Source organism: Manacus vitellinus, unplaced genomic scaffold (assembly GCF_001715985.3).
Source record: "Manacus vitellinus isolate BGI_N305 unplaced genomic scaffold, ASM171598v3 scaffold_4_pilon, whole genome shotgun sequence".
Taxonomy (NCBI): Eukaryota; Metazoa; Chordata; class Aves; order Passeriformes; family Pipridae; genus Manacus; species Manacus vitellinus.
In genome coordinates, this window is record NW_021940604.1 from 18,340,985 (window position 1) to 18,485,163 (window position 144,179).

Below are 144,179 nucleotides of genomic sequence, written 5' to 3' on the forward strand. Positions count from 1 at the left end.
TACATAAAAAAATTGGATATTAAATCATGGCAGGTTAAATTATTAAATCATCACAGTGGCAAGACCCAGAAACAAGGCTTGGCTCTACCATCACTCAGAATTAGAACTGACCACTTCCCTCAGTAAAAAGATGTATGAAGGCCAAATGGTCACGGTACAAATGTCACCCACAAGATACATGGAGCAGCGCTATATATACAGCTCTGCTGTATGTAAGCTCTTATATATAGCTCTGCAAGCATAATAGAAGCATTCAGATCTAGTTATATGTTTCTCCATGTGACATTTCAAAGTCTCAGTCTGTATAAGAAACAAAGAAAATATACTTTCTCTTGAAGCACTCCTGGATAGCCCAAATATCTGCAGTACGCAAATAAGCATCACTTGCTACAGCCTCAACAGGTTGAAAAAAAAATTGTTTGTATGAAGGTAATATAAATACAAATAGTTGTATGTTAAATTACTAAAGTGAAAATCACCTTTGCATATAGAAAATCCAAGTTCGCGTCACCAGCTGTAAGTGCAAGACCCCTACAGAAAGATTTGTTCTGTGGGACTGTGGACAAATGTCACTGCCTCAGAGGTACAGCAGCTCCTATGGAAGATACAGTGTCGTTCCCAGCAGGTGGTATTGCAACGTGAAGACAGTTCTGCACAAACATCTTCCCTTTGAGGAGTACACCTTCTGCCCTCTTCAATGGATAGTGAGACTGTCTGGGTCATCATCTGCTCACCACATATTTCATTTTAATGGAAATCAGAATGCTCAAGTATTTTTGCTGTGTTACTTTTTCAAAACACTTTAGTGACATTTGCTGGTTGGAGTAGTTCTTGGTTAGTGGTTAAAAGATTTTGTTTAGTGTGCTGTCATATGTTCTGCTTCGCTCTTTTTTCTTTATTTCCTTTATGAAATATGCGTATCCTTAGATTCTGGTGTTAAAGATTCCAATGCATCACTAGGTGAATGGAGAGGAAGAGACCACAGCACTTGCAGCTTTATTGCTTGATGAACCCACAGTTACAGAGGCTAAGTCATTGCACATGAGGCCCACAGAGCCCCAACAGTATTTCTTCCTCTATTTCTCTCCCCTCTTCTTTTCTCCTTCCTGCAAAATGAGCAGTGAAAGAAGTGACATGTTTATTTCTTAGCTCTGCTGCAAGCCAAGTATGAAGCAAGCAGAAGAGAAAACGTTGAGCATAAGATCTGGGAGTGGTTTCGTCCAGAAATGTTGATATAATAAGATTGATTTACTTTGTAAGTCTTAATATTCTTCCAAACAAAATATTTTGAAATAACCAGTAGATGATTCCTGACATTTCTCATTAGATTAAAGTGTCAGTGGCAAACTCCAGGCGCTGCTCTTACAGTGCCTCAAATACACTTACCAATTGCCATTCAACCTGTGCAAAGAACAATCAGAAGGCAGGCAGTGTCAACACTGAAATACAGAAAAAACAAAGGAGGATGGGTCTCAGACAAACTGACCATCTTTCGTGTTCACAGACTGCGAACATCCAATGCAGCAATAGTGTTCTCGCATACACTGATAGATGTTTTTAAACATGCTTGAGGTGAGGACCATTTGGAGGAAAAATGACCCCAAAACCCCCAGGAATATCTTGTCTGACAACAAAAATAAAGTCCCTTTCCAAACTATCATTCCTGTTTGAGGAATTTTTCTTCTATCTTGAATACCTGGGAATGGCTGTTCATTGGTTTTGGCAGTATTATGCTTTAAGTGTGCACACATGCAACACAAGAACTGTAAGGTACAGCTCCTAAGGAGGAGTAACCTATTCTATTTTCACTGTGGAAGATATGGGAGGTATGGAAATGGGAGTCTCCAGGGAAAGTGGTGCATGTGTTTGGGCAGCAAGTGAGGAGATGAACCCGTCTCCCACCCCTCTCCAACCTCCTAAATATTCGCCCCCAGGCCATGGCCCCTTTCTTTCCTTTGCAACTCGTATTCCTTCTCCAACTTTTCTCTATCCCAAGAAACTCCCCCTCTTTCTCTCCTTCTGTCCGTAATTATCACTTTCCTCTCTTCCCCACTTCCATGTCTTCACCTTTCACAACTGTGAACCTTCTCCTTGAGCATCACAGGGGGCTGCAGGAGTCTGGACCTGGCCTTGTAGACCTTCTTGCCTGGAACACTTACCATGTGAGCAAGATGCAAGACTTTCACATGACACGAATGCATGTATTTCACATGACAGTCTCTTGGGCTCTCAAAGCCTTTTTGTTCTGGCATTTTTGTATCTGCATTTGGCTCTGAGTCTTAAATGCTGATGTGGAAAACAACTCGGTGCCATGTGTGGGCAAAAAGGATGGCAAACTCAGAAGGAAAATGCATAAGCTAAAATGGGAGTCCTATGGTACTTTTTTAATGAACATGTAACTTCTCCCTGATATTTCGTGATACACAGTCAGAGCAAAGTCCATCAGTATTTCCTTGTCATAATAAAATACCTGTGCTGTAGCTGGCAGTGATGTTTATCCTCCCGTAGCAGTGGAGATAAGCCATTGGTAGTGCAGCTGCTCCAATCACTTTCTTTAGCTCAGCATCTTACAACAATAATTCCAATTAAAGTAAACCTATGGAAGGTACCAGGCTACCAGCTCTGCTGAGCACAGCCCTATATCTAGCCAATGGTGCCGTGGGAGTTAGATGCTGAAAAAATCTCCAGAGCAGTTAATTAGGGGTGAGATAAGAAAGGGTTTATTATGCCAAGGCAAAGATGTTACAAGATGTGCGTGCCTGAGATGTTACATTTTATGACACCATCCATCCAATCCCAGATGTGTCCACCCTGTGGCCTTTACTCTGGTCCGCCCCAGGTCCACCCCCTGAAAATGGGTCTGGGGTGCATTTCGGGACCCCCTGTTCATCCCATCTTCATCTTCATCAGAGCACAAAGGGTACATAGTTACCTAATTCTTGATCATATTCTGTGGTTTAGGCCCTGATATGCTGTTCTGCCAAAAATCTAGGCCTTACCTTGACAAAAGACTAAACATTTCTGCTGTATTCGGGGGTAGGAGTGATATAGGGAGCATAGAATGGGATAAGAGGGTTAAGGAATGTGTAAACAAGGGTGCTGCAGGGAAAGGGACAAGGGAGGGAGTGAGGGATGCTGCTTTTAGAGTCTACTTCCACTACTTATAAAACTTACAAGTATTAGAAAAATAAAAAAACGTTAGGGGCTTAAGGCATCACCACAAAATCTGAACTCAAGTAGCTGTAGCAGCACAAGCTTTCTCATGCTGTCTTGAGCATACATCCTTCCTCCTACACTCAGAGGTAATAAAAGGAGCTCAGCTGGGTCTGTCTCTCCATCTGTCATGAACTGAGGTCTGCAGCAGAAGTGAAGATCGAGGTTTAGGGGCTGAGTACTGAGAGTCCTGCTCCCAGCCTGTGATGACAAATGCCATCTCAACCACAGTTCATGTCTGCATCAAACGTAGCTCAAAGGAAGCATTTGTACAAGGAGAAAGAGAAGCAGTTATACTTTGATAAATATTGCCCTTTATTTTTCTCTTTTTTCTTATTTTTTTTAAATGGAATTAACTCTTTCCTAAGTGAGATCAGCCATGGAGAGGCTGGAGTGGAAAACAAGAGCTGCAGGAGAGGAAGTCAATCTCTGTGTATGTGAATGGATAGTGAGTGCCATCCTGGTTAATAATTCAAATAATTACAAGCAGGAGAGGCATTTTGCTTTTTGTGTTCATCTTTTCCAATAGGACAGGATGATGCGGATTACCCTCACTTGTTCAGTACAAATGTCACTTCACAGCCTGATATAATATGACTAATTATGTTACTGACTTGTTAGAGCCAAAGACCTGAAGGGTACCTGTAGCTCATCCTCCATCATCCACCCTTTTTTCACCTTCACCATAAGTTAAACAGCAGACAAATGCACCTAGTTTTTTCAATCTCTTATGATTGGTTTGATAGCATTGGTATGCCACTGGTTGAATATCATACAGTAGAAGGGGAGGTATTTTAATTTTATTTTTTTTTTAAATCTTCAGTTCCAATGGAGTGGGTCTGGAATCTGACATTCATACAGATACTGAAAGAAGCTCCTGTTCAAATATTCGGTGAGCAGTAGCCTCCATGTTGAGGCCAGGAGCCCATTTGGCTGGACTACACCAGCAATAAAGGAGCAAGATATTTGTATGCAAGGTCAGCAAGCAGGCAGAGGACACACACTATGGGCCAGACTAGGAGGGAGAGGCAGGACAGCTACGGGTCTTGAAGTTGTGAGTGGATTCATTTAGGTCAGGGATTCAGAAGGGAGTGTGACTAATTTAGATCTAAAGGGTGAAGATGAGCTTAGCAGTTGTTTTGGCCACATGGATATTGGTAGATGGCGAAGGGAAAAAAGATTGTCAGACACGTTGTGTAACAGAGGACAGCTACTAGGAAGTCAGGTGCTATACTCTTCTTTCAATACATACCTGTTTCACTTTCAGTCCCTGTTCCCTTTTGGTTTATGTTGTATTAAATCTCAATACTAAAATAAAGACTCAAATTTTGGATTTTTCAAATGCTCTGCTGGCCAATGTGGCCGAAGGAGTGGTGTTCTCTGAGGATGCAAAGTTGAAGCAGATCCTGCAGCACCAGTGTTCCTCATCAACTTAGTAATTAAATAAATCCTGCCACAACACTTTTAAATGAACAAAGTTGTGGGTACTGTTTTGCGGGTACTCCTCTTTCTGTTTAGTTACAGTGTAGGCTCACAGATGAAGTATGGGTACATAAAGATTTATGAAATTCACTCCAATGGTTGCATTCACGTGTGACCTATTTAGCATGTGGAAATCTGTTTAATGCTAAGAACTACATGAGATAATTCAAGCCACAGCTCACAGGGAGTCGTGTAATGAGGTTCTTCAGATTATTGTTGTGATTAGTCCATTCCCTTTCTCCTTCTCACTTAGGAAGTTCATTTAGGCAAGCAGTCATTTTAAGAGCATGCAAATGCTGATTGTTAGTGTCTATGGATCTGGCTAGAAGCCAGGCTTCTATGATGCCAACTACTATAGGCAGTGTGAAGTTAAATATGCATGACCTCATATAACGTTATCCATGGGCTTGCAGGCATTCTGCACCTGTAAAAATCCAAGCTATTCTGTATGCAAAGCATCTCTAGCATTGTTGAGGAATCGCTTAGTGTTCCAGTGCTCAGTGATCATCTAAACCCAGCACATGTTCTTTATCTTTATATGCTTTGGTAAGATCTAGAATAAAAAAAGTCGTTATTTAACCATGGTAAATCCAATATTTTGCTTTTGACAAGTGTGTACATATTGCACATGGGAAGGAGGGGAAAATTTCAAACTGACAACTTTGCAGTTATGTTAAAATCTGAGGAGTTTGCTGCTATCAAGACTTGGGGAATAAAAAGCTGTAGTTAGTATAAATAATGTATTTAGCAGTAAGGAATTAATAATGCATTATTAAGATCAGCATAGCATTAGGCAATTGCCTGAGGGCATAGAACATAATAAGTTTTATAAAAAAGGCAACTATATCTCAAGGTTATAAATCAGAATCTAAGTAGAATAAAATTTATAAATCCAAATAAAATCAGCTTCACCTAGTGTCAACTTACAAATATTTGTATAGTATTTAGGATCGACAATATCCATATTCTTAAGGAGATTCCACAACATTAGACTATTCATAAAGGAGCAAATTCTGACCTCATGAATACCAGAGGAACTCAGGGTATTGTTTTCAATTAAAAATGGAACTTCTAGGATAAGAAAAAAAATTGCCCCCAAATAATAGCAAATGTATAGTTTTACAACAAAACAGAATGCACAGAGCACTGACTTTTCACTTCAGATTTGAGAAGGATGACATGGACAATGCTCTACTCCAGTATTATCATCACTGCTGCATTGCTGGCATGTGGCACCCGCTCTGCAATTGCCCTTGCTTATAATTACAGAGCAGATGTAATAAAACAACTTTTCTAACTGTAAAAAGCACTGCTTTCTTATTTGTATGCCACACCATATTGCTGTTAAGCACTCAGCTTTGGGTTTGTAATGTTTTGAAGAATTAGGTCTAAATAAACAAAAACAAAGGGAGACTGGCAGCTTTAAGCTGATTGAGTGTCCTTCAGGGTTAAAACATGTTTGGTTGAAGAACAGAAAGATTCATTAATGCCTATTTATGATCTATTTTTAGGGTAATTCCAAGCAATTACTATGCATATGACTCAAGCACCCAGGCTGAATTCTAGCCAGGCAATAAAAGGATAATTTTGTAATGCCAGAGAGAGTCTTGAGCAGATTTGGAAGAAAATGCAAATCAACTGTTAGCATGATAAAGCCATGCACACTAACTCAGTTTCTGGAGCTCTCCATAACTTAGGAGACATTCACACTGGAAAATCAGATATCAACCAGCAAATGGATGCAGCACTGCTGGCTTTGTAATGTTTGGGGCTCTGTGCAGTTACTCTGCCGGGAGAGGTTGGAAATGAGCTCACCACTCTCCATTCCCTTTTTTACTCCCTGCAATGAAGTATGTGAGAAATACTGATGCCAAGTTTCCCACGGAGACATCAGGCACAGAGGGATGGAGAGATGCATATGCTGGCAAATATTCTTAGAGGTGAATGAATATATGTTCACAAAATCCCTTGCTCTCACACACCTAGGATCTTCCTTTCCTTTCCTTGTGGACTTTAAAGGAGTCAAAGCCTCATTTTCTTTCTTTTCCTAATTCTGCTCCTCCCGACACTCCTTTTCCCCAATGCCTAATATTTGTATCCATCTTTTCTTTTTCCTTTTCAGGACTCCACTGGGAACAGTGCTGCAGGGCAGGGCAGAGCAGTTGGGAGGGAGATCTGGGAAAGGCAGCTGCAGGCACTCAGTAACCTCTGCCAGAGAAGTCCTTCAACATGAGCCAGATTAATTCCAGACTGATTAATATCCCCAGATTAATTCTAGACTGATTAATAATTTCTGGAAGGCAGTGGAGAAAGTGTTTTTGTGCTCAAATGAGGGCAATGGCTATCAGAATACCTGAGCTAGCCATAGGTGAATAGCAAGTTAAGACAGACCATGTGCAGGAGTCCCCTTACCCTTCTGGAGCAGCACTACTGGGCCAGGCAAGATACCTAAGGACACCCGGTGGCATCTGTTCTTAGACACCTAGGAAGGAGTTGCAGGTAACCACCTCACAAGGGAAAGAAGTCCTCAGTACAGTGAAAAATGATGTCCTGCAGCCAAGAAATACTCTTCTGAAAAATCATTTTAGGCAAAGACAGCAGAACGGAAACAGGCAAGAAACCAATGACCGCGCTTTCATAAAGCATTTATTTTTTTATTTGAAAACATTATTACAGGCATTACATTGCCACAGCCAGTCCATATAGGTGCATGCAAATATCAAAATGGAGAAAGGTTTGTTCAGCTTTTCAATGCAGGATTTGGGGTTGGGATTTTGTTTGCCTGGTTTTGGTTTTGGTTCATACTTCCATCTGCAGTGTCAAGATTAGTGTGCTTTATTATGGCATTTAACAATAAAATCCTACCCATGGGGTAAAATTTTTATTTGTAGCTAGCTCAGGAATACTAAATGGTTTAAAAAAAAGGAAAGAAAATGATACTACACGCTTGTCAAAATGTTAATAGCACAAGTTAGCAATCTCTACACTATACATTGAAACTTCTTCTTATGACACAGTGGTGCAAAATTTTCAATTGCTTGGTCTATTGTTGTGTGTTTTGAAACTTTATAGCTGGAACAAAGACAAGGTCTGTTTCCCAGTGAAGGTTTTCATCCAGTAGCAGAAAATTACATCAGTCTTACTAAGGGCTGCCCAGAGCCAGCACTATAACAGAGGTTCAGTTTGTTCAGGCAAGGAGCTACACAGAGCTAGAGACGTCCTACGCAACACGGAGAGTAGCTGCCGGTTAGATAGCTGAGCCTTTGCTGGTGTGTACTGAGGTCTCCCACTGCAGAGAACAAGCAGGTAGAAGTAACGTTTTCCTTCACAAGACCCCAGTTTTTCAGTCAACATAGTTACTTGTAAAGCTATACTACTGTTTTCCTTTGAGGTCCATCCAGCACTAACATACCAGTGCTAATCTGAGTATCTGCCTTGTTTATCAGGAAACACAGGCAGCCCTGCTTTGCACATCAAACTCCTGAGCAAGTAGCACAGGGGATGGTGACTGGTCACTGGTCACACTGAGACATTCCTGACTTATTCCTGTACAACAGAGCCTTTTAAAAGAGCCTACTAAAATCGCTTCAGGTGACACCTCTCAGCCATCCGGGGATTGCAAACCCTTGTAAAGAAAAACTCCCAGCCCAGTGACTCGGCTGGGAGATGCCTCCTGCCCAGCTGTTTCAGAAAGACTCTAACAAACATCTACAAGTTAGTGTAAAAAAAATGGGGAGGGGGAAGCCGAAGGACTACAAACATTTGGCTTAAAAATAAATACTAATACCAAAATTAATCAAAATAGTTATGCAAAAGGAAGGAACTGTAAACATGAAACACACATACACACAATCCTCAAGGTTCTCAGACCAACACAGGGACTAACGTTCAGAGAAAGGTATTTAATTGGTACAAAAGGTAGCAAAAAAGACTGAGATGACAGGTTCCCACCAGTGCTCCTCCAGGTACCTGAAGGAGCTGTGGTGGTTATAATCAGAGCCCCTGCTCCTGGGCAATGTATGAAATCCACCTCAAGTCAAAGCTCTCACAGGGCTTGACCCAAGGATCTTACCCTGAAGTATCATGTAATCTCTCTTGTGTGATTTTTTTTTTTTTAATTTAGACTTTCCTTAATATCCCCAGAATACGGACTCTGTTTTCCTGTGGGGATCTGGTTCTGTTTTGTTGTTTGGGTATTTTTTTTGTTCTAATCCTCAATGGTTTAAGAAAAAAAGTTTGGAAACATGAGTGCTAAAAAGATTAAATAAACAGAAGGCAGGGAAAAAAAAAATCATACATTTGTTAGTTTAGTACCAAGCCATCTTAACCAAAGCTTTTGAGATGGCTTTGGGCATGATTTGGCAATACTGCAGAACCTTCCCTCAGGTGCATCAGGATCATGGCAGACAGCCTAAACACAGCGGGAAAGAAATCACTTCTTCTTCTCCACAGCAAGAGTAAGATACAACATACTTCTGCTGTTCAACAGCATTTTGGCATTTGCCACTTCATGTATATTATGCATATATACACTTCTCCCAGTCTGCTTCAGGGAAGTTCCTTCTATATTAAAGCAGAACAGGTCTATAAAAGATGAATGTTACCTCAGCAGAAATTCATCCTGCTTGGTTGAACTGTGTGACCTTTCTAATCTCCAGAGTACAGATTGATTTTTTTCTTCTTTTTTTAAATAGAAATAGGTAAGCTGTATTTTTCAAATATGAAGGCCTACATTTTCACTTGAGACAGTCTTTTCCAGCAGAATAACATTCAAATCAAATTCACCTTCTATGCCCACAAGCAAAATATTCATCAACTGTGCTGTAAACTCCATTCTCAAATACAATGAATGTATACATGCGTTTACAGCACTATTATGTTCTTCTTAAACTCCTTCCTTCTGAAGATCCTGAAGCATTTTAAAATAACTTGGTCCCATAGCACCCCTGTGAGGTAGGTAAAATATCATTATTCCCGTATATACAGACTGGGAAACTCAGCCACACAGAAGGTAAGTCATGCCCAAGGATCATGCAAAGATGTGGCAGATCTGTGAATAAAACCAAGCTCTCCTAGATGCCTCACCTATCTGTTAGACATAAGATCATCCCTTCTTCCTTAATTTTAAATTAAAAATAGATTAAGGATATTGAAATAATGATTCTCTTTTATTTGGCTCTCAGAATAGCAAACACACAGGCGAAGATGGATTTTTGATGGTGATGATTAAGATTTCCCCAGTTCTGATAAGGCTCCTGAGGCAGAAGTACAGTTGTGTACAGAAGCATGGAGCACACCCTTACTGTTTTCATATGTCCCCAGGAATGTAAGAAAACTGCTGAATTCTTCTGCTCATCTCATAGTTAATAAAAATAGGTGGCTGCACCCTGCTGGTATTAATGCCTTGGCACTACTGCAGCAACACCAGCAGATGGTCCAGTTTTTCTGCTCATGAATTTCTCACTTAATCTTCCTGATTTTTTACAATTTGTGGGTTTTGGTAAAAAACTGACACATTTCTAAATAGCTGTCATTAGAATAATGAACCACAGGAGACTAAGCAAACTGGAACAGCAGAAGGCGCCCTCAATGCACTGAGTATCTAAAATAAGTGCCCTGATCCACACGATATGTCATCTTACCATGGAGAGGTACAATACATAGGAAACTAGAAAATGTGTTTTTCTTTTTACAGATTAAAATTTAAAAAGTAAGAAATCTTTGTTAAGTCACGACTGCAGAGAAACTAACTCCCTGTTAGTTTCTAACTAACCTGATGCAGAACCTCAACCACTAGGAAATCTGCCATGGATCATAGAGAGGTCAATGCTTGAGTACTTCACTTCTGCAAATATAGAAAGGCTAAAATGCTTGCCTTATACCTATTCCTAGAATAGAGACGGATATTTTAAGTTGTCCCTTCTCTGGATTCATGGAACAGATTACCTAGAAAGGGCAACTAGACAGATAGCACAGATGAACTCATTGTATTTTCCTCATCAAATCCAAGGTGCTAGCAAAAATGTGTCAGGCTGCTGCTATCACGACTAAGCCATCTGTTTTGTGCAAACAAACAAATCTTAGAGAGAAATTAACAGTGACTGCACAAAGTGTATTTGCTGTAAAAAGGAGTTTTTTTCCACAACTGGTGTGGCTTAGGCATAATATCACTCAGTGGGTGCAGAAACACCCTTCTATGAATTTCTTTTTGTAATTTAATCTTATATATTGAATATCTTTCACAGGTAGGCTGACATTAACTGATTCATACACAGCAGTTTGTATTGCAAACATGCTGCTCATATCATAAACGAGGGATGGCATCTCCTTGCAATGAACACCCTGTAACAATTAATTTGTGTTTTTATGAGCTTTCATTATTTGCTACCTTGCAGCTCACCAGTGTAACTGCACCTGGTAAATACCTTTCTCTATGTACAATACAGAGATAATGGATATACGAGCTCCACTGTCAGTAGGTGATCAACAGCCCTGGGTTTAAGCAACTCTAACGTGAGGCTCCTCTTCTGTCTCCTGCCCCAGGCTGGTGTATGTCACCGAAGGCTCCAGCTGGCCAGTGGCTGGCAGGTCTACAACAGGTCCTGAAGGGTTTCGAAACTGCTTGTACACCCGAGGATCCTGGGCTACGTAGGTGGACGTGGAGGAGTAGAGCATCAGCCCAACAAGGATAGTGAAGAATGACAACAAGTAAAGTCCTGAAAACTAAGCAGAAATAAGAGTACAGTAATTAGACACAGCACCAGTCACCCTGTGTTCATCAAGACGCACAGATGGGGTAGGTACAGATCCTTGTTTTGGCATGCACTGCACACAACAAACTCCCTATCACTTCGATGTTGACTTTTTATGGGAATGACTCTTTGAAAGTTGATTTACTCCCATCAATTCCCCTGTCCTCCATAACCAAGAGCTAATCGGTGCCGTCCCGTGGGCCAGGTATATTAAGTCCCAGGTGGGACTTGGGAAAGCTGGGTTGTGGTCACAGATCCAAAACTGATTTTGTCGTGGTTTTAAACAAGCCAATTACTTCTCTTAGTCCAAGTTTCTCCAGCTCCAGTGTTGAGGTACCGTCATCTAAAAATGTCTGACAGGTAGTGAATAAATCTGATGTTAATTACAGCTAAACCATATGTCTATGAAGTATAACATGCTGTTGGTAATATAAAAATATCATCAAATAAACATTTCAATAAGCATTTACAACATATATACACTTAAAATATATTTTAATGAAGGCACTTTAAAAGCCTGCCTGCAGCTTCTCTTGCTTGTGAATAGAAAGTACATGTACATAGTACATAGTACATAGAAAATGTAATGTGAGTTCGGACAGGATGAACTTCTGCTGTGAAACATGCTCTGGGTTGACACCATGAGGTTTGAAAGCACATATGGAGGGCAGTTAACTGAAAGCTCAAGTACACGTATTTTGGCACAGCTTCACTAGATCAGAGGTCAGACTGAATTTTCAGACATATGCAGACTCGTGTCTGGACTAAAAATACAACACAAAGAACCTTCTTGGCAATCTGTTAGTCCTTTCAGATAAAACTAAAGGCAAAGGCAGGGTTTCAAAATCAAAGACCCTTGGATATTAGCTTCAGATACTGTGTTCTTGCTACAAGGGGCACAAAAATGGCTTAAAGCCCATATGACTTGTCTCCTGATTCTAGACCACGAGTTATTTCTTCATGCATGCCGTGTGGGAGAAACCATGAACGACAAATTGCATAGACAGCTTGTTGGGGATATAACTGATTTGTATTCAGTGAGACTTTCAGAAGTGCCTGTATTCTGCAACTTTTAGGAATCTGTACTTGAGCACTATGAACTAGCTGCAACCTGTTACTAGCTTCTTCATGAGGTACTTGACTAGTTTACAGGAAGGTGTCTGCAAATCTGTTTTTCAGTCATGACTGACTCTGTCTTGATGGATGCTCCATTTGTTTCCTCTGGATCCCTTTACCAGGGCACAAAATGAACAGACTGAACTATATTATCTTGGAAGTTTTTGAGCAATTCCATTTTTTATACTTAAAGAAATCATCATTGTGGAGAAAACAAATTTTACTTAAGCTGGCTTTGTAGTGATGTTAATTTGTTATCATTTCATAAACCTACAAAACCTCCATCCAATTTCCTGTCTGAGGAAGCATTTGGCCTTTTTACAGAATCCTCAGTATCTTTGAAAGCTTTGGACATGTAACCCATGTTTCCCACATCCAGTGTGCATGTTTCAGAGGGAAAGCAACAAAATGGGGAAAGCTTAAAACATGTAAGAAGGATTAGAGGGTAGAAACAGTTCTCCTTTTCATCAGCTATTAATTGTTTTTTTGCAGGTATGTCACCAGGTCCTCAGGTATTGTCTGGCAGTACAATTTGATGAAGCCATCCAGCTGTCCCACCAGTCACAAAGACAGTGTTGAGCCTCACCCTGCATCTGCTGAAGGATTTCTTCCATCTGACACAGGTCTGATAGAACTGTTTAGGCTTAGATCTCCCCCAGGTGGCAATCAAACCCAAGTCCATAATTTCAAAGCAGCTTCCAGTTCATTTCTCCCCTCCATTTACAGTTCAGTTTTGCTGTCTGCACTTTCTTCCCCCCTTTCACCTTGCATTTAAACTTGAGTATCACTTGGCAACAGTGAGGCTGGCTAAGCTCAAGCAAAACTCAGGAGCCAAATACATTCAATTTCCCATCCCTAGTTTCCCACTATCCCTCATTCCCACCTTATGCTTGAATTTCTCACCCCAGACCGCCAGTTGGCTTGCTCTACTGCATAGCCAGAGTGCCAGCCAGATTTGTGATTGCCTTGTGTCCTGTTGTGAGGAATCTGTGGGGCTTCCAGCAGCTAAATGTGCTCTTTTTCTTGCTCTAGGAGCTGCCCAGACAAAATCAATTTCACTTTGGTTCGTCACTCCAGCTCTACCATATCCCCCTCCTCCTGACCATCCCTCTCATTCCTCTCTCAGGGGCTTCGTGCCAGCGGGGTCTTTTGCCATCCTAGTGTCCTCCCTCATGGCAGATCTCCAGCCTGGGAGAAAGGGTTTGGACATAGCTTGGGGAAATCTGAACAAAGGTCTGTGAATCATTTGTCTTTGGTATCTGTGCACAGTTAGTCCAAAAAAGACCTGGATCCTGACAGCACTATGACAGTTCCATCTTTATCTTCCTTAGAAACAAGGTTCAGGCTGAATTGCTTTCTGCAGCAGCTCTCTGCCACATTGAAGTAGAAGGGTAGTTAGTAAGGTTAATATAGGAACATATGCTGCAGGTATATGAGAAATCTCTGTTTTTTGTCAATACCCTGTCAGACTGATTCAAAACCCTTTGAAATCAATGGGCATTTTCCTCCTATTAAAACAGCAGTGACTCCACTAGTGTGATGGAAAGATGCAGACAGAGTTTTCCAAATTCAAAATCTGTTCTAAGGAATGCATTGTACTGTGTTCCTCAGACTCTAGCTGAAATACTTGTATTTTATTGAAGATAGGATTTCCAGGCACACTGTACTGCTGTCTACATGTAGGTTTTGGAGGTTTTTTTATCTTGACCTGCAAACCTCATCCACTGAGATTCACTATTAAGAGACAGAAAAAAGAAACACATTCAAAACCAGCAAAAGAGCTATTCCTAAAAAATGAAGTGAGGGAAGATCACTTTTCATTGCTACTCTCTACACAACTGCAGGCTCTCAGGAAGTGTATAATTCTTCTCTCCAGCTAAAACGCTACTTGAAAATATTGTCCTTCATTTTTCTGACTTATCTCTTGCTTTCTACAGAAATGCATATCCACTAAGAAAAAATGTTTTTAAAATATCCAGATTGGTATGTCTCTCCAAGTCCTTCTTTCTTCCATGCTAAACAGGATAACTGTAAGCTATTCAAAGAGTAACATGATCAGAAACTGTTTAGCTCAGATTAGCTAATGAGTGTCACACACACTAAACAACATAAAACCCAACTCACGTTTCTATATCATTAAATAGTTTCACTACAGATTTTGCATCTACACATATAGGTAGATATGTACATAAGCTTGCTTATCATGAAGCTTATTGAGAGACCAGATGACTTTGTCATTAGTTCAATGATCTAACACTCTTGAGTCCTGGGTATGACTTTTAACCAGTGAATTTCTTTTGTGAATCACAATGACTTTAGAGGACTCTCAATTTCTTACCTATTTAAAAGAGATAATAACACTTGGTTACCGAATAAAGATGAGTTTACAGAATAAAAATGGGAAATAGGGATATCATCCTCTGAGGACAAGGCAAAGATCTCATTTGCAAAGTGCCCTACTTACAACATTTCAGATTTCACCACTAATGTGAAAAGCATCTACCAAAGCTTACTGAGTAGTCAAATGAAACAGTTAAATCAGCCCTACAGCTCTCACAACGTCTGCTCTGCTCTGATATCTAGGTGTCTATAACTGCTTTCACAACCACTAGTATTCAATATGGATCACATAATGATATTTACAAACATTAAAAATTTAGGAAAATGCAAAAAAAATGCCTTTTCTAGACATTACTAGCACCTGTGGTGAAAATTTCTTACACTAAACCACCCTTAACTATCAGCATGTAAGAGGCACATTTTAGGTGCCTGTCAATTTGCAGATAAACATACAAAGCAAAACCTAGACAAATGCATCATGATAACATGTCCAACAAGATTTGCTCAGTCTATCAAAACAAGCACTGATTCTGGGTGAGTGGATGTTTTTGGTGTTTATCTAAGAGATGTTCCTTAGGGACCCAGTAGTTGAATGCATTTGCCAAGTCAGGCTTAGTAGAAGAGCTAATGGCACCTGATGGCTTAGTTGCAGGAATAGGGGTCTTGTTCCTCACTCCAGAATGCGCTGCTGCAAAACCCCACCAGAAAACCAGTACTGTTCAGCTGACCACAGAAAATATACGGTGGAATCACTCTAACTTTCTGTTATCCATGTGCAGATTCTTTGACATTAGAAAAGAACCCAGACATACCTGCAGTGCTACATACAAGTGTGGATGAAGTTTACAAAACAAAATGTAGCTTTTATATACAGTATTTTTGTTGTAAGTGAATCAAAATTACACATTTTGGGAGTAAGTCAAGCATCATAAGATTCCTAAAATAAAGCAGATGAACATAAAGGCAGCTGAAAACTTAGGATCCTTAAAAATCCATAACAAACTGTTAAAACTTTCAAAATTTACTCCCTACTGGTTTTTATCTTTTTCTTCTTCTTATCTCTCCATGTGAAATCTGTCTTTCATACATCCTTAAATCATTAGGGGTAAAACACTTTTTCCTCTCTAAGACTCTTATGCTTTAAAGTAACCCACTTAGAAAGGTGGGTGCAAAAGAAACTTGTTGATGGGGAACAAAGAGTGCATCTGATTTCATTATCTTGAATAATGATTAGACAGTAACAGTAGAAGAAAAAATAGAAAGAAAAATGGTTTAAAAGGCAGTAAATTTCTGCCTGGGTCTGGAGAGAGCGAGTCATTCTTCAGTACACAGATCATGAATTTAGAAGGGAAAGCCTGAAGAAAGGGCATGGAAGAATCACTGTATCACACCTAGGAAATACTATGCTGACTGACTGACTGACTGACTGACTCCTGACAAGGGAAGCCGCAGACAAGTATTTATGACTGTCACAGATGTCCACGTCCATGTTACCGCCGACACGGGGGCAAAACAATATCCAAAGTGACAAAACAAGACAGATGCAAGTCTGCAAAAAAAGCCTACACAGACAAAGAAACTCAATGATTTGATAATTTTGGTTTTTCGCTCAGCCATCATGATAGTGATCGTGACCATTATTACAATGGTTATGAAAATCCAAATTCTCTTTAACTCAGTCCACTGAACTGGAAATAGCTGCAGGAGCAGACTATTGGAGCTGCCACACTCCAGTTCCATTTGTATTTCAAAACAGCAGCCACAGACTGAATCTCTTGGTAGATAATATGAACCCCAGTTCCTAGCCTATGGCAACCCAACTGTGCTTTTTATGACTTTAAAAGGATTTTTTTTTATAGTATTAACTGAAAATTTACAATTGTCATGTTTCATATGTTCAGTGATAAAGCATGAAATGGAATAACCACCTTTTTCTCTACCTTATCTGGGAATTCTCCACGTTTTGACAAAAATGCATAAAGAAATCAGGTCTATTAACTCAAGTTTTAAATCTCAGAGAAAAGTGATCTCCTTAGAATCCTATTGATGAAGAAAGGGAAAAAGGTACACGTGAGGTGGAATTCACGAAGTCCCCCATTTCTGTTGACACCCTCCATGCTCTCCAGACAGGCAGTCCCCTCCACCATCTTATTCCCCTCGGTAGGTCTGTGCAGTGCAATGAGCTTCTTTGTTTTCCAGATTAATTCAGTTTGTAGCATATGCTGCACAGCCCATCAAAGTTAAGGCCAATAGGGGTTCCTTCGCTGACTTACGGCTTTTTCCCCTGGGTAATTTCACACATGAATACCTGAGCAGGCTGAGTGAAGGGACTTAAAATCAAATTTCTCTCATTATCTTTTATATAGCAAACAGATGTTTCCACTTGGTTTGATAAACTGATCAAGAGGCTGAGCTTCTTTCCATAGTTTTCTATTTTTACTCCCAATGTAGCAGATGAAGTTCACTGTGACCAACTGCGGAAGTTATGCTGTGGGATGAACACACTCTCCAGCCACCAGCAGTACCAGAATGGGTGAGAGCTCTGAGAGCTATGAATTCACACAGCGCTTTCACTTGCATAGCTGGATATTACAGCCCTGTTACTTCATTAATAGGAATGGGACCCAGCATCCTAGTCATAGCTCATAGTGCTCTCTGATGACTCCCTCCAATCAGACCCGTGAGGATCTGACCTAGTCTGTCTTATATTGGGACTGTGACTCAAACTATTGCTGACTATTTTTGTTCCAGCCTATGAGTAAGATGTCCATTTGGGAATCAAGGTTTGACCTGCTCTTTGTGAAGAGAATGAGCTGCTGGTTCAGTCTCAACTGCTGCTGTCTACCTTCAGGGGTGAGAGATAAAGACCTGACTGTTGACTGATCACTGATACGAGGTGGAAGTTATGGGCAGAGTATTTCTCAGAAGTACATAGACATCTTTTCAAACATACTATAGAACTAAGCTCTAGGCAGCTGATGATACATCTTTGTCATCAACAGAAATTGGAGCAACCACCAACAGTGAAACACCATATTTTGTAACCTCAAATGGCCCCACACACTAGAAGGGCTGCTGTGAGTTTTCCAGACTGTATTTGAACAGATAAAACTAATCCACCTGAACCTATATAGGTTCAGATCTCTGAGATTTTTAATCTGGAGATCTCCAAAGGGACCCAAACCACTGACATACAGTTTAGCATTCCTTCTCTGCTCGTCAACTGCTGAAGCTGGAATGCCTGACCAGAAGTGTTGGTTCTATTTCTGAGAAGGGTACCAAGGGGTGCTGGACAGCTTCAGTAACGATGATAACTTCTGGGCAGCAAGTCAGTCCACTACCAGCAGGATTGCATTATCTTCACACTTTAATTACCTCCAGCTATTTCTTAGGTAAACCAAGAGGATACAATCTAAAGTGGTGACTTACAATCCTATCTTGCCCTCTGAAATCAGCTGGGATGCAAAGTGAAATGTGTAGCTAGTTCTTCCACATCTTTGATCATCACTAGATGAAGGAGGCTTGACTTATAGGCATGTCTCAACACATCACTGTCGCTCATGCCAGCCAGAACCCAAAGCAAGAAGTGTCTTGCCTGAACACCAGTGAAAATCTGACACTGGTCTCACTGCCATTTGGTGAAAACAGAGAAGCCAAAGGAAGCATTTCCTGTCATTTCATGCATGGCAGAAAGGCCATACTCCTCATTTCCTGATGCCTGATTGCACCCTCAATATGAAATAACTCAGATGAAATACTACCCATTACTATTGCTTATACTGAATTGCAAATGTTGCATGGAAACCACGATGTGAAGAAATTATGTGACACATTTTCTGTATCTTCCAATTGATTCTCAAAGATCCTGTTCTACTGCTTGAATGTTTTACTATAGGAAAAACCTAATGATCAATGCTTTCAGTCATACAGCATCACTCTCTTTTTCAGTTCTTGCATGGTATTTGCTGGTGGGCACAGTTTAACTGGTAAGACAGGGGTGAGTGGGAAAGTCCTAAGTTTTCTTACCTCTTAGATACTGAGGTTACCTACATGGGAGAAAAATGAGGAGGGGTTACTGGAAAACTGTCACTACAAATTCTGTTAAAGTTTGGGAAACTTAATGGATTTCCTGGAATTTATTGGTGGAATAAAACAAACTTATGGAGAAAACTGATAGCATTTTGAGAGAAATCTCTGAGGCTGACATATGCAGCTCTAAGGCAAATATTGTTTTTGCACAAATCTGCATGATTTCATGCTTCTCAAATGGTATCATTATTAAAAAATAATAATAGGCTGTCCTTTCTGAATACATGCCTGTTAGGGCAAAATGTTTGTGTGAAATGGCTTCTCTTCCTTTCCTGAGTGCCAGGGAGATGGGAATGCTGCTTTCTTTTCTGTTTCCCTTTGTCACCTCTGATATCAGACGAGGAGAAAAAAACGAGCCTGTGTTCAGTACCCCTGCAGCACCAGCAGTCTGTCTAATTAAAAAGTGCAAGGTAGAATGAGTCCTGCAATCTGTTTTAATCTTATCTGTGTAGGAAAGAGATTTTTATGTGACGTTAAAACATTTATATTACATTACTCTAATTTTCTGTGAGCATCCTTACTGTGGGATAAGAGGGCTTCATTTCTAGTTACTTTATATCAATCACTTGGCAAGACAGTGGTAAAGCCCTTGTCCTTTAAATGTCCTTAATATAAAAAAGAGAAGCACAGCAGAAAAGCTTATAAAATCAATTTTGCCTCCCCCCTTTTACCTTTCCAAATTCTTTGTTGGTTTGCTCTATCGGCTGCCAGTTGCCATGTGTCTTTTTGCTTTTGTGTTAAGTATTTAATATAGTAGCAGCTGTCTGCTGTACTTGATTTTGTATTACTGTATATAAGGCTAATTGTGTTCAGTGTGTTCAAAACCAAGGTTACTCTGTCAAGGCTATGGAACTGATAAGAGAAAAAGCTCTATTTGGCCTTCTTGAGCTGACCAAAAAATTCTGTTGCTACCGCTAGCAAAGTGCTGTCCTGAGGTGGTAAGTTGTCCTGTCCTATGGCAGTAGCACTTCTCCATCAATACCAGAAATACCTAGACAGACTCATTTCGAAACAGCTTTGTCACAACCATGCTCAAATTCTTCCCATCTGTTGCCACAGACACTACCTTGCACTCTGTGCTTCACAGCATTTCTCAATGTCAGCCAGTTCTTGTCAACTGATTGTTTTAATTCTTCTTCCTACTGAAGCACTGAGGGTGCCAAATCTATTACTACAGTCACTATACAAGACTGGTCTTCAGATCAACTCTTTGGGACCTCCATCAGTTATTTCTCTCTCAGCACTCTGCCTTGCCTTTTATCCTTATTAGCCAGTTTCTCACCTAGTTTCCAATCTTTACAGCACTAATCCTGTCCTTTAGCTTAACTGATAATTTTCCATGCTGCACTGTTCAAAAGCCTTACAGATTAGATCTACCATTTGACTTTTGTCTACAAAATTCTGTTAAATTATCAGACAGACATCACATTTAGTTTGGATTATTTTTCTTTTGTGAACCAAGTTGCATTTTATCCAATTTTCCATTTACCTCCATGTCCCTAATTATCCTCCTGGTGTCTACTTCTGCTTTTAGTTTATCACCTACTTCACATAAAATTATTCCAACTGTCTATATTCATAAGCTTTGAAGTATTCAGACTATTGTGTTCTGTTTCTACCTCTGATCTAGTAACTTCCATTTCTATTAAACATTGTGTATTGTCTTCATATTTAACTCTCATCCTTACTGAAAATGACAAAAGGTCCCACTCCTGTTTTGGCACCAAGCTAGAGGTTGCTTAATTTTGACTTCCACTGTCTTTGCATATTGAACCTATTTCTTCATATACAAGAACTTGCTGTTTGTTTCACTTTCTTCTTCATTGCCAAGCTTGGTTAATCTTTTACAGCAATTTAACTTTACACCATTTCTTTTTCACCTGCACAGTATCACCTTTCTTTGGTGATTATTTTTATTCCTTGTGTTCTCTCTTTATTTCTAACAATCTTTTAGTGGTTTGTCCAGTTGCATGTGGAGCTCTACCCTACAAGTTGTCCTATTGTCCTTAAGATATAAAATTGACTACTTTCAGTAAAAGCTATTACAAATCTTCTTCAGACCCATTATGAGCTTTTTAAACACTCTTGCTTGCTAAACTTAACACATGTAGGTTGGTGGGAATAATTCCAGAAGTTTACTCCAGCTAATGAAGTTGCTTGTCAGCAGTGCTGATGACAAGGATCTATCCCTTATCATGGGTTTGAACCCTACTGCTTAGATTGAAAGCATGTAAAAGTAACATCTGACTGATGTTTTGACTGCCTGTTAATCCATTCCTCCATTTTGGTAGCAAATAGAAGCTCATGTGGATGCTTTAACCCTGTATGTCTGTAGCATCCATTGATTTTGCTGGTAAGAGGCACAACTGGAGTAAGGACTTCAATCCAGTCAGTAAAACAAAACAGATTTTATAAACCACGTGGACAGCAGACATAGTTCTTAGCACACTTCCTAAATATTTTACCTTCTTTTCTGGTCCCTTCTGGAAATAAAGACACACTCAATTCCATAAGAAATCTCCAAATTTATAATGGAGCTATTGCATTTAACCCTTACCATTTTCTTTCAAAGATGATTCTATCTACATCTCTGAGGAACTTTTAGCCTTTGTGTCCATATGCTAAGGTGGAAATAGAATCCAATTTGAAGAATCACAATTTGAAAATCTTCACAGTGTTTCAGTTACTTAACCTTGTTTAAGCTTTTGAATGCAGCTGCTGCTTTGCTAATTCATGACTTTTTTCTTTTGTCTGTCTCCTTTGGCTTGCAAATTATTGCTGAGGTATGTAAGTCAACACATTCATTGTACTCCCTTGTCTTCAAAAGTATGATTGTTTTCTTGGGAAATGCTGAGGTTCTCATCTAATTTTTTTTTCTCCACAAGTATTTATGAAACTTAGCCTCTTGGTCTTTGTGTTCATATTCATTGAGCATCATTTAGAAAAATTATGTTGTCACAAGCTCTTTTAATAGGATGTCTTTCTGTCTACACTTTTTCTTGTAATAAAAAGGCAGTTACTTTTTACAAGATATTTTGCTTTCTGCAGTTAATTGAATTGACTTTCTTGTTCTTTGATGTTATAAATTTTTATTGCTCTGCTCCCCCAAATTTCCTTTTTCAGCCAATACTCATCAGTATCTTTAAAACTGATATGTTTTTGTTGAAGATTTATCATTCAAGAGTTAATTACTTCCAATAACAGAAGATTTCCCCTAATATGTCTGTACTCTAATACTAGGTAGGAATTATAAGCACCATACCTTTACCTTCCATGACTGTCCATTTCTTTTTCCAAAACACCATTTATTTCCTTCAGAGTGTAAGAATTAAACTTCATGATGTACTCTGTGTTATATTTAAGAGATCTCTGAACAACTTTTTCCTTATACTGGAACACAAACGTAATTCAAACAAGGTAATGTGAGATGACTGTTACTCATTTCCAAGTGCTTAAAGCCCATTGTTATGACACTCAGCTTTCTGAATATCTTTAAGTTCATAATATCAAATCATTAACCCCAAATGAAAATGATTGACAGATGGAAGCCATATGCTAAACATAAGGATACCATTGCATATTCCAGTACAATGCTGTTGCCTCCCTTTGGCTACCCTACTGCTCATGTGTCTGAAGTGTTGTTGAGCCTGGGAGCACAAGTGGGGACAGAAGAGACTAGTGGGATCCACTTGTCTGGCTGCAGACAGCTGGGACTTCAAATTACATACAAAATGAAACAGCATCCTGAATTACTAACACACCTACTACTTTTACCCCAATTCCATAATAATTTCTCACTAGTTACAATAATTTAGTATTTTAACACTTCAGCTATGCAGGAAGATGTGATACTGAGACATAAAAAGTTTTGTTTCAAAATTTACACACAATAAAAATGGGTGTGTATGTGTTTCCTTTTCCTTTGGAGTATCCTGTTTTGATAATTAGGCATTTCCAACAAAAATGCAATTTGCTAGAAAACTTTGAATCAGTTCTGTTGTGTGCAGTCTTTTAACGTGAGACCAAAGGAAAAAAATACGAAAAGAACCTAAAAACCTTGACATTTATGATGAGCTAGTGTCTGAAAAAATATATTTGAAATTGAAGCTTTTATCATAACTTCTGCAATACGAATGCCACATCATTTACACTCTTTTTGATGACTTCCAAACAGTAAGTATCCCTGTTTCACTGTTCATGCTTTGCAACTAATGAATCTATTGCAAGATAGCACTGTGAAAGGAAAAGACATCCTTTTAACAATGCAGTATTTTCAAAAAGCTGCCATATCTGTGCTGTGTTGTTAAAAATCTGTCAGGCTGTGCAACATCTTGGTGGGAGACATTTAATTTTCCAGTTTCTACTCTTTTCTGTCATTTTACTTCACAGCTTTTTTATTGTATAGTATCCTGCGTCATCACACAAAGGGTGAGTGGATGAGGCCCTTTTTGTCACAGGAATTCAAGAGAGACCAAACACATCTAACTCCTTTCCACCTCAAGACAGCTCCTTAAATATTTACACCTAACTATTTTCTAATTAACTATACTTTGGAAGAGGAAATTCAAATAACTAACTAATGAAATAAATAAAAAAATGTGAAAAAGCTTTTAAAATGTTGCTTCGATGAAAGGCATGCAGACAGTACAGCTTTATGGGAACAGAATTGTTGAGAGGGAGTCCCACTGTAAGAAATTTAGTACTTTGGAAAACAAAACATGAACATAGGTTTTTGCACATTACCAATGGCATAAAGAATTGACAAGTAATATAACTTATCCTCATTATTATCAAAGGCTTAGAAGCACTGACAAGGATAAAAGCCTCATGAGATTAAATTCCATTCAAACAGAAAGCTTATGGATCAAACAGCTTGCATACCCAAGTTCATCGGGAAAATATCCTAAAGTATATGACTGAGGAAGTAAGAGTGTAAAAAATAGTTGCTTAGCCTGCTCTACTAGAAATAAAGATGCACCACTGACAACTTCACCGTCGAAGTTTAAAATAGGTAGGTGTCAGTACCCGACCAAGTGCAAGCGAAGAAAAAGATCTTACTGACTTCAGCTTAGACTTGAAGGGAAGTTTTTTAAAAAAAGTGAGAACATAATTGGAAGTATTTTCTCAGTTTGGTCAGATCTTTGGGAAAAGTCTCTCAGATGCTTATGGACGTCTGCCAAAGAAAAATCAAACTAATAAACAAACAATCCTCCCCCACACCAAACCAATTTTATTTAACTCCTGCTCCCTAAGCACAGACATTGAATCCATCCTTCTCTAACAGAACCCAGTGCTGTCTGCAGCATAGAGAGTCACAATAAGGCAAGAGTTTAATTTGCACAGTCATGAAACTGTGAATTTTTAAAAAGTTTTTTCTCGAGTGGCAGGCTTTCCTAATTTAGGGAAATGAGCTGAAGCCCACTGAACACCGAAGACCGCAGAAAAGCTCACACTGCCTTCCGTGGTTTGGATCAGGATGGCAAAGCACATGCTTTTAACAGAGGCTCCTAATTATTCTCCTTTGTTTCCAGCAAGGGTCAAATTTTCACCACAGTAACAATTATGTAAATCCCCAATTCATAGGCATTGCTGGTAAAAAAAGAACCTGGAACCTACTTCGGCCAAACTCTGTACCCTCTCTTCTCCATTACATTAAAACCCAGTCTCCTTCATGGCTTGTTTCTTGATGTGATGGGAAGGCTGTCATCTGCTCCCTTCCACTGAAGGTATGCTGTTAGAATTGGCATTGAAATGTAATTTTTAGAAGCATCACTGAGTATCAGCAAATGAGGTTTCAACTAGCATCATTTCAGATTTCTGGTCCTGAAAGGTTTTGAGTATCATGTTTATCTGTGTATCCAAGTCCTTTGACATAGATACTCTCCAAGATTCTAAATCAAGATATATTCCCTGATTTATTTATGAAATACATGCATTTTCTTCATTTGGGAATTGCTGATACATCCAGAAATTCTGAATTTTTATAGCTGTATCTCGGATAAAATAATGAATGAATTTGCCAAGGCATAATATAATTGACTGTGCTTGCCTTGCTAGGTAATGATATAACGCAGTGTGACTTGACCTACTGGTCCAGAACACAATCTGTGTATGCATGTTCTAGCTGGTGGAAAATAAACTTAGATTATTCAGTGAGAACCCAATGTGCTCAGAACAACGAAAGACACCATATAGCTTGCAAAGAAAAAGTGTGAATTCTAAAAGTTCACATAACAATAAAGCTGAGGCTGAGACTAAAATGTAAAAAAGAATACTCCTAAGCAAAAATACCCCCTGTATTTTTACAGAAGTTCCAACTCTGTACACCCGGAGAGCTGGCCCTGAATTTCCCAGCACTGGTGTCCATGTATCCATGACAAAGAACAACTATTGCAGTCTCTGACAGGGGAAGGACAGTCCTGTTACTTGTGCTTAAGAAGAAGGAGAAATGAGAACAGATAGCTAGGAAAGTTTACAACATAAAAATTGTATAAAACATATCAATATGGTGAGAATTTAAAAAAAAAGTATTGAAGATATGGAGTTGCATACTTATATGCTATGGCAGCGGTTGACATTCAGCCACCAAAGAGGCCAAACATTTCCCTATCCATTGGAATATTTGGAATCAATTATTGATTACAGAAGAACTAAAAAGACAGCTTTTATTTGGGCACTGCAGATTATTTTAAAAATGATGCATTACAATCTAGTCATCTGTCTCAAATTGATATGTCATTACATTTTAAAACAATAACACCTTGAACAATTAACATCTTGAATTACAAGTATATCACCAGAGCTGTGTCCAGTTAACATGCTGTATTTCTAATTTCCATGGGCCCAGGAACTGTTCAATGTGCTATGAAGTTGTCTGCCTGTGGCATAAGACTAGAGATGCAGCTGTTTATAAACTCACTATCCTGCATGTAATGATATTGCAGGTCTCTGTATTATATAAAAACGAAATACTAATGAATCAAAACACTTCAAAGGCAATCTTCTTCTCAGTTTGGTTTCAGAGGCTCCAAAGCCCAGTTAAACTCATTTCCTGCATTTTCCATGGATTTTCATAGATTTACTGCTATAGGTGCAATAAACTTGTCTGGTGATAAAAGTAGCAGCACAAGGAAAAATCATAACTGTTTCTTGAAAGCCTCATAAAATTATATTCTGCAAGGGGCACTAAACCACTCAGTTGATCCTAGTTCAGCATAAACCCATTTGCTTCCCAGTGAAGTGGGGCTGTGCTCATTGGCCAGTGCAGTAATAACCAGAAGGAGCTGCATATCTGGAAGAGATGTACAGCTGGGCTAGGAATGAAACAGCTTTTTAAAAGCTAGAAAACAAGCAAGTGTACACAGTCCTAGGAGAGGAATTAATTTAGATCATTTAATGTCAACATATTAGACTTCATTATTGACTGGAAGTTGCTCATTTCATAGTTCTGCTTCCTCAGATAAAAGGCTACCTGATAGTAAACCAGAAAGAAAAGGAGGAGGTCATCTAAATAAGGATAAAAACATGATAACTAAAGAAGAAACCGAATAATTAGATGGAGTTTTAAATCTAGATAATCTGTGAATATAGCCTCTCCCAATTTCTTCTGCAATGCAAATTGGAAGGGTATGAAAGGAGATACTGACAGCTCAGGTTTCAGGTAAAGACCTTTCCACAAAGTCCTGACAAAGGTCTTATCCTTATCAACACTTCATCTGGGAAGAACAAAGGAGAGACACATGTGAGTTGTATGGCCTGCAGAATGAGTACAAATCACAAAAGAAATGCAGTGATGAAAAATGTAAATACAGGTTTATTTTCTATGAAGTAACTGGCTTCCTAGAGAAACAGAGACAAAAGCATTGCACCAGGTGCTGGAGGGACCAGGACCTTGAGCTGCAGGGACTGATTCAGGGAGGATGAAACCCAACCAGATGAGGTGCAGCAGACAAGGGCTTGCTCTGATTTGTGAACTAGGGGCTGAGAGACAATATGATTGCTCTCTGTTGATGCACCAGTGGACTAAAATGCTAGGGAGACAGGCATTCTTCATGTTAATGGATACTCTCAGCAGAAAGAATGGCCCAAAACCGGTCACAAGTAAATTTATGCTGGAAATAAGGTTTGTAACTGTTGGAAAAATGATGTTCTAAAACAGTCTCCCAAAGACAGCAGTGGAGATAAAAAAAAAAAAATCTAAATAGGTTTAATTACGAGTCTGGTAAGAGTTTAGGAAGATGACATACATACATTCACCATAGGAGAATGAGATTTTCAGTTTTCTAATCAGAGGAGTAAGGGGCAGAGGGCATCACCAGTTACTTTAGATGTGGAAGTCAACCAGTTTATCAGGACATATGTTGAGACGATGCTTTCAACCAGAAAACCTTCCCATTCTGAGTCTTCTCTTTAGCACTTTTTCAGTAGAGGTCTTAAAGGGAGACTGAGGTGCCACTGTGATCGAGGGCTGACATGTACTTACTGTAGAAAGATAGGGGCCAATAAGGTTGAAAATTCTGCCTTTCTGACTCTGCAAATGTACCCAACAATTAGGCACAGGGAAAAACTGAAACCTTCTATGCACCGTTTGCCTTTCAAATGCCTGAACTTTAAGTCTCTGTTTGCAAAATTGCCTTTTTTGTTAGGTTCAAGCAATGCTGAGCACGAAGTTGTCCAATCTCTGCTGCCTTTTGAGTCTCTCCTTCTAACCAAGCTTGATTTTGTTAGTACACCACCACCACTGTTTTCAGAATTAAATTTGTCTGTCTTTTACTGTGTAATATAATAATTTTTCTTAGAAACAGTGGACTAACACAACTAAATGTATTTGTCTGTGGGTATCAAATAATGCTATTCATGGGAGATAACAATTTTCAGCTTATACATAACACTTTGGGTTTGAAGCGTGAGGCAGAAAGACGAGAAACTAAATCATCATGAGACAGAGCTGTAAAGCAGCAGACAACCTCTACATTGTGTTTTCGGTCATTTTTTTGTTTCTATTTTTGCTTTTCTTCTCCCTGCAAAATTCTTGAAACTGTAAAACCAAAATAAAAGACAATAGTGAAAAACAATTTTGTGTTGGACTCTGAAGCTCTGAACTTTCACTGTCACTCAGATTCATTGAGTTACCATTAGTATCACAGAAGGTGATTTGAGTTTGTTAGATACTCAGAATTTTAAGGCTTTTGTTTACCTAACACTTCTCTGGCCTACAATTTTATCTATCAAGTAATCTCTCTCGTATGAATAAATGATGGTACAAAGCAATCCCTTCCAGCACCCCAATGTTATTTTCATGTGATGAGCACTGTGGGGGATACTTGTGAATAATGAAGTGCCATTCCTTGTAACTGAAGGTCGAATGGGTCCTGTACAATAGGGTATTTTGAATATTAGAGGACCTGAGAGGTCAAAGTTTAACTTCAACATAAATCTGCTGCACATTTTGCATTTACAATAACAGGCAAGTCATTGGTTTGGGTGACAAGAAAGGGGTAATTTATGAACAATTTAGTTATAAATTCAGAATCAGCACGAATGAAACAATCTTGTTCCCAGGCAAAAAAAAAAATATCTATGGGAATTTTGGAAGAGTCCTTCTCTTTGTGCTGCTACCTTAGGTCTGTTCACAGCAACTGATAAATAAGATAAGTAAGAAGAAATGAATGACACAGTGGCTGATGAACAGGTACTCAAAACTTGTAACAAAAAGACCAAGTGAGTTCTCTTTAAAAACCGTAATCATAAAATAAAATTCGTTTTGGTGTGGGAAGACTGAAGTAGAAAAATCAACTGCACTTTTACTGCTTAGATCTAGCAAAGCTTGGAGGCTTCTTTTGTTTCCTTGTTTCGCATTGATGTTTCTTCATGCATACTGCTATTACCCAAATACACATCTCATTTCCACATACCTTGTAGTGGAAGAGGAATAATCCACAGAACAGGCTGTACAGGTCAGCTGTGAGTAGGGAGAGATTGACGGCAGTAGCACTGGTTTTCTTTATGACCACTGGCATGAAGCTGTAGAGGCCAAACATACAGGCGCTAAAGCCAACATACAGCAAGCCTGCAGAAAAGAAACGAGAAGCAAAGTGATCTTTCACAGCCTGCAGAAATGACTCGTGTTTGGAGGAAGAAAGCTGTGTTTTTTAGGAAAGGAGGAATAATGCTTTTTCAAAGAAACATTCAAATTAATAAGATACACATGTACAGAGAGTGAAAATCATATCAGCAGAGGACATGAGGTCCTTTGTGGTCTCCGTAACAGCAGTGTTGTTTTAAATTAATGCCTTGCAGTAATAGTGACTACCTCAAGTCCAACATAAATTTGAACAAAATGATCCATTTAGACATATCAAATCTAGTCTCCTAAGGAGCTGAATGTCCCCAGCACTGAATTCAGCTGAGTTGGATGGAGCACCCAATATTTTTTGGGAATGAACCCAAAAACTGAATGCAAAATTATTTGCAGAGGAGTGAATGAGCAAATGGATGAACGCATGAGGGTTAGGGTTATTGTCAGAGGTCTTAGTCCTATTTTGCCACCAGAACTGACTCATCACTTCATCATTTTGCATCTCTGTTCCTCTACTGTTTTTTGTCTGCCTTCCTTAATAAAAATTTCCAGAGCTGAGACTCTTTCCTGCTACATTTTTACAGAGTGCCTCACACAAATTAGATTGTTAGACACTAATATAATAAAAATACATTACAGTAAAAATCTAAATTAATTAAAATCCTAAATGACTTACTGGGAAAGAATTCATTGCTTCAGTTATTACTTGATAAATCCCAAGGCAAATTAATCAATATGAAGTTAAAAAAACAGTAAACACTTTATTCATCTGCTCTCATGCAAATGATACTTCTTAGACTGCTGTATGCTGTAGAATTCCCAGTTGATATGTGCACAAGCCTAAATTTAGACTCATGCCAGCTCTTCAGAAAATGTTGTTTTTTACTAAAAGTTGTGAAAATCTGATTGCCAAAGTCCTGAAAGGGGGAAAAAAAGCCCATATAATTTGTATCTGAATGTGGACCCACTTAGTTAAAAACTCTTTAAAAAAGCTATCAAAGGACAAAATTGACTCCCTGAGAAGCATCTAAATGGAAATGTGCATTCAACTGAAACAAATACAGCAGTCATGAACTATCAGTGTCCATAGGTGCTATGGCATGATAATGAATTTGTGTTTGCATTCAGAATATGGACAATCATGGTAACAACATTACAAATAGGTAGCAAATTTCTAAGGTGTGTACTGTATAGCGGTAACAAACATAATTAAGTCAGCTGCTTTATGCAAAATCTGCAACTCTTCTGTAGTAGGCAAATGCATCAAATGGAGCATAGCTTTGGTCAATGGGAAATTGTTTGCATATAGGACCATTAAGTCAGCTTTTCTTCCAGGAACAAAAGCTATTCTGGACCTGAAGTCAGCATTGTCAAAGTACAGTCTGCAAATCACCAACTGGTCCACCAAGCCTCCAGTAGTCAGTCTGGATTTAATATGCATATTCAGGTGCTTTACTGGCTTATGCATGCAACGAACAGTATAATTTTATGGTACTGCCTTGATGTCCACATTATTTGACAGTCAACTACCTGTACTTCACAGGTTGCTTTTCCAAAGGGCATTTAAGTTCCAGTGGAAAATTGCTTACACTGTAGCTATTCTATCAGAGGTAAATATAAAGTGGCCTTTCATTTACAGCTTAAAAAATACATGTAATATCCACCAACTGGGTGGCATTTAGTGGCGACAAGGAGCAAACTGGAAATAAGATCATATAATTTTCAGATACTGCCTTTCAGAAGACCAATTTTCAAACTAAAAATATGTTTTAAGTCAAAGGTTTGAAGCTTCAGCCTCCTTAGGTACCCATGCAGTGCAAATGGGAGCCTTGGGAATGACTCTAGTATTGCAGTCCCAGGGCATTTGGAACTATGTCTAACCAGGCACTAAGTCACTGGCACCAATTGCCTGTAGCAGGCCCCGGAAGGAAGCAACCTGGCAAGTTAGGAGGTGCTTTTGTAATGATCTGCTTATCAGCCAGTCTGTGTTAAACCCTGAGAAGTTCATAATTTGGAACTGTCTTCTTTCGGGTGTGCTAGCATTGTTCTGAACTGAAGGCACATGTGGGTGGGATTCATTACACCTAACTCTGGACATATACTGAGGGCTGGTGGTCAGTGAAGAGACTGGGAAAATTTAGAGTGCAGATTGTTCAGCCTCTTTTAGACACCAACAGTATGACTCGTATCATGCCTGTTTATTGTTGCGGATGGTAAAGGGAGTCTATGTAACTAAATCCAAAGTTTACATCGCAGGTATCTAAAGTTGGTGGAAGGGATCCCATCTTATCTGTCTGTGTTCACCCTGACGGGTAAGGTCAACAGTTTTGCCTGGTTGGGTGTGAATTTCTCATAACTGTCTGAACTAGGCACTTGGGATGATAGGATCATAGGCTGATTCAGGACAGAAGGGAGCTCTGAGCTCTCTGGTTCAAACCCTGATCAAACCAGGCTCAGCTGTGAGATCAGACTGTATTTCTCAGGATTTTGCCCAGCCTGGGCTTGAAGACTCTGAGGATGAAGACTGCAGAGCCCCTCTGGGCAACCTGCTCTGCTGCCTGCCTGTCCTCAATGTGAAGAAGATTTTCTTTTTATCCAGTCTGAATTTCTCATTTCAGCTTCTGTCTGTTGTCTCTCATCCTCCTGCCATGCACTGCTGTGAAGACATTGGCTCAGTTCTTTTGATAACTTCCTTGTAGGTAAGTTCTCTTCCACAGGCCGAACAAGCCCCAGTCTCTCAGTATTTCTCCATTTCCCTTAAGACTAGGTATCTTCACACAGATGGGCAGGATCTGCCCCCAGGCACTATTCTAAAGTAGCCAAAGTACTACCAAGAGTAACATGCCTTAAGAACTTCTGGTTTAGTTCCTGAGCATGCTGGTTGAATGTTGCATGGTGCAATGATGTATGAGTATTGCCTTTGCATTTTTACTCCAAAAGCAACCATTTAATTGGTATGAAATTGAATCAGTTATGATTTTTCCTAGTGTCTTGGAATAAAGACCATTCAGAAATATTCAAACCCCCTGTAACAAAGGGTACTTCCTTAGAGATTCAAACTGGCTTTTATATAAAACTGATGTGAGTTTATTTGTTACTATTTCATCTATCACTACAAGATATGTCATGGTCTCATATGAAACCACTCAGTCAGAACAGTATAATCATTCTCCTTTAACTCAGGTTGTCAGCAAATATTAATACTTAAACCTTCAAGGATTCAAACAGAGTTTCACTGATTCATACTAGGTGTGAAGATGATGATATTCATCAGAGGAATTTCCAAAACGAAAACCAGGAGGACCACAGCCTGTTTTAAACATGATAGACATAACAGATTTGCTTTAGATCTTTATATTCAAAAATCATTTGCATCAGTTGAAAGGCAGCTCATCCATTCTTAAAAGCACAATTACGGTAGATGGCAACAGGCCACCTTGAGTTATTTATTAGGTTGCCTGCTGTGACTTTATCACCACCATTCAGAAGGCTGATGATTTAACTCTGCTGGACTGCAGATTTGAGTCTGTCGCAGTGGATAACTACTCAGGACAAGGCTGTGAACTCCCTGACACAGATTTTGTCAATCACTACTTGACAATCTTGTATCATTGCCAATGCACTGGAAAGTACACTGAGTGCAGGGGAAGTCAGGGAATAGCACAGAACTACACAGAACTGTCACTATTTAATCCATGTTCAACTACGCAGCATTTCCAATTATTGCTGTAACAAAACAAGTACATACGTATGATGCTTTTGCTAAGATGATCTCAGCCTTTTGAAGCATAAGGACTCTTCAGATTTAGTGACTAACTTTCAATGACATTTTAATGGCATCACAGATGAAGTAAGACCTTATTTTAATAGCACATTTCACTGATATTGAGTTAGAACAGAACTCTCCTGGAAGTATATATGACATTTACATGGATAGTAGATAAATTCACTGTGACCACTGTTAATTCCATCAGTACCAGATTAATTATGTCCCTGAGCTCCTCATCATGAAATATAAACAAACACTGATGCAATTATGCTAATTATTTCAGATTAAAGAAGGCCAATACACTCAAAGTACACAATTGTGTGTGTTTCTCCATGGATACTTTAAATTGATTTGTCACTTAGTTTTACAGTTCAACCACCAAATTTCCACAACTTTTATGTGCAGTATTTTGTGAAAGATGCACTGTTTATATTACGGCTTATGGTGATGAGAGGAAATTGTTAACTAAGTTTGAAGAAAACAACTGTGTTCCGTAACTTGTATCCCCTCTTTTCAGGGGATACACATAACCAGTTTCTTTTGCACTCTTCTGAATTGTCATTTTGAAGTTCAGTCTGAAACTAGGTAATAAGCTATTGTCAGTGGATTGCCAAAGCTTGAACCTCCTGCTATCAGTCAGCCCTACAGTACTAGTATTCTTTTATTTCTTCTATTGTGCATAAAAAGTGAAAGAGTGATTACAGGGACTCTCCTAAATATTGATTTGCTTTTAAAGCAAATAATTCATTGGACTAATTAGAAGGGAGTCTTAGATAATAAACTCAGCCTCCAAATGGAAATGAAAAAAACACAATCCACTGCTTAGCAGAACATCATAACAGCTTCATTGGGCACGATACTCTCTAAATTTGTCTAAAGGACACATCTGCTATATTCCACTAAGACTATTTGGAAAGCAATTAACCATTGCCATACAGAAATGCTCCCCTTGGAAATGAGTTTATGAGGTTATAATATGCACTGTGAGTACATTTTAGGGTTTTTTTGTTGGGTTCCATTTTCTTTCTTTGGCATTCACTGAAAAGGTTTGGCTCTTACTGACTACCTCATTTATTTGTCCCAGTGTTGCATTGAATCTTAGAACTGGAACCCCATTATTGTTTTACTTCATGACTGTCTGAATAATTATCTTACAGCATTCATATGCTTAACCAAATGGTGCAAGGAAGGCATAATACAGCAATGGGAGGACAGATCATTCAAGAATGGTCATGAGGCACGTGGTTCAACCTTTGGTAGTAACTGGTGGAGAAGTCACAAACATTGGCTCCTCTGAAACTTCATGCCCGCCTCCCCAAACACTGGTTGGCTCCATGCCTCCTTCAGTAACTACCTTCAATGAGATAAAGTGTTTTCTTACCTATTTGCCAATCCCAGGGAACTTTCAACAGCTCTTTGTGTTCCATGATTGCACTAGAAGAGAAGAGAAGGCAAAATTTGATGGAAGAAGAACAAAAGTTAAATTACTTCCACTCATTCAATTCAAATGCTGGACAAAACATAAATAACCTTTTAACAAAAAAATCTCTGTAGGAACCAAATGCAATCAGACTTTGCTAATCCACTCTGGCATCATCCTTGTGCGTGTGTATTTGAAAGATCTTCAGGGCAGTAATCAGATGTGATAGCATACAATTTCCACTGGTTTATTTGCAGCTCTATATATACGTGCTCTATATGCCCATCCCCACAAATGCTCAATCCTCTTGTACTCTTCTGACTTAATATTCTGAAAGCTTTTGAACTTTAATGATTAATTATGTACCTATCTGAGTTATTCACACCTCAGAGCAGCTCTGCAGTGTAAAATAAATAGATACCACAGGCTGGCTTTGGAAAGCATACCGTAATTTGTTATACCCTGAGAGAAATCAAATAGTCACAGCAAAGAAAGTCAGGAAACAAAGCAAAGGATGGGTAAACCTGCAAAAGTTCAATATCTTGTAAATCTTGCACTGTACATAAAAATCAAAATCCCAGATCCATAAAATTCTAATGTGGCAACAAGTCAGCTCTTCCCAATCCAGGCAAACAGATCCTTGGAGATATCTCACAAGTTAAGTCAGGTAACCATTTTCTATGATCTGTGATTTCCAGATAAATCCTGCTGTGCAGGACTCTGCTGGTCTGGGTACTATTTTAAGCAAGTATAAAACATGGAATTACACAGATTGACAAACAAAGTACTTAGTACAAAAGTTGGCATGTGGAAGACCAAGCCTAATAGTAAAACTGCAGGAACTCAGCACCTTCCAGATTAATCTAGTCTAGAGAGTTGCATCCTGGAAATTCTAATTTGCTTGCTGCTGATGTGTGGCAAATCTAATACTGTGTACAGAATAATAAGACTATTTTGTCTGCAAAATAACTAAATTATAAGTGTCTTTGCGTGCATAAGACATATGTCCCTTTTATCAGCAATTCCTGAAGAATACAATTAGAACAAACTGCAATGTCTCTTGGTCTGGCAAACAAACTGATATATCTTAAACACAGGAACATTGCTTTCATACTATTGCTTATTCAATACAAAAGAGTATAAAGCAATATGTTATGGCTTGTGAGTCATTGTGATCTGTGAAACAAAGAGGGGTAAGAGCAACTTTGCCAGAAGTGGCCATTTAGTGATGCCAGAGGCACTGAAGAATTGGAATAACAATGATTTTTGAAAGGTTGTGGTGACTGAAGGAGGTCCCTGATGACTGAAAAGAGACAAATGCAAAATCCAGTTTAAAACAGAGCAAAAACTATAGTCTGGCCAGCCTTATGTTAACCTTTGGGAAGACTACGGAGCAAATCTTCCCAGAAACCATTCACAGAAAATGAAGAAGACACCACTGAAAACAGCCAGCACAGACTTCTCAAAAGCAAATCATACCTGACCAAACTGACCACCTTCTATGATGAGATGAGTGGATCAGTAAATAAAGGAGAGGGAATGGATGAGAGGATGTGGTGTAACCTACTGTGAAGTTAGCAAAGCTTCCACATAATTTCCCTAAAGATCCCTAGAGATTGAAGAGGTATGGACTGGATGGGCAGAATACCCACAATGTAGTCTGAAGAAAAGGGCCAAATGAAAACTCATGAAGTTCAAGAAAAGAAAGGTGAATTCCTGTACCTGGGGTGGAATGACACTATGCAACAGGACAGGCTGGGAGCTGACTGGATGGAAAGTTGCTTTTCAGAAATAAACCTTAGAGTCCTGTGGCCATCAACATGAAGGTAAGTCAGCAATGTGTCCCTGGAGCAGAGTAGGCCAACAGCCTCCTCAGCTGTGTTAGTAGAAGTCTGGCCAGCAAGTTGAAGGATGTGATTTTCAAGACAGCAACTAGAATACTGTATCCCGTTTTGGGCTGTCCAGAACAAGACAGATGTTAACAAATTGAAGGGAGTACAGTGGAACTCCATCACAATGGCAGGCAGCTTGAGCACACGGTGTAAGAGGAGATGCTGAAACAGCATGGTTTCTTTAGTATGAGGAAGAAAAGGCTAAGCTGGGGGAAAGAAGGACGGGACAATAAATTTTCCATCTTAACTACTTAATGGGTAGCTACAAAAAGATAGTCATACTTGGAGGTGCACAACAGAAGGATAAATGACAATGGACACAAGTTGCAATGTGGAAATCTCTGAATAAATATCAGAGGAAAAAAATTAGTCAAACACTGGAACAGGTTGCCCAGCATGACTGGCACTGCCATTCTTGGAGACATTAAGAAATCAACTGTATAAGTTTCTAAGAAACTTGGCATAACTTTGAAGTTAGCTTTGAGTAGGAGCTTGAACCAGATGACCTTCAGGGGTCCATTATAAAGTAGGTTATGATTATGTGATTCCACTGGACAGCCTTATCTCCATTTGCTGGGTAGTTGTGATATCCCCAAATCCTATCAACTAATCTCTTCTTTTGATACATAATTCCTCTCTTCTTAATCACATTCAACATACTGAACTTCTCTTTCTAACATGCCTGGGTAATTAGCCAACTCTTTAATTCACTCTTTGTCCAGATACCTTAGTCCTTCATTTGTTGCAAAACAGGCATTATATATGTTTATATTATGTTACAGTGTAACATTAAGCAGTTTTGCAAAACTGTTCTAGAAAACAAGAGCCTACCTCCTTAAAGTCCTCTTGGTGACATAGCCCTGTAGTACAGCTGAAGCATGAACTAGCATGAGTCACCTACACTTATGAAGATATTTGTAAATACACACAGAATAAAAGGCAGGTACCACAGCTTTTGCTCCTATATTATCTTGAGATAAATGCATGTCAATAAAAGGGACATTCACTTGTGGGTAGGGTTTTGTCTTTCCTATATTCACCACAATCCCATATACTTTCTGACACCTTCTCTTCTTCAGAATTGTACTATTCCCTGTAAAACCTACAAACATGAGATTTACATCTCCAGAGGTATTAGCACATGTTTCCCATCCTCAATCCACTTTCTGGATGCCAACCAAACTTTGACCATGCTGTATGTAGCATGCTGGGAAATGGCCCAATTCCTGAGACACTCCTTTCCCAGACTAATTCAGTTTATAGGATCTAAAGGTCTTGCACTACTGGCCACCGAAGTGGCCAGTAGTGTTTCACAGAAAGAATCTGCAATTTTAACATGAGAAGCTGTCTTCTCTTTGAAATAACTGGCATATTTAGTTAGATTAAACCTGTGTGAACACATAACTGTGTGATTTCCACTATTCATTACAGGTAAAGGTAAGAAAAAGGTACACATATAAGCCAAGTGTGGTTGCATCTCCAGAAAGTGCCACAAAAGCACTAGCAGCAAAAAGCTGCAGAGGCCAGTGGTGAGAACTCTTGGGCCAAGGATTGAACAGAAAATAACCTTAGGGCTTTCAGCAACAAAATGATTTTTTATTTTTTCTTTCCAGTTGTGTTTTCTGTATACAAAGATGCCTTGTTCCAGCACCAACTTCTCCCCAGCAAAACAGCTCACAGACCCTGAATTGTGACTAACCGCTTGGGTCAAGAGGGAGTAATGGTACTATGATTAAATTCAGGAATATGAGACATGTACATGACAGTTTACACATACAGAGCAAGACAAGGGCACTGCTTTGATGCCCTCAGAATCAGTTAGTATCTACTTATCACAAACACATAAAAGAATGCTTTAGCCAAAGGAGCTAGACACATTTATGTGCTCTTACATGCTATATTTTTAAAAAGAGAACTGGTTCTATGGCAGCTAGTTAATATAAATAATTTTAAGACACTTGTTCAGATCCCACATAAATATATTAAGCTTTCTAGCTAATGAAATGGAAGTAATTAGGTGGGAATTGATGGGTCCTTTTTTTCCATCTGCCTCTGTTCTTAGAAGCTGAGTAGCTCAGAGGTGTAGGGAAGCAATTTGTTTTTGACTAATAATCAAAAGTCATCTGTGTGACAAGCACCAGTGACACACCTGCTTAAAATGCAGCAATCTTGCTTACTTTTACATGAGTCACAGTACTGCAACACTGGAAGCCACCTCCAAATATTAAACTTGTAGGTGAGATGCTCATTAGGTGCATGTGGATACAGACAGGACTCAGCAGATCCATGCAACAATCACCTGAGTACTAAATATTTTGAAGTGAAGAAGCCAATTTCTTAAAGGCTTTTTCGTTATTTCTTCCGTATCATAGTGTAGTTACACAGAATGAGCCAACAAGTAAAATACCTTCTGACTGGATATGTTCACAATCTGTTTAGAAATCTAAGTGACTTTTAAAATACAAAGCAGAACTAGAGGAAGTTGTAGATTTTGTTATTTTGTTATTGATGAAATCAACACATGAAGTATCTGCTTGTCTTCCATCAACAAGATGGTAGGATGTGTCTTCTCCCTCCCCACGTGACTTCTAAAGGACACCAGTCCCTTAACTAGAGTACTTAGGTGCAAATTCGTGTTATTATTCAAGTCCATTGATTTGAAATATGAAAACCAATGCAAATTCCAGAATTAGGGAACACCTACTCCGCACAGGAAACGGCTACCTTTGAAGAAGTGGTTAGAGTATCTCAGTGGAGGCCACAGCTGCACTTATTTGAATGACCTTGGAGCTCAAACCTGCTCACTTACAGCTGAATTCCACTGAAGAAGGAGCCAAAGAGTCCGATCATACCCAGGAATTCCACTCGACTCAGATTTCGGACAATATACTCCTCACAGACGTTGGAGATGCCGTATAGTGTTGCTCCGCCCAGTACTAAGAGATCCCCTATCAGTTTATTTTCACCTAGGGATAAACAGGAAAAATCAGAATGTCTTAAAACAACCATATCCTGACTAGAACCATTGCAAGTTCTTCCCTACAGATTTCAATCCTCAGTCACTAAGTAGCCCACATCTGGGTTAATAAACTGAATGCAAATATTCTGTCATTTTAACAGTTTTCATAGAATACACCAGTAAATCTAGCAGAGGCAAAGGGAGAGTATATTCCTTGACGCAGAAAAAAGAATCAAAAATATCCTGAAAAATTTGCTAAAAATATAGATACCAGGTGGCACTCTTCAGAGACTATTCCTTTTTACTTTATTATAATTTCTTTATTTTTTCAGATAGAATGTGACTCAGCTCTATAGAGCAGTTTGCATCTCATCTTGAAATCTAACCAGATCAAAACATGTCCAGCACTTAGATGTGAGGCCAAGTGAAAAATTCTGTGTACCTGTGAAATGAGTGAAGAAATCATTACAACCCCAATATTGACCTCATTCTCACATGAAGCTGTTTGACATGAAAGAGGGGAGGAAGGATGGGGTGTAGACAGGGTGATGAAAATGAGAGATTTTTAAAAGAGGTTCAATTAACATAGCAGTACCTAATGCATGCAATGAACACCAAGATGTATTTTCAGGACCTCCAGGTTTATAGAGCTACTAAAATATTTTTTTATCAAAGACTGTTTGAAATCTTTTAAAGTCTTGGAAGCTTTTATTATTGGGTGTTGGAGAGAGCTGCAGGGAGATTTGATCAAGATCAAGTTCCAGCTTGAAAACTGAGGCCCTAGCTTTGCAAACCGATGCATGCCATTCCCTCTGCACATATGGCTTGTTAAATGATTTCTACAAGAGCTACAGATTCACAAAACTGTCAGATATTGCTGCTGAACCATATTCTGAAAGCCTGGACATAGTGGAATTTTCTTTGAAAAAGTTCAGTAGAAACGCTGCAGTACTAAACTAACTGTATTTTTCTTAAAGAAACCTTGATTTCTTTTAAAATACCTTTATTTATTTTTTTATATTCCTGCCTTTTTAAGTTTTATTATTGTTGATTTGTAAAATACACAGAGCAGTAAATAAAACTGGAAGCTAATAATTTGATAGGTTAGAAATTATCTTTTCAATGTTTTTTTTTAAGAAGTTCTTTTAAGCCTCCTGTTTTCAGTCCAAACTACAGGGCTGAAATTTCTATTGAAATTTATTACAATAAAGATGTGCATATGAGGAGAGACCAAGGGTTCATTAATTCAGTATCCTATCTCCAACACTGTCTATAAGCACCAGAAAAGTATAAGTTATTTAGGAACAAAGAAAAATGGAGTAAAGTTTAAAATATTCCCAGTAATACTCTCTTAGTCTCCAACATTTTTCAGCTAAGATGTGGCTTCTGTGTATTTAGCAAACATTACTAAATTTCTCTTTCACATACTCATTCAGTCTCTTACTTAATTTCTGTTTTGCATGTTCCTTGACTGACAGCATGCTTAGAATTGACCATTTATCTTTTAAAGATTTGGTTGGCTTTTTTTTTTTTCTTTTTAACCTTCTTTTGCAATTAGTCACAGAAGATGTTCTCAATTTAAACCAAGCATCAGCACTTTATAAAACCTCTTCATACCTGATGCGCTTCATATTTCACATGGCTCCAATGATTCCTCACTGAGCTCACTCATTTGGTATTTGTTCCAGCTACCCACTGACACTTCAGGGAAGTATTGCTGAAAAAGCTTTCGACCTTAGGGCTTGGTTGTGGTGAACTGCTGGCACAAAAATATCATCCTTTTGCATCTGTGAACCAGAGGCAGCTAAGAGGTTGAGCATTTTCATATGGATGGGACGGCCTCAAGCATCACATTGTGATGGCTCTCCCCAAAGTTTACTCATGCTGAGAGTGAGCCTCAACCTTCAGGGCTTTCCCAGAAGAGGGAGCCAAGGTCTGTTCAGAGTACTAGTCTCTGGCACTGGAACCTCCTCTGGTATACTCCGCAGCACAGAGGGGCTGAGGAGAGCTTAAATAAACAGGGAAGCACAGAGGGACTTTTATCAACCAGTTCTCAGTAGATCAGGCATTTTCTGAGATGCATTAGACCATGAAACTTAATAGATCTCGAGGGATTCTTCTTTTATTTGTGTAAAGTCCATATATTTTTGGCCTACTATTAAGAAGTACTTCATGTTTTTAATGGTGGTGCTGGATACCTCAAAACTACATTAGTCATCCTATAAGTTTATAACTGTAGGAAATATTTAAGAATTACTCTGTATTGACCCTCTCCATACTGCTGAAGACTTCATATACTTTTATCATATTCTGTCTGTTTCTTGCTTTTTCTGAGAGATGGAAAGTCCTGGTCTGCCTATAGTCTCTCCATCCTGAAGCCATTTTATGCCCTTGAATGGCTTTCTCACCTTTCTCCATTGCTTATAGAGGCTTATTTTCTTTTTATTTCTTTTTGAAATGCAGTGACTAGAGTAGTACTCAAGAGGTAGTGCATCAAAACTTTACATACTGGCATAAAAATGTTGTAAATTATAATATTGCTTTCTTTCTTAGCAATTACTATTCTCCTGGTTGTCAAATGCCTTTTCTTTGCTTTCTTGAGAGGCCAAGACTTTGGAAATTTCCCCCAAGACTGAAATATCATTATAGACATATTTTCATGGAGGTAAACTCCTCATGCATCTACTGGTTTCATTACGAAGGAAATATGTTGTATTTGACCAAATTAATGGTGTAAGTCATTCTTCAGAAGAAACACAAGGAATAGCCTGATAAAACAAGCTTTGCATTAATCATTGTAGCATATTTAATGTTCTCTGGAAGAAGTCATATAGTTGAGAGGACTTAATGTTTTGGGAACCAGTTATAGCACTATGGTGTAACACACACAATTTAAATATTAACTGTGTTCTGACATAATTTTTTTCACACTCTCACTAGGTCTCTTTGTCACATGTTTACCTTAATCCTTGTCATTAGGAGGTGTTTCTCTTTGTTTTTGTTTGTAATTACTGATGATTATAATATCTAAAACCAGTCTTAAATTAAAACCAGTCCCATTTTAGACTGAACATACACTCATACACATATTAATAGGGCTGATGTGACTGTTTTTCAGAGATTGTGGTAAGCCAAAGCTGTGAAGTGCTTTGAAAAACCTGGAGGAAACACTTGGACCTCTGTGGCTTAGACCTCTTGTGTACTACAGGAGCACAAGCACCAAGGTAACCCATGAGTTTTAGTTCAGAAAAGTGTTAATTTATTGTGTACTTGGCACATAAGGTATGTGATAGTACTAAGTATGTGATAGTAATTGCTTTTCCAATTGAGTAATGCGCAAAACATCAGCCAGGATACAATAAAAAGAGGTAAACTACCATATATTTATTGAAAATTGAGATCATGTGTGCACATTATACCTAATTCCTGCAGATATTTTGGAAAATACCTGTTAATCTCTCAGTAATGCATTTGAAATTCTTGTTCCCTTACTGTAAGAGTTGGTAGACTAAATTGCCTTATGCAGTAGGTGCCTAGCAGAGCCTTATGGCTTTTCTAATACAGTAAGTAGTGTGGTCAACAAGGGCACACAGGTGTCAATAGATCTCGTTCTCTATAATACAAACAGAAGTTTACTGAGGACTACTAAAGCATCATTGCTTTTGGTTTCTTCCTTTCTTTAGTTTGCCCAGTCCTAGGAAATATCCTATAAATGGTGCAGAACTCACTAATGAAGAGTTTCAATAATTTTCTTCTTTTCCACCACTGTTTCTTTTTATTTGTATAATTTTAATGTGTAGTTTTACCCTTTCAGAGAAATTAAACCAGACAATCTATTTTACTCTGTTAAAAATAACATCATTAATAGCATCATTTTGCCATGAAAAAAAAAAACAGCTGCAGGGTCTCTGTGCAGCAATAAGCATGGACACAGTCTTCCACGTGTAGTCCAAATGAAAAGGCAATAATGCATGTTAGCAGATTTTTCTGGACAAATTTACCTAACAGCTATACCCAAGCTTTAATAATGAATTATGGCAAATAACATCTAATTATTGCAGCTGGACGGCAAAGTGTCAGTGTTCTTCAATCTGTTCCTTGTCTGCTGAGGTCCATTGCCCCACATGCTCCTGCTGGATCCACAACTCATCCACTCTAGCATGTTACTCTCTAGATTACTGGGACACAGGATGTTTCTTCTGGAACACAGGGTTGAAATCTCAAACCCTCTGATATCAGTCATTCCCAATACAGCTTTGGCTGGCCAACTAAGTAGAACATTCTTTCCTTTTTAGCTGGGACAGGACTACTTCTGGATGACACCAATGAATTAAAGGTCTTCATTGAGAGTAAAGTGCAGGGATAAAAGGGGGCAGGGAGATGCAGTGAGTATTGTCATACACTTTGTTGTTCTATTTAGTAGCATCCTGGCAAATGCAGTTCTTACAGCACTTGCATTTGTATTCAGAAAGCTGAGTCAAGAATTTTAAATCCCTGTGTATTATGCTCAGCTCACAATTCAGTGCTTTTAATTAAGAATGAAAACTGTGCCTAATTGACAATCTTTGAAAAGAATTTCCAGCCTTCCCACATCATTTGGGTTGGCACTAGAGAAATCAATGTGACAGGGGAAGTTGATCGATGAAATCTAACTCTGTCTAGTCTGCATTATAGCTACACACACATTATTCATTTGATGCCACACATAAAAAAAGAACATTTTACACACAAGAAAGTTCTTTTCAACAAAGATTCAGGCAAATCCTAAACTTTACTCTGAGACTGTGTGCAAAACGCAATTGCTAGTATATAAGTTCAGTGTCTTTTAGTACCTACCCAGTGACCCCACCTCTACAGGAAAAAGCAAGTAAAGTTGAGGAGAAGTAAGAGCACGCAGTGGATGTGAGAGATGCTTATGACTCAGAGATGTAGCCAATTTGGAAAGGAAGCAACTGAGGTTTGCAGTTAAACAACTAAGCCAAAAAAGAATGAAACTACAAATATTTAGCTTGTCCCCCCAGTTTGCCCAGAGGGTGACCTGTGTTGCAGGGCCCATAAAGTCTGTTTGCAGCAGTGCTGACTTGTAAGTGTTGACTCATTTTTGCTCTCTTTCCCTTCTGACAGAGGCAACTTCGAATGATGCAGTGCTTTGGATACGTGAAGGCACAGGGTTTCTTGAAAAATTTCCTCTCTTTTTGACCCCAGTCTGACACATTTTGGTCAATGGTTTCTCTGGGCAGAAATTGGCCACACAACCCATACATCCTTACTTACCTGCTCCTTGCTGTCTCCCAACAAGGACATCTGCTCCTGCCATGCAGCCCATGCCCAGAATGCAGACCACAATCCCAATGAAATGTACTGCCTTGTATCGTACCAGTAAGAAGAACCAGGAGAGAAGTATCACCACTGGGATGACAAAGCAGTCTAGAAGCTGTCATGAAAGAGAGAAAAAAATCAACAAATCAATCTACAAATACTTTGCCCTAAAATAATAGGATAGATTTCAGCAGAGGGAAGTGAGGGACGCAGTGTTATTTAGTTTGTAATAGCACTTTCTACAAACAGAAAGCGTATTGAAGTGGTTATGTCATTCATCAGACAGAGGATAAGACAGTTCACAACTATTCCAGAAACTCGGGAGAGCTGTTGCTCTATGATAAGGCTCAAAAGCACTTTGGTTCAGATGCATATTTCAAATCCATGGGAAGAAAACCTGGGCTAAAAAAGAGCCACAGCACTCCATCTGGTCCTCACCTGTGGTGATTAACAGACAAAGACTGAGGGCAGTTTTCCTGCAGTCTAGACATATGTTTTACTTCAGTCACTTCAGTCCAAATAGTAGGAATGTTCATAACACACAGGTTGACCAGATTTATTAAATCTGGCCATATAAATCAGGGGTTTTCTGCATGCAGTATGCTTATGAAAAATCTGCCCCCTGTAGGGACTGTTAATTCTGTGAAAATAGAGTTCCATATGCCTCTGAAGAGAAAAAAACAAACCAAAACCCAAAACCCACTGTCTGCAGTGCAAGAAACTCAATCTTCTTGCCAACAGACCCTTGGAATGAGCTTTCTCAAAGAAATGTTGTGAAACATCATCTTTAATTTGTGGTTAGTTGTTTTTTTTCCTGAGACATCCAGCACTAAACCCAGAGAACCTGTGACAAAAAAAGAAATGCACAGAATGTTTGTAAGGGGACCTTGAGATTTTCAAATTAAAATATATTTTAGAAACTACCAGTATGTCACCTGGAGACAAAAATCCCAGGTAAGAAACACCCAAAGAAGCTTGACTTCCTAAAAGGATACAGCTAATTAAGAGTTGCAAATCTGTGGACTAATAATGGGATTTAACAAATTGTGCAGGATACACTACTGTTCAATGCCAATTGAAATAGCATGGACCAGAGCTATATGATTACATCTTCTTCCTAGTGAAAATTTCTGGAACAACCAAAGGACTAGACTGTTTCCATAACTCTGGAAAACTACTTCAGATGTTGTGACCTTGATTTTAAGTAATGCAATTTGATTTTTCTTTCCTTTGGGCCTATTACATGTTACTTGCTTTCTCAGTATGATTTACCACTAATCACACTGTTATCAAATAAAGATCACATCCCTTTAAACTTCTTTGCCCATCCATGTGTTATTTGAAGAGAGAAACATTTTTGTATGATTTCAAGAATTTTATTGCTTAGAAAACTATTTTTTACATGTGAGATACCTATGTAATAAATATTAAATCTGTGGGATCAGCAAAAATATAAAAGTCAATTTTTGGACTAAGGATAATTTCCCTGAAAATTCATTTGAAAAACAAGTGTGCACAGTGGAAACCCATGCATTTCAAAGACTTTCCAGAGAGTGAGAGGCAAAGCCTTCAGAAGATAACCAGTTCAGCAGTGGGACCATGCTGCTCTTGGGAGGCTCAAGCAGTCCCAAAGAGCTGCAGAACAGAAGAGGGAAATTACAAATGGGAATGCTCCATGCTGAAAGCAGGTTCTGCATTTAAAGTGAGAGCTAACCATCTAAAAGTCATGGTTAGGCCTCTTTACAGTGAAAACTTTCTCCAGCAGTCCTAAAAATGCCATCCTCCACAAACCAAGCACAAAAAGCAACAAGGTCTGAAAGAACTGTGACAAGCTCCTTTGGCTGCATAGGGTGCCTGCTCTGCCCCTGCAGAGCCTGTAGCACAACACAGCGTGTACCCCAGCTCACACTGGGTAACCAGGCTTCACAAAGACATGCATATGCAACATATCACATACACAAGAACAACTTCAGAAGTCGTGCAGCTGAGAGAAGTCAGCTCCTGGGGTAGGGAGGGCTGGTGGCAGGAGTACCAGGCATACGCACTAAATCCTGGCACACGGTGTGGGCAGGGTGGCACACAGCCTTCTGTTACTGGAGGGAGGAAGGACGCTCATCTAGCCAGCACAGATGGTCACTGCTGCATGGATAACATTCACTGCACATTTCTCATGCACTGCAGATTTTTGCACTTTGCCAGCACAGCCCTAGCACACATCTGAGGGAAGTGCACTCTTCAGTGTAACCTATGAGATGTGGACACAGCTCAACACCTACTCTCTCAATCCACACTGATGTCATCATGCCTGCACTTGCTGCATGTCTGCTCTTCAGCAGCTGCACTGGCACACACTGTACCTATCATCTCTGCTGAAGACAGAGGGAAGGTGGTACCAAACAGTAAAGGGTCAGGTACTCCTTACACTGCTCACAGCTATCCCTGATGGTTTGAATGACTCCATCTCATTCCCTCCCAATCTAGCATTGAACAGGTGAGTTTAACTCACTGTTTTCTGACCTCACCACAGTTTTCTACTACTTAAAGTGTGGTTACAAAGAAGATGGAGGCTCTTTCTTTAATGGAAGTCACATGGAGAATCATAGAATCACAAAATGATAGAATGGTGTGGGTTGGAAGTGATCTTGAAGTTCATCCAGTTCCAAATCCCCTGCCATGAGCAAAGACAGTTTTCACTAGACCAGGCTGCTCAAAGCCCCATCCAACCTGGCCTTGAACACTTCCAGGGATCCACAGGTTCTCTGGGCAACCTGTTCCAGTTCCTCACCACCCTCAAAGGGAAGAATTTCTTCCTAGTGTCTGATGTAAACCTGCACTCTTTCAGTTTGTTTAGTTTAAAGCTATTGCCCCTTGTTCTATCACTACATGCTCTTGTAAAAAGTCCCTCTCCAGATCTGTCATAAGCTACCAGGTGACCCCAGGGCCTTCTCTTCTACAGACTGAACAATCCCTGTTATCTCAACCTTTCCTCATGGGAGGTGTGTTTCATCCCTCTAATCATCTTTGTGGCCCTCCTCTGGACTTGCTTCAACAAGTCTATGTGCTTCCTGTGCTGAGAGCTGGATGCAGTACTCCAGGTGGGGTCTCACAAGAGCAGAGTAGAGGGAAGAAAAGGGGCAGCGGGTACAAGTCGCACTGGGAGAGGTTTCATTTCAATAGAGGAAGAAATTTTTTTACACTAGGAACAATCAGTCATTGAAACAAACTCCCCATGGATGTGGTAGAGTCCTCATCACCAGAGGTTTTCAAGATGTGATTGGACAGGATGCTAAATAATCTCATCCTCGCTCCCTTTCCCACAAAAAGTTGGACCATGTTGGAGAACTCTTCAAAGCTGAGCAGTTCTATAACTATAAATTGTTTAAGGAGTTTAAAAGTTACTTGTACCTGCAGCGTGTGTACTTTAACATGCAAATTCCCTCTAAAAGCCTTCTAGAGGCAGATTTTAGAAATTCCTCTCATTCTATAAATATTTAAACATAGCTGTGCTTTCAAGCATGTGAATGCGTGTCTTTTAAGCACTAACATGAAAGGCTGCATGAACAGAACGTGTCACAAATAAACAATGCTGATAACAGCTAGAAAACACCTCTTTGGGGCTGGCAGTCCAAAGACTAATCCACAAATTGCTATCTGGAATGCTGCAGTATCAACAGATACAAACATGAAACGTAGGTAATGTTCACTGACATTATATAATTCTTCAATTGTGCTTAATTTATACCTATACTTAAACAATGGGATGGACAGAAATAAATTAGGTTACTACAATACAAGCAATAAGATAACCTAGTACATATTGCTTAACTCTTTTTCAGGTATTGCTTTACATTTCATTTCTCATGCACTAAATTTGCTCTGCCTTTGTTTTTTTCTCAGATAAACCTGTGTAATAGAAGAAAAAATGCTTGTGTATTCTATAGACAAAACACATGAAATTGAGGATTACCTCACCTCCAATAAGGCTTTTTTATTAGTGATTTTTTTGCATTTTTTCTTTCCTTTGTTCGTTATTAGTTATTTCAGTTAATTTAAAAATATTATACCTAATTGCAATTTTTCTGATTACAAAGCTTTTACAATAACAAAGATAGATTATGTGTAGCTTGAATTTCATTTGTAGTACATAAAGGTCAGTTGTTTATCAATATTTCTCAAAGAATAATCTTTGATATTTTCCTTCTTTTTAACTGTGTATTCAAAAGGTACTGCCTATACTCTGTCACTAAATTAAATTAATGAGCTATCTGATTTCAATCAACATTCCTGTTAATCACAGAAGTTATTAGATCTCACTAACCTAAAAGAAAACATATTTCCTATGTTGCCATGGGGTGGTGCAGACCATGTTCTTTGATGCTTTCTTCAGTCACATCTCTGAATAGGGCAGCTTTAGAAGGCAGGATACAAAAATATATAATCTATTGATATACAGTCCTACAGAAATTTCTTTCTATTATAAGAATGTTATGTTTTCGTAGAGATTGAAGATTATTATTTGACTCTAAAAGATATCACACTGCATATAAGACTGTCAATGAAACACAATATTGAAACATATTTCCTCTGATTACTTGTTTGTTAAATTATGTTGACTTTATTACACTTGTGAATCGTAGACAAATACTGTCTCGCTAACAGTAAATATTTAGTCTCTGGTCTCACAAATTCAGCATGTGTTTGCCCACCTATAGCACAAATGTACTGTTAGTCATTGGAAAGAAGAGCTGGAAAGCTTTAGAAGAAAGGTCTGTAATATAGAAGGTGAACTGCTGATCTGCAGCGATATCAAAAAGAAAAAAAGCTGGTCAGCAAACTCCCTATGGGAACAGCTGAGCTGAATCTTCCTTTTTAAATATTCATTGGATTCCCCCTCCAGTTATAAGCCCTTTTTTTCACATTAGGAGTTTCTCATTAGTGCTGCCCTCCAGCAAAGCATGCGAAGAATCAGCTGCACCCGCTACTTAGCCTACTCTCCAGGGCAGAGGGATCAGTAAAATCAGTGTCCTATCCATCAGACATTGTATGGTAAAACGCTCATGATGGATACAGAATTTCAGCATGTAACTAGGAAATTTTAACACAACAGCAAGTGCTATATCCAGTAAGAGACACACCTGCTGTCATTTTCTTTGTTCTTTCAAAGGAAAGAAGGGTTTGCTGCCCATCCAAGGGCTTTTTCTCTTCCAGTTTTCACACCACCTTCACAATATCATACACACTTGATTCAACTGTACACAAGCAGACGAGATGTGAACCCTCACAGAGATGGCTGCCAGCTGCCAGGGGAAGTGTGTGACCGAACAGGAAAGGTGTGGATGCTGGCAGCATCTCTGACAGGGTTATTTCAAGCAATTCAAATAAAAAAAGGAACACTGTTTTTACCTTTCATGTTTCTATTTGCTACCTCATCACAACATAACCACTTTCTTGCATGGTTTTTCTATTATCACAAAATTAATGTAAAACCATTAACTTTTCATTCAGTCAAAATGTATGGTACTTTGGGTAGTGATATCGGTGAAAGAATCTGTTAGTGATGTCATTTGTATGAAAAAAAATGTACAAATGTTTATTTCCATGATGTAGAAAAAACAAAAGCCAGAAGACTTCTCCCAATCTGAAATCTCTTTAAATCAGCATTTTGCCCACAAGATCTCTGTTTCTTTCTTGATGCTTCTAGAACTGTCCCTATCAGTTTCTCTCATCTGTTCTCAGTATTTTCTTTTCTTTCTGTGGACAAGGAAACTCACTCAAAAGTCTGACCAGTGAAAGACCTCATCTGACTTGTGTGTATCAGAACCTGAGATGAGGATTATCACAGCTTCAGCTTTCTGTCTACATAGAAGAAATTTAGTGGCTTCTTGAAGTTATGTTAAATAACAGGTAGTGGCCACATGCAACCCACAGTTCCTCTGCTCCCAACTCTCTACACAAAGACATGCTTTACAACCAACAGAAGTAATCTCATCTTGACTTTTTAAAAAAAAACACCTCTTCAACCTCTGGTCTCAAGACATGAACTCCAGCTGTGCTTATACAGGATATGTTCAGATACCAGGAAGACTGACCACAGAAACAGTCTTTGCTTTAATTAACTTCTTCCTCTGATTTTACATACCACTGTCAGAAAAAGATCATTCTAACCCAGCTCTTTTCTGCATTAAAAAAACTCCTATTTTCTGTTTTGCTTCTAAGTAAATTGACTGGATAATGGCTTGGGAGACCATTTTCTCAAGGTTACTCATTAAAAACTTCTCCACATCACCAGCTGCTGTAAACTATGTGGAGGATTAGATCCTGGCCTAGGAAAAATCGTGGATATCTCCTGCAGAATAACCTCTCCTTTTGCATGTCACCTCTCAGAATATGCAAAATGAGCATAGAATGCCAAAACCTCTGCTGTTGTAATGGGCACAGCTCCATGATTTTAATGAGATTTTGCATATTTATGTTAGTAAAAAGTTTGTCTCGGTGAATTTTGCCAGTAGAGGCAGGAAGTCAGGATACTGGGAGCTCTGTTTAATCCAAACCCACGTACAGAGAATGTGGACACTGTAAGGGCTGCTTTGCAAAGCACAGGTTAAAAGACAACCGTAACTCAAAGTGTGATAGTAAATCAGATACAAGATGCACAGCACAGCCCCTCACAGTATAAATGTACAGTATGCAACACTTCTGCAAAATGCTGATCTGCAAAATTTAGTAACACTGCAGTATTTCCTCATGGCCCTGAAGCAGATCAGGAAAGTATGGTCAATCTTTACATTCACAGGAGGAGAGAAGGAAGGGAAGGAATGGAATTAATCTCTGCTTTTGAGATATTTCACATTAGCAGCCACTGGACAAGGTGGATCAACAACTTCAATATTGCACATCCCCTGCTCCTTGCCTCCCAGTTTTGCTTCAAAATTATTTAAAATCATCTGCCTCAATGTACTTTGAGTCCTCAGGGACCAAGAACAAAGTAAAGTCTATTGCCATCCAGCTCCTATAACAAGCACTTACTGCTGACTCCTTTCCTTTTCTGATGGCAGTTGTTGAGATATGAAAACTGCCAGAGGTAATTGGAAGTATGATGTACTGCTGAGCCTCATAGTGATCTAAGAGTAGTTGAGAAGATCAGCATCATTGTCTTACTGTCTGTCTCCTGGTCTCTATAAATCCCAGCTTTTACTACCTTTGTTTTCATCATGCCAATCAAATACTTGATTGCCCAAGGAATAAATTACCAGATAAATCACTATTTGGAAGCATAGCTCTCTCTTTGACAGTGCCTTATTTCTTGTGACATTGTATCCATATTCTACAGTACTACTATACAAGGTATTGAAGAAATAATCTTTGTGATTCTTTGTGATATCATAACATAGAAAAAGAACAACATCACCTCTAGAGAGTGCAATGCAATAGTGTAATATACAGATGGATAGAACACTGTATTGCAACAAGGAGAGCTAATTAATGTGAGGAAAATGGGGAGAAGGAAGAGGGCAGTCTGCTTCAAAACTCAGCCTGGTATGAAGAGAAAGCACTTAACTGGCAGCAAAGCTTACAAATGTTAGTATCATAACAGGCCTAGTGGAAGACATTATGGACTTATAGGATGTATGTGTGTGGTACACTGTAAATGCAGAACAGGGAAGTTGAAGTCAGAACATAATTTCAGGGAAATTTAATATCTAGATCTAAATGGACTGCAATAACTGCAATAACTTCAGAATCTTTTAATTCCCTCTGGGGGAACTAATTTTATCTGCTCTATAAAAGGTGTCTCTAACACTATTTAAAACATTTTTCTTGAATAATTATTAAACCTTCCACAGGCTGACACCAGGGTTGTTTTAAAACCCATTAGGATAAATATGAGAAGCAGTCCTGAAAGTTAAGTATATAGGTTTTAAAACAAGTCCATGGGATCAGATGCTAGTGTACAAGTGAGTGTTTAGTGTACTTTCTGTACCTGCTACAGCTGACTTGCAAAAAGGCTGCAAAATCTACTGCAAGTTAGAATAATACATCAAAGAGAAACTAAAGATTATTTTGCATCTGAGAATCAGGACACGTATGTCTGATAGCATGAAGTGTGACTTGTACTTCTCTAAATACATGGTTTTGTATATCAAATGGATCCATCAACAAACTACTGAGCCTTTTACCTGGTATATTCAGTTTTTTAAATGTACCTGTAGGGAACAGTCTTCAGTTACTAGCCTGAGCATTTGCATGGCTGTGGGAAGCCTGAGTTTCAATCCCCTCAGCTGAGATGGAGTTAAGTCAAGCCCTTTCTGTGGGCCACTGCTTTAAAATGTGTGACTTTATGCAACATGTAGGTCCACCCTTGCAATTTAGAAAGTACTCTGTAAGGCTTTCTGTAAGCACTTGAGGCATGCTAAGATCATATCTAAAAAATTGAGTTCATTGGGGTACTTCGGTGCAGGAATACTTAGCTTTTGAATTTTAAAATGGAGGCAGGTATTTAGGCATTTATTTCCATCAACAGAAAATCCCTCTGAGCATGCAGAGAAACAGAACCTAAAGCTACCAAAGAAAAAGCAACTTGATATGTTCAAACACATGTTTTCATGTCCCAGGATCGTACTCTGAGCAGCAGGTTTGTACACATAAACCAATGGATGTTAGATATCCATGACATTTTAGATATGTAGACAATTAGGTGTGGGTTTCTTGGATTGTTCCATTAAATCTAGTTGTCCCTGTTGGTACCTAAAGGGTACCTTGGATTTTATCCTTAGCAACTAACCTACACTTATAACTGAAACATAAATAGTGCATTGATTTTCAATCTAGTTTTTATGTCACCTAATTTATAAGGGAGGTATTTTAGTTGTTTGTTGAGTTCTTTTCTTAAAGAGGAAAATTACGTGTTTCTAGGCTTCACAGTACTTTGCTTTCATCTTATGATTAAGCTGAGTGCCACATTCTCAGACAGTAATTATAGAGTACACGAGGTTTTGAAATAATCAGAAGCATGTCCAAAAGTAAAGGTTAGGTACCATATTCATCTCTGATTTATGCCTATGTGTCCTTGCTCACTGTGATTCTGAAGGCATGCAGTGAAAGACACATAGGAAGGTTTATTAGAAAATCCTTGTTTTCCAGATCAAAGCCAAAAGAGAATCTTGAAGTAAAATATAGGAAAAACTTGTGTGTGAAACAGTGTGGAAAAGTAGGCTGCCATTTTCAGTCTGTTCCTAGAACCATGATGAGATAATACCAAATATAAAAAAAAAGATGGAGTATAAACTAAAAACTGACTGTCTCAAGAGTTTAAAGTTACTTGGCAAACAAGGCTGTTAAATGCTTGGAGATTTTTGGTGAAGCTGAACTCAAGGCAACTGCAATATAGGTATATTTTTACCGTTAAACATTAGTATTTTGCTGGGACCAGTGTAATGATTTTTGCCTAAAAGCACCACAAGCACAGTACAACTGCATGTTGGTTTTGCAGAGATGTCATGTGGAAAAAAAATGCTCTAAAACTGATTTTCTACTGAAATGGTCCATGTATCCCCATATCACCACTATAAGAATACCTCAAGATTTCTCATTTGCTGAAGTGACAATTTCAAGAACTCTTGTATTTTCCCCATCAAAAAAGCCTTGATGTACAGCTCGTTGAGTATAAAGTCCCTCAGAATTGACATGAAGGGCTCGATTCTCAGCCAGTGTATACACAGGCATAGTTTCCACAGCCTTCAGTCAAAGTCATGCTGATTTGTGGTAGGTAGCAATAGTTTAGTGGGTCTCAGTTCTGAAAGGATTTGAACATTTCTCGCTATGTGCCAGCAAGCATTTATGGCCTCACAGGTAGTGCTCCTGCAGGAGATGCTCTTGAGAGAGTGGTCCTGTTTGTTCCTTCTTCAGAAATCAGATTCTAGAAAAAGCTTCCCTTTTTCATCTTCTGATTTTCATTTCTTCAGTCTTCATTCCATACCATGACACACTTTGACCAACGTTGAATAATCCCCTGAGCTGCTTCTGTTTCATCTTTAAACGAAATAGGGTGTTTGGCTGCATTTCAGAAAATTTGTCATTTGATTCAACATCTTAATGCATTACCTCATACTTGCCCTGTTCTCACCATATCTTGGAGCTTGTCACTTAGAAGCTCACTCATATTAAGGCATGAAATGAATTTAAAAAGCAGCAGGTATTCCCAGTCACTCCACATGTATCCGAGCAATCAAGGACAACTATGGGAAAAGGTGACACTTATTTATTCCATGTCTGGAAAAAAGCTTGACAGCATTTGAGATTCTATCTCTTCCTTCTTTCAAGCTACATGGGAAAGAGACCTGAATGCTGTTGTAATCTTTATGTGGAAGAGGTCTAAAACTGGACATGATACTGTCTGTGCTCTCTGAGAGTTCTCCTGATCCACCATTCTTCTCTCTCTCAGTCTAAAAGAATATGGATGATTTCAGCTAACAAATTCCCTGTCAAGGTACAGGCAATGCCCTTGAACTCTCCTGTCTGCTTCCTCATCACACTGTAGCTTTTGATCTCTTACACTAAAGGCCATGCTCATTGCACTGCTAGTGTGAGGGTCTGCATCTACTGGAACTGGTGTTTCATGAGTCTGGCCAGACGAACCTCTGATATGTGCTTGTTGGTGGCTTTGCTCAGTCCACTGTTTCTACATGCTGTGAGTGAATCACGTTAAAGAAGCAATTCAGTTTGCTTTCCTCTTCGAGGCTTTTAGTGGGTATAAAATCAGACAGCGTGAGGTTTATGTGGATTTAAGCTTTATACTATGTAATCTGATCTGAAAATGTGTTAAAAGCAATATTACATTGTCTAGGTATGTTTCAAAGGATTCTCAAATTCAGATTCTGATGGCAGAAGCACTTGTGAATATTTAGCATAAACCTCATATTCAAATTTCTTGAATTCATAGTTTTCTTCTATTTTTGCTTCTTGTTCAGCTAAAGCAGCTCAGTATCTTCCCATATCACTTTTCAACTATGGAAGATATATATTCTTAAGTAGCTCTGATTCTGCTCCTTTATTTCATTGTCTCTAATGCAAACTTCAGGCAAGTAAGGTGTAAAATACACCGAACACTACCTAGTGTTACTCTATATTTAAAGACAATGTAAAGAAGCAGTAGGTTTGTTTTAGAACAAGTAGCAATGAAGTATGCAATGATTTCCCAAGACAGACAACTTCAAGTCTCTTAAAAATGTTTTTATTATTCACTTCTCCACTAAACTGGAAGAAGCCCGATCCTTTTGCACCTCTACATAAAATATCCAGGTTGGATCTTTGGAGAAATCACTACCCTAGTTTTTGTTCACTGCACATAACATTTTTGTTCACCGCACATAACAGTCAGAATGTTTTTGTACAATTTGGAAAAATATTGAGTAATAAAAACAGTCCAATATAATAAAATGTGTCACACAAAAGACAGAGACAGCAATTAGCATTAGTTCACTCAAACCAATGGATACTACACCACTGACTCCATTGGACCTTTTATCTTATCTCAAAAGGGAAAATCCTTTTAGTCCTTACCTGTACACTGGTAAGAGTGGTGTATTGATAAGCTTTGACTACCAGGTAATTGGCTTCTATATCTATTATCCCCAGGATCATGTACTTCCACCATCTCCTTTTCAAAATTGCCAGCAAGTTCTCTTCTCCTGTGGTAATGAACAAGAAGAACTATGTAAGAGTTAGGTTTACATGCCCAAAATACCTACCTGTTGAGAGAAGTTATCTAGATCTCTCACATTTACACTAGGCAGTTGAAAAGCACCACCTATAAAGACATACTGCAAGGAGGTGAAAGCTAACACACCCTATTTGTATAGCAGATATTAGAAGAGCCAGCCTGGCAAAGTAATATGTCAGACTGATACTTCACTTAAGACATAAATACCAGCAAGAAAAACAAATGCAGCTTGAGCAGACTGCATATGTGTTCTCACTTTTAGTTTTTTATATATAGACATATATATGTACATATAAAATGTTAAATAATAGAGCAGTCTATTACATAAATTTATACTTTCCATACACGCTGGTAAATGTTGTATGTTGCACACATGATGCAACAGGGGTTTGCCAGAGAGGAAGATTGCCAGTATTTGTAAATGAGATGGAATAACAGATCAGGAGAGTAAGAGTATCACATTTGGGCCTTATTCCGATCCCAGAGGTTCAAAGAATCAGGCTTGTTTAGAGAAAGGCTGCACTGAAATAGCTTTTTTTGTGACAGGTTGCTCTGCTCCTAGGGTCGATTTCTGAACCAGGCAGGTTTGCTGCCTTCTATGGGAACCCTGTCAATCAACAGTATTTAATCTTCACCACGTAAAGACTGACAGTACAATACAGCCTGCAGATCAAACCCACAACTTTCAAAAGGTCAAAGCATTCCTCATGCTAGGCTAGGGATTATTATTGTTCTCCATTCAAAAGAAAACAGCTCATTAGTGAGGGTGGGCAAACCTGTAACTTATTTGCATTACAGTAAACTCCAGACATCATGAGATACCACTGTGAAAGGGGATGGACTGTGACTGAACACAGTATGACTAGAGGTCTTTCAGTGTCTGTAGCTTTAAATGGGATCTAAGTAGGGTTGACTTGTACTGTCAACGTACAACAAACAGTATTTGAACTGTTTTGAAAGTTTTAAAGAAAACCCTACTATTTGGAGATTTGTTCATGTTGCTGTATCCTTTCTATGTGCCCGTGATGTGATGGAAAACACAGAAGAAAAGGAACATTATCGTCAGTTCCCACCAAAACTTGCTCGGGCTTCCCAAGTCTCCTTCATTTTCCTTCATCACAAGTGTCTTCACGCTCTTGTTCAAATAGACCTGGTGATATACGGGCTGCCATACCACAGCAGAAACAGCAGGCTCTCTATAGCACACATATCTCAGGTCTTACAGATTCAAACACAGAAAAACAGACAATTACTTCAGAAGTTAATTCAGAAATCTTAGGTGTTAAATCTTAGCCCCATTAAGTGACTTGAATGGGCATTTACCTGAACAAAGCATCTGAACAATTTCATGTTTTTTCATTAACAGATGTTCACATATACACACTTCCAGTGGGATTTTATTAGACAACAACCTAATTATTTGTTACAGTGATAATGACATCAAGTGCAAAACTGTAAACACTAAAAAGTCTTCCTTCCCTTTTCTCCCTCTCTTCCTTCCTTGCATCCCTCCCTTCTCTTCTTTTCTTTCTCTTTTACTCTTTCTGTCAGTACGCAGCAGAAAAATAGCAGAAACAAAGTGGTGAGTAGGCTAATATTTGAGACATTGAATATAAATCATACCACACTTCCCTGTTACACCAACTAACAGAAGAACTCACGAGAAAGAAAATTCTATCTTTCAGATGTGAATTATGACTACGTCTATGTTCTTTTAAGATAATTTAAGCATGCAGAAAGAGGAATACTTTGGATCTTATTTCTTAAATTTATTTAGGGAGGTATTTTCAAAAAAGCATTTGAGATTAGATGTTCTAATTCCTATGAAAACCACACAGATATATCCTTTACAGGTATTTAAAGTATATCTCAAATTTTTATGCTGCCCAGACAGTGCCTTTAAAACATCAAGTGGAAAAGATCAGTGCAATGGAAAGGTGTTGTTAACATTTCAGAGTGATTTGTCATTTTAATTGTAAAGAGAAAGTTAGAAAAACAAAGACATCAAGCTGCAGTCTTTCTTTGAACAGTAAAAATCCTACCTGAATCTGTTTTTGTTACAACAGGACCTTGATGGTACCTACAAAAGCAGAAAGAAGCAGTAGGCTCAAGAACTGCAGTGGCAACAGGTTATCCTAGTATGGACTATGGATACAACTTAAGGACTCTTGGTGCCTTGGTTTGCCAGGGCTTTCTTCAATTTCCAACCACAGATCACTGTACTGCTCAGATGTGGCCAAATAGGTTAGCTTTAAAAATGAATGTATGGCTATGACTTCAGGCTAATGAGTAAAGTTAGTGTTTCCAGGAACAGAAATTAAATCTTCTACGATTTTAACTGACATACACAGTTCTTTCTTTAGCTTTCTCAGTCCTTTTCTTTGCCAATGATAAAAATTTAGTAACTTATCTTTGATATACAACTCCAAGATATTCCAAACTGCAAAAGATCAGTTTCAGCTGAGAAGGCTGGGCAGAGTAAAAAGTGACACCAAAATGAATTTATGCAGGTACTGTACAGCTCTGAAGAACATTGTTTAGCTTCACAGCAAGCATCTTTGTTTTGCCCAGTAGAAAGCAGAGTATGTATAGACATTTAGCATGACAGAAATAAACTAGAAAATTAGTTCCTGGAAAAAAGTCTTGTACAGGAGATGCATCTTTTTCAGTGGAACATATTTCATCTTTGCTTCCACTCCCTTGCTGCATCTCCTGCCTCTTAGAGTGTAAGAAAGGTCTGGTTTCTGACCAGGGTCCCTCTGTCCACATTATTATTATTGTTCATTATTAACATATCAGTTGTGCAGATCTATAAGGTTTAGCAAAACCGGTGAACCGATGAGGGTACATCTGAGCTGATCACAAGTGGTGTTCACCAGGGCTCAGTACTGGGGTCAGTTCTGTTTAATATGTTTATCAATGATCTGGACAGGGGGATCAAGTGCACCCTCAGTCAGTTTGCAGACAAGACCACATTTAAAGAAGGTTGTAGTTGTAGTGAGGTGGGGGTTGGTCTCTTCTCCCAAATTACAAGAGATAGGACAAGAGGAAATGGCCTCACGCTGTGCCAGGAGAGGCTTAGATTGGCCATCTGGAAAACGTTCTTCATGGAAAGGGTTGTCAAGCATTGGAACAGGCTGCCCAGGGAAGTGGTGGAGGGATTTAAAAGGTGTGCGGATGCAGCACTAAGGGACATGGTTTATTGATGCACTTGGTGGTGCTGGGTCAACGGTTAGAGTCAATGATTTTAAAGGTCTTTTCCAACCTTAACAATTCTATGATGCTACAAAAAAACAATAGATATTTAACATTGTTAATCTGGGGACTGTTATTTGTTAACTGCTCTCTATTTGTTTGGCAGTGTCACCACAATTCATAGAAGGGAACGAATCACTTTTAAAGTGGGAAACTTTCTAGGGAGATAGGCACAAGGAAGATTATCATCTGCAGTGACTATGAGTCCAGTGCTATGGACAAAGCAAGGAAGAGGCAGGTGGAGTTCTGGTTTTGACATGTGAAATAAAGTCACCATATTCAAATGTTCCACTTTTGCAAAAGTGACCCTGTAGAAGGCAACATTGTAAGACAAACTGGAGAAGGTGTGGAGCTGCCAGAAGGACAGGACCTCTGAACAGCAATCACAGATGGCAGGTATTGTTAGTGAATCAGACAACAAAGAGAAGTGAAATGGTAGTTAAGGAGATAATTGGGAATCCTTGGCTTAATTGGGGAAGACTAAAAGGAGAAGCAGAGGGAATTGAGAGCTTCGTGCAGGGGCTGACATCCTGAACAGAAATAAACATTACCTTTACATTAAAAAATTGAGGGGAACAAAACCATCACACTTACTTAAAACCAAAAAAAAAAAAAGAGACAATCTGGAGGTTTTTTTATTTCCTTTGATGACTACTCAAAGCAAACTAATTAATGACTTTTGAGTTGTAAGCATTGTAGGCCAGAAGAACCAAATGTAGATGCTTATATTTGAACTAGCTGGTAAGGCATTTTAAAGCTGTTTTTTTAACCTGAATTGTTTAGAATGAGATACTGTGTTTTAAAATGAACATCTTTCCCACTGAATGTTAAGAGAAGAGAGATTCTGTCAGATCACGTGTTTTTGTTATTATCACAATAGGTCTGTGACTAAGATTTCCAGCAAGTCATATAAACAAACATTAAACCATAAGGTGTGCCAGTTAGTTTATGGGCAACATTTCCAGCAAGGCAAAGAACATACTAATATCAGTGAACATGAATTTATGTAAGTGCACAGATTAATGCCATCTTCAGACACTGTCATCTTTTGATGGAGATCCCCTTTCAAAAAACAAACTCCTAACTTCTGTCAGCACTTGAGCTTTTAAAAATGTGAGTCTTCATATTCAGTCTAATCCAACTGTAATATAGATTTAAAAGCAAATTGCCTGTAAAGAATGTTTCAAGAATCAGAAGTCTAACACATGGTTCACACAAACCCTCTCTTTGCTCTTTCTAGAATGATAGGTTTAAGTTTTACATTTTTTACTGATTTTGCAGTGAGACCCACTTGACAGTTATATACAGTGGAGTTCTCAGTGTTGGAAAAAAAGCTACAGCTTTGCATTTGCTGGCTCAAATTAAAAATCAACAAATAAGCTGCTTTGTAGAAGAGAAGGTTTTACATCATGTAATAGGGATTTACCCCTGGGGGGTTACAAATTTAAAAATAAATTAGAGAGAAAATTAAAAGAGGCTTTAGCTGTGCAGTGTCTACCAAAATACATATATACATGTGCAAAAACCTTTTCACATTCACCTACACAGTGGCAGAGGTACAATAAAAAACCCCAACAGCCATTAAGACAGCAGATTTCCAATTATTTGTGTATGGGCTTGATACACAGGTAGAATAACAGCATCACTAGCCTAGAAAATAAGCATATTGCTTCTCTCTCATCTGCTGCAGTCTCTCTCTTTTAATTCAGATGACAACTTGCTATTTAGATCAAGATCATCAAAGGAGCTGTGCTCTCCTTACACTTTACAGAGTTTAGTAGAGAGACCTAAATGAGTGCAGGAGACTTGCAAGGGGGAAGCCAGTCTGGGGAGGGAGGGCTGCCAGGCATGTTGGTCCTCCCCTGTCTCTCACAGGAGTGCCAGAGTCAAGTGCTACACGGTAAAGCAGGAAAAGACTCTCAGAGGATGAAGATTATACCAGGATTTATTTATTATCTCTTTTATTTGAAAAAGAATCTTAATTAGGAATCAAGATTACAGGACAATTGTTTATATTTCATTTTCACCCATTATAGTGACTCTAGCAAATACACCGGTACCTTCACTGGTACCAACATTGTTTCTCTACAGACTCTAGTCATCCAGTCCTGCTGCAGGGCCAGGGCAGGAGGCAGGGGTAATGGCATGTAGAAGGAATACAGATCTCTGTATTACAAAGCCAAAAGTATCACACGGCTGAACAATAAAACTTTGCTTGGGCAAGTTGCTGGTTCAGGAGACTGAAAACCTGCTGTAGAAGGCTTTCAGCTCTCCCCAAAAGCTCAAAAGAACTGTCTCTCTTCTGTGAGACTTTAAATCCTCTGACCCAAAATGGTTTCTTATTTCCTCATATCCACCTGTATTACTGATGACTACTTTATGGTAATACTGTTGCCTAAAGGCAAAACACCAGCACTGCTTAATTATTTGCACAATAGAGAAAATGTTCTCTTACAGAATGCTCCTCCGGCATTGTACCATGAGGCTGCAGGGCTTCCTGCTGTGTGTGCTGAAGCAAACCTGCAACAGGTGGTGCTGCTGTGAAGGAACTCAGGAGGAGCCGGCAGAAAAACCTCCCTGGGGGTGAGCTACACCATGGCAATTTGTTTTCACATTCTTACATTCTTAAGAAGTAAAAGTTACTTACCAGCCACAGTACTTAACACAATTTATCAGTTTTGAAAGGGTTCTATTTATTTTCATTGTCTGTTTCAACTCTGTAGTCTTCAACGTTTACCTACTATACTAACATTTATTTGGCTGGCAGTCTGTAAAAAGGTACTTTATATAAACTTTGATCTCTAGATTACCATAGGAGTAACACAAAATGAAGGTAACGTTTGTACCTCTTCTGTCTGCTACTTCTGTCATTTTAATCCTCCTCTTTTTTGTAATATACTTAGCCTATTGACACGGCATAACAGCTTTCCAGTTAGTAAATTACAAGCTCATCTAAAGTGTTTAGACTTGTTATTTCCTTTTAGAGATTTTGCAGATCAGTCTGGTTTGACCCTGGATGTAAATCATAATAGTTGAAGTCAGATCTAAGAATTTGAACATGCATTTTCACAAACCATGAAAGGATTAATTTCTGGTGCCTGGACTTTTATCCAGCCTAAGCTCTGTGGTCAGATCTGATTATGTTCATATGTCTTCTTATTTAATGAGATTACTGGTAATATAATTGAGTTTTAGGGGTAAATTACAACTAAAACTGCACAAATAAAGTAGTTGGCCATTTTACTCATGCCTCAGTTTCTCTCCTGCCTGCCCACTACATTACATACAGTTTTTCCCTTGGTGGCAGACACAATGCTGGGTGTTACTACCACAGGTTACTGCAAGGAACAGTCCATGTCAAGAATCGTGTAAGACCTGAAGAAAGCTTGGAACAGCACACTGTTTCAAAAAACAGACCTCTAAACTCCCAGCCCTTTAAAATGTTAAGATAAAAGACACTGTGATGTTTCTAGCACACAATGTTTTCATTTAAGTTGGTTTATCTCGCAGACTAAACTTAGGTAAGCACCTTTCCTAAAATGGCAGACTGTGTCCTGGGAGGAGCACTTGCACCTCTGTAATGCAGAGAGACATGAGCACACCAAGAAGCTGGAGCCTTCCCTCAGACGTGAGATTTAATTATGTCTTTCTGCATGAAATCTTCAAAATTGATTTCTGTTCTACAGTACTCTCAGATTTAAGTTACTTCCAAGCTTATGCTGTAGTCTGCCAGCTTTTGGAGTTAAATCTGACTCACTCTAATAACAACTACTTCAAAACAGGCTGCTGGACAGATTATCATTTTCCAACTGAAATCTCCTCTTCTCTTCTCTTCTCTTCTCTTCTCTTCTCTTCTCTTCTCTTCTCTTCTCTTCTCTTCTCTTCTCTTCTCTTCTCTTCTCTTCTCTTCTCTCTCTTCTCTTCTCTTCTCTTCTCTTCTCTTCTCTTCTCTTCTCTTCTCTTCTCTTCTCTTCTCTTCTCTTCTCTTCTCTTCTCTTCTCTTCTCTTCTTTCCTATTCTATTCTATAACTTTAGTCTGTAAGCTCTGCAGTCAGGCTCTTTTTCTTGCTTATCTTATTTTATCTTGTGTGAAGCTACTTACAGCAATAAAAAGGTTTTCAGAACAAAAAAAATTCTCATTTTCAAATTGACTAGAGTGTTAGTCAAATTAAAGAAATCTGTATATATCTCTGTATATCATTTATAAATGTGTAATTTGCATGAATAATTTATCCTTCCAAGTAATCTTAGGCATGTTAATCATATTCACATGACTTATTTAAAATCAAATAATCTTAAAAGAAATAATGTTCATTGTTTAAGGCACAGGAATCAGTCAGGTGCATGAGCTTGCTTTTTTTTTTCTGCCTTTCATCGACTCATTACAAAAAGTTTGTCCAGCTACCTCCCCACTCTATGACATTTTTTTCCCTGAAGACAGATATGAATAATGAATTATCTACTTGTTATTCATGATTCCTATAAATTTTATTCCCCAAAGCATGAGATTGACTGAGATAGTAAAAAAAAAAAGACATAGTGCAAATTATCATTACTATTAACCATCCACAGATAAAGCAGACCCACCTGAAGTTGAATGTCAATGCTTGTCTTTAAAAGACAGTAAGAAAAGAATAAGGAAGCCAAGGAGTGTGTATCTTTCTCTACTCCCCCCATCAGTAATGTTTGAACACACTGATCCAATTTAAATTTAATCTGGCAGAGAGTACAAAGATAACACTTCCTACAAATTTATTGTGAATAGTTAACTGAGCAGAAGAGAGAAAACCTAACATTGACACCACTAAGTATAGCTTGGAGGTACACACACTTCTTATTAGATACCAGAGTCTGGACTCTGCATCTTCTTATACACCAGCTCATTCAACACAAGGCATAAATCCCTAAGATATCACGCAGTGCTGGTTCTTGGGGCTCACCAAATTACTACCCAGTAGCAGGGGCTGGCATGAAATATAAGCAATGACTAAGAGGCTAGTAACAGGAAAAGGCTATTGGTGAATAACTGAAAATGGGAGTGTTGTCTCTTGTGGTACATACATACTCCACTACTGTGACAATTCTTGTTAGTTTAACAACAAATTAATTAACATTTAAAAGGGCATTTTAAAGATGGGAAGCTGATGCTAAAGAAGAAGAATTAAAACTTCACCTGGAGTCAACAGTGTTAACCAAAAATATGTGAAATCCTAATACCCAGCACTATTTCATGTCATTGCCCAGGGCCAAGAGGAAAGCTAAAGAGTTCAGTATACATTAGGGCTGTCTGGCTTCAGATAAATACGACTTTACAGATGCTCCATGATCTCTAGAGGTATTTCAGTATTCTTCTGTCTTAAAGGTCTGCAAACAAGCACTAAGTCCTCTTGGAGTATCTATTTGTGGTACAGCTATGGGAAAAGTTAGGAGAGTCCTCCACCTTCTCGAACTTTCTTCATACCACTGTTTGTGAACTGCAATGAAGTTTGCTAAACTTCCAAATGAAACATTAAATATTATTCCTGGAGGAATATAGAAGCTTTGGGAACTTATCATCATCTTGGTTAAAAGCCTCACATCAGAACAACCACAGATTATTCAAAAAATGATTCAAAAAATGCCACTAATTACATATGAAGCAGAAAACGTAGGAGCTGCCACTCGTTAAAGCAATTGTGAGGCCAGTCCAGGTCTCCAAGGTGACCAACAGCAGAGACCCAAGAGAAGCATGCAAGACACACCAACCCATTGTGGCTTCTTCATTGTTGGCCACAGCATGAACACTGTTTTATGCGTGGCAGTAATTCCAGTAAACCCAGTTAAGAATAGAGAAAATGCAGGCATGAGCACATAAAAATATGTGAAACACAATGGCTTCAAATAACACCCAGAGCTGGTGCATTCAGTAACTTGCCCATTTCATAATTCTTTCAGGAGTCATACACACCAGAAATCTTAATGTTGCATCTATAATGATCAAAACTACTCAAAAATCCCACTGTTTATATCCTTTGCAGCATGACTACTGAAGTATGTTACCAAAAGCATAAAATATAACTGAACCATACTAATTAATGGGAGTTAAGTCATTGCATAGGTACTCTGTCAATTAAACATCTATAGACAATTCTGTGGAACAAACTGGCTATTCATTATCACATAATCCTGAATGAGTTACCCAGAAAGACCACTAAGATTTAGACATAAAGCCAGATATATTTTTAGATGATGAGTTGATTGGAACAGGTGATATTTTGTTGCATATCTGTTGTGTTCCTAAAACAACAGGGTCTCAATGTGATGTCTGTAGATTTAGCAGCATTAGGATCAGATAAACAAATCACCCTCATACATCCATATATCTACATAAAGGAGCAAGCAATCTGGGAGGCAACAGGAACGATGGAGAGCAGCCCTCCATTCTGTGTAGTCACTGGGCATGCACTTCTTCCCTCTTGAGCTGCCAGAACTGGGCTAAAAAAACTTCGCAATGGGGTCAAGTCTGTAGCATTTCTGACAAGAAAAATACAAAATTTGCATGATTCAAACTCTATAAAAAGACAATTCATAGGTTTATGAAGCACCTCTAGCAGGTGCATAGTAAGAGCATCAATTTTTGTGTATTTTTTGCCATCTTTCACAAATATTGTGGTCAGGACCAGCATGTAAGTGCAGTCACACCCAGAAAGGTGGTGAGTTGTGAAAGTTGATGGAATACAGTTCAGGCATTGTTTTGTTCTAGATAGAACATTAAACGTTAATTAAATGCTCAGTGTGTACTAGTTTACCGTCAGTAAATCAGTCAAAGCAGCTTTGTATCAGGGACTGAACCTCACCTGATCTTGTTTTTGAACAAAATAATGACTGGAATACAAAGCGAAAACCAAGATCTACAGACAAAAGAAATGTTGTGTCCCTGCCTAGTGTAGTCTTGAAGTCTGAAAAATACAGAATCTAATTACTGTAGCTGTGCAACTGAAATAATGAGGAGATTGAGAGTGGGACTGATAAGCAGTTAGATGATATGCTAGCAAGATGGAGGTCTGCAGTCCTCTAAAAGTCTGGCAAAAGAGTACCTGCAGTGTGATGTACAAATGGAGACATATTCCATCAGTGCTCTTATAACCTGAATTATTCATCTAGCGCTACTGATGACTGGAGATTGGGCATATGCTTAAGGTATCTAAAGAGTAATTAACTGAAGATAACACGTATTATCTTTCCACGGAGGAAAGTGATAGCTAATAGAAGTGATAGAGAAATCCAGGATCTCATCAAATATATACAATAAAGTGGAGTTTAGATCATCAGGTGAGCTAATGCCAATGTTCTGCTGCTTAATGAATGAAAGACTAGTATTACACTTGCTACTTGCTATCCTACTGTAATAACAGAAACTCCAGTAATTCATCCAGAAACTGAAGTGTGCATCTTGGAAAAACTAAACACAGTTTTAGGAAGAGCTGGTTTTAGAGGCAGAATCTGGAGCCAGCACATGAGCTGGTACTTCCCACAAAGGTGGTTTGGTGCCCATTGGGGTCCAGTCCCAGAAGACCAAGCCGTTCTAGGAAGGCAAAAAGAGAGCAGTGGGGGAAGCAGCTGCTGGAAGAAGGAGCCAATTCCCCCATTTTGGCTTCAAGCAAAATAAATGCAAGTAGATCATAATGATGTATTAAGATAACTCCTGAAATAATCAGCACTCGTTGACCGTCATCTCTGGAAATCTCAGTCACTTTCTGCACAGAGTTCTGTAACGTGTGCTACTGACTCATACAGTGCTCAGCAGGGTGTGCTGAAACTCCCACTTCTCCTCACCAAGAGTTCAAGAGAATGTGCACCTGAAAACACTGATGAGAAGTATGAAAACTTGACAAAGCAGCTGTGAGTAATGACTGCTCCTCTCTTAATTCCAGCTAATTGCCACAAAGCTTTAAACATTTCCAGAAATAAAAAAGCAGTGCTATTCACAATGAGCAACGTTACTATAAAAAAGTGGTTCCTTCAAATGAATCCTGATTTGTAAGCAAATTGCTGAATACCTCACAGGCATTTATCTGACCGTGTTGCCTGTGTTTTACAGGTATTGACACAGTAGCCTTTCCACACCACCAGAAAGAACCTAACTAGAAATATGCCAGATTCATTTATAGGAGAGGAAATATTAACTTATTAGGAAGATATCCTGGCTGATAACTGCAACATTGATTTCTATAATGTGAAACTGTAGGGCTAGAATAAGAGGAACTTGCATCATGTGCAATTAACATCCAAGCAGAAATTCATCAGCTGATGAGGTAGCCAAACATTAATGCATGAGTTATGACCACATATCACAAATACAGGATCTCCCCTTACACATCCAGCTGGTTAGTTACATCCTAACAAAACATTTACCATCTTGCCATCATAATTTTATTCAGGAGGGCATCTTCCTATGTTTGCAAGCATGCATATCTGACTCAGACACTCCTGATATCCTTTGACATTAACCAAATTTTGCAAGAGCCATCATTTTTCCCCCTTTTCCCCATTCTGCAGTTGAAGCCCAGGGGCAGTTCTGTCATGCAACAACTGTTCAGCACATGAAAGAAGAGAGTCAATGTATTTTCCTAGCACAAACTGCTGATAAAAGCAACAGAGCACCGAGGACTCCAAATCATACAGAGAGCATTTTTTAATTTCTATGTGAGATTGTTGTACTGATGCATCCAGTGCTGAGCAATGCATTGGCACAATGCTTCAAGAATAGGAAACCATCCCAAAAGTAGTGGTCACCTTACCAATCCTGTCTCAGAAAACTCATCAGCACAGGCAGAATGAAGCTATATTACACAAGATCAGGCAGCCAGAAAGCCAGAAAGTGTCTGACCTTCTCAGAGAAAAGTTGTTAAAGTGTGGAAGACTCAAACTTCATCATAAAGGCCATGTTGTTTAAGTATGAAATCTTGTTTGTCAGTAACAGTAAAACATCTTCTGTGAGAGAAGTAGAATAATAAGCTTTCAGGAAATGTAGTTCATAAAATAACTCCCATAAAACACTGGGTGGCATCTAACATCAAGAAAACCTTCTTGTAAAAAAGCCTAGATGAAGTTTTTTTATGGAAGACAATTCATAAGTGATGAACTTGCACATGAACGTGATGGTAAAAGGAGGTAGCAGGTGCTATTGAGCCGTGAATTATAGAAGGGAAAGCTGAGGGTTCTGTAACCCCATCAAACAAGAAAGAAGGTGCAACTGAACATCCCATAACTATTCCCATTCTTTGATACTTAAATACACATTCACAAATTTTTAAAATTATTACCTTAATTTCCTGCAGCCTTGTGCCCAGTGAGGGTAATCTGGTTCAGGATGATTTATACCTGGTTTGTCCAGTGTGGCAATGGCTCCACAAAGTGCACAACAGCAGAGAGTCAAGACTCTGTGATGTGGAAGCAGCACTGGGTGTCTCAAGCTTACATCTTCTATAGTGAAATGTATTTCTGTGTGAAGGCTCAGCCCTTTCAGCCACCTTTAGCACTGACAGTAAGACAAGCTATATATATAAAACATGAGCAGAGGTTTCAGGTGAAATTTGTGCAGGGCAGTTAGATCCTTTGGGAAGTTCATACAGTTGTGAAAAAATTGGCGAACGTCAGGCTGAGCTCTTATGAAATTCTGAAGAAGAAATTAATGTTTGATGGCATAAAATTCAACATGCCAGACAGATGGCAAAGAAAGAGGGAGAGAATGAAAGTAGCATTTGGACATATGCATTCATCTGTTAAAGCAGATGCAGCACCTGTATAGGGAAGGTTGCTTATCTACTTTGCTAGAGGTGACATTAGGCTTATGGAAGAAGTAGAAACATCCCATATAGATGTGGGAGCCACCACAATTTATAGGCTGGTCATGAGATCTCTACCGGTCCCCCAGCAAGTACTGCTGCTGACTATAACCACAAGTGCACCAGAAGTTCAAAAAGCCGTTCTTTTTATTTTGTTTTCCTTCTCTCCATTTCTCTCCCTCACCCTTAAGATTTTCATGGAAAACCACAGCCAGCCTTTCCATGGTCTTACAGAATGGATCAATTTATCACTCTGCTCTTTACCATCTTCCATGCATAAGTAGTAATACACACATATTCTCAGTAATTTCAGCCCGGCAATATTCAACATTTGCATAGATCTTTGCTACTCCTAAGTGAGCTAGAAGACAACTCCAATGGGATGATTTAGGTCTGTTTGTGAGGTTAATAATGATTTGTTTCAGTTTTAGGCATATAGATTTAGCTTTGTTTTCTACATAGAAATAAGCAACAGGCCTTTTTTAGTTCAAAACAAGGAACTCATCAGTGCTGTCTTGTGTTGTGACAGCAAAAGACTACAGAGATCTCCTGACAACCTCTCTCTGTTTTGGTCTCTCCTTATGCCTTGATCTATTTAATGTTGCTGAAGAGGAATGCCTGATATTTAGGCATAAAAATACACAATTCCTCCTTTAGGAGATGATGTTGGATAGAATGGGCTAGTACAATTCATCCGTATGATACATATCTCACCTTTACAATTGTATCCAACATAGATATCATCCTGGAAAAATAACTTTAAACAAACAAAGAAGCAGACAAAATCCTCCAATATGTAGGTTCAGGAAAGCATATGCTAACAGATAACAAGCTGTACATAAACATGTGTGTTGCAACCATAACCCACCCAGATTTATGTCCTAGAACTTACATGCCACACAGATGATATCATATGCATATATTCCCTTGTACACTATCTTAGTCAAGATATTGAACTATATAGGCTCATCTACTGCCAAATGCTGGGTTTCTTAAATGCACAAGATCAATAATAACTGTTCAGGTCTGCTGTGATCTGTCTTACACATCTCCTCTAAAAAATTCTCGCTTCAAAATAAATGACTGCATTTATAATTGCTTACTAGTTTACATAATTTTCAAATAGGAAAGGCTAATAAAATCTCCCTGGGATTCAGACATCTGCATCAATTTCGCCAGTCAAAAAGCAATAAAATTTGCTTAGACAAAATGAACATTTTTTATGAAAATTGATTAGTACCTCCACTGAGAAGAATATGTAAACATTTTTGCACTAGAATTGTGATATATTTGTTTTACAAGTTTGATACATGTGTTTACACTCATCTCACTGCAAAACACCAGTAGGTCCTTCAAGAGCAAGATACAAGACTGGACAATATCCCTTCCATCACAAGTCTGCCCCTCCCTTGTCTGTAGAAGAAAAAATATACGCTGAGAAAGAAACTGCAAGACTAAGGAGTTGCAGTTGGGACTGGACTTAGGAACATCAAGGGGGAGGGAAAACTCCTGCATAACCATGGGAGCACCCAAATGCTAACCCAGCACGCCTTCAGTGTTTTTATTCTTTGTATTTCTACTTCAGTAAAAGTTAGTGAGTTTTCTTTTTCTCTTAATTGCTGTTTCATGCTGTAGTATGAAAACCTGGAAACCTGAGGTTTCACACATAAACTTTATTTAGATAGGAGTGAAAGGAGGTGAAGGATAGCATCTGTGATCTGAAAGGTGACTGGAGTGGTAATTATACAGAGAGAATTGCAGAACTACATTTTAAACACCAGAGTGTATTTGTACTACTACCTTCAGCTGAACCACACTAAAGCTTCATCATATGAGATGAATGCAAGCTTTCCTATCTCAGTACCTGGTGTTTTGAAGCTGTGCTTTTCTTGAGGCCACTCTGGACATGAGGAAATTGAGCAAGGGGGAGCCCAAATTCCCAGGCTTCTAGTTCAAAAACTTAAGATTTCTTGTTATATGGGTCTGAGAAACCTTGATTGGGAAAATGTATGTAATGGAGTGTCCTGCTAGGTGAATTTCTCACCTCACCTGTCTTCTAAATATTTGAAAAAAAGATTTCAATTTTCCCTTTTGCATCTCCTTGCACGACAGCTGTCCCTGTGGAAATGTGTCCCTTCTGACTTTCATCAGTGGCCATCAACCTGAAGCATTTCACTCACCCAGGGTTTGAAAAGGTTTTCTTCTATCTTCTGTAACAGGTGGAGCTTCTGATACCAAGTTGTCAGCCTAGTGCGCAGTCTGACAAGTGTTTGCCTGTCTCCTGGTGCTGCCTGGCTCCGTGCCCTGCAAGACACCTCTCCTGTTGACTACCCCACCCACCCCCTCCCTGATTTTATTTATGACACCTCAAGAAATGCCCTATTCTCATACACATGTATAATTCCTCCTCCTTTGACAAACAAGGCAGCTCATGAGCACTCACACTGGCATTCCCTGAGCTCTCATTTCTCATCCACCTCCATGCCTAGCACTCCAACAGAAGGCAGAGACTGAGAAAGGGAAGAAGCGTCTTCCCTTCAGCAAGGCCTTGCTATGCCTGCTCTATAGTTTTACCTTCTATGTACCTCCTTGACCATCAGCCTAAGCACCAAGGTGCAATTTATATGAACTATCGTAATTTATTCATGAGCTGCCATTTAGCTGCTCATTAGAGCTCTAACCATAACAGGCATATTTAAGTTAGGAAAAGATTGTGATGAGTCTGTTAGCTTCCCTTAATAACATCTTTCAAAAACAGCAGTGATAGTGTTCTAGAAAAACCTTGTGTACTTTAAATTCTCATCAACTCTATCAGTCCTAAGAGCATTAGCCAAGGTTTAAGCAGTTCATCATCTCTATTACATTCATTTACATGCTACTGGGCTTGACACTGGATAATAAGGGCTTATTCAGCAATACTTCATTTTTTGATCTGGTAAATTTACTACAGGCCTTATTCTTAAGTTATGACCTTTTTTTTTTTTCCCCATGAATTGCCTTTTTTTCTTGTAGCTTACAGCAGCACAGATTTTTGAATGTAAAACATTGATCTTTAAGTTATTACACTTCCTGCTCTGGTTGCCTTGACCAAGGACCTCCTCTCCAATAATGAAGGGCCTTCTGTTTCCTTCAGAGGTGGTATGAAAGCTATTGTACATAGGCACCATTTACTGGATCACAGACATCAATCATATTTCTAGTGTTCTGTCTATTATCACCAAACAAAGACAGAAAACTGACAGTTGGACCAGAAAAGATCCCAGCTCATGCTTTCCCATTGAGATTCGCACCCATGTATGGTCCAATTTAGCAGCACGGTCCAATTTAGCAGCATGAACTCACCATGACACATGGGTCCCCCATGAAAAACGTTCATCTGAACACTCAGAAAAGTTTGTGATATGCTTGTTGTTTACCAGTTGCCTTCATTAGGCAGGTGGGCTCATGCTGTGGCCATCACCAGTACTTGGGAGTACTAAAGGCAGTTGTTTAGGCTCTGGTTTAGGCATATGGCTGATCTTTACTTCTCTTCTCAAGATAAATAACCTGGTAACTATGCAGAAGACAGCAACTTCCCTTTGTGTTTTATGGAAAACAAACTTATTTTAATATCACTGTAATTATCATAAAACCTTTCTATAAAATGCACACCAGTGTATTTATTAAAGACAGGCCATTTATCTAGATAAATCAGCAAAATTAAAATGCTAGCTTTTACTGAATAAATATATACAGAAACACTGAGCCTGGGCAGGGGTATCAATTATTTTTTCTGCTATTAGCCTGCAGTGCCATGTGTGTGACCAAGAAGTGACTTCTGGCCTTCTGCAGGACACTGTATTAATTTGTCTGAGTTTTAAGACCACAGAACCGGCACTACTGTCTGCTCCTCATCTTTCAAGAACATGAGCTCTTGCAAAGCAGAAGTGGAGCAGAGCTGCCAGATGTGTATGCTGAGCAGGAAAACCTGCTGTGTCATGAGACTGGGATTCAACAGAGTGCTTGGCCATGACAACAAGCATATGATCAGTCAAGTATGCAGCTAACAAGAAGCCACGTATTTTCAAATACCACCAGCACCATTTTACCCATGAATGGCTGGAAGACAAAGTATAATTAGGTACATATACAAGCAACCATGATAATTATCGTCTCTATACTACAACTTTTTGCAGATCTTGCAATGCAGCTAAGGATTTCTTAACAGAATAACTTCCCAATGCCCTTAACAGCAATTAAAGGAATACCAAGATTAATGGCAGCTAAAAAACACACTTAAATCTCATCCAAGCAGAAGCGGGCCTTTCTCCAGAGCTGAAGCATTCAGCAGAGGCAATGTTGCCCATGACAGTAAAGGTGCATGCTCCCTTTCAGTATGCTATGTGCAGGACTGTGTGAATATGGATTAACAGCAAGTCGTGATAATTTAACATTTATTTGTTACAAAAATCCTGCTCCGGTTTCCCTGAGGTGTTCTGATGGATGCTGTGCTGCAGTTGGGTAGTAGCTTACTCACTTACAAAGTAATTTTACTGGTGCTTGGCAGACTAACTCAGGGCAAAGGCAGAAATTAGAATATTACCTTTTTCAGTTTCCCTAATATGGCTGTATATGTAGCCTGGATTAAAATGCACAGCACACTGATGTTGTTGGATAAATATGGAGGGAGTGATCTAACATAAGACCAAGAGTCCCTCACACTGGTGTTCTGACACTTGTATCACAGAGATATGTGTGGGGAGGGGAAGTAGGTTTTTGAGGCACCTTCATCCTCTTTGCCTAGGTATGTTTGAAGGAAATAGGAAAGTGATCCCACACTGGTTACATGCTAGAATATAAAACTGAATGGGGGAGAAAATTATCTGGCCTTTATTTTCTCTTTTACAGACAAGAATTAAAAATACATCTAGAATACTTCACATTTGGAATGGTCCTGCTAAAAAAATAAAGGCAAACTAATTGCATCTGCTAGGTCAAGCTTTCCATCCTCCATTGCTGAAAATCACCAACCCAAATATCACTTGTCTGTATTGGTTCTCACAGAAGGCAAACCGTATGTTACATTCTCAGTGTCCATACACTTCTGCAGCCTCTAAATAGCTGACTCCCCAATAGCTGTTGGCCAGATTTTGGTTCTCTTCCAGCACTGAAAGGCAGAGGGTAGGAGATGTCCTGCTGCTACTCTCCTTTCATTTAGAAAACAGAGAGGTTGTCTGGCTGCCAACTTGTCAGTGCAAATAAGTTCCCTTCGCAGACTTTATCAGATGAATCTCAATGTGAAAACTTTTTACATATGAATCGCTTTGCAAGGAAGGCTTGAATTTTTTCAGAACAAATAAGGAAAAGAACAAAATAAAGGAAGTGAAAAATTAAAGAACCTGCACAGAAAGGCCACTTCAAAGGAACAAAAGTCCACATGGCTTCTTTCTCCTGTTCTCTTTATTTTTTCACAATTGGCTTGCCAGCATCTACATGCTGCTCCCCTAACTCTGGTGGGCTTAGTCACCATAAGCCTCATCAGTGTACAATTAATTACTCCTGTTAATCAAAGCTGAAAGGCTGAAGGAACTACAGTGCCCAGCAGATTGGTAATGGAAGATCTTACTCTCATCTGTGCCAGAAGTCCACCAACAGACTAGTTAAGCAAAGACAAGAACAGCTCATAGCTATCAGATTTTCAGCAGCCTAGGCAGAATGGCTAGCTGAATGGAGTGTCAGTCTGCAGGAGAAGTATGCTTATCCTGGAGAATCATTGGCACTGTAAATGGTAGCCAGGACTGTGGTTATATTAAATCAATATTGCTAGTTACATTATTAAATATTAATCTAAGATATAAGCAAAGGAGTGTTCTTATGGTCCTGCCACAGACAGCTTGCGTAATCACACCAAAGCATTTCATTTCAGTTCCTCTTAAATTCCCATCTGTAAAACAGATAATAATATTTCCAACCATCCACTTATGCAAGCTTGTCTCTCTGGGCAGGCTCCTTGGTCGCCTCTCATATTACATACCTACAGCCTTGTGGAGACTGACACCTCTGGAAGCCACTGTCACATCACAGATTAAGAGACATAGCATGGAAAGGTCATACAACTTGTGCTGAAGCTCTAGGGCTAAAAGTGCAAAAGGATAGATTGGAGTACTTTGGGTAAATTTTTTGTCTTCAAATCTGCTGACTCCGAAAAGCACTGTTCACCACCACCGAAAAGAGCTGTTGAGACAGACAGTGAAATGCTATTAGCTCTCTTTGAGGATTCACAGAGCTGAGGGAATGCAATGCAAAGATGGGTGACAATGACATAGAGTTGTCAAAAACAAACCATGCAGGACCACACTTACTTCAGTCTCAGGGAAAGGAGTGTTATGGGTGAGAGAGAGGCACCAGGTGTCACATTTACAGATCTCAGTGGCTCCTGCTATCTTTACACTCTGCTACCATTCTTCCAACACCTGCCTTTGGCACTGCTGCAGGGAGGGGGCCAGGGAAGGCAGGGGAGAAGGGGCTACAGCCCATGCTAAACTCTCAGTGCAGTATGCCCAGCCTCACTCCATGTTTTGTGGCTTCTTCATTAATGCTTGAAGAACACAGACCTTCAAATAGATACTCTAGGTACACAAACCAATAAAACTACTTGCAGTAGTTGAATCAGAGCACTCTGAAGCAAGATCAGGCCATTAGAGAATGAAAATCAACAGTCACAAGACTGAATATATATGTGTGTGTATATCTATCTATCTATCTATCTATCTATATCTATATATCGCCAATATATATACATAATCTCACCAATATATACATGTATATCTCACAAATATATAATTTGGATTGCATTACCCAGCCTTTGTCAGAATACAGGCATTCTGACTGAGTTAAGTGAACGAAATGATTGAGAACTGATGGGGGGACAGGTCCACCTACCATGAACACTTGCGTGAAGAGAGCAGGTAATGCTGCTGAGCTCCATCAGATGGTTTGTCTCTTGTTAGAGAACTCAAAATAACAGTGGATCAAAATTAGTGAAAGCACATGTAAACATTTCCTTTGTGTGAACAGAAAGGGGGTTGAAAAGGTCTAACAAAGAAGGGTCTAACAATTTCATGTTAAAAACAAGCAAAAAAAATGAGTAAAGGAGAAACCTCAGGAATATTTAACAGGAATAATTAACAGGAAAGAGGGCAGGCCTCAACTGAGGTTGTAGCTAAACCTATGGTTGAATCGCAGAATCACAGAATGGGTAAGGTTGGAAGGGACCATAGTGGGTACATCTGGTCTAACCTCCCTGTTCAAGCAGGGTCTTCCTAGAGCACATTGCACAGGATTGCATCTAGATGGGTCTTGAGTGATATTCTGACCTGGAGACAGGTATGTATGAAAAAAGTAGATGACGAGTGCAATTAAAACACAGAAATGCCAACTCAGCACATACATCCTATTTCTGCCAACAGTACTTTAAGCATTCCAGAATAGTACTGAACCCTAAACTTCTTAGTTTAAGTGCTTAGAAGTTAAGCACTTGCTTAAATGTCTTGCTGAATTGAGATGAGCTCATGAATTGTGATCTCAGAATATAATAACTGAAGGACATGGAAACTTTAAGCCTAGGCAATCATAGAGAAATCATGTTCTTTATGCTCTTGACAAATTCCTGTACCACATTCAGTCTGTCTTCCTAAGTACAGTTCTGTGATAACAAAAAAATAAAAAGCAGGACCACACTCAGATGCTGAGACCGTTTCCTTTCACTCAGTGCACATCAGTCTTTCGGGTGCAGTAATTCAGATTACTCTTCCTGGATGGATGGCAAGCCAGGTGAAGTGACACTGGCTAGGCAGATGGACACTAGGTGACGTAGTACCCAGCCCTGATTGCAGCATGGTGTCCTGTCCCAAGCTGTCTGACAGCTCAGTAGTATCACAGCATCGGTACTTGTAGGGTGGACATGGATTTTCTTGTGCATCTCTAAAAAGCTTACTGTGTAGCAAATAAATATCAACCTTTAAGTAAGAACTAATACTTAGTAATAATAATAAGGCTCTTGAATTTCACAACTGATTGAAGTCTCTAACCTATACTGAAATAAAACATCAAGCCAGATTTTAGCACTGTTACAACTTTGAAACACAAAACCTGTGTATGGAAGAACCAAGGTTGACAAGTTACTATATAGGGAGCAAAGTCTCTCATTGCTACATAAAAATCAACTTCGCTTTAAACTCAAAAGCAGTAAAAGTGGTTTTTGTTCTATCTAGTATGTTTCATTTCTCTGGATATATTGCCATTTTTATTTTTCTATTTGATCTTCACTCCTCTTTTAAGGTTAGCTTATTACTTGGTGGTTTATGTTAATTTCTTACATCGTATTTTACTAGGGTAATAGTTTAATAAATTTTTCAAGAAGCTAGTGATTGACACAGATCATGAGGCAGTAGGGAAATCAGCTTTCCATGGAAGTCATATGCTCACACTGACTTACACCATGGTGGGGAAATGGCCCAATCAGAATCAAGCTTAGATAGCACTGGATAGCAGTAACTCTACAATAATGCCTGTTGATGGTGATAATTACAGTTCTCTGGGAAAGGTGTCTATGATTTCCAGGATTTTGTGATCTCATTGTGCATTCTTAGCCATAAATTATTAAGAATTTATAGAGAAAGAAAATGTGAGAAAAGGGACATTGATGGGTTACTGCTACTTTCTTTGAGTGATGCTGCCCATTAAAATAGATTTGATGCTGAACAGAAATAAGCAAGCTGATGTCTATAATACAATAATTGCTAGCATGGCATCTACTAAGACTTTATAAATCCATATGTAAAAGATCTAAATCATAAAAGAAAGATTACTTTTCATTACCTCTCTCCTAACATGACAGTTTCAATGGCTAATTACTTTCCAACATTTGCCATAAGCATCATACCTAATTTATGTTACTGCTTTAAGCCAAGACTCTCACAAACACATATGGCAAGCTTTTATATGTTACTACATCTCATCTGTAGGCCAGGATGAGTAAGAATAAAGCTTTCAGAAACAGCTATTGATGTGGGGTGCTAAGGCACTCAAAAATAAAGAGCCTGAATACTTGCAGGTCAGTAAAAAAAAGTCTGGTCACTAATACAATTAGTTGAACAAAAAGGCCTGAGTGCAGGATCTGAACTTCAACATCAGCTGGAAAGTCTCAGCAATTCCACATCAGACAGGGTCAGACTATTCCTAGTCTCTCTCAGAGGAAGAACAGACTTCCTTTCTTTGGGGGGCTTCTATAAAGGACACGTGGGAGATGCAGGACTGATTTCTTACCCTGGGGAAAGAGAGCAGGAATGAGAAAGGGCTGTAGTACACCTACACTGATTTGACGCTATGGGTCTGGTATTCCCACTAACTGGGAAAACACTTGTCACACTGTCTTCATAGGTGGGTGACTCCCAGTGCAAAGGCTGTGACACAAGGACACATCACCCTTCAGCAAACAGCACCATAACCTGGTGCTGCCCAAACATGGCTGCTTACATTGCTGTCCACTCCTGCTGTCACTCAGGCTCAGGCAAGACTCTCATCACTTCTGAGACACGACAGCAGCAAAGCAAAGAGAAGACATCTGTTTCCTTTTGAGAGGTATTGGCTAGAAAGCTAGAGAGAAAGAAAGCAGCAAGTAGCAGCTGAAACACCTTCACATCAGGACATCAGCTAGCAGCCAGCTGGATTCAGCTCTGGTTTTGCGAGTGGACCTCCCCACAGTTGTTCCATCTGTACTTGTTTGACTGCCCATTTGGTTAACCCCAGCATTGCTGCCCAGACTTGCTTCCCATCAGTGAGGCCCCAGAGTATTGTGTTGTGAAAGCACCAGCTTAAAGGTATTTCACTGAATTAAACCAAATTACAATGCAGATACCAGAAGAGAAGGACTCAGCACCAGTCTTATTTCCACTGTTAACTTATTTTTTTTTAATCAGTTTGCTTTGGTCCTACCTGTAGGTGTAACTATTTAGATACATCTACAAATGCTGGTACAGACTTTTCAGCCAGCCCTTTAAGACCTAAAGGATTATTCCAACAGAATAAAATCCTCCTTTCTCCATAGCAAATTACAACCTTTTACAGTGGCTTACACCATAAGCCACTGTAATTGAAGTACAGGAGTAAGCTGGACTAGATCGGCTTTATTTTTGCTGTTTTCTACCAAGACAAAGGACTAATGTAATTTCTCCACAGGTTCTTTTGTTCTGTTCAGTGCTGTGTTTCCTTAACCTATATTAAATTGTTTGGCAGACTTCTGACTTCTTTTAGTGGTGTCTTCAACAACTTCTACCCAGATCAAAATTCTCCTAGCAGAGCATCTCTATACTCTGTGTGAGCATTCAATCCGTTCTCCAGGCCATAGTGACAGCATATCATCAGTTCTAGGATTTTAAATCAGGTAAGTTTCTGAAATTAGAGAAACCTTATAAATGTCCTGCATTAAACATCAGTGGGGAAATCCACCAAGTATTGTGCAGTTTTTCCCTCCAACATCTCCTTGTTATTCCCAACCTGGAATGCTACGAAAGGTGATAGCCAAATTGATCTCCTGTGGGACTGCAGTCTTTAATTGGGAACGGAACCGATTTCCTTCATGGCTGTTCTCGGAGGAGAGAAAGCCCCAATTCAACTTTTGTTTTTCCCTGAGGATGCACAAAGAGAAGGGAGCCAGGCTAAACAACAATAGCTTCAATCAGCCACACATGCACAAAACAAAGGGAATTTTTTTTTGCTGCACAACCAGAAGAGGAGGGGTCTGACTGGCATTCAGACTTTGCAGCATCTCACTGTGGGAGAGAGGTCTTCTGCAGTCCTTACTCTCCTAGGGTGCTTGTTATTGACAGCGCTTTCAACTGACTGGCAGAGAATAAAAGTATCCCCTCGGTAATACCGTTCACTTCTCCCACTTGCTGTTCCCCCTCTCTGTGCCTCATCCAGAGCACATGTGCAGCTGACACCGAGCGAACACGGTGACCTCCTCTGAATATGCATAAATGCTAAGGATTGTCTGTTTTTTGCCCTGCTGCCATGGCTGACTGAAGCAATAGCTTGGCCAGCATTTTGTTGATGAAAGAATGCATTAGTTTGCAACTGTTAGCCCGCAGATGGCCAACTTCTAAGTCTGGCATCCAGACTCGTATTTAGTCTCACAAGCAATTTAGAAAGCACATAGTTAAAACTGATGAGACATTGATGTTTAAATAATGTGCACCTGCTTTTATTTTCTTACAACAGTTGAGAGATACATCAGTGTGCTGAGCATGGAGTAGATAGTAGGGATGAGAAGATTCATGTTACCAGATTATTTTTTAGAATTTAGTTCTGTAGTGCTTGGCCGTCAGAGTTTGCATGACTGAAGTATGCTGGATGTAAACGCAGATTAATGAACAGGCTTTATTCCCACTGGAGCTATGTGGATGCAACACTGCTAAACTTCTGTAGGTTATACACAGGAAAAAGGTGGATTCACCATCTCCATTCCTTTAAAATCAAAATGGGGGGGTCTTTGCAATGATAAGTAAGGGTAAACATAATTAACTTTTGCTCATGATTGTTGAGTACAATGCTCTTTTGTTGCTTTCTGCTCTTTAGCACATATGATCATATCTGAAAGCATTTTCTTTATCCATGAAAAGTTTAAGATTCACTTTTTAGTTTTAACAGAAATTGACTGGTATTTTATTTAGACTTTAAGACCAGAATATTCAAAATAAACATAAACCCAATTAAAATACCAGAAGAAACAGTATTACAGAACATGGAGATAGGTCTGCCGAGGCTTGTTTGCTCTTCTGCTGGTGATTTTTGGGAGGAAGACAAAGAAAATTAATAGTGCCATTGTCTGATGAGTGCATTTACATGGGATTTGCTTCAAGCACCTTGTAATGCAGAAGTAAGATTTCAATTAATCACAGACAAAATTTTAAGAAATCAGTAAGTCAAAGAAGGATTTGGGAATGTCACTGTACATTCATGATTCATACTCTGCCTTCCTCATAGGATAAAGTAATTTTTAATTCATCTTTATATTGTCCCCCTCCCACTTTCATCAGTGAAATTCCTACATTTCTTATATTCCTTTCATCTGTCCTTGTATTCCTGCTGGGGGCCCCCTGGTGGTCTAGTGGTTAGGATGCGGTGCTCTCACCCCCACGGCCCAGGTTCAATTCCCGGTCAGGGGACTCCCCTGGGCAGATGGAGCTCGTCAGCCCTGTAAGGCCATCCATCTAAGAGAAGGTCACTCTAAACAAACCTACATCCTGAGGACCTTGTTGCCACTGTCCAAGCTCACTCGGCCCCAGCAGATGAACCTCAGGATTAAAGGGTGGGCTCAGTTCAGCGCACACTGGGTCTCACCTAAAAAATCCACTGCGCAGGCTCGAAGGGTAAAGACCTTTCCCAAATCTTCGCTCGCGAAGACTGGCCATGATGATGATGATGATGTATTCCTGCTAGTAAACTCACACTATCTGTTGGCCACTGACTCCTTGGCTGTTTCAGCTGGAATAATGCTTCCAGACTGTAACCACCAATGCCACCAACAGAGAGCTGCAACAGCTTCAATCTTCTTGTGCCTGTGATACTTAACATTTCTACAAGTCTCCTGTAAATACTACCAAACACCTAATTCTCATCTGATACAAATAATTGTTGCTGAATTAGGGTAAGTTTTGATTTATACTACATAATTCATATCTGTCCTTAAGTCCTGAACACAAATCTTCCTGTAAGCAGCCAGAATAATAACAAAATTTTCTTCTGCAAAAGGTTAAAAAAAGTAATTTAGGTTTCCATTATAGCTTGATTGTCATTACTGTTGAATCAAAGTCTTGGAGCTTTCGTACTAAGAAGGTAGTTTAAGAGAGTCAAATACAAGGATATTACAGTCCACAGCAGCAAAGAAGGATCAGAAATCATCTCTGGTCAGTATTATTGCTAATAACTTACTCATGTCCTAAAGAAATGAATAGTTAGCTTCCCAGTAAGAGAAAGCAGATGTAGGCAGAAAGTAGGCAGATGGAGAAAGGGAGGAAAAGAGGCAAAAAAGAGTATTTATAAGGACTTGCGTCAAGAAATAGAGGTAAGGAATTGATCAACACATAGATTTTTTAGTAAACCTTCAGCAAACCTGCTACTATACACAATTAGATAAGGTGAAAAGCAGCTGGAAAAAATCCCAAGTTTGCTTGGTCTACTAACAGGACAGTGAAAGAGGAGTGACTGGCACAGCTTTGTTCTGCAGAAAGAAGTGAGGATCTGGTTCTGCTGTGACCCCAAGAAACATTTGTGCTCCTAGAGTCAGCATTGCAAGGTCCAGATTAGATGCCTCAAATGTTAGCCATCACTTCTGAAAGACTTGGGAGCTTGGAAAAAAGAAAAAAACAACCCCTTAATAAAATTAAATTAAAAGTAATAGTCAAAATCTTCACTGATATAAGTGTTCATTACCGAGGCTAAAAGTTATTGAAAACTTCAATAGAGAATTCAGTATGTAATCTGCTTTAACTGTTAAGCTGCCTTAGAAATCTGTACGGCATAGCAGTCATGTAGCATTTCCTCTGCTTTGTGGCAAATAAAGAGAAAAAAGTATTAGTGTGGAGTTCTGTAAATAATCCTTGAGAACTGATAAGAAATTAAATAATTCATGCTTTCTTCCATTGTTAGATATGTAACCCAAGGGCATGCATAGCTGCATAGTGTAAGACTCGAAATAACCTAATAATACACATTCACACATGAGAAACAACAGTGTAATTTTGAAAAATATTGAAAGGGACTTTAAAAGAATTGCAGTTTGAAACATTTGAGAAAAATAACCAGTTCCTAAAACATTTCACTGCTGGTGACCAATATTTTCTTTCTAAAATGCTGTACGCACAAACCCATCCCTTAATTCTACTTACAGTATTTTATATTTTCCTCAACATACAGTTTTTGGTATCAATAAATTTTGCTTTTTCTGGAACCTCCATCAAAACCTGAACCTAAGCAGTAATTAACTTCATACACCAATACTGGAAAATATGGATTACATGTGTACTAAAAGTTAAAACCTCTCATCAGCCAAAAAGCAGCCAAAACGTCTTATTCTTAGAATTATTTTTAAAATTTGTTTATTTGATTTCGGCTTTTTTAAGATCAGCTGTGTCGTATTTGAGAACTTCAAATACCTGACAAATCGGAAAAATCCAGTACCATAAGCACAACAGAAATACAAATCCTGTTTCCTCTGGTTACAAATAAGAGTTATTGCATGCATGAATTACACCCTGAAGTTTGTAAGAGAAACAGAAATAAGCACTGCTTTCCTAGAAATCATGAACTTTGGGATCATTGAGAATGACTACTTTACATAACAGTAAATTTACTGCATAGTAAGATCTTTTTCAGGTGATATAAACTTTATTCAAACTCAAATACCTTTGAACTGAGACAAGGCTAGAGTTTGTTTTCCAATTCCTATTTTAATTAAAGAACTCAGTGAAATACAGAGAAGTGAACAACAATTTGTATTTTTAGCAAAAAAATTTGAAAAGTAATCTAATAAACAATACAAGCCAACCAGATCTATAAAATACTTCTTCTTCTATACAGCTGCAAAGGAAATTTTGATTTTCATCAGAAGATGAAGGAGCTGCTATTTAGCACAAGACCTGCTTACATCTTCAAGTGCAATTTTTCATTTAAATTGTTTCTAGCAACAGCTAATTTTATTCAAACACACAGCAGTAAATAAAACAGGTGAAAAGAAGTAACTCTGCCTTCAAAAACCAGTATGTGCAAATTGTTCTTGTAATTAGTGTTAACAGGACAAAAAAAAAAGATTGGTTGAAGCTGATTTTTAAATCAAGGGTCAAGTCTATTTGTTGCCCAGTGACAAAACAGAATCACAGAATATGCCAAGTTGGAAGGGACCCACAAGGATCATCAAGTCCAACTCCTGGCCCTGCAGAGCACCATCCCCAAGAGTCACACCACGTGCCTGAGAGCATTTTCCAAATGCTTCGTGAACTCTGTCAGGCATGGTGCTGTGACCACTTCCCTGGGGAGCCTGTTCCACTGCCCAATCCTTATAGGACAACTGTGATCACTTCTATGATGAACAGATGTCTAAGCCAAAACTCTTCAGTAATCGCTGTGGACAAAGCAACTACAGAAATGTGGTATCAGAAACAGCTTTTAACAAGGCTGTTAAAAACCCCAACCAAACCAAACCAACAAATTTAAGGTTCTTTTTTTCCCCTCCTTACCTAAAGGGGAGACTTTTCTCTGCTAAACAGGTGATTAATGGACCTGCCACTAGAAGGTGAAGGATGTATTTTGGTAAGGGATATGTAAAACCAGGCCTGGTCCCAGCCTTGGGTCATCTTTCCTGCTTCCACACTGAAGGACCCTGCTCATATATACATCAGATAGGAGACGAAGCTGCTGCTTGATAAGGGTCACCTCAGCTGATTCCAGACTTCATGTGAGAATAAAAGTGCAAGCAATAGGAAAGATAGAACAATACTAAATTAGGCATGGGGCAGATTGTATTGCAAGGAAGGCATCTTCTTCCTGTGCCGGGAAGCAATAGATACGGGTAACAAAGTACTGGGAAGCTCTTTTAATGTGGAAGTTCTGGATTCAAACCCATACTGCCTTAAAGCCCTCTTATTGAACACTATTTTGCCTGCGTAGTGTTACATGTTTTATAGCTCAGGACGTGAAGGACTATATTGTGCATGATTTTCTTACATTACATTATATAAATCTGCACTAACACAGAAGTCAAAGTGTTTCACAGTATTATTTGAATAGTCTTCTTTGTATTTCAGATATACTTGCATTCTCTGTTAGATTATGAAATAATAATTTATTTTTGAAAAAGGTAGTTCCAGTTTCTTGGTCAAACAAGCACTTTTAACATCCATTACCAAAAAAAATGCACTTACTTTTAAAAAAATTTAGTGTTTATCTGTTGGCAGGCAACATTTCTTAGATGCCTATGATCTAAATTTTAAATGGGGATAGCAATTTTTATTGCTTTCATCTCAGAGAGCCTTAACTGATGAGACAGCTGTGAATGGAACCTTTCCACAGAACCTTATGTTGAGCCAAATACATCCAATAAGCCACCACACAGATGGAACAGAAAATGCCTTTTCTCTGTGTTCATAAAAATTCATAGTATATTAAGCAGCTATTCTACAACCAAACTCCAAAAAGAAGCTGCCAAACTGCAAACCCCTAATAATCCTAAAGGGAAGTTTCAGAATATTCTTTGCAATGCAAATATGGATGAACCATAAGTCAATAGCAACTGTCTTTTGGAGTCTGTCCCTTCCTCATTGTAACTATATCACACCTGGTTCAACTACAGCAAATGCTTTCACAGAATACCTGTCTGAGAAACATAGCTGGCTTTAATAAGCATTTTGTCTTGGAAAACTTAAACGGGCTGCTCTATTTTGCTCTCCATTTAATTTCCTCTCCTACATTACTTTTTATCTCTCAGCTTAGAATATCTGCATCCCATAAGAACATCTTGGTAGAAGTGACTGTCTCTCTCTCAACCACAATTTGTTGACTTTTGTATTAGAGCACACCAGGAAACTCCCCAAGATGTGCTTAAAAGCAATTAGGGTATTGGTTATATTGGGAGGCCCTGAGGGTTTACAAGCTCTCTTAGCATGAGACCAATTTATGGATGCTTAAGTTGTAATGAAGCAGAAAATCTATAGAAAAATAAATAATCTAAAAATATTTAAGCCTCTGAAGCATGCTTCAAGATGAGAAAATTTCTGACATATTTTCCAAGTAGCAGAGTACTCTATGATTTAATAATAGGCTTGTTTTTTAAAATTAAACCATCCCATGTAAAAGCCAAAAAGCTGGACTATATCAAGAGAAAACAGCAAGGAACTAATCCCTCTATCCAGCACAGAACCCACACTTCATAAGAGCTACAAAACGCTAGGTAACAGAGATGAAGGCCAAAATTTGATCTTTAAACAAGCTGTCCAACAAAATCTCATTAAATCCTCAGGCACTGAAAGAGCTTGAATAGTAGACATCACTGTAAAGGAAGAAATGGTGCCAACTGCAAGTATCAGGAAATACAATGAAGTCAGAAGTTCAACTTTCCATTACAAATTCTGCTGTGATAATACTGGTTATGATGCTCAGAAGAACAGCAACATTGTGGGCACACATATTTATGTTTTGAATTTGGCTTTCTAAGTTTTTTTGATACAAGAAACAAATCGTGCTGTTGGTTTTTTTCTGGGACAGTCCTGAGGGGTTTGTGTTAGAAACTGCTAAATAAATGGCCAAAGATGAAAGTCAACTGCTGTGGAGGGACGGTGCTGTCACCTGAACTGCAGCTGGGGGTGCTGTTCAGGGTTGGTGTAACAGACTGGGTAATTTTCTGCTTCTTGCCATCCACTTTGTTTAAAACATGCTTTTAATTTCCTTTCAAATTGAGTGATCAGTCGTGACTTCTTTTTCCTCCCTAATGCATTTAGATTATTAAAGTGGGAAGAATGCCCAAGACTGATATACAGTCATTCTAGGCCACTTAATGAAATTTCATTTTATTCTTGTTGGATGATGAATATTGACCAATTTGCTTGCAGTTATCTCCTGGCCTATTTCACTCCTTTCAAATACCTGCTCAGTAGCACAGCGAGTCTTCTTTTGGCTATCAACACCACAAGGAAATATTCCATTTTCTTCTTGTGAACACCCTGTTCTCACCAGAGTTAAACAACAGAATTGATGTTGGACTAGTTGACTTGCACTAGAGAACCAGAAACAGCAGGAAATATTGTTAGGTGGTGGTGTACAATCTTAGAGATGTGGAATGATGCACAATAGGAGTAGCCATCCAGACCCCTCTCCACAGGGCACAGAACAAATCTAGCAACACATTGCAAAACCAATTGGATTATGCTTTCCTTAAATGTGGGGCATTTCTCCTTTCTACTCAAACAGGTACTTTAAAAACAAAATGCATCTTCTCTTCTCCAAAATGTTGCCCTATTTATAGACTAAAATTAATTCTATAAACCGGTACAAAACACAGGGCAATAAGAAGCTCATTTGTATAATCTGCTATTGAGAACACCATAATACACCTTTGATTTGCAGAAATGGTCCCCAAACTCTTTGAATCCACTTCTTTCTTGCTATTTATTGCCTAGTTTACACCTGTACTAGCACAGAAGTGAGCAGAGTCAGATTACAGCACGTGAGAGAAAAACGTGAGTTTTACAATCTTATTTTACATTAGAAAACCCTCTAAGGAGAGTGTGGAAATAAGCACCCAAGGAGAGGAAAAGCTGTAGGATCCCTTTCTTTTGTTCACAAATACCACTCACTAGAGAGACTAAAATGCTAGGGTTTATACAGCGCCCTTAAGCATTATTACTTATTATCATTTATATGATTACAAGTTGTGTTCACGGCAATAAAATAAAGCTAAGCTTGGGTAGTACTAATAGCCAACTAATTACACTGCTATAAAATGTTTATAGGTGGTATAAATTCCAACATTATTACTACCATGGCATGACACTCACATGCATTGTCTAAAGGAAGGTGTTAGAAAGCCAAGCTCCATGTGCGCTATTTTGGCTCTAATTCATACACAGTTAGTGAAGACAACAGGATATAGGACCACTCCCATTCGGCTGTAGGGCCAACTTAAGTCAAGTCTAATCCTGTAGCTACAGTAGGAAAGCATTATTACTCTGGATTCCTGTTCAGAGATGGAAAGTATCAAATGGGTTTTTCTCATTTTTATGGTCATTTAAAGTTCCACCAGTGTTCCTTCACCTGTGCCCAATCAAGAGCAACCTGAGATATTCAACTGGAAAATTAAAAGTCCTCTAATCGTCTACTTCATGAATTTCCTCTTATTAATAAAGAGGCGTGACCCTACTTTTATCTAGACTTGGAAATGGCGGAAGATCCACTTGGGCAGGATACACACTAGCTTTAATGATATTGCTTTGTAGAATACTTCACAGGTTCTTGGTCATATTACAGATAAATTTAGAAATGTAAGAATGATGCTATTTGGTGTTAGCAAATAAAGAAATCTTCCTGAAGATTATTGCAGCTCCTTGAGTAGAAGTAGGCAGTTGAAGGGAAAATATCACGGAACTGAATCTCCAAATTTCTATGGCGTGTAAGAAAGAAGGATCTGGATTCGTTCAACACTGTTCTACCTCCTGTATCAAAACAGAAAAAAAGTGAAAAAGTGGATAGTTGCTGTTTCATCAGTAGGGGAAGGAATCTTCTAAAAAGCTAGCCAGAGTTGCCAGTGGGACATTTGAACCAAGCAGAAAGTGTGAAATGGAGACACAGGAGTGCCTCTCGATCAGGTGGCTTTTCTTGCATGTTACCACAGCAATTGAGCTTTCTAATGTGATGGATTTAACAAGGCAACTGGGAACAGCAGGGAAGGGGGAGCTGCTCACTTACTGGAGCCAGAAGACGAAAGGCAGTCTGCCAAGGCCAGACAGAAAAATATTGATGGTGATCATTCAGAATCAGGAAATGCGGATTCACTGTTTCTGGAAGGAACACACTGCCACATACTGTTCCAGTGGAGTGGGAGGGTGAGATGGTAAAATCATTACAGCTGGTTTTAGAATGAACAACTGGGGCCACTGCTGGGGCATCAGGCCACCAAGTCTGAAAGGAATATTTTAAACTGGATTGGAAGTGCATATGACCCAGTACATAGCTGCACCTATGTTACCCCTTGCAAGACTAAAGCTGCAAGACCTATAGGGTCTTCTGATACTGGAATCCAGCTGGAGTGACCCATATTAGTCACTTAGGAAATCATAACTGGTTCAGTATGTTCCAAGGAGTTTGTTTTACAAGATGACTGTGAAAAGTGGCAAATAGCATCTTATCCTCCTTCATATTCTGTACCTGCTGCCAGCAGACTTTCTTTCATTTACAAGTGGAGGGAGCAGATAGCCATCATAACAACACATAGGCAGGTTGTGTGCTTTTGGTGGCATAGGACACCTCTGCACTCAGTGAAGGCTCTATACTTCATTATACTTCTAAAAGCTTGAACCAGTGGGCAAACTGCATGCATTAGGCATAACATCAGGAGCACTGTTCAGTCTTTTCACTGGTTTGTCATTATTTTATCTTCCTCTGGCCAAAAAGAGCACAGGCAAGTGTAGTCCCCTCTTCAGAGTAGCAACTAATGAACCTATCAATCAAGCATGCACCATTCTCAGTACAGCCAACCACAGACATTCAAAGATTTCTTCGAATGAGATATCTCATTCAAAATTTGAGAGAGAGCTTACCGAATCTCATTATGCTGAACATACTAAACTTGGCATTAAAAGAAGAAATGGAGATTCCGTGTTTGAACATTTTTCTTTACCACCATGTAAGAAACATACTTACAAAACTCAGAGGAGGTATTTTCAGTTGACAAAATTAAATTAGGTTTTTCATTAAAATGCAGGCATGTATTTGTTAGCATGAATCTCTTTACAACAGTGTTCTATAAAAGCTGGCAGCACCGTTTCATACAAAGCACAATATCTGGCAGTTCGCTTCACTGCCTCTGCTGATTTTCTTTCCTCTCCACAGCAGAGAAACAAGACTAAGATTATACTTTAAACAACTTGTTCAGTGTTAAACACTGAATCAAAGCTAGAAATAGGATTTTGACACTTTAAATGTGTTGTGTAATGTATTTGAACATATGGGGTCTAGAATAAAATAGCTTTTAAAGGCACTCAGCTACCAGAGTAATGGATGGATGGACAGATAGATAATCTGTGTGCTTCTGATGTGATTTACTGCCTTGCAGGAACCTGTGCTGTACAGCACTGAATCTGCAAATTCCCTAAGACTCTCTGCTTGACTGAACTCTAACCACAAGGGGCATACCTTTCAAACATAACTTCATTGGTTTTATTTCCATGGCAGCAGCTATGAAAAGGTTATCCTGCTCAGACAAACTGCACCAGTATTTGTGATGAAATGTTTAATCATCAAATCCCTAAAAGATACTAATCATATTTACTATAATTCAAAAAGACAGAAATGCAAATTTGTCTGCATTACTAGAGCATATAGCTCAAAAGCTTATCAGAATCATTTCTGATAATCTCTGATTAATAAAATGCCTGACTTCAAAATAAATCAAATTCTTTTGAAATTTCATTCAACTTCTGTCTGTATTTTAGACATGGATGTAATCCATTACTGACATAGTGAAAATTCAACCCTCTGGCAGAAAAAAATCTTGTTCTAAAATGCAGGTACTTTTCCTTTTTCTCTTTCTCTATAGTACATATTTGCCCTCTATACTTTTGATTGTTTCAGACAAAGGCCCTGAGAAATGACCTCATGACTTGGTCTTATTGTATCATTTCTTTTGATAACAGCACGCCTTATACCACCCACTACTGCTGCTTTGATGTTCATTTCATTTCTTCTCCTAAAAATAGTAACTAAGTTTTATCCACATGAAACTGCATTAGAATAAAATTTGTTCCTAACATGTTAACATGCAGTAAGTGCAAAAGAAACTAATGCCTGACTCGGAATCAAATGCATCATTTGAGGACACTTTCTAAGATGTAATCAGTTGAGAAGTATTTTCCATATATAGGTAATATTTGGAATAAATTATAAAAATGCTTATAGGATAAGACAGGTAAGCAGGGAGTGGAGCCTGACACAAACAAAAGGACTCTGTAAACAAAGGAAATCAGAAACAAGAAGAGAAACGAACCTTTGGATGGCACCAATAGTAGCATGAGCAGCATAAAGATTATTTTGGTATGACAGGAAAAAATGGAATCGGTAGGGAATTCCTCTGATCACTGATGCAACACAAGGCTCTCAAATTACACAGAGGATGAGAACTGCTGTTCTCCAGGCATGCTGACTCACTCAGCTTTCTGCAAGCCTACATCAGTGTTTTGGTCTCAGCTCCCATGGCTCATTACAGCTTTGTTTTCTTGATTTACGTATCTGTTTGTCTGTTCAGGTAAACTCTTCACAGATTTCTTTGTATGCAATTTCCATAATTTTCCAGAAGGCTACAGGAAGATAATATTGAATTTATGTTCTCAACTTAAAATAAAAAATCAGTTTGTGCTGCACTTTGCTTTTTGCCAGGTTCAACCAAATCCTAAACTCAAAGTCCACGTTCAAACTTGTGGCCATGTCTATTTCAGCCTTAATTTCATTTTGTCTTTTCAACTGGAACTGGACAAGGTCAAAAGACAATTTTTCCCTGGACAATTTTTCCCTGAGGGAGTCAAGGAGTTAGAAAGGCGTGCCATCAACTCTTGTCCTTAAACAAAGCTACTGCCAAAATCCCACAAATCTGCAGTTTGGATAGTGTTGGTCTGACCAAACCTGACTGTCCAAACAGCCAGCTACCATGTAACAATCTGGAGACTGTGCCATCAGCAAATTCAGGCATCCAGAGCTCAAAGTATCACAGCCTGTGCCTGCTTGTTGGGTCTGACAGAGGAAAGTCACAGATATATCATGGAATCAGATTTCTAATTCCACATGCTGGAACCAAAATCCTTTTTGCTCCTCTTCGTCATCTCACCACTGGAAACAGGGCAGTTCAGAGCATTTACAAGACATGATCACTGAGCAATGTCACTTTGTGACCCCAGTACCATTCTAAGTTGGGAAAACCAATTCTTCAGGAAATAGTCCTTGAGGAACTGTTTCCTTTAAGTGCTCCTGTCTGCAGTCCCTTTCCACAGCAGTTCCCTTACAGAGTCCTTTTGTCAACAAAACCAACAAACGCAGAGTTCCAGCAGTGATATTTCAAATCCTTTCTGCAGTGACACATGGCTAATTGAGTATCACTTTCCCATGCTGGGAACACTTGACAGCTAGAGGGGAAGAATGACCTAAGGCGGGTCTTGAGGAGGTATCTGGGTAGTATTGGTGGAAACACTTCTGTGTTTTTTTACTCAGAAGAAAATGCTGACTACAATCTTTGGGATGCCTCTTTTGTGACTGCAGCTCTGCCACACACCTATTGGTTTGGTGCCTAGGGCATAGCAAATGGTCCAATACAGCAAAAATAATCCTTTTGTTAAGGATGCTCCTGTCATGCAAGGGTAGTTTTCAAAGTGAATGTATGTGTTTCCTGAGCTTCCTCACCTTGTGGATGTCTGACAACTTTCCTTAAAACTCCTTCTCTGACCATGTTTCCCTGGAACTGCACCAAACACAGTTTCTCATGTTAATATTTTCCTTATTTACTTTTCTAATACCAGTTTTTAAAAATAGTTAGTGATTGCTGACATGGTGGTTCAACTGTGTCACAAAGTGTCCTCTGCAAGTTTAATTTAGGAGGTCTTTTTATTTTTTGTGATCATATACATATCACTAGTTAACATAATTTTGGAAAAAAGCAAAGAAAAACCCTTTCTCACTATCATTTAAAGCTCTGAAATGTAACAGAAATTGAAGGCAACCGTGAAACTTTTAAATATAAAGATCCTGTGTAAATTTGAAAGATGTGATTTTCTTTCTTGTGTCAGTTGCCTTGTGTTTATTGGACTGTTTAACTTGGAATTTCAGGTGCACATACTTATTAACATCTATTTAAACGCCTGTTGTCTACATATGCTCAGAGATAACTACTGATAGAAAGCTCTTTCCACAAGTTCATTGACACAGTACCTCTACATTTTAGACACTCTCCTTTTCCCATGGAGAGGGCTATGACTTTCTTCACTGCTTGACAAATGAAACAAGCACCTTGCTTTGAAATCAAAAATGTTTTCACAGAGATGATTTTAAAGAAAAAATAATCAGCCATAAATATGACGTCTTCAGGCAGCTTTAGGCATGGATACAATCTTTACAGACACAGATAATGAAATACAACCTATGTATGAAATGAGTCAGCTCTGCTAGAAATGTTTCTATCGTCAAGGCATAGTTATGGTACAATTCTTTCACAGACACTCTGGGAGCTCTTCCTTGCAATCATCCACTTCTGTTAATAGAAATGTAAACATATACGAGAGGAAGTAGTTATGTATACATGCCTAAACTTCCGTGTTGCCTTGTATCTTATATTTATCTCAATGGGCTGCATAATGAAAAGGTGAGTGTGCTCTCTATTCTGAAAAAGGATCCTATTCAGCAGTCATTATATTATTGGGAAAAAATACTATTGTAAATACCACAGTCATTTGTCTTCTTAAAGGCATGTTGTTCTGAGATATGACTTGAATTCTCTTGCCTTGAGACAGCAACATATTTCTTTTCTGCAGTGTGCCACTTCCTCTAAAGAAAAAAGAACCCTACTTTCTTTTTTATTGATTTTATTTTGCTCCATACTTCAGAGATATATTCTTCTGATTAAAACACACTCTTTCATGTTTTCTAAGCAAATAACAATAGAAGAAACAAACACATTCAAAATCCTCCCTAAATTAAAAGTCGCTGTATTCCCACGTTTCTACTACTTCATTCATGAGAGAAAAAGCAGGTGGGTTTGAATGTGCAGATCTCACATCATCGTGCACTGTAGATCCACAAGCATTCCCAAGTATTATTATCCATGCAATTGTAGCATTACAACTGCTGTGTGTGAGAAAAGTTTCTGTTCCATAGCTTCCAGTGATTATTACTTTCCTTATACATCCTCAAGAGAGTACTTTCCCACAAAGAGAGGCAGTCTGGTGTAGGTATAGGAAAATATACCTACATATACCAAATATACCAAAATATTCCTATGGGAAGAGGAACATATCACTTGGGACATGACAGTGATATATGCCAATCATGCTATCATCTAAACAGGAACTAAAATATCAGGACATATGCTTTTTGATACAACGTGCTTGTCCCTTGACATGATTTCTCCACTTTACCCACCTGACATGCTGTGGTTCCTCACGCATCAGCGTTCAGGACTGCACCACCAGGGTAGGACCATTTCCAGCCTCCACTTAAGGTGTTTCTCACTCATTCCTACTGTGAAGCTGCCTCTGTAACTTCAGCTCCTGCCACCCTACCCTCCGTCATCTACCTGGTTTTCTCAGAAAGCACTCAACCCAATGATCTCAACCCAGTGAGTGCTGGCTGCCTGGTTCAACAGCCAAGTTCATTCAGACCTCTTATCTTCAGCTTTAGCAGGAAGCCCTTCCCAGCACACATTTCTATAAGATCAGGTTTGGCTCAGTCATGAGAGCATCAGAAATTCACTGGAGTCCTTCAAGTGTTTTTGTTGTTCTCTTCAGTTTTGAAATACAGTCTTAACACGAGACATATTTTCTCTTAAGACAAAATTTAACCCATGATTTCAGCACACTGTTGCAAAAGACTCCGTAGGGTCCATTCATCAGTGTCCATGCATTCAGGAATTCACCCCCATACTTGGAAAGAGCTCACTGACAACTTAGTTCCCATGGAAAGCATGGCAAGTTTCTGTCCCCTTTATGGCATTTCATCTCTTTGAATGTTCGTAAAAGCTGTGAGTGGACATGAGATGTTCCTGGTTACACCATGGCCTGTTTCTTATCATATGCCTGTCCAAATGAGCATGAAGCCTAGCTCAGGGAGAGATAAAGTTCACTGGGATCTTGAGGTGATAAGTAATATAAAATAATACTAAAAATAAATTCTACTGATAATACATAGGTGGCAGGTTTTTATATGTATGCATGTATATAGTTAGATGTGTGTGCACAATAAAACTCCACGAATGCAAACCACCTCAGGTCCTTTTAAATTTTCCTCTTAAAAAGGAAACAAACCTCTTACATTCCAAACATAAGAAATAACACACTAATTGTTCTTTTTCTACACCAAGTAGCTGAAATCTTAATAGGACACTCAAAGGCATGTTCGAACCAAGGATTTCAAATAGCAAGGAAAACAAACAGCATATATCATACTTTATGGTCATGAACAGGCACCTCCTTCACTTATATCATCAATGGTGCAAATAAGTGCACATCCACTTTATTAAAACAGTGACAGGCCACCCCTACTCTGGGGTATTAAAACCTCCCTTATACTCAACCAAAACAAAACCAAGTATTAGATCGCAGACAGATAATCAGAGAAGCATGGACAAATGATATTATGTAAACATTCTAGTAGCTGCGCAGAAGCAAGTTCATGAATATTTAACTCAGAAAAGGCACAGATGCATAATTTTCCTTTGAAACCTTATTTGTTATATTTCTGTAACAGTTACAAAAATATCCCTGTGAATTGACTGTCACTGTCATATAACTGAAAACTAAAGAATAAGAGCTCCTTTGAGATATGCACATGGTCTCTCCCTCCCCTGTGTATTTGGAGAGCTCACTATTGCTGTCAGCAAAGAACTCCCACCTTCCCCTCAAAGATTTCTCCTCTCATCAGGGAAACATTTGCAAGAAATGGAGGAGGCTGCTAGACGGCATATATTATCCTTCACCTTTTCTCTTTAATGCTAAATCAAGAGAAATAATGTAGAGGGAGGTTCTGACAGAGCTGGTTGCTAATGTCCTTGAGCTGCTCTATTCTGCAGTGACTTGGGTCTAAAGCATCCTCAATGTTTGTGAATAAATGTTGCAGCCAAAGGGACACCTAAGCTAACAGGTGAGTCCCCAGGTTGCTGCACTCCAAGCATCTTCCAGAAGTGACTTGGTGCTCCCACCTGTGCTTGGCAGCTTATGAGCAGAAGGGAGAGCACAGAGCACAACTGCAACTTGCATACTGAGTGCTACATTTATAAACATTCTCTCAGTAAAGCTGCTATTATTATAGCACTATCATCCACAAATGCAACAGGAGCTCCAACTAACCATATGCCAATAGCTAACAGCTCAGCCAAATATAAATGAAAAAAATAGGCTTACAAAATGGTAGATAAACTTATAGGATATTTGTATATTTTTTGCCTGAAAGATGTGTTTAGTTGTAACAGTAATTATATGGATTACTCTGGTAATAATGGACATGAAAGAAGAGAAGATCACTGCTTGTGTTAGGACTAAGTGTCAGCCAGAAGAATAAGTTGAAAATAGAGCTTTATGCTACTAGCATAACTTTTTATTCCCTTGATTCATGTTGTCTCATAGTCCTTTATTTTAGAAAAGGTAGTACTTTCAAACCTTCGGAAGGGATGGTCTTCATAGGGACTTTGCTGGAAGCCTTGTGTACAGATTACAACTGGGCTCTGCAAAATAGGATGATACTGAGTCTTTGACTTAATGAAAACTTAGGAAGTCAATCCAATTCACTGCAGGGACCACTTTGTTCTTTCATTATCATTGTTTTTAATGAGAAAGGCTAAATAGAGTTTATCAAGGATAAACTCTATTCCTCTGAATTTTTACACTAATTACATAAAAAGCACCATTCTGGCAGTGGGACTTATCTCCTTCAGGCAATACAGTTATCATCTTGTAACCACACTTCAAATCTCCTGTATGAACACTGAAGCTACGTGTGCTGAATGTGGATCCTGCTACCCTGGCTAGCTGTTTGAACTGATGAATGTTTAAATATTCAGTAAATCACAGGGAAATACTGATACTGCATGAAGCGGCAGAAACAATCCCTGCATTCTGCTTACAGCTGTAGGATCAAGGGTATTTTATCAGAACCATTAACTTTCCTCATTGAAGTGGGAAGGGATGGTTGGTTTTGCAAACAGTACTTGAGATGTTTATGTATTAAAAAGTGTCAGACCCATATACTAACATTACAAAGGACAGTTATCCCTTAATTGTACAAAAAATAAAATGTTTGTGATTCAGCTCACATCCTTATTATTTTACATACTGTGCAGCAATCTGGCCTAGATAGGGAGCTTCTCTACCCTCAAACAAAATTACTGAGAGCAACATTCTTCCCCATGCAATACTCTGATACTGTGGACTAAATTTCAAACCTCGGTATGTGCTCACTACCATGGTATCTGAGTACTTCCAGGACCATACCCTACAATACCTTGCTTTCCACATGCTCAAAAGCCTCAATTCTTTTACTTACAACATTTGTGCCTCTATCTGAATCTGTGGTACAAATATATGTAATGGTAGCTGCAGAGATGGGGACAAAAATCAAGCAGCCAAGATGCACAAGTGGTTCAAACTGCACTTCCTCAGAGCTTCCTTGAGCCTGCCCACTCAGCCTTCCAGTGATGAGGCTTATATTCTGAAACAGGAACTCACAGATTTGTGTTCAGATTAGCATTGTGTTTGAAAGGCTGGCAGGGCTCCTGGAAAAGTGAGTAAAGAGACAACTTTCCAGGCTCAGCCACAAAATCTAAATCCTGATCCAAACATAAATGTTTGTAAATATATGTTACAGATTTGCATCAAGTCTCAGATTTAGGTGCTGGCATCACCAAGAAAAGCATAACAGTATAAAACACCACATTGTGAGGGTTTTTTGATTCTGCTAAATTCCACTAGCTACCTGTATGTTGCAGCTGTGAGCTGAGTAACTATATCATTTTCCGTATTATTACATCTGTGCTTCCTATTTATGGACTTACTGGCATGGAATGACCACAGCTGGCTAAATATTCCTAAAATGAATGTACATTTACCTCCAGGGTAAAACTGGCTTTTTCTCAAGTAGTATATTCAGTATAGACATTGCCTCACAGCAGTGATACAGCATCTTGATGCAAACATGGTTCATCACCCACAACGCTGGCCAGCCTAAAGCTCAGCATCCCTTTCATGCTCACTGCACTTAGTGCCTGTAAGGTTTGCTCTCATAAAATATGCACCAATCTTTGAACCATGGTGCAATTTTGAATGCTGTGTCTAGAAGGTATGGGTTGAGGGTATAAACTTGGCAGCCAGAAAGATGACTGAGTCTGAGCTTCCTGAAGTGAGAGTGACCCGAACTGCCCAATTTGAATCTCCCAGGGACTTTTCTACAAAGAGAGGTACTCCTAGTTCACATGCAACCTTAGAGCAAATTTACTCTCTGAGTGGAGACCTCCCATTTCCTCATTTAGGTCAAGAGGATGGTAAGAGAATACCCTTTTGTTTCTGTGCTCTTGTCTGCATCAGCAGGCACAGGAAAAATGAGGTGCTCCTATCCTTTCACTCAACGCCCTCTTGCATCATTTGTCTCCGATGGCACAAAGGATACTTCTTTGAGCATCAAAGCTATTTTGAAAGCAACCTAGTAAAACAAGAGTCTCTGAACTGAATGATCTGCTTCAGGGATCAAGAGAATACTACAGCATGGATGCCTGATTAGGCCTGGCCTTTATTGCTTTGGGGTTATCATGATTGTATTAGTGTTTGCATCATTAAACTATGACATACAGTGCTCATGCTTAACTGCTGCCACCTGCATTCCTTTAGAACAGTGCTTTCCAACTTTCAGCTTGTATGTGCTGTGGGATGTCATGATTTATTCTAATGATACGATGCAAGAGGATGGACTGTGCTGCTTTGGCCAGGATTAAAAGAAGGACAGATATTTTGTAACACAGGATGCATGCTGTGGGTTCAGACAGCAAGAGCCGAAACTAACAATGAGGATCACCTCATTGAGAGAAATATCAACTGAGAAAGAGAGAAAGAGCTGAGGGGTTTTTCGAGCCTCTACCTGCCAGCATATTTTTCCTGTGTTTGGGGTCAGGATTCCTCTCTGTATGTGCTTATTTGTACCTTGTTAAACAGCTGGCAAAGCAAAACACACTTGATGAAAATAAAAATTGACTAAGCCCTGAGATTCTCTGAGATGCCTGGTCCTTTGCGTGGGTAGAAAGGAGTAACAGGCCAAAGCAGAAAGCATCTGTCTCCTGCTCAGTGCAACAAGGACAGCTGACAGTGAAAACCCTTAGTATTAAAAAATACCACCCAACCTCTCTGCTAGGAATAGCAAAACAAATCAAAACAAAAGACCGAGAGGTCAAGTCCTACTGGTTTTAACCCTATCTTTGTATCACCAACATGGTCTATTTTTTTTTTTACCCTGTCTTTCTACCAACTATGTGGAATAATCATACTGTGTTGAAATTGCATCTATTTCTGTATTATGGCTAAGAATGCAAGAAGAATTCACAGAACTGGGAAAGGAAATTCTGTGGTTTAGGGCAACTAGCATAAAGAATAGGATCTCAAGGTCCTGTATGAAAACTATACATACCTGAAAAGTTTTATACCTCGCTGAATTGTTATCACCTACAGAGTAAAAGGTTCATTCAGTAGAGAGAGCAGCAACATTCAGCATTTTATAAAAGGAAATTTTTAAAATTCAATTGAAAGTAGAAAGAAAATTCAAACACGAACACAATTATTATGTAGATGGAACTGAACAGAATCTGGCTCTTGTCATACTGGTTTTTTTCTATCTAGTTTGCTGTGGTGTCCATGATGTGATTGGCAAATTCCAAATACATAACATAACATAATTCTTGCTCCTGTGAGCATGCTATCCAAAACTGAAAATTGCACATTACAAAAAAGATCCCTGCAATTTCAAGTGCCTGAAAATAGTCAGCATTCTAGTTTCATTTCTCCTAGAGTACAAAATTCCCTATGAATATGAAAAGGGCTCTTCAAAGCCCAGAAAAAAGGACTGTTTGGCTGACCATTTTCATAATAAACATATCCTACACAGTTTGGCATCCCTAATTAGAAACCCAGAGTAATTAGGAGAAAGTGCACTGCAGACAGCAATGTGTAACACAGCAGGGAGATTCTGCAGCGCTGCTATGAGAATACCAAAGACCTGAAGGTCATTATTTTTCACTGGTCCCAAGCCATGCTTGCTGCTGTGTTTCATTTTTACAACCCAGGGTTAGTGTGGCCCCTTGCACTGAGAGAAGCATGAGAATCATAGAATCACAGAATAGTTTGGGTCAGAAGGAACCTTGAAGATCATCCAGTTCCAACCCCCCTTCCAAGGGCAGGGACACCTTCCACTAGATCAAGTTGCTCAAAGCCCCACCCAGTCTGGCCTTGAACATTCCCAGGGATGGGGCATCCACAGCTTCTCTGGGCAATGTGTTCCAGTGCCTCATCACTCACAGTAAAGAATTTCTTCCTAATATATAACCTAAACTCACTCTCAGTTTAAAGCCATTCTTCCTTGTCCCATCTCTACATACCTTTGTCAAAAGGGAGAGGTGGGCCAGCTCGATGTGCCTTTCCCTGTGCTTCAAGGGCAACGGCACAGCTTCTTGCAATGTCTGCCATGGTTTGCAGGCCAGTGTTTGGGCTGGGTGGTTTCCTTGAGGGACCGAGGACCACTTCTATCACAGGCAGATAGGACCATAAAGCTACTTGGCTGCCATTTGTTGAATATTTAGTTCGACACTGGAGGCATAACTAAGCTCTTTGTTCTACAGCGGTGGCATGAGTATATTTAGGAAACTGAACAATGTTGAAATGGATCTTCTCTAATCAAAATAACTCCCTGTCATGTTCAGTGAAGAGAAGGCTTCTGAAGGCTTATTTCTGAAGGCTCCTCATTGAAAATTCTGATGGGATCGATGCCTTTCCAGAAGACATTTCATCTCAATGGTACAACACACATTGTCCAAAGTACATGATATCTAATATAGTTTGATCAGCTTAAATCATGTACTTGCTGTCTTTCCCAGGCATATTCTTATGGGCAATTGACAAAAAAAGGTGTTAATACAAAAGAAATTCTGTTATGTCTGCCTAAGTTAAGTGCACAATACTATCTTTGAGTTAATATAACTTCGCTACTAGAATGAAATTGAGTAAAAAGAGGCATCTATCCTTTCTATCATTCAATAAATAGCTGACAAGTGCTGCAGTAAAACAAAGCAAGTCCTATATAGTGCTCTACTATCCTTCAAGTAGTTGGTTTTGGTCAATTTTGGTGAAGTAGGAAGGATATTGTGGCGGGGTATGGAGATACACACTTGAAGTGTGTATGGAGATACACACTTGAATAGCAGATAAATCAAGAATTAACATATGGCTGAGATCATCATCATGGCTGGGCCTTGCAAACAAAGAACAGAAGAGAAGGACAACTCTAAACTCGGGCAGATGGAGCTTCTTCAGCCCTGTAAGGCCATCCATCTAAGAGAAGGTCACTCTAATTAAACCCACGTCCTGAGGACCTCACTGTCACCGTCCAAGTTCGCTCGGCCCTGGCAGATGAGCCTTAGGATTAAAGGGTGGGTTCAGTTCAGAGCATACTGTGTCTCACCTAAAAAATCCATTGCGCAGGCTTGAAGGCCTTACCCACTTTGGCAAAGCCCTGTATCGACATCTACAAATGGCTGAGATACTACTGTCATAAACCAATCTGAGATAGAAATGCATAAATATGATATGTCAGTAACAGGTCTGCAATCATAATAGTCTCACAGGACTCTAGCTGACTCAGGGGCACATATCACATTTGATCATATGTCAAATCTAAGACATTACAGTTACTCTAGGGAAAACCATATTTCCATTGACATATGCTGTAACCTCATCACTTGGCCTAGAAACAGAGTTCATCCAGATATAGAGATTCATAAAAACATTTCTGAACTAGCAAACTATTGCCATCTCTCACTAATGATGGGATGAAAATACTCAGTAACTTGTTGCACTAAAATTAAAGAAACAGCTTGCAATGTGGAGCCCTACTTGCACAGAATCCTGTCCTTAAGACTTTATGGTTCCCTTCTGTGCAGAAGACATCTCCATGGCTCCCTCATTTCTTGTTTTCCAGAAAATAAAAAAAAATATCTGTTTCATGTTTTTTCTTTTTAAAATGTTGTCTAGTAGATGTGTTGTTTTCATTTGTAGCTGATGATTGCACCTATGTTGACTGTTAGCAATTAATACCTTCTGGATTACTATGGAAAATTTCCTACTTAATGCTTTTTAAGGTGCTAAAAAAAAAATCTCCACCAGCTCTATGTCCCACAGCTCCATTTCATAGATAGGAGGCTTTTATGACTGATAGCCAAGGCTTTTCTTTTCCTCGACTAATAATAACACCCAGTCCAAAGGAGTATATGGAAGTATCCTGATAAGATTTTACTCAGCAGAATCCTCTGCTAACAAGGAGACTGAGGTGAGACGATATGTGTTAAAACCTTCTTCTCAGCTGGGAGGTGTTACCACAGACAAATACAAGTTTTGGTTGTGAAAACAATAGGCACGAGAAGAGACCTCAACAGAAGGAACTGAGGAGTTCCTTATTACCTATTAAATGTTTGGCATATCAGCCAGATAAAACATAACAACATCCACTGCCTTATAATGTTCCATTAGTGACATTAATTTTACAGCATCATTCTCATACAAAGAAAACTCCTAAAGAATAATATTCAGATCTCAGCACTGGTGCATTAATGAGCGTTGGACTGGGTGCTCTAGTGGATACCTCTTTGTAGGTATGTGGCTGCTGGCACCTTTGTATGGCTGATTCTGTGCATTCCAAACTGTGAAGAACCTTCACACAAACCTCTTTAAGGTAATCATAAGTTCTACTTAAAATTACATATAACAGAAAAAAAAAATTAAAAACAAAATAAATTTTAAAAAAGCATTAAAATATCTGGGATAAAAGAGAAAGATTTTGAAATTCCAGATACATGGTTGAACTTTGAAGTACAATTGATAGAAACAGTGGTTGGATTTTGTATCAGAAAAATTCCAGTTTAGACAAATTCTTTAACGTTTTCATGATCTCTGCCTGAGTAGTATCCATGTTTTAAGACTCATATGAAAATCTCACAAGAACAGATCTCCTTCAACGCTTTTGTCACTTTTTATTTCTGGTCATGAGAGCAAAATTGCAATAATGATGAAAAGCCCTACTTACACGGAATTCACTGCTTAAAACTACTGAGTCTACCTTCAAACTGGTTCCTCATCAAGAGCTACAGCACAAGCTCTTCCTTTTTTTTTTCTTTTCTTAACATGGAATGAAGTTTAAAATACTCAAGAAATTCTGACACCTGCAGGGCTGAGCATCTCCTACACTATCTGATGCTACATGGATGCATTGCAAGGTGCTAGTCCTAACCTTTGCATCCATTAAAGCGCTGTGCTAAAATTATTTTGGAAAAAAAAGTCTCAACCTGAAAAGCAAAAATGTAGTGCAAGCTGCTGGTTCCCATGGGCTAACTTTAGCTACTAGAAGTTGAGCATTCATTGCAGAAGGCTTTAGTCCAAAAAGCTCAGGAATCAGGAGGCTTTAATCATCTGCTAATGATGATTTTCACAGACCAGTGCAAATTCTACCTTTTCATTATCACTCAGGGAATATATATGGGGTGATATGAACATCAAGGGACAGTTAAGTCAAAGGGCATCCACAGTAAATCAAAATTTGGAAGAAGTCTCTAAAGAAATAAGAATTCTTTATGTCTCAGGAAATTACAGCTTTCAGTCCTACAGTGAACTAAGGGTTTTTTTGGCTATCTCGAGTGACACCTCCTTAAACAGCCCATTCAGCAAAAACCCCAGAGATTAAGAAAGCAAGCAAAGAAAAAGACAAAGGGATACAGTTGTTTTTTTACTACCAATGAACTTATGATGGTTTGGTTTCTGAAGGAGAAAGAGGACAGTCAAAAGAATCTTCAATCTTGCATATGGAGTAGAAGAATCCCTTTTGAAAAAAAAAAGCCTTTGGATGTTCTCAGCACTCAGAACAGAATCATTCCATATAAAATTAATACCAGTGTGATATCCATCTGTTAATGGACAAATGATTAGAGCTGCTAGAAAAACTGTCTTAGTGGAACAAACACAGATAATGAATTTGAATAAATATACAAGCAAAAAGACAATGTCAGGCTCAATCACTTGGCAATATTAAATGCCAAGTAAATAAGTTGACTGTGTAGTACTGTACCATCCTGCAGGAATGTTACGCTGAGTGCCTGCATCACTGCTTTCATGACTTCTGTAGCCAATTTTGTTCTGGATTTTTTTTGGACCAAACAGTCTTTTTTGGGGTTGGGGTTTTTTTTTGACAGTTGCATATCCACACTATTCCATTGGTACACTCTGTGTGTACTCCGGTTGCTCATATGGTCTGTGTTCAACCCCAGGCCTGTTCAAACATCTTCTCCAACCCTTCTCACTTGTCCAGAAAATATTTTCCACATATCCTTAACACTTTTCCATCTAGTTCCAAAACCTGTCTTATCGGCACAACAGATAGCTCTGACAAACTCTCTTTAGCCCACCACTATATTTTTCAACAGTCAGAAAATTATTTATAAAGTACCATTTTAATACATATTTTTATATGTGTAAAGCAGAGAGCGTTCGATAGCATTTTTTAAATGCCAATATATACCAGGTATGAAACATTATTCTGTAATGCCCAGCAGAATGCAGTATATATATGAATAAACCCTCTCACAAGCCAGAATTTTCAAAAAAAGTAAAATCTATTTAAAAGTCATACGGACTTGCCTTCCACAGTATCTAAATCAGTCCCAGGAAGGACATTTCTGGGACAGAACTTATGAACATCTAGGCAATCCTACACTCAGAAGAATTATTTTTAAACACAGATCTCCATAAAGATGCTACTAATAACACATTTTAAACCCTTTGCAGAGCAAAGTATGTGGTGATGTTTCCCCCTACACAAACTGAAATACCAAGACAGTGAAACACTGCCTGAGCAATCTCTCCTTATATAAGAGCCAAGATTTCCTCTGCAGATTGGACTTCATTGCCTCTGAAAAATGTCAATGGAGACCAATGTTTATAAAACTTAAGTTGTAACACGTTTAAATGCTTCATGCTGGAGTACAGCAGTATATTTTTGACTGTTTATTTTTTGCATGGATATTAAGTCTTTCCTGGTTTGGAACCCTTTATAGCATTGTATCACAAGACTGTACTATGAGTGAAGAACTTAAGTTTCAGGATTGTTCCCAAAGCATCAAAAAGATGTAACATCAAAGAACGATCGAAAAATAATTGTTCCTGTAAGAAAACGTGAACTTTTCAGTATGCTGATAAAGCTACCACAGCCTAATACACTTTGTAGTTCTTTTCTTCCATAGAGCCCTTCCCTCCTTATGTCAGGAGAACACATGACATTTTTGTTCTTTTATTTTGCTTCTAATCTATGTGTTCTGTGAAGGTGAATAAATAACATGATTACAAAAGAAAAAAAAAGAGTGGGCGAGAAATGTACTTAAATGCATTCACCTCCTACACCTCATCTACATATTGAATCTCAAAGATCGAAGGGATGAGCAGGAAAGGCACAACCCCCAATATTATATATAGACTTTCAAACAGAGGATCATTAGATAGCAGTACCAAGGCAAACCATAATGCATTTCTGATTTTAGAGGTCAGATTGGTTACACAGGCTCTGTGGCAAAGCAGTGGCAGGACTGTAGAGCTGCTCTGCCCACACAGCACCCCAGAGAGATATCATCCTGAATTCCCTCCCTTCATCTCCTACGTCTCAATAGCTAAAAATTGGCTGCTATTTCTTTCTAATAGTGAACTACTGAATTGCGGTGATTGGCAACTTGAACTAGCAAGCTCTTTGATTGCATCTGAGCTCTCCTTAGTGTGTGTAAGATGTAAAGCATACCAATATTTCCCAGCAAGGCGTGCCGTCAAATCCAAAATGAACCCCAAGCATATGGTTGTGGTGTAAGAGGAGCATTTCCATAAGAACAATTAGGAATTCAAAAGTACTGATGTTTCTTTTAGCTTTTAGGTAGCACCCTGATCCTTGCCATCTACCGAGTCATTCTTTGCTAATGAAGATTTGTTGGTTTTTTTTTCAATTCATCCAATACGTGTCACTAGGTAATGTAAATATGTAACAAATATTAATGGGGTTTGTGTCTAAATCATATTGCTTATTGTTGTTCTGAAAAAGTCTTTATCCTTGCTGTTTTCTACAAAACAATTTCAGAGAGACACTTACCTTGTCTGACGGCTAGTGTTGTTGTGTAGACCAAGAATAGAAGGATATAATTGAGGAAGCTCTGAAAAACAGGTGTGTTGGCATGGAAATCTTCTGACAAATACTTGCTTGTGAGACCAATGCCACAGATAAGGAGGGAGAGTACCTGGCCAAGTGCCACAGACAGCAAGAGATCCCTGAAAGGAATGAGAAAAATAGACATGAAACACTCAGCCTCCTCACCAAGGAGGAAACACTCATTGTCCTCAAGAAATCATGTTCAACATTGCTAGGACATGGGGAGAAACACGATGCTTCAGTCAATGAGAGGATCTGCTGGGTATAGCCAACATAACGTTTCCTTTATTTCCGTGCTTACCATGGGCTTACACATTGTCCCAACACACGAGCTTTTATTCACATGTTAAACCACAGCAGATGGTACATCCCTGCCATTAATTTTGCATTTCTCATTTCACGAAGGATAAATGATTGTTTAAGTCAACCCAAATACAGCGCTGCTTCGTTTGAGCATCTTCCTTAAAAGAAAGACCCAGGAGTATCATTCAGACACAGCAGGAAACACAGATCTTCCAGGACTTAGCTGCCACAGAGAAAAATAAGAGAATGGATCAAGTTTCACCGTCCACATGAACTTACATTTCATTGTATAAACTATTCATCTACTATGCAAATGTATTTTTATTTTCTTTCATCTTTCTCACTGCTCAAACTGTTCTGTTTGGTGGGAACTTTCCCCTTCCTGTCCCCTGGTTCTTAGAAAAGTATTTTCTGGTTTGGCTTCCTGCTTTAATCTGTTTTTCTTATTTTCAGTCTCCAGTATCCTCCATTCTCCTATTCTCTTCTGCATTCTCTCTCCCCACATATCTCTTTTACTCTTCTTTGTAGAATTTATTATCTAACCACACAGACCAACTGAGTCCAAACAATTCTTCTTTTCCAATTTTTGTCACAGGATCTCCTGCACCCTATACAACACAGGATTTTTGAAATTACCCTTAAGAGTTTTCCCAGGTTCCCCATATGTCTGTACACTCAGGTTGATCAGACCTGCTCCACATCTACACCTTCCCATGCAGAAGCATGAAATGTGAAAGTGTCGGCCTGGTAGAGAAGCAAGCAAAAAGAATGCAAGGACATCCTAAAGGGACATCTTCCCACTGCTGCTGTCGCTGTCACTAGTCCTCAGTAAAGAGGGGCTGAGGTCCCTAAGGGAACCCATGAAGAAGAGGGGAAGATGGGAGAGGAGCACACGCTGCGAGGTCTCATTTGAGCCTGGAATGAGGAAAGGGACTAGGCAATCCTAAGGGAATAGAGGAAGGAGAGCAGCATCCTGCTCAGCTATAACAGTATTTCATGCGTGTTCTCTGCCAGACAGTTTTAAAAAAATTGCTTCAAGGCTGCTTTGCTTTCTCTGACACATTCCCCTGACCTCGGTTCTGCATATTTGGCAGTAATAAGCATCTGTGCTCCCACAACTTGGTAAACTCAAGTGTCAAATTTGTTTCCCTTTTTCTCACAAACAATCCTCCCACAAATGTGTCATGGTGTCATTCATGGCGTGATTCAACCAAACAGACACTGGAAAGCAGAGGAGGCTGGGTAGTTATATTTGGCTAACATACCTCGCTGACAAACAGCCTGACACAGAGTAAAAGAACAAACTTTATTGTGCTAAACCCCGTGTTTTGATGGGAGACTGTTGGGTAAGTAGCAAGTAAAACTTTACAACTGCTACCTCCACTTTCACATTACTCATTCTACTCTGAAACAAAACCATGGGAAACAAACACACTCGATGGAGATTACACCTGAGACTATGATGCAAATGCTGCCTACGCTATTGATCCTACATCCTGCCACTACCTGCTTTGTAAGTAAAGGTCAGATCAGCATAATCTCTGTAACTTGAAAGAGCCTTTCAGTAAAAAATTGTCTTTTGGACAACAACAGAACGTAAAAAAAGGAGAAAACTACTCTGTGGGAGACCAAGTGCAAGTAGTACTGTCAATGGTACCATCTTTTGAAACACTGACTACATAAACGATATGAAGTACATACATATTGCTTGTCTCTGATTTTTGCACATATTTGGTATTTTTAATTATGTAAAAATACTCATTCTGAAATCAATCCTCTTCCAGTCAGAACTTAAACATTTTACAGGTGATGTGACAAAGAAAGGTACGAATCTTCTTTTATTCTTATTTCATCAGTGCACAGAGTAGCATATGTTAGATGTTTTAGCAGAACTAATTCAACTGCCCATGAAAAATGCTCACACCTGAAGAAAAGATGATCCAATTTATAAGGTATAACTTTTCCTAAGACTCTTCATGCCCGCATTAAGCTCTCCTGCCATACCTAGAGATATGTCCATTACAGACATGAATGATAAGCAGTGGCACAGAAGATTTGGTATGCTCCCCTTCTCTCACTACTGTAGGTTGTGACACACTAACCATTATCACAGAAAACAGGTGAAATGAAAAATAAACATGAGAAAGCAAAGCATAAGATCAATAAAATGCTCTTTTTGCCTTGGATGAATGGAAGAGAACAACTCATCTCTCTCTGAACAGAAAAGTAGAAACAAATCTTAAATTACTTGTTTTAATTAGTGAAATGTCAGTAGCAACACAGAATGATACAATGCTTGGATAAAGCTAATAACCAATGTAAGATGCTTGAATTGTATAAAAAATGCCTGATAACACTATCTGCATCTCATTTTCTCCCAGAAATTATGATCTAATAATACAAGAGTCTTAGCTCCCAAGCCTTTAATACCTGGATAAGAATAATAACATACCCATTCTTTTTTTAAGAAGCAGCAGCAAGTAAACATTGAAAAGAAGATTTCAATGGCTGTGGAAAACCTACTATTTCCTTTAGACAGAGTAAAGAGAAACTAACTCACAGCTGTCATCTCTGGCACTCATTAGTATCCTCCCTAAAAATCACAATTCTGTTGAAATATACAACATGGCTCCTATCTGCAACATTTTCTCTGTTGCTTTTCATACCCCCCCACCACTCAGAGACTAGCACAAAGGATGATTTCTCCCTTAAGGCTTTGGTCTATCATGCTGGCTTCAGGAGCACATTCATTCACTGAGGAAGCAAGATTCATTCATGCCTTGAAGAAAAGATGTATAGTTTGAGGGCCTTCAAAGAGAACACCAAAAAAAGAGTCTCACTACAAAAAATTTTATAACAGTGGGGGTTTCTGCCTTTCAGGATCTAATTTCTCCTTAGACTCCTGAGTCCTATTCTATTTTTCTACTTGTACTCTATTTAAATCAGAGTAAAGCAATTCTTAAAAAAATCCAATTTTCCCTCACTGAGATCAACAGCACCTTATGAAACCAAGTTAAAACAGGGGGAAATCTTCAGCTTGTATCTAAACTTTGAACTCATGGATGCATAGAATCACAGAATCATTTAGGTTGGAAAAGATCAACCATTAACCTAGCACCAGATGGGATTTTGAAGCAAGAAACAGGTCAGAATTACTCCTAAACCTCCAAGTGTCACATTGCTAAGTGGGTTTTTCATTATATCCTAACAGAAACTAAAAAATACTTCTTTACCGTCTCTTTAGAAGTGGAGCCAGACAATAAAGCCTCATCTTCACATTGGGAGACATTTAATTCTCTTTAAATGCCTGGGCTGGTAGCTGCTGTGTATCATTTTTACTTGTTCCTCCAGGCATATGGAAATTTCTGTCACTTGAATTTCTCCTTCTTTATCAGCCATGACAACGCCAAACTTCTGAAGGCAGGCATTCTCATATCAAAGAACTCTGAAGCTAGTGCTTGGTTCCTAGCATATACACAGTGGCATAATAAAATGTACTAAAGAGCAACCTGCAGGTTTTCCCACTCTTATTTTTCATGAAGTTAAAACATTTAGCTTTGATTACTAGTTCATTTCCATGTCCTCCCCAGAACATAAAAACACTATTCACAACACAAAATCAATGCAGTGCAACATTCATAAGGACCCACACAATCACAGCTGCTCTATGCTGGAGACTCAGTGACGTGCAGAGGGTGGCCAAGTGATTAAAACATTCAGGCCTGTTTAATTCTGACACTAAATCCTGTTTCAAAGCACTTTCCATGTCTGTCTAATCTAATTGCTTTCCCTCCTCTCTTTTGTACTTTATTGGGTATCTTTCCACTGGTAAGTCCCCACTGCATCAGTTACAGAGTACCTCAGATGGTAAAGAAAAGAGGCTGCCACTACTTTTAATCTCTAGCATGAGGTGTGTTAATCCTTCAGCATGCCATAGGCTCCAGCAGCCGAGATTTCACTAGAGGAACACATCTGCAAAGGCTGCTTTATAGCACTCTCAGAACAGGCCTGCAGGCAGGACCATGCTTTCTCTGTGATGGTAACGATTGCCATACAAAGTTATCGCTCCAAATGTTTCAAGCGTGTATCTAAAAAAAGAAAAAACAGATACACTTCATTTAGAGACTCATTACTGCTGTGCCATAGCAAAGTTTATGATGTCTGTCACAGCCTTGTGATTTTGCCAAGCTTCTTCACTTGAGTGCATTTTAGAGTTTCTATAAAAGCATGAGGAAAAATAAAACAAGGTCTTAAAAACCTCACATTGATTCAAAGTGAGATGAAGGTATACCGCTCTAAGAATCCAGTCAAATGTATTTAAATGCTTAAAGGTGGATGAGGAATCTTAAGATTGAAAAAGCAAGAACAGCACACATGTCAAACCCACAAACCACCATGGACTGTTACTGTTTTCACTGTAACCAAGTTCTAAGTTCACACACCAACTCTGCCCCCCTTTGAATAGCTGCTTAATGAGGACACACACATTACTTCCATACTTTGCCATTTGCATTTAACACTAACATAGATAGCTTGTGAAAGAATAACAAGATTTGTTCTGGAATCAACTGAGCTCTCATTGAAAGCTAAAGCTGCATATTTTCTAATAGGTCTTAAGCATGTGAAGTTTCTATTAGTACTGCATTGCTCTGAAATTGACTGCATTTTGCATAGAAACTTATCTTTTCTTATTTTCCCTCTATTCTTACATGCCTGTTAACAGAGGGTAGAAATTCTACAGCTCAACACACATAACCCTTCCCTTCTCTCTGCCTGTCTCAATAAGGTAAGGATTGCAGCAAGTCTCTTCAGTTAATGCATCAAAGCTGCTACACACTGCTTTAGAGCAATTTACAGAAGCAGTCCCGATATTCTATAACAAAATGTTCATGGCACTAATAGCAACCAAGTCCCCCCACATATATACTGATAATAACACTATTGGTTCATGTGACACATTTATTCTATTAGTCAATTACTCCCATAGTCTATATTCTCTGCAATCATTCTAGATGATGTCTGAAGAAAATACAATGGATTTGTAGGTATAACCAAAAGACTTGTTTAATATTTCTAGCAAGGAAAAGCAAACCAACCTAAAATATTTTCAGAATACAGACATCAAGCCATTGCTGAATAGTGAAATAGAAAGGCCTGAATTCCAGCTAAAGCCTACACCACATTAAAATACAAACACCACCAATATTAACCTACAAAGCAGAGCGTGAAACCCACAAAACACCAAGCCTATCCATCACTTAATTCCTATGGAGTCATGATTTTGAAATTTAAATTATGTATAGGCTTTGTACTGGACCTCAGCACAAAGGGTGGATTTTCTACATGGTTGCAAAGTTCTTGCATGGTTCTACAGAGTTGCAGAGTACCTCAAGCTCCAACTGATGCTCGAAAAAATTCAGATTCTCTGCAGCATCTTTAGAGGGTTAGCTCTTTATTTTCCAAGTGTGAACAATTTAATTCCTTTAGGAAAGGACATGACTGTGGACTTGGTGAATCTCCAATTTTCAGGCTGGTCTGAAAAGCCCCAGGCCTTGAAGCCCAAGGCCTAATTTTTGAAGAAAAGTCAGTAGAGAAGTAAAACACCACCCACAAGTTCCTCATCTCCTTTCTGCTCTGTGTCTCAACCAAGCTAAATAAGAGACTTTTTTTTTAAATTTAAATAAACCAGGGTTCTGAGCCTTTCATTTTGGGCCAAAAGTACTAAATTAGTTCCTTCTTACTGTGGTTAAAAGTTGTTATGCCTTAAGCTGAGGGTAGGAGGGGAGCTCTGTGCCTTCTTGCTCCCACCACCCTCTCTTGCCACCTCTCCAGCGACTCTTGCACTGCAGCTCCAGATCAAGCTTCACAGCGTCTTTCCTCAGTGGAGCCCAGCACCCTACTGCAGCAGCTCACTGCAGCATCCAAGGGACAGCCCTGAGGGGCAGGGAGGGGACAGCCAGACCTGGATGCACAGTTGGCACTTCCCGAGAGCTGGAGAAGCCCCAGCAGTCAATGACTTGCCTGGAAGGACACCCTGGGCATGGGGAGATCTACCTATGTTTCTTATCCTTCGCTTTTTGGTTTTCCCAGTTGCTTTGAGGTTTTTTCTATTTAAAATGCTGTGGCTCTAATTTCTATTCAAATACAACTGAGTTTGAATTTTAAGAGCCCTTTGAGGAGATCACTGAAAATCAAGGTGTAGGTACATCTGCCTCAAAGCTGTGGCTGACTCAGGCTCTAACCAGTGAGCTAACCAAGATAAAGAAAAAAATTATCCTAAAAACATTCCTAAGTATTGAAACAGTTACCCACCTTCCAATCAGCAATCTCCTATTTCTTTTTCAGCTAAAAATCACAGGACTTGGAGCCCCACAGGTTTTTCCTTTTAAAGAATGAAGGTTTCTCCATATACAGTTCTTGGCAACTTCCTTGCCTATGGAGCACTGGATAGACTGAAAATATTACAATCTTTCTGATGGAATCAGAAGTATAATTATAGATGACCATGTGATAAAAGAATTGTATTTCAGGTTATTTTGGTCAAATAAGCTGACTGAAGCCAGCTGCAGCACACAAATCTTTATAAATTTCACTGTCTACCAAAGTATGACTAGAGAAATTAAGACTCCTAGATATAAATATTTGCTCTAGATCAGAATAATATATGACAGAATTAACTTTCCATACAAGAGCTTACAAAACTAGTCAAAAACACTCATCGAAGGAACATGGTGCTTTTAAACAAGTAACTTCTTCCATAATTTTCCAGAAATTAATTCAAAAGTGAGATTTCCAGTCCTAGAAATATAATAAGAGACTCAATTATGGATGAAGAGTGAGCTGTAATTTCTCAGGCTAGAATGCTGTATGACTACTACTATGATAGCTACTGAAAATATTACATTTTAGCCTATAAAATCCAGGAAGTCATTATGCTGCTGATCAACATTAATTTTATGATTTAAGAATAAAGCACACAAATAGATGGTGTGTGTTTTGAGATAGTTATTTGTCCTTACTGTGTTCTAAGTGCACCAGTCTGAGCTTTTGGCTGTTGAAAGAAACAAGAGCGTGGAAGGACTGATGGCTCTCTCTCTCTCTCTTGGAGATAAGAAATTCACTGTCAAATTTCATTAGCTCATCTCACTTGCAGTGGTTTTTATGCCTGAGGCTCAGGACATTACAAATACAGTGATGAATATTTTTAGATAATATGAGAAACAGTTTTAAAAGTTTCAGTTCAGTTAAGATCATCATTAGCTCCTAGTTTTCTCAGAGGAGCTGAAAGCCTACATTAATAGACCTGGATGATTCCCAGAATCAAGAAAAATAGCTCACTAGTGCCCAAAGAAATACAACATCACTTCTTATTGCTCTCTTGCCATTACTGTACAGTGCTAATACAGTTTAAACTGATGGGGGTTTATGGACTCTTACAGCTATTGAGAGACAGTTGATAAAGCAGGCGATGAAAAGTGTTACAGCTTCTGCTATACCCCTGCCACTGATAAGCCAATCTTGATTGAACGCTCTGATGGAAAACAAGTTTAAATGACTCAAGATTCCTCAAGTGATAGATGCTACTGTAACTTAATTCAGTGTTGTCAAAACCACAAAAGTATGGACTTGAAGTTCCTAGACAATACTATGTATGTGAGTCAGTATGATGGATGATTTCAGATTTTTTTCTGATGCTCCTGAAAGTGGCAAAAATTATTCCTGAATTTCTGTCACCATAAAATACATAACTCTAAGTGTATGCATTTTTGAGTACTGGCTGCACATCCAAAATTGTGCAACTAAGCTAATTATAGTTTACTTGTAAAATTAGAGGTTAAAAAAATGACAGGTAGGAATATTTAAAGTGCAAAAGTGCATCTATGAAGATCATGGCTGACTTTTGGAGAACTAAAACTACTAATTAAATTATTACAAGAGGTAGATTTTTTTCTTTTTTTTTATATCTGCAAAATGCTGATATTAAATAACAATGATTATTCATTCTAGAGAGCATTTACTATCTAATGTAAAAGTTTAGTTTAAAAATCACAGTTATTTGCCTGGATTCTGCAAAATCTTTTGCTTGGATAAAAATAAATGTATTTAAAGCTTCAGAACACAACAATTATTTTTTTTCACCCAACTTTTCTGGTAATTATCAATGAACTTTTCAATAAAATAGAAACACAGAAGAATTGAAAAATGTCTGCTTCAGTGGGCCAGATTTTCTCCCCAAGTAGGCATATGCAATTCCCATAAGTTTGAATCTTCTTTACACTCAGTTCCAACTCTATCATCTACATGCTTAAAGCATGTAGAAGAAACCTTAAGAAAAATATCCTTAAATGGGCTCCTGCACATTGGCCCCTTAATTGCACTCCTGGTACAGAAAGACAAAGGATACCCACATTAGCATTTCACTGAGGATAGCATTAAGCCACTGCACACTTTTCCAAATCTCCAGCTACTTCAAAGGAGAGATGAGCCTGTGGCTCATTCTAACTTCAACTCTTCAAGCCTCTGACCTTCTTTTGCTGTTCCCATGTGTGGGTTGTATTGCTGCCACCTCATTCTGCAGCCCCTCCAGCAGGAGTAATGCTCAAAGTGCTCGCTCATGGATATTATCACAAATGCAAAGACATTAAAATTTTATGCTTTTTTTTCCCCAACTATTCTTTAATGCACAGAGGCCAGAATTTTCCCCCTTTGAGTGAGTGTCTTCCTCTATTCTCTTCTTGCTTGTGAAGCCTGTATACTGAGTTTCATAGTGGCAGAACTTCCTTATGGAGAAGCAGAAAATATCCCCATGAGATCTATCACTGATCTAGTGGTTAATACACCACAAGAGGCAGAATATGTGAGTGCAAGTCCTCAGAACAAGACTACTGAAGCCACTTAGAGGCAAAAAATTTAGGGTTTGGATGCTTTACAGAGCTGGGTGCCACCTTCTGGAAGAGAAGTTTGTCCTCCAGCTCCAGAAAAATTGTGGAGGCACAGTTGGAGAGCGAATTCCTGGTTTGGGTCAGTAACTACCCCAGAGCTACAGTAATAAGGGGTTTCAGTAGACTACACCCTTCCTGTCCCAGCTGGATCAATTGTGGGGGCCCTCCTTAGAGGACTTGAAATGTGTTGTTGAGTTTTCTCTGTGTCTGCTACCAGTCCTTTCTGAAAACAGGGTCCGTCTAAGGCATTTCAAGCTGGCTGCCCAAAACTGACTCAGTGATAACGCAGAGCTGCTTTCACAGGTCCTCTCTGCCTTTCTGCTTCTAAGATACAGAAAGACCTGCAGGAAAGGAAGTACTTGGTGAAATGGGGCACTGCAAAGCCAGCTTCAAAGGGATGTGGAGTGCAGGTACTTCCTCTCCTTGTTTTTGCTGTTTGCTCACTACACAGCAGTGACAACCATTACTCAGACAAAACTACACAGAAGATCCAAACTTCTGCATCTTCATTTAAATTTTGATTCCCTGTAATTCAAAAAGAAAAAAGATATTTTGAACGGAAATTACAACTGGCGAGAATTCACATCTTGCTAAATTAAAAGTCCAACACAAAGTTCTTCATTTTTAGGTTTGAGTGCGATTGTTCTAGTCTACTGCTCTACCCTTAGGCTCCAAGATAAATCTTTCCCTTCCTCTCTTCCTTTCAATTCAGTGAAACAGCATGACTACCTTTGTCAACACTACAGATCTGACACACAATGATGGAACAGGCTCAGCTGAAGAAACGTAAGGGCACTGATCTCATTTGTGCTGTTTTCTTGGAGCTTAGAATTGCAAGGTGTTTGAAACAAATAAAAAAATAAATTGTAAGTGATCTGGAAAGTTGTCAGTGGCAGATTTTTAGAGAGTCAGGACATAAATTCCTGGCCTACATGATCCTGCTGGCGTGCCAAATGTACGACTGAAGTCACTGATGATCTAAAGAATGAGAATGATGAATCACTTAAAGTAAAATGAAACCTGTGAAAAAAAGGGAGCTGTAAGGTCCTCTTGGAGGAGATAAATGGAGTGGCATTTGACAGGGCATTGATGTGCCTACAATCCCTGCGTTCCAAGTTGCTTTGCTGCAATTTCTTCACAATAGTAGCATCTAAATTTCAGATATGCAAAAACAGAAAACAAAACTCAACGATGTAAACCAGATTTCCTTAGTGTATCACGGTGAATTTATGCTGATACTTTTGGTCTGTGTTTGACCCAGACAACTGTAAAAGTTTTGTTCTTTCCCTGCCAAGTTCACTGATAAAACGTAGCTTCGTCTTTGGAGAGAGAGCTTCTTGTATAAACTATATTAATTGGTGTTCTGTGATTGGTTCATCGTCTGCCAAGGACACTTGAAGGAGAAATCAAAGAAGAGGGGAGGAAGTCACAACCCCTGACTCAATTAGGGAAGACCCCCGAAGCATACTGTGCATGTGTACAGGGAATCCCAAAATTCTCATGCATGCGCTGAAGGGATGCACTTGCATAACAGGGAGTGGGACTGAGGGCCTCTGGCTGGGCAGTGATGGCCACACCTGTGGAGGTTGAGGTCACTCAATTAATTGTATAAAAGCAGATAGTGCTTTCTTGGAGGGGAGCTAGCTTTACCTCAAGGACAATGTTGCCTTTGGCGGGGACGCCTGCCAGTTTGTGAACTTACTGACTCTCCAAGGATGCAGCTTCTGCTATGGGTAATTATAGGCACGCTAGGTCGGTAAGATAACTTTATGGGCAACAGCTGGGTAACTGGGGAGGTCATGCTGGGGGCTTATTTCTCTCCTCCTTCCTCCCTTTTGGGTTTGTTCGTTTTGTTGGCCACCTCTTGGTAATAAATACTGGGTTTTGTTGAGCTTTCAACAGTGTCATGGTTTCAAGATTCAGTATGGTCCGAACCCTCCCTAATACACTTAGTGAGAACAGTTTTTTGCCTTGCCAGCACTGAACTGTGGAGTCATGCAAAGGGAGTGGGATGTAACCAGGCCACTGAGGGTCTCCTCAGTGTGTGCAGCTGATATGCCATCTTCTTCCCATATACATGGTATGCCAAAATGCACATCTGAACCAGGAGAACAAGGATCAAAATTGATGTTCCAGTTGCAGTAAATGAGATCAGCCTCATGAGGTTTTCCCAGTGTATACTGGGAAGTTAATCAGCACCATGCTACTCTCCTGACCGTGGTGGATATGGAGTAGACATAGCTCTGTTCTTCCCGTTATCCTTCAGGTGTGCCAACCTCCCCATGCATGACACTGGGAAATGGCACTCCTATATTATCCCCCTGGTTGTTCTGCATGTAACATGTCACTGGTGGCATCCATACTGGTTCACCCTCATGCACACCAATCAGAGAGATTCATAGAATATCCTGAGTTGAAAGGGACTCACATGGATTACTGAGTCCAACTCCAGGCCCTGCACTGGACAACACCAAGAATCACACCCTGTGCCTGAGAGCATTGTCCAAATGCTTCTTGAACTCTGTCAGGCTTGGTGCCATGCCCAGGGTGAAGAACCTTGTTCTTAGGATATCCACCCTAAACTTCCCCAACACAGACCCATGCCATTCCTTTGGGTCCTGTCACTGGTCACCAGAGTGAAGAGATCAGTGCCTGCCCCTCCTTTTCCCCCTATGAGGAAGTCGTAGACTGCTATGAGGTCTCCAGTCTCCTCCAGGCTGAACAAACCAAGCGACCTCAGCTGCTCCTTGTATGGTTTCCCCTCTAGGCCAATCAGCATCTTCATGGCTGTCCTTTGGATGCTCTCTAATAGCTTTAAAACCTTGCACAAAGTACTTGAGGTGAGGCTACACCAGTATAGAGTAAAACAGGACAATCAGTTCCTTCAATCAGCCTGCATGATCTCAAACTTCTCTCTATCTTTGAAGACAACCAGGCAGCTCTCCAAAAGGATGGCTTCTCAAAACCAGAATAAAAAGTCCACTGGGGTGCAGGAAGGCTTTCTCACAGATCAATTGCTTTTCTTCTGCAGGGGAACTTTTGCCTCCCGACCATATACAAGTGCGGTCACAACCTTCAGCTGGCAAGTTTATTTTAGTTTCCCTCCCAGCACAGTTCAGATCTGTGCTGGCAGTAAAGAGATCTGCAGGTCAGTCTAACAGTTGAAATGAAAAGTGTGAGGAAAAATCAGGGATTAAATCATTTTCTGTGCAAGCATGACATTTGAGACACTCTGCTCTAAAGCTTTACACAGCTACTTTAACCAAAATACATGCATAAACCCACAGTTAGCATTAAAAAGATTTGGAAGAATTCCTTGTTATTCAATAGCATTTGCTCTCCAGAAATCACCCCTCTGAAAAGCACCTAAGGCTGTAGTTATAACTGAAGGATGAAATCCCTGTTTCCTGGCCTTTCAGAATTGAAGTTAGCCATTAAATAGGATTTCACTGTAACAATATGCATTTCATTTTCCATTGATGGGTTTTTTTCCTAATAAGAAATAAAATAAATGAAGAAAAGGCAGAAATTCCCTCATAGCTGCATAAGTGAATCAAGTGACATGTCCCTCATTTACAGTACACATGCTGTGTTGAGTGCATATGTTCATGCAGGCTGTACTGTGACATGACTGTAGGTACCTTACACGTTGCTTTTGAGCAATATATAACTTATGTGTTGAAGGGGTTATCTGACAAGGTCCATATGGGGTTGTAAAGCATACTTCAGAGATATAGAAAATACTTCAGAGATATAGAAAACCCCCTAGTTTTTAATTTCCATCATTTACTTATGGAATAAACTAAAATTTAACCCGACTGTAATTAAATTACTTTGTATAAGTCAAATGCTTTTGTTTATAAAGCCCAGTTTGAACACACGGATCTATGGCTATATGTGAGTTAAGCAGGTGCAACAGGCCATGATGGGGCTTGCCATGACTTGGGAGTGTGCTTTCCTAAGGCCATTGCAATCAACGCTCAGTTCCCCCATGTAAATATCTCTGAAGGTCAAAACATCCTGGTGGCCCACTCAGGCAGGAGCAGGGAAATCCAGAACATGACTGGAAAGTTGTTGAGACTTGTGAAATACAATGACTACAATTTACCAAACAGGGTGTCATTCAGCCTCTTCAGATTCTGTAATTTATCAAGAAGATTTATTTTCTTGGGAAGACAGATGGAAACGACATCATAGAAGACTGTTTGCAGCTGCAAAAATATCTTTACCCACCAAATCCGGCATGACACTGGCCCTTCAAATATTCAGCTTTACATGAAATTAATGATTTTTTTTTCCTTGTGCACTTTCCTTTTTGCCAAGTGCCTGGACAGACATCAGAGGGCCTGTCAGGGGAAATTATCTGAACAAAACAGTAGCTGTCAATGAGAAAGTTTTGGTACCAAGTCATTGCACATTGCTGTAATCCCTTCCTTACTGCATGCACAGGTGGGCAGTATATGGCCCTTCAAATATGACAGCAATCTGAGAACCAGGTACTATTTTTTGTTAGTTTTCAGTTTACGCTGTTGGGAAGTATCACACTTTAGCTGTGTGTACTGTACAACTATGTGATGTACAAAATATCATCAGTATCGTATTAAGGTGTACATATAAATAATTTCAAGCTCAACTAATACGATTATGAATATGCAGGCATACTTGAGAGATATCATGGGATCAGATGAGATAGATTAATCTTGTAACTAATTGTGTGCTTGAATTTAATTTATATGCTTTTATTATTTAGTACCTGTGTCAACCACTTAATTTCCCTGCAAATCATTTCCTTATATAATATTAATGAAACATGCTATATTGAAATTCATCATATATTAGGAAGACACATTATATCACCAATTTATCCTCTTCTAGTTTAAAACACTTCAAGATTCAAGACCTGTGGCTTCAGAAACCCCTGCTTTAGGAAGAGTATTTCATTTCAAGAAAGAGTATCTGTGGCAGAATGAACAATGTCTTTTCATAGTCAGAGATCAGAATTAAAAATCCAATTTACACTGTAGAACAAACTACAACAAGACTCTGAGAATGAAGAAATAACAACAATAATATTAATTTCAACACAAACCTTACACAAAGATCAATGTTTTTACAGCTCTCTACAGATGATATTCTGAGAAAATGAAGACAATTGAGATTTATGCAATAATAAAACTACAAATTGGTCTGCACAACCTACTCAAAACCTTTCATGCCCAAACACAGAGATGGGACATCTTGGGGTGCTGAGGAGCTGCTGACTGAGCACAGGGAGAGATTAAATCAATGAGAAACATCAAAGTAATCACTTGCTTAATCTTTTCTAAATTGCTTGCTTAATCTCTGGGTTAGTCTAATGAACATTTAGGGCACTCCTGGACTACTCAGTTGTGAGGATGCACTGCTGTATTTCAGGAGTGTCTGGAAATGAGAATGGCCGGGAATTGTCACTCTTGTCAGAAGGGGAAGAAATTGCTAAGATGAGAACAACCTGTCTGCAGAGTCCTTGGGGCTCATACTGGGTCTGGCGGGGATCAACTACCTTTATCTCAACCCACAAATTTTTCATCTTACTTTCTCCTCTTGTCCAGCTGAAGTGAGGGAGAGAGAGAGCAGCTTGCTGGGCACCTGGCAGCCAGACAAGGTCAATCCACCACAGGGGTGGAGAAGATCTCATTGCAGATGTATGTAGCCTCATACAAAAGTAGTGTCACCTTAAGACTATTCTGCCCTCCCTCTGCCTATGCCCAACAATAGGAATGTGGAAGGTGCAGCAGCAGCAACCATGCTGAGTCCATGTGGCCTCTTGAGCTTGGGTCGTAGCAGTGTCAAGCAGTTTAAAATAAAAGCAACCCTGCAACTTCTGACCCTCTGGCAAGCACCTGTTAGGCTTTCTACTGTGTCTGATTATTTTTGCAAAGTCAGACAGACAAAGCACTTCAGTAGTCCAGCCTGGCTTGTGGGATAGAAATTATGGTCCTTGGTCCGGAGGTCTTACCCTCACAGTGGAGATGAGGAAAAGGAGGTAGAGGTTTTTAACTACGGGATTTTTTTCACTATGCCTAGTCCCAGTTCTAGTGCAGACCTACCAGGGATATCTTCAGGTCTCCCTGCCTCAGTTTACTCTCCACTAATGACTGTTATGTCTGTTCAGATTGAGATCATGAAATCCCAGAGAAAGAATTCCTCTATATATTAAATGATCACCAATCAAAAAGCCTTTCTTTATGAAAGAAGCAGAATAGGAACAGAGAGGCAATGCAAACAGTGGAAGGTGCCTCCCAGTGTTGCTGGTTCCACCCCTCCTAATTCCTTGTAGGCAAGACCTTCTCATATTGCAAAGAAAAGCATATTGTATTGTCTCTTTTTCACTATTTTTTGGGAAAGCCAAAGCCTTTAGCTTTCCTTTTTTCCATTTTCAGCAAACCTTTTGTTGTGTGATGCCTTTTGGTTCTTTGTAATAAAAATGCTTTTGTTGCCTGGATATATTGATTTTTGGTTTCCTGAAGCTTTGTGCTTTCCTTCTTCTAAGGTTTCACTGACACAACTTAGGCTGAGTCTCACAATCCCATTCCCCCCTGCTTCTGACAGAAGAAACAGTTCTGATGAAACTGGATGAAGCTCATGAGGCATTTAAAAATTATGCCCGTTCAGCTCAAGCCTCTTCTTTTGTCCATTCTTTTCATCTCTTCCATCTTCCTCCTGGTGTTTCAGGACAGATATTGAGCGCAATTCAGACTGTGTGTTTTGAAAGCAAACCTCTACCTAGGTGAAATAGTTCTGCAACCAACTGGCCTATTGCAATAGGACAAGGGGAAGTGGTTTTAATCTGAAAGGGGAGAGATTCAGAATAGATATAAGGAAGACATTTTTTACAATGAGGGTAGTGAAACACTGGGACAGGTTGCCCAGAAAGGTGGAACATGCTTCATCCCTGGAAACACTCAAAGTCAGGCTGAACACAGCTCTGATCAACCTGTTCTAGTTGAAGATGGCCCTGCTCATTGCAGGTGGGTTGGACTAGATGACCTTTAAAGGCCCCTTCCAACCGAAACCATTCTATGACTCCATTCTGTGAAACAATTATGACAGTTGCAATTGTGATCTATACACGTGGGATTTTATAGGTAATTTTTTTCCTCACAAATTACAGGTACTGAGGTCAGGAATGTAACTTTACATCGACAACATTCGATGATGGCATGTCCAGTCTCACTAGAGGTGAACCTGATGTGATGTCTTTAGTTCTTACTTCAATCAATTGAAATAGGACACAGAGAAAAACAGATTCTTTAAAGTGAAATCTGAGCCAGAATTGAAAGTTTCAGCAGCCAAACAATTTTCTTGTCATTGAGAACACCCTGGAGAAAATGACAATGCAGACTGCCAGGGTAAGTGCTTTTTTTGTTTTATTATCAAGCAAACAAACATCAGGTGTAATTTCATACCCAAAGTATGCAAGGTTCACAATTTGAGAAGAAACACTCAGAGAAAAAAAACTTCATACACCTGCTTACTCCATATTTAGTACTAAGAAGTAACATTTTCAGATCTCAGAAGGATTTCACTGTCTACCTGTTTGTGAATCCTCTCCAACTTGCCTCACTGCACTATCCCAGAACTTTTAATGTTCAATATATTTAATGCTAAGATCCCTTTTGAGAAAAGTAAACTATCACAGCATAGATGTAAACAAGATAGAAGGCAACCTCCACTTATTTTTTCATAATTCTTATCTGTCGCTTTCTTAAGAAATCTAGTATTCGCCTGTTTGAATTCCTTAATTTTTTCCAACAAAACTCTTTTGATCCCAATTCCAGCATTTAGGCAGCTTCACACCAAACAGCTAACCTGAGCAGTACAGGGTATCTAGAAAAATACACAGTTTAATATTTTTCATGCCATGACATTATAATTAAAATGGAAACAATCCATTCATGCAATCTTACCCTGGATATCACACATCAAAACACTCTACAGAGCAACCCTAGAATTGAAATCAGAACTTCTTGCACAAAAGCCTCTTTCAGAAAGACATCCACTCTTGTCTGACTTCAGAGCATGGGAACCCACCAAATTCCTAATTAAGTTGTTTGAAGAAAAGCTTATTTCAACCTTGTTTCTAGTGTGATTTTTTTGTAGTTTCAACTTTCTACCACCAAGTCACATTATGGTTTTTGTCAGCTATCTGTTGTATGAAAAGAAGTTAAAAGAAAAAAAATAGCTGTAAACTTCAACTTTAGTTGATAAATCAGAAATAAAGCTCAAAATGCATTGAAGGAAAATCAGTTGCTCAGAAGAGCTTTATGAGGGACCAGCAGCTGGTTGCCCATGTAACCAGTCATGCTTGGTGCAATGCGGCATCCTGGCTAAGCTGCCTCTGTTGGGAAGCTACCACAGGATGGTTTTTTGCAAACAAAGGGTTTCCATTGAAGCTATCTCTTACAGTGACAGCTAATATGATTGAAAAGAAAACTAAAATGAATACAATTACTGCAGGTACTTACTCTAACTATTTTCTTTTTTTTTTTTTGCATTTAACTGGGTTGACCTGTGCAAAAGTTCCAACAAAAGAATATAGATATAAGCTATCATGTTAGCAGGGATCCATATGTCCACTTACTTTGACCTCCAGCATAAAGCAGGCCATGAGACCTCTCAGAATTAATTCCCATTTGAATCAGAGTACATATTTTATAAAGCCATCCAATACTGTCCATTTTCAGTAATGGAGAGACTTGGCAAGTTGCTCCGAGAGTAATTACCTAACTATTAAAAATCTGTGTCTATTATTTCTAGGAGGAATTTGTGTAGCATGAACTTTCACTTTACCACCACTTCCTTACACTCTATTATTAATTTTTGCTTAACATATACAAAATTCTACCAACTCGCCCTTGTCTTATTTTTCTTTAATTAAACAGGCCAAGATTCTTCAGCCTTTCACTCTAAAGCAATCTCGCAGCTCTTCTCTTCAAACGTCACTATTCTTCAATCCTGAACAATGGACTGGGACAGTGTCCCAAAGCCAGTCACACCATAACTAAGACGTCCTCAATATTTCCTTGTTCACATATCAAAAAACTCATTATCCCTTTTGCACCACACACTCATAGTAGAAGGTCATACCCTGCTAATCCCACATACAATGTCTCAACTCTTTCTGTTACTGCTTCCTAGGACAGAATAATATCAACACGGTCCACAGTACTTATTCCTATATATAGGAATAAATGGCCTTTTACTTGGCCTTATACAAACTCCTACTGCTTTCTTGCATTTTGTCCATAGCAATCAGAGCAGACCACTGTATAGCAGCTTGTTCTGTTAACTATTATCACCCCCTTTAACTGTGTCATCTGCAAATTTTATGTGGAATGATTTTCTCACTTCTTCCACACCCACTGATAGTAATGTGCAATAGCATACATTCATCACCCTCCTTGCTCAAGAAACACATTGAGGTTTAGAAATCACCCCTTTTAAAATAATCTAATGTGTGTACAATGCTGATTTTGTATTCATTCTAGTTTCTTAATCAAAAGGTTGTGTAGTATGAAGTTAAAAAGACAGAAAAGAGTTGAAATACACAATTTCAAGACTACCCCTCAACTAGCAACCACCTCAAAAAAGGCACAAAACTATTCTGACAAAAGGTCTTGCCTATAAATCTACATTGATTAAAACTAATTATTTTAACCTTTCCTTAATATTTGATTAATCAGATCCCAGATCTGCTGCCATTTCAGATCAATGGCGAGGTGATAGGACAACGAATATTTGAATCATCTCTTTGGTCTTTAATAAACCTGTACAACAGCAATTTATTTCCTCGTCTGTTGAACCTCCTCACTGCCAACCAGCACTAGCAGCACAGAGTGCTCCTCTGGATGGAGACTGCATTAGGTTGCTCATTTACAAGTATCCAGCTTCTGTTTTATATCTTCCTTAACTACTGCTGGAACAGAAAGAATTTTGTCATTGCCATACAGTACACCACCTGGATTTTTCTACGAATCTTTCTACTTTTCTGATGTCCCTCTTGAAACAAAATGAACAAACAACTTCCCCCCTTCCCTGCAAGGACAACACAATCACCTACCCCCAAGGAAAGCAAAATCACTTCTCCTCCTGTTTTCTGCCTCTCCTTGCCTAACATGCTTTGTACAGTCCTCAGCTTTTGCTGCACATCAATTCCCATCTGCTTTCCTTTTCTTTCATTGGTTATACATTCTAAGCCTTTTTGTTCATTTTTTAATGTAGTCATGAAAGGACAAGTGAAGGTAGAATATTTTGGGTGTTCTTTTAAGAAATGCTATGAAACACTTTTCAGAAAAACTAAAAAGACAACCAGAGAAATAGCTAGAGAATGTGCTCAGTCAGAGAAATCCATTCAAATTCAAGTAATGTCAAGACTGGTTGCATTTTTCAGCTCCATTAAATGTCAGGAAACTTTCAACCCTGAGAAAACTTCACTGTAGTCCAAAACAAATCTAGTTTTACCGTTCTTCCTCCATCATAGTCTTTCACTGTATGGATTGAATATTGTTTTCCAAAACATAATTTGCATAGGGATGAATACTTGGCTGTGCTGATCTGTAGGGACTGTGCTTCTATAGCTCAGACTTTGAAGTTTTTCAAGATAGGTGAGAATAACACTTTCTTTAATAATTCCCCACAGCAGGTAAAGAATGCTATAAGTGTGAGAAAGGTTATTAGAGTTACATGAGTCTAACTGATCTGCCCTGGTAATAAAAGACTCATTTTCTTTAGGCAAACCAGAGGTTTTGCACCTGAACATGTAAGAAGTCTGTATTTCTTTAAATCTATTCCAAATTTTAAGAATCATCTTTGCACAAAGAATGAGTATAATTAAATTTAAAATACTGGTTGAGCCATTAGAGAAGGATTTAAAAGGAAATTAATTGCTGGAAAGTTCTTGTGAGGCTCTTCATGCCACAGAATGAAATCTTGGTTTCCCTGAAATCAATTCAAGAGATCAATACTGACTATCGAACCACAGCTTTTTAGGTCCTTATTATGGCCCACATTGCCTTTTGAATTTCATTGTAACAACAGCTGGATTCAAATTAGAATCATTCTCCCTATGGCTTCACTGAAATAACAGTTGTATTTCTCTTCAGGGATCCAAGGGACAAACTTTATTTTCACTATTAAAAAGGATGGCACTTTACCAGCAAAAAAGTGTGTTAATTCTGGTTTACTTTTCCTGTAAAAATAATTGCTTATATTTGGATTTTGAGAAAGTGTAGTGAAAATGAGAGCGTAGATTGTATAAATTTTACTGGGAAAGCCACACGATCATACAATGATAGAATCAATAGATACATTGATTCAAAGGGATGTCTGGTTCTCATCTAGTCCAACTTTCTGCTCACAACAGAACTATCACCACAGCAAACCAGAGTAATCTTAGTTTTGCTTATCCTAGACTTAAAAACGTACATGGATGGATAACCTGTAACTTCTTGAGATAACCTGTTCCTGTACTATAACACCCTCCCAGCAAAGAATTGTTCCCTAACGTGTGAAGTCCATACTTGCCAAGCCACAATCTTTCCTACTGCAGATTTTCATGTTGTAGTTGGAGTGATTCAATGTACTAGAACCAAATATAATGGCCAATGTCACGGGACACTGCTTGCCATACCCATCTACATAAGTGAATGGGAATTAAAAAGCACTCAGGCTGTCAACAGAGTGTTTGGTTTCTCAGTAGCTTCTCCAATAAAAGCCTTCTCATGATTCAGAAGTACGTATTTAGCATGAATAATGCAAAGGCCATTAGTCCGTATTTCCACAACAGCTAGGTCTAAGCACTCCATTTCCTGTTAATGCAAGTCAAGGCCATGCTATGGGTAGGATGCAGGGCTGGGCTCCATTTTTGTTCTAAATGGTTCAAAAGACTGGCAGCTGTTTTCTTTCATTAATATTTCTATTAATAATACCAATTTTTTCACATTCAGGGCAGAATGTTACAGATGTGTCATTTTTTGAAACACAGATATGTGCTGTTCGTAGTTCCAAATGCAACTTATATCCCACTGGCCTTACTCATGTAAATAAATGCACTTGATGTAAGTGAATAAGTGTAGCTTTACACAAGCCTTATTCTCTACTTTCATCACTCTTAGTTCAGCTTGCTGGAATGCACTAAAGGAAAGAAATAGTATGCCAAGATGTGGAAACCAATAATCTTAATAAAGAGGATGTTGTTCAGCTTCTAAGGGAAGTTTAGCTGATGGAAAGAGAAGAGAAAAAAGCTTCTTTATTCCCACTTTTTTTTTCTTTTTTTAAAAACTGTGCCTCATACAAGGATATACAAGGCTAGCAGCAAAGGGTGGGAAAAAATAAAAGAAAATAGCAAGGACATGAACCAAGGGGCATCCATGCAAATCTTATAATGCTATCATTTAGAATGTAATTAGAATTATTCGTATTCCTGATTTCAGCAGTCCCAGGAAGCAAATTTCCCCCCTTAACATGCTCAGCTTTTTGAAAGGCTACATATACACGCAAAGAAAGTGTCACAGCAGCCTGGGTTGGTAGGCCTTCCTCGGCCATTACTTCCCACTGTATTTTGTCCTCCATTTATAATAAGCCTGCTTAGCTGGTCAGTCCTGAGCTGAACTAACACAACAAAGGGATACACTTGCAGGGCAACTTTAATAACCATGAAAACTTTTACTTATCCTAAGAAAGTGTTGAAAACGAAGGCAACAAACATTATGAAAGGGTATAAAAATGGATGTGATAAAAGGGGGACTCAGCTCAATCATCTGTGCCTCATCACTTTTCAGGAAAAATCTCTAGCACTAGGGAAGGGCAAAGCCTGAATGGGCATAGTGAAACACATAATTCATTAACCATGTCCTGGATGAATTATCAGCAGCAGTGAGTGAAACCCACCTGCACCTACAAAGTCTATAACCCAGTTGGACTATTTAAGTGTGATTTGCATGGTGCCTAGGCTTCCTTTGTTTAGCTTTTCAAATGGATGCTCTAGTCCACCTCATAAAAAGTGAACAGACTTTTTAAAGCGAACAACCAAATTGCAGGTTGGCATCTTGTGAGAATTTGATAATTAGCAAATGAAACTGAAACACTCCCTAAATCATATGAATCCTATGCAGCCATAAAGATCTCTTCTATTGAGGAGCAACAATAGCTCTTTGTGTAGAATGCAGCAATATTTCGGTGAACAAAACTATGAATTTTCCTTTTGCGTTTGGTGAAAGGTAATGATTTTGCTGGATGAATAAGGCTCTGACATTTTAATACTTAGAGAAGGAAGTATTTGCATATAGTGTTCCCACCCCCGCCCCTCATTTTCTCCCTGGTTGATGTAAGCTCTGGCAGTCCCCCTCCTCAGGCCTTTCTCAGCACTCTCCTCTTGCCTCACCAAAGTCAGTTTTCCAATGTTGTTATCAGCTCAAAGCACAGCTTTCTGGTCTGAAAAGGGAATCTTTCCACTTAGGAAAAAGGATGGTAATTACATTAAATGAATGTTAACGTCTTGCTAATGAATGCATTGCATCTCTCCTAAACATTTCTGGAAAAAGAAGCAAGCAAAGAAACAAAAAATAATCAGACATGCCATTCATTTACCAGAAGTATTAATTTCAAGTAATTAGAGCAAGTGACTCATTTTTGAAGTATACAAGATTCCTAAAAAGAAATACAAAGGTTTCAGCAAGAACTGAGTAGATGTATCTGTATCAAGTGGATAATGATGTGCAAAAATACAATATTACACACATAAAGGTTTTAATTTTGAAGGGCAAAAAAATTAAAAAATATTATTATTTTTAAATTTCCAGTAATGGCAATCTGCAGTTGCCATAAACTGTATCAGTATCAGATTTTTTTTACTGTTCAAAAGATGTGTCTAAGATCTAGTTTGCATTTACCTTGATTCATTTGTTCTTGGTTCTTCTCCACCCTTGCTAGACCAAAGGTTTCTCCACCATTTATTTCCTGCCATCTAGGTCTCTACTTACAGATAGGTCCTAGGTATGTTATCATCTTTTCTCTCTAAGGCATCTCCCTTCCAGAAGTATCAGGTACAATAATGAATTAGGAAAAATCTTCTTCATTTTTTCCCCCTTTGAATACCATTCCAAGCTCTCACAGAATTTTAGCAACATCTCCTACATTGAGACCACGAATTTATACAGTGTTAAATCTAGGTAAAAGTTAAACTGAATGGATCAAATTCATAACACCTCTTCCTTTAATATTTTCCAGTCTTTCTTTTGATTCTTTTCTGAGTCACATGCACCATACCAAAAAGCCTGGCTAAGTTGTGGCTCAGCTCCCAGCAGGTCAGTATGGTTCAGGGACTCACAGCCTGGCCTGGCCTGTTTTACCAATACCTCTATGGGCCCCAGGAAGCTCCAGACGTCCCCATCCCCTAGAGCATTCAATCAGCATGCACACCTCGTCTCCTTTTTTACCACCAGATCTCCCTAATACTAAGGCCCACATAACTTCCCAGTTTGCAATTATAACATTTTTTAATCCACGGGAATGCAAAAAATCCTCAAGAACAGCAGACAAAAACGTATGTAAGTATAAATCACTTCACCTTATTAAAATCCTTTCATATGTACCATCTATAATGTGAAAACTGGCAACTATTGACCAGCACTGGGCAGCACTACAAAATCAGACAGGAGATTGTTTCTGGCCACACACAACAGGAACTAAAGAGGAATTCAGCTCACAAAGCTACAGTGTAGGATGGGACATTTCTGCCTGCCTCAGCCCCTGTTGTCTTCTTCAGCGACAAAGGAGGAGTTGGTGTAGCATCCCAAAAGCTGGCACTGAGGCACCCCCACTTATATGTTCCAATGAATCTTTAATGGTTGTTCTCCCTTTATTGAATCTTTAATGCCAGTATGTATAGCATAACCAAAGAGCAGAAGCAAAGCTGTCAGGCTATTTTAATCTTTGCTGCATGTCAGTTTTTTCAATACCCACCAAAAAATTAAGAGTTTATGTTCTAATATTGTTGTGCTTTAATTTCTATGTACAGAAGAGAAAAACAAATGAGGGGAGTGGGTGGAAATTCTACTTACAAAACAAATCAGATACACAATTATTTTATTATAATACACTGTTACAGCATAATTTTTCTTTGGATGTGATACCAACTAAAAAGTCACTGCCTGGCATTGCAAAGGGGAAGTGGGAGATCCTTTTATTGTTTCTGTGGTTCCTTGGGGCTTTATTCACTATGCGAAGAACTTGCTTTGAAATGGGATCGCTCTTTTCCTCAGAGGTCCTGGTGGGAACAGTAAGTCTTTTTTTACAGAATTGCAAGATGAATTCCCAGAAGTGTTAGAGAGAGCTCAGAAAATGCAGAAGGGTACAGTAGCATATCTACTTTTTAAGTTCTTAAAATATACCTACAGCAAAACTCTACAGCAATTCACTGTATATTCACATACACAACCATGGAAATGTGGAAAACAGTGAATAATGTCAAATGCAAAAAGGAGAGAAATGCAAAAATGAATCTTTTCTATCACTGATGCTTAGTTTAACCTCACTATTTATTTCATAGAAGTGTTTTGTATTTTAAATCAAGCATGTGCTTCCAAACCATGTTATATTGAGATATATGGCAGTTAGTCAACCAGGTTACTGACAGCATTGCTGGGCTTGGCACTGTGACTTCCATTTGGAAACACTTATTCTATCATGACTGCTCAGACAGAATGGAAAGGTATTATCTGACATAAAGGTATCTACATTTGATCCTCAATAAATTTGAAGGAATAGGGTTTCTCTTCATGGTTTATTGCCTTTGGCTGGGAGGTGGATTTCCTACATACAGTTTTATTTGTTCAACACATTAGTATGAAACTTGTTAAACCATCACTAGAGAAAGACTGCACACAGTCCCTGAAAGCCTTCTCTTGTCATACGCTCTGTCCCGGAGGAGAACTGAAGTCTGCATGATGATAATTTGCTTTTGAGTCATACCGCATACAGCAACCCTCCTTTGATAATTTTACCACTATCAAACCATATGCTTTAAAATAATTTCCAAAACCCACATGTATTTGATGAATGATCAAAAAACTTTATTAATAAACTTTGCTGTCAATGCAACCATCCCCATGTGTTGCATGGGGAGACTGTTTTGAGAAGATCACATACACATTCCTGGGTTTTTGTCAGCTAAAACATCACTAGTTCCTTACTTGTTTCCACCTTTCTACCCCTTCACCTTTCTACCTCTCAGATTACTTGTCTTCCCCACTGTCAGTTACTGTCAGCTTGCCTGCTTTGAAGTTCTGTACTCAAAGCCCTGGAGACATGAACTACGTGTATGTGCTATCAGTAAAATTAAATTCTGCTTTTTTGACCATTATTTATCAAGTTTTCTCCATTACACTAATGTAATCTCCCTGCTAATATTGTTGTAGTTTTCTTTCCCAGTCTTTTACAATCTCTGGATTTGTTTGGTCATGTCTCTCTGCTTGATATCAAAAATAATATATATCTGTCTGTATTTATATATGTACATATAAATACAATTTATTTTCCCATGTTTTTCAGTCCAAATCTCATTATTAAAAAGACATAAATCTCTATTCATACTGAGACTAGAAACAAAAAAACAATAACTAAACATAGAAGAAAAAGTAACTCTTAGCTGAAATATACCAATAGGCCATATTATGGTTCGAAAAATTTGCTTTAAGAATTAGAACTATTTATAGAAAAAAATGCTATTAATCTCATACTCTGAAGAAAATGTTTGTGATACATGTTCTGTGTAGTTCACACATTGAAATAATATTGCTTTTGTCTAGGGTACTCTCAGAGCGATTCAGGGATGGATGGATTTCAATGGACAACAAAGGTGTACTCGTGTTATTGGCTTGCACAGCTCCCAAAGAGTTGGGGTTTTTTTCCACAGTTTATAAATTGTAACACTGTAGGCCAGGTTGTTAAGCTTCATGTGTAAAAATGATCTACTCCATTAGGTACCCTGAGATATCTCAATTTCAATCAACTTGAAAAGGATACTTTCTTACTTTTGTTGACATAGTAATTGGCCTTGAGAGGCATCATTTATACTCTGAGCACAGAACAGATGAACATAATTATACTTCTTTCACGCACTGCAAATGTGTATGTGCTCTGGAGGACTCTCAGGTGGCTGTGCACCTCAGCAAGTGTACACTACCCGCAGTCCATGTCATATCCCCTATTATTTGTTGAGGACAACCTTTGGGTCTCTGGTGTCATCTATTCCCATTTAAATGGAAAAGCTTGAACAAAATCAGAGATTTCTTTTTGTTAGTAAGAAGGGAGAACAACTTCCCTGGTGTCCTGTCCTATTAAGCAAGTGCTGAAATTCTGCATTAAACCATAGGCTCTGCTATCACCGTAGGCAGACATTGCCTATCAGTTCTGTCCTGGAGTTCCTCTGCAAAGCAGGAGTAATTGCCCCCATCAGGGCAGCTGAAGGTCTTGGGAGAAATCTTTTGGGTCAGAAAGTTTAAGGTGCCAGTGAATGCAGTGAGGATGGTGCAGAGCCTTCAGGTCAGCTGTAAGGAATGATATTTGTATTTTTAATAAGCAGGATGAGTCAAAACTGAATGGTCTTATTCAACCTACTCAAGTTCTAGTCTACTTCCCACTCAGCTCACGTGAAGTTGGCACCCACCTACTTGTTCATCTTCAAAGCTCTCTTAGGCAACCTGAATTCTGCGTTTAGGTAATCCCTAATTTACTATTGTATTGGGTCCGGTTGAGGTGGAGTTCATTTTCCCATAGCAGCCCTCGCAGTGCTGTGCTTCACATTGTTAGCTAGAAAGGTGTTGGTAACACACCAGCGTTTTGGCTACTGCTGAGCAGCACTGGCACAATATCAGCATCTCAACTTTCCTACCCCACCGCTCTTCCCATCGAGGGGCAGAGGAAGGGAAGGAGCGGCAAGATCCTGGGAGGGGACACAACTAGGCCAGCTGACGCAAACTGATGAAAGGGATATTCCGTACCATATGACATCAGACATAAAAGCTAAGAAAAGGAGGAGGAAGGAGGGGGCATTTGTTATTTACAATCTTTGCCTTCTGGAACAACCAATACACAAGCTGAAGCCCTGCTTCCCAGGAAGTAGCCAAACACCACTTGCTGATGGGAAGTAGAGAACAAACCTTGTTATTTTCCTCTTTGTTTATGCATGCACAAACTTTCACTTTTGCTTTAGTACACTGCCTTATCTCAACCTACGAATCATTTTCCATCTTATTCTCTCCCCCCTGTCCAGCTGGGAAAGGGAGTGATAGAGCAGCTTGGTGGGCACACCTGGCTTCCAGCTAAAGTCAATCCACCACAGCTGCCCACCTGCATTTTGAAAGTCAAAGGTTAGAGAATGCATCTATGATGTGACAGACTGGAGTATCATCCCTCATCAGCTTTGATAAACCTTCTTTCCTGAGCATAGGCTTCTACTATGCAATGTTGAGACTGTGGAATGATGCTGCAATTAGAAACACACACAGTGAAAACTAGAGTGATGGTATGTTACAGTATTCCTTTTGGTACATTAAAATTTCAGTTACATGTATGGTTGTGGGATTTCTAAGCCACATTTTTAAGATTCCTTTTAATGTGTTCATTATAACCCTTCCCCTCCCCAGGTGGCATTGCATGTACTGCACTGTTCTTAGGAAAAATGCATTTTTTTCCCTCTCTCTCTTTGTAAATATGTGTCTCAACCTGACACATATTACGGGAAATTGAACTGCCTTTTTATTATCCGACCTCCAAAACAATGTGCTTTCTCCTTTCTATTGTTAGTGAAACTTGGAAATGAAGACTTAAGAGATGATATGGAAGAATAACATAAATGAAGAACAAAGTAGCAAGAGATTTAAAATTTTGACTTTATAGCTGGTATATTAAAAAATAAATTCTATTTGTATATCCATATCACTATACTTAGTGACACAAAAAAAATCTGCAGCTTGAAATACACTTGACAGGCAAGAAGTATGATTTAACTTTAGAAATCTAGTATTTTGATTACCGTACATAATAGCCTCATTTAACTCACTTTTTAATTGTCATTTTAAAGTCTCTGCCCTTTATTTTGTCTGAGAGTGGTCAGCCTGCTTAAGATTAAGAAGCTGAGCACCAATATTATTCTTTGCTCTAGCCATTCACCTATCTAAATTGAGAATTAATTTTTTGTCCATTCTCATGCTTCTTCTGACTCATTCATAACTGATATAATTAGGCAATAAGACATGGAAGAAATATACCTGTGGGTATCAGTGTCATACCAGAAATAGCAGGATAAGATATTAAATTTTAACCATCCAAGAACTGCTGTAATTGTCCAGAGATAGTTTGAATTTCCTGTCCTATTACTAAGAAGAGGAATCTATCAGATATCGAAAAAATTATGAAGACTGAATGTCGTGTCATATACTTTCACAAGGGGTAGAGATGGCTGGGTCAATACTTTCATAGGAGGTGATGGGGAGCCTGCCTTTTAGTTGTACCCAGTTTAGCCTTTCAGAAATTGCTGCTGAAATTCTCTCCTTGCACCTTCTCTGAGAAGCTCACAAGAAAGACTCAAACAGAGCAGATGAGACTGAAGGCATCCACAACTGTCAATAACCCAGTGTTAAATTCTGACCTCTCACTCCATGAGGATCAGCATGGCCAAGTCAGATATGGCAATGCACTTTCTGAGCCCTTTCTAATAAAGAATGGTGTGAAACAAGGCTGCATTCTCGCTCCAACCCTATTCACAGTCTTTTTCAGCATGATGCTCCAAAGGGCCACGGCAGACCTCGATGATCAGGATGGTATCTACATTAGATACCGTACTGATGGAAGCCTTTTCAATCAAAGGCGACTGAAGGCCCACACTAAGACCTTAAATCATCTTGTCTGGGAGCTGCTTTATGCTGATGACGCCGCCCTTGTCACCCACACAGAAGCAGCTCTGCAGCGTTTAACATCCTGCTTTGCAGACACTGCTGAGCTTTTTGGGCTGGAAGTCAGCTTAAAGAAGACAGAAGTTCTCTATCAACCTGCACCTCAGGAAGTCTTCCTTCATCCCCATATCACCATTGGCCAATCAGAGCTCAAATCAGTCCAGCAGTTTAATTACCCAGGCAGCCTCATCTCCTCAGATGGTATTGGCCTCATTAGCCACCAGCGTGCCTGTAACAAATGTGGATAGAGCCTTCCTAAATCTTCCTTCGGGAAGCCCAGCCATGATGATGAAACTGACCAACTACTTCAGCTAAAGCATTAATGGTGAGAAGTAAATAGCTTCACAGGACACAGTACTTCAGTTAATCTTTCATTAATGTTTCATTCCAGTCTTCCCACATTGTCCCCAACAGTGGGTCTGCAGATTCATCTCTAGACAATGCTACGAATGCTGTGGGTGCAGTGTCCTGCCTCACAGATCATGAACTATTCATCCCTGAATTATTTCCAACTGTGTCAAGAAAGGTAGCTGGGCTTGGATCCACTGTAAGTGAACTAAAGATGGTGGGAGGCATGTTGGTGCTGAAGAGGAACTCCACATGCACCTGTATACTGCCAGGCATGTATTTCTGCCAGGCATGTGGGCTATTGCTGCATGGGAGGGAGGGCAGAACTGCAGCCCTGGGCCACCAGGGGGTCCCCACAGGCAAGCAGGCTTTTGTGTGGAGGAACAGGAGCATTTGTGCCTGTGGTGGGTCTCCAGGCGATAACACAACTCTAGGAAAAGGGAATCAGGTGAGAAAACTTCCTTTTGGCCAACTCACAGTGACAGCAAGCTCAGAGTGATGTTGCTTAAGAAAGGGAAGAGGTGGGTGGGCAGGAGGGGCCTGGAGTGACTGACCTCTCTTATTTGAAGGAGAGCAGATTATCAGTCTCAGTCCACGACCTATTGTCATTTTCAGAGCACAACCACTGAGCAACCCTAAAACACACCACCACACAAGTAACCAAGGAGAGAAGACACTTGTTCCTCACCATTTATTTTCTGACTAACTGAAAAACAGCAACAGCAGAAAAGCACACTAAATCTACTCATACCAAAATTTTATCACTTTTATTCTCATATAAAACCTTAACTCCTCTCCTTTGCTTCAGCTTCTCCTGGAAGTAGCTACTTTTCAGAAATACCTCCCTACTTCTAGTTTAGCATTACATCAGGTTTTATTGCATTTTAAATGCATGTATTAACAATACATGTGTTTATAAAGCCCAAACTCTCCAAAGTCCTGAGATTCAAGGACAATACACACTGCCACTATTCAGAAAGAGCTTTAAAAAAAGCCCACTCTATTTATTTCCATGGTTGTGTTATACAGTTGCGCAACGAAAAGGGACACACTTTCTTTCAATCACCTGGTAGTCTCCTCTGCATCTACAGCAGCTTTGACACTTCCAACTTGACAGCCTCATCTATTCACCAAGACAGCTGAATTTTCTTACCGCATGCCCAAAAGAAAAATCTTGCAATAGCACAGAAGATGGTATTTGTCAACACCAAGATAAAATATCCTGATGATAAGTCAGATACTGCTCAGGCATTCAGACAAGCCAGAAGAAAATAAATGGAAAAAAAACCCCAAACACTCAAAAGACATTGCTTTTCAGGATCTCACAGCCACAGTAACATACAGTAGTCAACACTGCAGAAATGCCTGCTCTGGTGAGCTGGTGTGTAGGCAGGCATAGGGGAGCGCCCTTACTTCTCTTGAAATTAAAAAAAATAAACAATAACTGCCACTTAACATGAGAAGCACAATTTTCAGAGTATGGGAAAAACATTTCCTGTTCATTTGAATTTAGAAAGCAAAACTCATTTTTTCAAATACAACCAGAGTTTGTAAATATACCTGAATGTGGATCACCAAGCTGGTCACTTGCAACATGTGGACTAAAAACAGTCTAGCATAGACTGAAGGAAACCCTGAGCAGCTTAGGCAAACAAAGGTTTGTTTCAGATGAATCCTGAAAAAAACCACTTCCCATCCTTCCATATTACATATGAGTTGACAATATACATGCCAAAATACATGCAATGCATTATATTTTTTATTTGGCAATTTGGGTTTCTCCCAGCACATAAAAGAGAGCTAATAAGTGAAAAGAAAGTAAAAGGAAAAAAGGCAGTCTCAGTTGTTTTCAGTCATCCAACAGTCTCAACTGGGTTAACAGGAGAGAAAAAAAAAGGGAAAATTAGGGGAAAAGAAGAATCAGAAAAAAACTTACAAAGATGTCATGATGCCCTTCCACTATTTTAGCAAGGATGCAAACAGGTCTGCTTAGAGCAGTAGCACATCCCTACCTACGAGCCATGGAGCTACAAGTTACAGGTTAGCTGATTGCACTATAATAGCACCCAACAGAAGACTGGATATCATGTACAGTGTAAAAAATTCAGCAGTCATTGACTTACAGAAAACAGCAGGGATACAACGTCTAGCACGAGAACAATGAAGTCAAGATGACCCAGAAAGGGTATGCCCTGCACTTCTGAAGGAGGGTTAGTCCTAACTGTCTGGACACATTGGTCCTTAGAATCACAGCAGGCTGTCACCAGGCACACGAACACCCCTAATATTTGTAAGTGTACTGCCCTTGGCAGGTACCATCAATCAAGTAAACAACAACAAAGGCAAAGAAACCACAGGTGACAGCACAGCTATCAGACACTGGCACATCCTTAGCAGAACTCCTGTTGTGCCACCACATGTTAGGACTCTGTGATTTCCTTGCTGTGGTACACCAGCTGAACCTTGCTTTTGAGACCATACTGTGAACAATACACATTGCTGGTATAATGAACAGGAGAACTGCATGAACTGTGCTTCTGCCCTGCCGTACTGTCCCACCTAAACAACTGTTGAGTCAAGCTGCCACACTCTTTGCTCTCACAGCATTTCATGGGTCAGCTAAGCTCATGCTGGTGATCCCTTCTCTGTTCTTAATTCAATCCAATCCATACAACAGCTACAGCAAATTTGTGACTAGACTCTTCGCTTTGTTTCTAGTGTCCTTCTGTTGCTCTCAGGGTGACCAGGAATCACCTCAGCTGCGCACCTCTGTTGGAGCACTCCTAAAGAACAGAGTATCTCTCTGCCCAGTACTGCTATACTGGCTCTTGACCTCTTCCTCTGCCCCAGCAGTGTCAATACAGTCTGTTCAAAACCACTGGCTCTTCACTCCTTTATATTATTTTCGCATACCTGTAGGTGATAGACTTCATCCAAGTTTTCATAAACAAAAGCCAAGGGACAATCATATTAGTTATGCACCAAATAACACAGAGTATAGATGGCATTATTCATCCAACAATAGTGGAGAAGCATCAGATTATGCTAACAGAGAATCTGGTTCTCCATATGAAATTATCTTGTAACTGTAACAAAGCACCTGTCTGTATTTTAGTAGGCTTTGATTTGGACTCTCATTGGATTGTATAAATAGACAGCACAGCAATCTGAAAGCTCCTTGAGTTCAAATCCTAATTTTCCAGACACAGAAGATTAATTTCACAGAAGTCAGAGAAATGTTCTTTCTGAGCATTTCTGTCTCACACTTTTTCTTTCTTTCTTTCCTTTTTTTTTTTTCTTTTGCAGGGGCTATTCAAACAGCAATTTCATCCACCCTAATATCCACAATGCCTTTACAAAAGGAAGAGGAGAACTAGGAAAAGGGATTGAAATAGCCAAGTAAGAAGGCATTATAAAGCAAATCTATAAGTCATCAGGCAATGTACATTTGGGAAGATAATCATTAAACAATTGCATTTTTACTACTCAAGAGGGGGGTCTTTTCCCACCCCTCGCAGACTCATCTGCCATGTGGCCTCTCCTGTTAGGGACCATTTTCACAGCTCAGCAAGCACCTCCCACTTGTGCTTTCTCTGGCCTTTACCCTGCTGGTGCAGTGCACACTGCAGCCCTATCTTACATCTGCTCTTCTCAGATTCACTAATGGCTGAGACAAACAGAATGAAAAATGACCGTGATTTCACTGCTTCCTTGTTGAAATGACGAATGGGTTATTATTAAGAACAGTGTTTTGTTTTGGTTTTTTTAATGACGAAAACTTACTTAATCTTACTCAGTAACAGAGAACATGCCTGTAGTAGACAGAAGAACTGGAAAGGAGGTGCAGAATGTGATAAGTGACTAGTGCTTACACCTGGAGGTAGCAGAAGAAGTCTTGCACATAACAAATTTAGCATCCAGCACCATTTACTTTTTTCATCTAGGCTAACTGCAGTCAAAACCAATGTATAGGCAGCTGCAGATGCTCCAAGTACAGGCTTCAGATAGTAAAGATAACTATGAAGTGGAGGAGTGCAGACAATTTGTCCAATAGCTACTGATAACTGAGTTCTTCATGCAGCACTGTGGTTATTTTTTCTACCTAAGACATTAAAGGATTTTACCTTTGATCTCAAGCAGAGCTTTAAAAAAATTCAATTCACAACCACTGTGACTTTTAAAATTTGTTTCTATCAGATACTCATTTCAACTGTGCAGCTAGTATCATCAAATATCTTTCCATTTTATAAATAAACACTTAAAGCATTGCTTTTGCAATACCCAATCTGATGATAGCCAAAGGGATTATAAAGAACTCAAACGAAATCCATCATTTACTATAAAATCCTTTTTTTTTTTTAATAACCCTTTAATACAAAGACAAAGAAAGAAAATAAAGTGGGTCTTATCTCCTCTGTTTCCAGAAGCAAACCATGCTTTCAAGTACATCTTACCCAGTCTGGATGAAGAGACACTTCCCCAAAGCAGCGATCGTATCCCCCTTTCATCTAGAAGAAACTGTCCCATGGATCATCTGTGATCAGATGAATGAGATGTATACAGACAAGAGAAACAGATGTGGGCAATCTTCTTTAGAGAATTCTCGATGTTGAGACAATAGATTCTTAGCTAGATATTGCAGCTGAGGGAAATAACACTTTCAAAGCAGTATTCAGTTTGGGTTCCATTTTTTTACTCATGTCAGAAAAGAAGGAAGGAAGGCCATGGACATCAGGGTGGTTGAAAAATGGGCTTGCAGGAACAGTCTGAACAGGACAGAAATGTTTCATGGCTTGACAGATAAAGCAGTATTTTGAAAACTAAGAGATATTTGGTCTCATCACGGAGCATAAAGAATGCATTTAATTTCTAAAATAAAACTATCTAGTGGATTATTCCAGTAAAATTAATGAACCATTTTATGACACATTTTTGACAAACTTATTATTCCCTTCCTCTTCAGTGTTAGGTAGCTCTGATTTGCATGCTTAAGAATCTTGAATCTCCAGATCCAGAATCAATGGGATTTGAAGGCTTCATCCAACACCTACAAGCTGTGCATTTGTGCTAATACATAGGAAAGGAAAAGGAATAAGGATGTGGCTGATAATCCATGCTGCTAGGAGGGAACTTTGACTCCCACTTCTTTAGGGCAAAATCCAAGAGTTTCCAGTACTTCCATAAGAGGATTTTCTTGACCCATTGTCATTAATGAGAGATCATTTGGAAACTGAAGCTTTCTAGGGTCAATCCTGCTCAGACCGCTACAAAGGAAGGATTATCATCAACTTCAGTGAAAGTAGAATTAAGTCTTCTGTTGATATAAACGCATTTATTCTATGATAAACTGTTTCTTTCAGATTTCTATGTTTATCTAGAACAAACAGATGAATTTTATATTAAAAAAAAACCCTTCCAATGACAGAAAAGTTCTTGATATTAATAAGATATTACCTGTAATTGATTTTCTATGAAAATGCAACATAGCTTACACACAACATAGCATACATATGTGCGCATGTATGCATGTACATTTTTGCTTCTCAAAATGTCCCTACACAAGGTCCCTACACAAATTAGCATATTGTGACATCCATCACTATTACTTCACCATGCAAGAAGCAAAACATCACATGGAAACAGACTTTCACTTGTATCTAACAGTGACTCTTCAAATTTCTTATGTGCATCACTGTTCTTTTTGGTCACCCCTAGGTCAAGAGTGCTGACCCAGGATTGCTCAGTTATTCTTCTTTGCCATTTTACATGCTGATTTTCTTTCTTGTATGTGAAAAAAAGAGCAGTGTGGCATTGCACTGGATTTTGCATTCAGATTCAGGCCAGAATCTGGGTCATGCCAGTTTAGCACCCAATGCATTTTGGTTCAAGGAGGGACAGAGATTAGCATGTGCTGCTAGTGTGACTGAGACTGTTGGTGCCTGGACATTTACCCCCTGTCAGTTAAAACACTTACAACTTCTTTGGCCCACAGGCAGCTCCCACCACCAAGGACATTGACAATACCCATTCTCCTCTATAAATGCCTGAACTACATGGTCCTCTTTTTTTTTTTTCCCATGCCAGAACCTTGTATTTGGATGACAGAGTGCTCATGAGCAAAAGCACAAGAGTAGTTAGTGGTGCTCTGAGCGGCGCTAAAACTTGAGGTCCCCTGCTCCCCTCAGGAAAGCAGAGAAGGAGAGGAATAAATAGGTTCCCAGGCCCAGAGATTCCCTGAAAGGCTGCCTGCAGTTCTTCCTCAGTGACACCCAGCTCAGTCAGAGGGTTGCTGCACATCTGTAATTCTGTCCACTGTGCACTAGATGCCACTGCGCTGATTGTTTTTAGCAGCCAAACAGCCATTGCCTTTTCTCTGGTAGCCACATTCTACCTATTAAGAGGTCACCCGTTACCACCGGCTTGGAAGTTCTACACACTCAGTCTAGCAAAACTCTCATCACTTAGGACAGGGTTATCTTTTTTTTACAGATGGCAAACTGGGGTACAGAGACTACAGCATGATTTTGACATGGGTTGGGTATGCAAGCCTGACAGTCCCTGGACTTCAGCAGCAGTCACCTGCATTCATCCCCAGACTGAAGTCCCAGTGAGCAGATTTCTACCTCTCTCCCTCTGCCACTATTGAAAACAGATGCAGATAAGAGATCAACCCGGAGTCAGAGTGGAGCAGATGGAGCATAATAGTCACAGTAGTGGCAACAACAGTGATGCAACCAGCTAACAGCAAATAAATTCGACACTGCATAGAGGTTCCCACAGCCAATCTCAGTCTCTCAACTTCCTATTGCCTGCTCCAACTCCTAGGCATCTTCCCAGGAACCACCTCTAGAGGTCTCACAGCCAGGCATTTTCTTGCCTCTGGACACATCTCCGTGTTCCTTCTACAGCAAAACTTTCTGGTGATGAAGGAGAGGCATCAGGAGAGATTTCCTAGGAAGGCTAGAGAATCTTCATCACTCAAGGTTTCTAAGAGGGGGCTAAAGGCACAAGTAGATGGTGTCCCCAGACTGTAACACACCCCACAACCCCACCTCCCCACTCTCTGCCAATTTCAAAGCTGTAATGGAATAAGGAGAAGCTACCACAAATGCCAATGGCTCCACAAGGCAGATGAGGTGTTAGGAACCTCTGCAATACAAGATCTCTTACAGCCTTACTTCCCTTTGATTCTGGGAAGTGACATACAGATCATGGAGGAACATCAGTTGTTCTTCCTCATCACAGATTTCCTGACATTGTCTGACCCAGGCATGGCAGATTCTCACAGATGCCATACAGCAATCCCAGATGCCTTCTAGTATACTCTCCCTCCCATCTGCCACATTGGACTTTTACGTGAACCTAGTCTGGAAAGACATATTAAGCCTCGTGCATCTCCTTGTCCTATGTTTGACACAGTGATGGAGCATGTTCACCACTCATTAAAGTTTGGGCAACATCTAATTTATAAACTGTCATCCACCCAGTGGAAACAGCTGTTTACAGCTGTGATGATACGGTGCCACCAGTACTTTGAGAGCTGGTACCATTCCCTTCAGCTCCTGCAGCAAGAGGGGTGAGCCTTGGCTGAAGGAGGCACAGCTTTGCAAATGTTAAACCCCGCCTTCTACTTTCCCCAACCACCATCCCCACCAACACAATCTAAGCTCTTGGTGTGGGGACAGGCCAGAAAACACGGCTGTGCGTTACCTCAGTGCCAAGAAACACAGCAGTAGTCCAGCATCAGCTGTGACCGTGTGTACACCTGCACATGGTTTGATGCTTTCTCTGCCAACTGAGCTCATTCACAAATTCTGTTTCTACAGCACATTTTACTGTCTTTCAGGAGCCGAGCAAATGAAATTAGGCACTCCAAGAGAAGCAGGTTTCATCTCTAAGCTAAGTTGTATGAAATAGGAAACAGGCTGGGCAGCCTGTTCCAATGCTTGACAACTCTTTCTGTGAAGAAAACTTTCCTAATATCCAATCTAAATCTTCACTGGTGCAATTTGAATCTCCTTTCAGGTAGCTGTAGAGAGTGATAAGGTCCCCCCAAGTCTCCTTTTCTCCAGGTTGAACCACCCTGGCTCCCTCAGCTGTTCTTAACACCTGGGCTTCAGACCCCTTACCAGCCTTGTTGCCCTCCTTTGGACACTCTCAGTGTCTTCCTTGTAGTGAGGGGCCAAGGTCTCCATGTTGTCACAACAAGATTTACATTTGCACTCTGGAATAATTACCGTGTAATTGGTATTTTTTTTTCTGATAATTAAAGTTTTTACCTGGGTGTTATTTGTTTATTTTATGAATTAGGATATTATGCATAGCTCGTGTCAAGCATTTCTGTCACTGGTTTACCACCTACTGCTTGCTGCCAGCTAAATAATTCT

General features: G+C 39.2%; 1 protein-coding gene across 1 annotated transcript; it reads right to left on the minus strand.

Annotated features, from left to right (window-relative positions):
* Positions 1-7,325: 7,325 nt before the first annotated feature.
* Positions 7,326-109,907, minus strand: SLC35F1 (solute carrier family 35 member F1). Its single transcript, XM_018077759.1, has 9 exons — positions 109,848-109,907; positions 107,052-107,116; positions 106,149-106,324; positions 55,989-56,116; positions 44,385-44,544; positions 38,961-39,117; positions 34,221-34,273; positions 28,907-29,061; positions 7,326-11,418 (listed from the first exon to the last, which is right to left on the minus strand). The coding sequence occupies exons 1-9, from the start codon at positions 109,905-109,907 to the stop codon at positions 11,194-11,196; spliced, it is 1,179 nt and encodes a 392-aa protein (XP_017933248.1). The 3' UTR covers positions 7,326-11,193.
* Between the last annotated feature and the right edge of the window lie 34,272 nt (positions 109,908-144,179).

Coding starts and splice junctions, on each gene's coding strand:
- SLC35F1 (XM_018077759.1), bottom strand. CDS start 109,907: ATGGCTGATAAAGAAGGAGAAATTCAAGTGACAGAAATTTCCATATGC. Junction 39,118..44,384: donor TGGGAGACAGCAAGGAGCAG/GTAAGTAAGGAT, acceptor GTTTATCCCTAG/GTGAAAATAAACTGATAGGG. Junction 34,274..38,960: donor TTCTTCAGTGGAATTCAGCT/GTAAGTGAGCAG, acceptor CTTCTCTTCTAG/TGCAATCATGGAACACAAAG.